This window comes from Chrysemys picta, chromosome 2 (assembly GCF_011386835.1).
Source record: "Chrysemys picta bellii isolate R12L10 chromosome 2, ASM1138683v2, whole genome shotgun sequence".
In the NCBI taxonomy this organism is placed as follows: Eukaryota; Metazoa; Chordata; order Testudines; family Emydidae; genus Chrysemys; species Chrysemys picta.
Genome location: NC_088792.1, coordinates 289,742,114 through 289,871,054, shown reverse-complemented (window position 1 = coordinate 289,871,054; position 128,941 = coordinate 289,742,114). Strand labels below are relative to the sequence as shown.

The window sequence follows — 128,941 nt, the reverse complement described above, 5'->3', positions numbered from 1 at the left end:
CCGGAAGAACCGCATGGTGACTTGCCTGCCTGGTGCGAAGGTTGTGGATCTCTCGAGGCATCTAGACAGACTTATGTGTAGTGCTGGGGAGGAGCCGGTGGTCGTGGTACATGTAGGTACCAATGACCTAGGGAAGGGTAGGAGAGACGTCCTGGAGACCAAATTTAGGCTGCTAGGGAAGAGACTGAAATCCAGGACCTCTATGGTGGCATTCTCAGAAATGCTCCCAGTTCCACGCGCAGGGCCAGGTAGGCAGGCAGAGCTTCAGAGTCTCAATGCGTGGATGAGATGATGGTGTAGAGAGGAGGGGTTTAGATTCATTAGAAACTGGGGAAACTTCTGGAATGGGGGGAGCCTATACAGGAGAGATGGGCTCCACCTAAACCAAAGTGGAACCAGACTGCTGGCATTAAACATTAAGAAGGTTGTAGAGCAGTTTTTAAACTAGGAGATGGGAGAAAGCCGACTGCTGCAGAGGAGCATGTGGATCGGACAGAGACTTCTCTTAGGGGAGAGTCTAATGATCGAGAATCTCCAGGTTATAGTCAGGAGCAGAGGATGGAAGAGGATAAAGTAGGGGCCAGATCAGATGATAAACATTCACATAAAAAAGAGTCTGATACATCAGAAAAGGGCAGACAAATAAACAGTGACAAGTTTTTAAAGTGCTTGTACACAAATGCTAGAAGTCTAAATAATAAGATGGGTGAACTAGAGTGCCTTGTGATAAAGGAGGATATTGATATAATAGGCATCACAGAAACCTGGTGGACTGAGAGCAATCAATGGGACACAATCATTCCGGGGTACAAAATATATCGGAAGGACAGAACAGGTCGTGCGGGGGTGGGGGGGAGTGGCACTATATGTGAAAGAAAATGTACAATCAAATGAAGTAAAAAACTTAAGCAAATCCGCATGTTCCATAGAATCTCTATGGATAGAAATTTCATGCTCTAATAAGAATATAACATTAGGGATCTATTATCGACCACCTGACCAGGACGGTGATAGTGATGATGAAATGCTAAGGGAAATTAGAGAGGCTATCAAAATTAAGAACTCAATAATAGTGGGGGATTTCAATTATCCCCATATTGACTGGGAACATTTCACTTCAGGATGAAATGCAGAGATAAAATTTCTCGATACTTTAAATGACTGCTTCATGGAGCAGCTGGTACGGGACCCCACAAGGGGAGAGGCAACTCTAGATTTAGTCCTGAGTGGAGCGCAGGAGATGGTCCAAGAGGTAACTATAGCAGGACCGCTTGGAAATAGTGACGATAATACAATAGCATTCAACATCCCTGTGGTGGGAAGAACATCTCAACAGCCCAACACTGTGACATTTAATTTCAAAAGGGGAACTATGCAAAAATGAGGGGGTTAGTTAAACAGAAGTTAAAAGGTACAGTGACTAAAGTTTCAGAGTAGCAGCCGTGTTAGTCTGTATCCGCAAAAAGAAGAACAGGAGTACTTGTGGCACCTTAGAGACTAACAGATTTATTAGAGCATAAGCTTTCGTGGACTACAGCCCACTTCTTCGGATGCATATAGAATGGAACATATATTGAGGAGATATATATACACACATACAGAGAGCATAAACAGGTGGGAGTTGTCTTACCAACTCTGAGAGGCCAATTAATTAAGAGAAAAAAAACTTTTGAAGTGATAATCAAGCTAGCCCAGTACAGACAGTTTGATAAGAGTGACTAAAGTGAAATCCCTGCAAGCTGCATGGGCGCTTTTTAAAGACACCATAATAGAGGCCCAACTTCAATGTATACCCCAAATTAAGAAACACAGTAAAAGAACTAAAAAAGAGCCACCGTGGCTTAACAACCATGTAAAAGAAGCAGTGAGAGATAAAAAGACTTCCTTTAAAAAGTGGAAGTCAAATCCTAGTGAGGCAAATAGAAAGGAGCATAAACACTGCCAAATTAAGTGCAAGAATGTAATAAGAAAAGCCAAAGAGGAGTTTGAAGAACGGCTAGCCAAAAACTCCAAAGGTAATAACAAAATATTTTTTAAGTACATCAGAAGCAGGAAGCCTGCTAAACAACCAGTGGGGCCCCTGGACGATCGAGATACAAAAGGAGCGCTTAAAGACGATAAAGTCATTGCGGAGAAACTAAATGGATTCTTTGCTTCAGTCTTCACGGCTGAGGATGTTAGGGAGATTCCCAAACCTGAGCTGGCTTTTGTAGGTGACAAATATGAGGAACTGTCACGGATTGAAGTGGCACGAGAGGAGGTTTTGGAATTAATTGATAAACTTAACATTAACAAGTCACCGGGACCAGATGGCATTCATCCAAGAGTTCTGAAAGAACTCAAATGTGAAGTTGTGGAACTGTTAACTAAGGTTTCTAACCTGTCCTTTAAATCGGCTTCTGTACCCAATGACTGGAAGTTAGCTAATGTAACGCCAATATTTAAAAAGGGCTCTAGAGGTGATCCTGGCAATTACAGACCAGTAAGTCTAACGTCTGTACCGGGCAAACTAGTCGAAACAATAGTTAAGAATAAAATTGTCCGACACATAGAAAAACATAAACTGTTGAGCAATAGTCAACATGGTTTCTGTAAAGGGAAGTCGTGTCTTACTAATGTATTAGAATTCTTGGAAGGGGTCAACAAACATGTGGACAAGGGGGATCCAGTGGACATAGTGTACTTAGATTTCCAGAAAGCCTTTGACAAGGTCCCTCACCAAAGGCTCTTATGTAAATTAAGCTGCCATGGGATAAAGGGTAAGGTCCTTTCATGGATTGAGAACTGGTTAAAAGACAGGGAACAAAGGGTAGGAATAAATGGTAAATTCTCAGAATGGAGAGGGGTAACTAGTGGTGTTCCCAAGGGTCAGTCTTCGGACCAATCCTATTCAACTTATTCATAAATGATCTGGAGAAAGGGGTAAACAGTGAGGTGGCAAAGTTTGCAGATGATACTAAACTGCTAAAGATAGTTAAATCCAAAGTAGACGGTGAAGAACTTCAAAAAGATCTCACAAAACTAAGTGATTGGGCAACAAAATGGCAAATGAAATTTAATGTGGATAAATGTAAAGTAATGCACATTGGAAAAAATAACCCCAACTATACATACAATATGACGGGGCCTAATTTAGCTACAACAAGTCAGGAAAAAGATCTTGGAGTCATTGTGGATAGTTCTCTGAAAATGTCCATGCAGTGTGCAGAGGCGGTCAAAAAAGCAAACAGGATGTTAGGAATCATTAAAAAGGGGATAGAGAATAAGACTGAGAATATATTATTGCCCTTATATAAATCGATGGTACGCCCTCATCTCGAATACTGCGTACAGATGTGGTCTCCTCATCTCAAAAAAGATATACTGGCACTAGAAAAGGTTCAGAGAAGGACAACTAAAATGATTAGGGGTTGGAACGGGTCCCATATGAGGAGAGATTAAAGAGGCTAGGACTCTTCAGCTTGGAAAAGAGGCGACTAAGGGGGGATACGATAGAGGTATATAAAATCATGAGTGATGTGGAGAAAGTGGATAAGGAAAAGTTATTTACTTATTCCCATAATACAAGAACTAGGGGTCATCAAATGAAATTAATAGGCAGCAGGTTTAAAACAAATAAAAGGAAGTTCTTCTTCACGCAGCGCAGTCAACTTGTGGAACTCCTTACCTGAGGAGGTTGTGAAGGCTAGGACTATAACAGAGTTTAAAAGAGAACTGGATAAATTCATGGTGGTTAAGTCCATTAATGGCTATTAGCCAGGATGGGTAAGGAATGGTGTCCCTAGCCTCTGTCTGTCAGAGGGTGGAGATGGATGGCAGGAGATCACTTGATCATTGCCTGTTAGGTTCACTCCCTCTGGGGCACCTGGCATTGGCCACTGTCAGTAGACAGGATACTGGGATAGATGGACCTTTGGTCTGACCCGGTACGGCCTTTCTTATGTTCTTATGTTCTTATGACCATGGCCATGCCTGGTATGGAAGGTGGTCTGCCATTCGTCTCCTTCCAGAAGTACCCGTAGTTCAGGTTGTGAGAGGGAGGAAATGTGCCCAGAAGGAGCCTCGTCTCCTGACGGGAGGTCAATGGGGCCGTCATAGCTGCGATGAGGCAGTGGGGTGTTGGCTTTCTTTGACCATGGCGGCATAGTGCTGATATTTAACAGGAATCCCTGGAGCTGTGGAGGAGGTCGTGGAGGTTGCCAGGGTCACGTCTGGATCCTCTCGTAGCATCTCTGAACTCTTTGGAGGACTGAGTAAGCTGCAGTGGGCTGCTGGGCCTGGTTTGGCTCTCAGGAAACAGGATTGCTGGTGTGACGAAGTGGGACTGTTCTTAATGTTTCCTCTGAATACTGTGTGGGTGCCTCAGTTTCCCCTATGCATTTCTTAAGTCTCCAGTGTGCATAAATGGCCGACACTCTGTATCCTGGCAACAAATGGCCGGGGCCCTTCCCCCCTTGCAAGGGGACAGCTAAAGGTGAACAAAGGGATCAGGTGACCTCCTGGCCCGGGAAAGGAACAAAGCAGAGAAGGAGGGGCTGGAGGGAGTTTCAGTTTGGAGCTGGCTGGGGACTAGGAGTGAGTGCAGACGTGGGTGTATGGCTCGCTGGGCCCCAGAATGGACCCGGCTGAGGGATCCCGTTCGCTGTACCTACAAGCTCTGTTCCTGTCATCTAATAAACCTCTGTGTTACTGGCTGGCTGAGAGTCACGTCTGACTGCGAAGTGGGGGTGCAGGACCCTCCGGCTTCCCCAGGACCCCACCTGGGTGGACTCGCTGTGGGAAACGCACGGAGGGGCATATGCTGAATGCTCCCAGGAGAGAGCCAGGAGGTGAAGCCGTGTGAGCTTCTTGCCCTGAAGACAGCCTGCTCCGAGGGAGAGGAGGCTCCCCAGAGTCCTGACTGGCTTTGTGGGGAGCAGTTCCAGAGCATCGCCCGGGGACTCCGTGACAACTGGCGAGACAGGGAAGGAGAGCATATCGTGCCTGACCACCAGCAGATGCGCAGGTAGTAGGCGATGAGCCAGGGAATGCCAGGGACAACTGGTAAATGCAGTTCACGCATGAGCCCAAACAGAATTTCTTGGTGGCCTTAAAGGGTAGTTCCCTCTAAGGGAGCCAGCTGGTGGGTGACTGCGCTCTGGGGGGATATTGTGCCTGGGCAGACTCTGGATTCATGGCACCCGAATCCACCAGCACCTCTAGGTTGGTGCTGGGCATCACAAGGTGCCCGAGCCGGAGAGGGGCTTGGAGAGGTGCTAGACTCTGATTGGCCATTGCTAGCGTACTGGTGCGGGCTGCTGGAGAAAAGGGGAGGGTGCCAGCCCAGCCTGCACCCCCCAACGGGTCTAGGGCTTCGCTTTCTCTGACCCAGGTGCAGATCACACCTTGGCAGGGCAGCTTGACACAAAGCATCCTGGTTCCCCACGGTTCGGGCATAGGTCAGTGTCAATTCTTCTCCACGTCTGAGAGGCCGGGCCGGAGCGGCTCCCCTTGCCTGGGTTCGGTGATGGAGAAGGACCTTGTCATGGGGGCAGAGCCAGCAGGGCTGGTGGGAGCTGTGAGAACCGTTCTGTTTCTTGGCAGCGTTCCATCCAGCGCTCATCGATCTTGGTGCACAGGTGGCCTAACACACCCACGCCGGGCGGGGATCACACCCCTGCCAGGTCAGCTGTAATATCCTCACCGGAAACCATCACGCCCGCTGCCCTGCCCTGCCCACGGCACTGGAGGGGTTAACCCTTGCAGTGCTGAGTCCAGCGGGTGCAATGGGAGCTGCTCCTGGGGAGCGGGAGAGAAGCGAGGCCCAGACATGGTGCCAGGCCTGGGAACCTGCTGGGGCAGGCAGCAAAGACTCCAGGGTTTAGGCTGCAGCTAGAGGCCAGGGCCGCTCCTGCTCTCTGGGCCGCCCTCATGCCAGCTGAGGGAGACCCGCTCGACCTGGCAGGAGTCCAGCCCGGGCTCAGCCAGCACCTGCAAGTGAGGCCGATCCCACCAAAGCCTCAGTGCTGGACTTACTGCAGCCCAGCCCAGCGGGGAACGTGCCTGCCTGAGGCTCAGGCCTGGCTCAACTCCTCCGCGCTGGAAAGAGCCAGAGCCCGTGCAGGTGGAACTGCCCCCTGCCAGGCCTATCGCTCCCGAGCCAAGCACAGAGACGGGCTGAGCAGAAGCCCAGGGGTCTCCAGCTCTGGGGCCACAGAGAGGCTACGACCGGGCTGGCCTGTGGCAGCGCGCCCCACAGCAGTGCCGGTGCCTCTCGCTCCATCATCCGGGCAGCAGACTCCAGCACTGTCACCGGTATGGTGCTCTGCTCTCTCCAATGTTGTAACAGTCGGCTCCGTGCGTGTGTGTTCTCCCTGTGTGCTGCCCCGGCTCTGCAGATCACTGGCACAGCAGACCTGACAGAACCCCAATGACCATAGACTCCAATAAGGTACGAAGGCACCCGGCCAGGTTTATTGTCAAACGAAGCACGGGAATAGTTTTCCGCAGACTCTACAGGACGTACTACGAATATGTGGCCCCCCGACAAGGGACCGGCTCAGTCAGTGGCGGGACTCTCCACTGCCCCCCAGGCCAGACAAAGACAACTCCTCAGGTAAATTCTTATACACAGGTACAAATTACACATCACTCCTGACGTATCGAGGTGCAACCCCTCTGCGTGTTGGGGTGCTGCCATTCCCCTGGTACATGTGGGTTTGAACAAGTCTGTCCATCAGATTATCCTTTTGACCCTGTCTTTTAGGATGGTTCAGCCTGTTCCTCATTATCTCTGTGGAATGTGTTCGTACCGGACTGTTCTGGTGCCATCCTGGTCCATGTTTATCCTATTAGTGCTTGATACCCTTTAGCTATGTGTATACGTCCAATTAGCAGCCTTCTTGCCAGCTTCTGTGAGCAGGGCCTGCCTCTGGCTCACAGCTTCACTTTGCTTTGTGTTAGCAAAGTCTTGACCATTACTTTAGCTCAGGCCTCATACCGGGCCTCTGATACCGAGGGTTTATGTTTCATGGCCTCATCTTACCACACCCTGTGATGGGGCAAATGCCGCCCTTCCCTGGAGAGAACCCGAACTGCTGCATCGGCGCCTCGCTGCTGGAGGCGGAGGGCAAATGCTGCTCTCGCTCCCCCCAGGCAGCTCCCTTAACGCCCCTCCTCCATGGCGGGGCGGGGATGCGCCCCGAGAGCAGCAGGGGCCCCGTGGGGCTGACAGAGCAGGGAGATTCAGCTCCAGTACACGTAGAGGGGAGTTCCCATGGCCCCAGCCACCACAGGCCCTGGCTCGGGCCCCTAACTGCACCTCCAGCCCCATGAGTCCCAAACCCTCTGCAAATGCCCAGGAATGACCCCTGCAAGTGGGGCAGAGAGGGGCAGGGACTCAGGGAAGGTCATACAGCGAGGCAGGGCCCAGCTGACTGGAACCTAGGAGTCCTGGCCCATTAGAGCATGCTCCCGCATTAGGAGGACAGGATAGGGGAGGGGGCCAGAGCCCGCACTGCACCGGGGCAGAGCCGTTGGGCGGCTCATCCCACACCCCGGCCCGGGCCCTCACGCCATCTCCTGCGCCAGGCGATAGTCGTACAGGCTGCCACGCTCCGGGAAGCTCCTGGCGTCAGACGGCTGGTGCCGCTCCATAGAGTCCCCGGTGTCAGCAGCTGACCCAAAGCCACCCCCGCCAGGGGTCTGCAAGCGGAAGACGTCCTGTGGGGAGGGGAAGGAGGGGAGATGGTGAGAGGAGAAGGGGGCTGTCCCCGGACCCTGCCCAGACAGGAGCCGCCAGAGAGGGGAATCAGACCAGGTCAACCCAAGGAAAGGTGTGGCTGGTACAGCCGGACCGCAGCACAGCCGTGCCAGCCCCACCCCCCACCGGGAGAGCCGTGTCAACCAGCCTCCCCCCTCCCCGCCAGGACAGCCGTGCCAGCCCCACCCCCCACCGGGAGAGCCGTGTCAACCAGCCGCCCCCCTCCCCCAGGACAGCCGTGCCAGCCCCTCCCCCCACTGGGACAGCCGTGTCAACCAGCCGCCCCCACCCACCCCAGGATAGCCGTGCCAGCCCCACCCCCCACACCACCAGGAGAGCCGTGTCAACCAGCCGCCCCCCTCCCCCAGGACAGCCGTGCCAGCCCCTCCCCCACCGGGAGAGCCGTGTCAACCAGCCGCCCCCCTCCCCCAGGACAGCCGTGCCAGCCCCTCCCCCCACTGGGACAGCCGTGTCAACTAGCCGCCCCCACCCACCCCAGGACAGCCGTGCCAGCTCCACCCCCCACCGGGAGAGCCGTGTCAACCAGCCGCCCCCACCCACCCCAGGACAGCCGTGCCAGCCCCACCCCCCACACCACCGGGAGAGCCGTGTCAACCAGCCGCCCCCCTCCCCCAGCCAGGGGGTGCTGGACTCTTACCCCGGGGAGCACTCGCACTGACGTCTTGCCCCCCAGGTTGATGATTCGTCCGTCTCTGAGGATCAGCAAGTTCAGCCCGGGGGAGCCAGAGTCCCCCCCTGCCCAGGAGAGAAAGGGGGGGGGGTCAGAGGGAGGGTCAAATGGGGGGGGCAGATGGGGATACCACGAGGGGGTGGGGGGTCTGAAGGGTGGGATGGGGCTCTGAGCTGGTGCAGGGGATTGGGGTGTGGGAGGGGTGAGGGCTCCAGGGTGGGGTCGGGGATAAGGGCTTTGGGGTGCAGAAGAGGGCTCTGGTCTGGGGCCGAGGGGTTTGGTGTGTGGGAGGGAGCTCAGGGCTGGGGCAAGGGGTGCAGGCTCCAGGCGATGGTGAAGTCAGGCAACCCCTGGCATTCCCCAGGGCCGGAGGAAATCTGCGTGGTGCCCAGATGTCCCTCCGGCTCCTAGGTCGAAAACCAGATGCCCGGCAACCCTAGTTAGATGGGGGGTCGGAGGGAGGGGAGGGGGTTAGACGGGGGGGTCAGAGGGAGGATTAGATGGGGATACCACGAGGAGCTGGGCAGTGAGATGAAGTGAGATGACAGGGAGTGAAGGGGTGCGGAGGGGATGGGGGCCAGGTGGGGGGCTGGGACACAGGGCCGGACCATGGCAGGGGCTCACCGTGCAGGCCGTAGGGGCGGAAGGCCCGGCGCTCACTCAGCACCGACAGCATCATCTCCTCGCGGAAGAGCAGCTCGCGGATCACCCCGTCCCCACCCCGGAACCGCCCGCTGCCCCCACTGCCCCGGCACAGCTCAAAGCACCGCAGGATCACTGGGTACCTGGGGGGGGAAGGGAGCGTCACTGGGGAGATGGGCGACCCCCCTCCCACTGGCAGCACCCTCCACCCTGTCCCGTTGCACACACAGCCACTGCCTGAGCAGAGAGCGGGGAGATTCTGGGACCCCCAGCCGGCTCAGCCCCCCAGCCAGAGGTTACAGGGGCCGAGGACACTAAACCCTGAGAGCCCATCGGCTCGGTGGGGGCCCCTAAAGAGCTGGGGTTACCCCAAAGGTCTTGGGAGTCCTGGCTGTTGCCACTCCCACTCCATCCAGCCCCCTCCCCAGGCCTTTCTCCCAGACTCCCTGCCCCGTGTCCCCCCAGGAGGTGTGGCCCTAGCCGAGAGCCCCGCAAAGACGGGGTGCTCCCCATGGGGCCCCAGACCCACACCCACCGTTTCTCCAGGATTTCGGGGTCAGTGATGCGGGTGTTGGTCATGTGGGTGTGCACCCCGCTGCGCCCATGCCAGTGGGGCCCGGCCCCCGCGCCGCCCGCCACCGTCTCATAGTAGCTCATGTGCTCGTTCCCAAACGTGATGTTGTTCATGCAGCCCTGGAGCGAGGGGATGAGAGATGGAGGGAGAGCCGGCCCCAGGCACCCGGCGGGAGAGCCAGTCCCAGGCACCCAACGGGAGAGCCGGCCCCAGGCCCCTGGCGGGAGAGCCAGCCCCAGGCCCCCTGACGGGAGAGCCAGTCCCAGGAACCCAACGGGAGAGCCGGCCCCAGGCCCCCTGACGGGAGAGCCAGTCCCAGGCACCCGACGGGAGAGCCGGCCCCAGGCACCCGACGGGAGAGCCGGCCCCAGGCACCCGACGGGAGAGCCGGCCCCAGGCACCCGACGGGAGAGCCGGCCCCAGGCCCCGACAGGAGAGCCAGTCCCAGGCACCCGAGGGGAGAGCCGGCCCCAGGCACCCGACGGGAGAGCCGGCCCCAGGCACCCGACGGGAGAGCCGGCCCCAGGCCCCCTGACGGGAGAGCCGGCCCCAGGCACCCGACGGGAGAGCCGGCCCCAGGCCCCCTGACGGGAGAGCCGGTCCCAGGCATCCAATGGGAGAGCCGGCCCCAGGCCCCCTGACGGGAGAGCCAGTCCCAGGCCCCCTGACGGGAGAGCCAGTCCCAGGCACCCAACGGGAGAGCCGGCCCCAGGCCCCCTGACGGGAGAGCCGGTCCCAGGCACCCGACGGGAGAGCCGGCCCCAGGCCCCCTGACGGGAGAGCCAGTCCCAGGCACCCAACGGGAGAGCCGGCCCCGGGCACCCGACGGGAGAGCCGGCCCCAGGCCACCTGACGGGAGAGCCGGCCCCGGGGACCCGACGGGAGAGCCGGCCCCGGGGACCCGATGGGAGAGCCGGTCCCAGGAACCTGACGGGAGAGTCGGCCCCGGGGACCCGATGGGAGAGCCGGCCCCAGGCCCCGTGATGGGAGAGCCAGTCCCAGGCACCCGATGGGAGAGCCAGCCCCGGGGACCCGACGGGAGAGCCGGCCCCAGGCCCCGTGATGGGAGAGCCAGTCCCAGGCCCCGTGATGGGAGAGCCAGTCCCAGGCCCCGTGATGGGAGAGCCAGCCCCGGGGACCCGACGGGAGAGCCGGCCCCGGGGACCCGACGGGAGAGCAAACCCGCCCAGCGCCAGCCAGTCCCCTGCCGTGGGGTCCCAGTCCAGAGGGGAGGCAGTCCCAGCCCCGTGCCAGGCCCTGGCCCAGACCCTGCCAGGGCAGTTGGAGGAGGCACAGCCCCACCCCAAGGGATGTCCAGCCCCAGCCTGTGGGAAGCCTCCAGCCGCCTGGGCCCGTTCAGCAGGGAACTCCCCTGGGCTGGGCGCAGCCTCCAAGCCGCCCATGCCCTTCGCCCGCAGGCTGGAGCAATCGCCAGGCCCCATGTGCCCCTGTCCTAGCCCCAGCCAAGGAGAACCCCAGGGCCCAGCTCCACAGCCGCCCCCACTCCACCCCCGCTCTCACCTGGGAGGCAGCGCAGGCCCCAAAGGCCCTGAAGATCACGTCCACCACCCTCTGTGAGGTCAGCACGTTGCCTCCCACCACGGCAGCCTCCGGGGACGGGTCCAGGATGGAGCCCTTGGGAATGAGAACCTGCACCGGGGCCAGGCAGCCCTGCCGTGGGGGAGAGGGCGTTAGGCAGTCCCGAGCATCCCCGCCCCCCTGCCCTCCGCCGAGCCAGGGCTGAACCCACGGCTCCAGGCCAGTGCACAGCCACAGGGGGCATAGAGCAGGCCTACAGCTCCCAGCGCGCCCTATGCCAGCCCCAGACCTGGCGCCACCCAAAGACCTCAGCCCCCAGCGCCCTGTGCCAGCCAGGTGCCACCCAAAGACCTCAGCCCCCAGCGCCAGCCCCGGTGCCACCCAAAGACCTCAGCTCCCAGCGCCCTGTGCCAGCACTGGTGCCACCCAGAGACCTCAGCCCCCAGCGCCATGTGCCAGCCCCAGCCCCACCCAGAGACCTCAGCCCCCAGCGCCCTGTGCCAGCCCCGGTGCCACCCAGAGACCTCAGCCCCCAGCGCCCTGTGCCAGCCCCAGCCCCACCCAGAGACCTCAGCCCCCAGCGCCCTGTGCCAGCCCCAGCCCCACCCAGAGACCTCAGCCCCCAGCGCCCTGTGCCAGCCCCAGCCCCGGAGCCACCCAGAGATCTCAACTCCCAGCACCCTGTGCCAGCCCCAGAGCCACCCAGAGATCTCAGCTCCCAGCACCCTGTGCCAGCCCCAGCCCCGGAGCCACCCAGAGATCTCAACCCCCAGCACCCTGTGCCAGCCCAGAGCCATCCAGAGATCTCAGCTCCCAGTGCCCTGTGCCAGCCCAGAGCCATCCAGAGATCTCAGCCCCCAGCGCCCTGTGCCAGCCCAGAGCCATCCAGAGATCTCAGCTCCCAGCACCCTGTGCCAGCCCCAGCCCCACCCAGAGATCTCAGCTCCCAGCACCCTGTGCCAGCCCCAGCCCCACCCAGAGATCTCAGCTCCCAGCACCCTGTGCCAGCCCCAGCCCCACCCAGAGATCTCAGCTCCCAGCACCCTGTGCCAGCCCCAGCCCCACCCAGAGACCTCAGCCCCCAGTGCCCTGTGCCAGCTCCAGCCCCACCCAGAGACCTTAGCTCCTAGCACCCTGTGCCAGCCCCGGAGCCACCCAGAGACCTCAGATCCCAGCGCCCTGTGCCAGCCCCATCCAGAGACCTCAGCCCCCAGCGCCCTGTGCCAGCCCCAGCCACACCCAGAGACCTCAGCCCCCAATGCCCTGTGCCAGCCCCAGCCCCACCCAGAGACCTCAGCCCCCAGCGCCCTGTGCCAGCCCCAGCCCCGGTGCCACCCAGAGACCTCAGCCCCCAGCGCCCTGTGCCAGCCCCAGCCCCGGAGCCACCCAGAGATCTCAGCTCCCAGCGCCCTGTGCCAGCCCCAGCCCCAGCCCCACCCAGAGACCTCAGCCCCCAGCACCCTGTGCCAGCCCCAGCGCCCTGTGCCAGCCCCAGCCCCGGAGCCACCCAGAGATCTCAGCTCCCAATGCCCTACCCCAGCCCTGGCCCCACCCAGAGACCGCAGCTCCCAGCCCTGCTGTACCCCGGCCTGCAGCACCCCATCTCAGCTCAAGGAGGAGCCGTGCATGCGGGGACCTGGGGACGGCTGCACTCTGCTGCGTGTCACGCCCGTGGGATCCCTGGCATGGGGGCACAGTCTGGGGGGAGATGCCCTGGCTCCCCCCTGTCCTGTGTAAAGGGGCTCAGGCACATGCCCCCCAACACCCTCCATTCTGCCCTGCAGACCCCTCTTCCCCCTGGCCTGGGGCCTCACCCCTGAGACCAGCCAGGGGACAGTGACTGGCTGCTGCGTGCTACGAGTTTGCTGGGTCTCAGCTCAGTCTGTAGTGGGCAGGTCCCCCCCCAACACTAACTGTCCAGTTGCTGGCACGGACCGAAGGGGGAGTAGGCTGGGGGGAGCTGAACCCCGTCACGGACTCACAGATCGTGCCCACTCTTGGCCCCGTGCGGTCCGTGGGGGGTGCCCCTTTCAGTGCGACAGCCCTTCTCGGGGGTCCACTCTCTCCCAGGGTCAGGCCCCTCCACCTCCTGGGGCCGCACCTCTCTGAGCCTTAGCACATCTGTCTCTGCCGTGGGCCCCCTCAGGGAGTCCACTTGCTCTGGACCCCCGGGGCCTCCACCCCCGAAGGGGTTGATGCAACCCTGTTCTCTAGACTGGAGTGACTCCCAGCCAGAGTAAAACAGGAGGATTTATTGAGAGTTGAACACAGCCCAGGAAACTCTCAGGGCCTCAGGCCTGGCCTCCCTCAGCCCAGCACATCCCAGTCCCACCCCCTCTGCATGCAAACCATTGAAACCCCACCAAAAACAAGAAAACAAACAAGAAAATCCCCCACTTCCTCACACACACACACACGGCGCCCCAGGGCGGGGCCCCACCTGGTTGAGTGGGATGTCCTGGCCCACCATGCAGCGCAGGCAGTAGATCAGTGCCGAGAGGGTGATGGCACGGGGCGCGTTGCAGTTCCCGTACACCTCGGGGCCAGAGCCGGAGAAATCAAACACTGCGCTGCCCTGCAGAGAGCTGGGCTCAGAACGGGGCTCTGCCCCCCCCCCCCGATAGGCGTCAGCCCAGCCGCCTGGCCCCCCCTTCACCCCAGCCTGGGTCAGCCCAGCACCCACCTCCCCCATCAGAGTTGCCCCAATATCCTAGCTCCTCCCTCCTCCCCTACAGATTCACACACCCCCCCGCGTCACCCCCAGCCCCCTCCCTGCAAACTCATCTGATGGGAGGTTACCTCTGCCCCTGGGTCCCCCACCTTTGGGTTAACTCTCCTCCTGCCAGCTGGCTCCCCACAACTCTCTCCTCCTCCTGCTACTCCCCCAGTTCCTCCCCCTGCAGATCCCCCTCCCCCCAAGAGCTCCTGACATCAGCCCCGACCCCCAGCAGAGAGGCCTGGCTCACCTCCTGTGGGTCCACCTCCACCTTCAGCTGGATTGGGGAGCCGTCGTCCATGTGGTCCTGCGCCTGCACTGCTATGGGGCGCGTCGCTCCCCCGCAGCGAGCGGCGAAGTCCTTCAGCATATCCCGCACCACCACCTCCGCGTTGGCCTGTGGGGCACAGCGGGGCAGTGAGGGGGACCGGGGCTATGCCAGGGCCGGGGCGCGACTGGGAACGGGACGTGGGGGGCAGGGGAACCCAAGGGTCCCCCTGCTTTGCACACAGATCAGGGCACACCAGCCCCAGGAACCCGGACCAGGCCCCTCTCCTGCAGCGCCCCCTTACCTGGATGTGTGTCATGTAGGCCTGCACCACCTCCAGCCCGTACAGGCCAATCAGCTCGCTCACCAGCTGGATCCCCTTCTGATTGGCCGCCACCTGCGCCCGTAGGTCCGACAGGTTGTCCTGGAGTTTGCGGGAGCCGCTGCTGCCTGGGATGCGGCTGGGAGCCATCAGGGCCTCGGTCACAGCTGCTGAGAGGAAGGGCAGGTATGAGTGGGCCCCTGGAGACAGGTGCCAGCATGCACCATGGGCTGCACTGCATGCTGGGATATTCACTCCCCACGCGGCACCCTGGTTCCCAGGATCTCGACTGGGCAGGACGGTGCTATCGGAGGACGAGATCTACCCAATCCCCAGCCTGGGCCTTGGGGAGGCAAACACCCAGTGAATAAATCCTGCACCCCCCGCAGGGCTCGGAGACCAAGCCCACCCTCCCTGCTGGACCGGAAGGGGAGCTCATGCCAGGGTCAGGAAGACAGCTCCCCCGCGGCCAGAGCGCAGGGATCCCTTCGGGAGTCTCCCATCCGCATGCAAATCCAGCCCAAGGCTGCTTAGCTGCTCCCCCCAGCTCATGCATGGAGCCCCCATCCTGCCCCCAGCAGACTCACCCTCCTCCTGGAAGACACCGGCCTTCACCAGCTTAAAGGAGACGAAGACGGCGCCTTCCTCCTGCAGCGCCTTGGAGTGCGAGGGCATGGAGCCAGGCGTGATGCCGCCGATGTCTGCGTGGTGCCCACGGCTGGCGACGAAGAACACGGGCCTTGGCACCCCTGGCCAGAACACCTGGGAGGGGAAAGCAGCTGGAATCGGGGCCAGGGACCCACATGCCCTGCTGGGGCTCAGAGCGGGGCACAGCAAGGTGTAGGGCAACCCCCATCCGCTGCCCCTGCCTTTGGGCCACCCGCTGCCCTGAGTCACCAGCCTGCCAGCCCCGCTTGGCCTCTGGCCTCTCTGTTGAGACCACAGTGCCCTGGGGGCTGGCACCTCTGGGGTGGGGACAGCTGCCTGCTCAGGAATGGGCTGAGACCCATAAACTCATGTCACTCGTGGGCCCCAGGGCTGCCCCCAGACAGAGAATGGCTCCTGGCTGGATCTGACATGGGGAGCTGCAGCCCAGCAGCACCTTGCCCGGGCCCTGCCGGTGGTACTCACAGGTGTGATGACAGTCAGGTCTGGGAGGTGGCTGCCCCCCGCACATGGGTGGTTGCTGAGGATCACGTCACCCTCGTTCAGGTCAGCCCCGAGGTTCCGGATCTGAAACGGCACCGAGAGCGGTGCTCAGGGGCCACCCAGGGGGAGCCGCAGGCCCAGCCCACGAAACACAGAGCAAGGGGACAGGGGAATGCCAAGGAGGTGTGTGCTGGGGTTATGCCTACCTGGAACTGGACGGCCTCCTGCATGGCACCCAGGTGCACGGGGATGTGGGGAGCGTTGGACACCAGCCCCCCGTCCGGCCCGAAGAGGGCACACGAGAAGTCCAGCCGCTCCTTGATGTTGGTGGAGATGGCCATTCTCTGCAGGCTCCGGCCCATCTGCTCTGCAGGGCGAGATGAAGCGACTGCTACCGACGCCAAGGAGGGAGCTGTTCCCTAGGAATCCCAGCCCCACGGGCACCCCCCATGGCCACGCACCCACCCTTCCCACAACCCAGGCAGCTCAGAGGCTGGGCAGAGTCTCCCTCCATCCCTGCCTCCAGCTGGCATCACGGGTCCGTCTCTCCCCCACTTCCCCAGCCCCAGCCTGTCTGCACTTCGTATCAGTGCCACACACTCTCCGTGCACGAGCCTTCTTCACCGCCACCCCAGCGGCCTCTGTATCATGGACCCGGCAGCTCCTCCCAAATCTCAGCCACAAACGCCTCTCATCTCCCTGTCCTACATTAGGGTTACCATATTTCAGCAAGCAAAAAAGAGGACGGGAGGAGCCCCGCCCTAGCCCGGCCCCTGCCCCTCCCACTTCCCGCCCCCCCAGAACCCCCAACCCTCCCCCCGTTCCTTGTCCCCTGACTGCCCCCTCCTGGGACCCCTGCCCCTAACTGCCCCCCAGGACTCCACCCCCTATCTAAGCCTCCCTGCCTCTTGTCCCCTGACTGCCCCAACCCTTATCCACACCCCCACCCCCAGACAGACCCCTGGGACTCCCACGCCCCATCCAACCACTCCCCACCCCCTGACAGCCCCCCCCCAGAACTCCCAACCCATCTAAACCCCTCTGCTCCCTGTCCCCTGACTGCTCCGATCCCTCTCCCCACTCCTGCCCCCTGACAGCCCCCCCCCAGAACTCCCAACCCATCTAAACCCCTCTGCTCCCTGTCCCCTGACTGCTCCGATCCCTCTCCGCACTCCTGCCCCCTGACAGCCCCCCCCAGAACTCCCAACCCATCTAAACCCCTCTGCTCCCTGTCCCCTGACTGCTCCGATCCCTCTCCCCACTCCTGCCCCCTGACAGCTCCCCCCCAGAACTCTCAGCCCCCCACCCCCCCGCTCCTTGTCCCCTGACTGCCCCCTCCTGGGACCCCTGCTCCTAACTGCCCTCCAGAACCCCACCCCCTACCTAAGATTCCCTGTTCCTTGTCCCCTAACTGCCCCCTCCTAAGACCCCCCCAACTGTCCCCCAGGACCCTACCCCCTACCTGTACCCTGACTGCCCAAAACTTTCTCCACTCCCCCCAAAAAGCCCCCCCCCCCGTTTCTTGACTGCCCCCTCCAGAACCTCCCTGCCCCTTCTCCTGCCCCCTGGCCCCCTTACCCTGCTGCTCAGAACAGGGTGTTGGGCTCTGTGCGAGCCGGACACGTGGCTGAGCTCCCCAGCACAACAAAACCCGGTCCCTGGCCCTGCACAACAAAACCAGGTCCCTGGCCCGGACCGGGCTGCAGGGGAGAGCTGCCCTTGTATCAGCACAAAGTGCTCTCGCTCCCGTTTTGCTACGCTGCATGGCAGAAACCGCTCCCAGTTGCAAAAGGGGAGGGCTGCACTTTGTGCTGAGACACTTGCTCAGAATGCAGGGCGGATCCGGCTCCTCTACAGCTGCTCCGGAGTCCAGCCCGGGACTTCCCAGCCGCTCGCTCTGCTCTGCCGGGGAGGGGGGAAATCCCGGACATTGTGAGTGCTTTACAAATTCCCCCCGGACGCTATTTTTAGTACAAAAAGGAGGACATGTCCGGGTAAATCCGGACGAATGGTAACCCTATCCTACATGCCTCTCCGAGCCCCACACCCCCTGACTGAACCAGGGCGACCCTTGGGCGACAGTTTGTTTGAAAGAGGCTGTATGAAATGCAGCTGCCTCTGGGGTGGAGCATGGAACAGCTAGGTAACAGCCACACAGCAGGGCTCTTCAGCAGCTTGGGACAGGAAGTGAAGGAGAGTCTGTGCTCCAGCTGAAGCTGCAGGGGGAATTTGGAGAGACAGAAGGAGCTCCACCTGATTAGAATGGGGCCAGGACAGTGGGATTAACACCCCAACTCTGGGGTACGTGTTCCAGAGACCCTAGCAACACATCCAGCTGTGCAGCGCCCCCTAGTGTTGCACTGGGGTCAGCACTAACTGCAAGGGGACCTCCTGGGCCCCCATGCTGCTCCCAGCAGCTTCTGGCCTCCTGGGAAGTCTCCCATCCAAGCACTGCCCTGCCCAGCCCCCCCGGCTTGTGGGATGGGCCCAGCTGAGAGCACTCGAAGTGGGGATTTTCTGTAGTATCTTTATGAAGCCTAAGTGTGGCTCTATGGCGACCGTCGGGGGAGGGGGAAAGGGGGCTGCTTTGTCTGAAATGGTGAGGGGCTGCTGAGGCCTAGTGGTCGGAGCCAGACTCAGGCGTCCGGACGGGGTTGGCCCAAGAGCAAGGCTGGAGCGGGACTAGGAACAGGGTGGGCCTGGGCCCAGGAGCAGGGCTGGAGCGGGACTAGGAACGGGGTGGGCCTGGGCCCAGGAGCAGGGCCGGAGCGGGACTAGGAACAGGGTGGGCCTGGGCCCAGGAGCAGGGCCGGAGCGGGACTAGGAACAGGGTGGGCCTGGGCCCAGGAGCAGGGCCGGAGCGGGACTAGGAACGGGGTGGGCCTGGGCCCAAGAGCAGGGCTGGAGCGGGACTAGGAACAGGGTGGGCCTGGGCCCAAGAGCAGGGCTGGAGCGGGACTAGGAACAGGGTGGGCCTGGGCCCAGGAGCAGGGCTGGAGCGGGACTAGGAACAGGGTGGGCCTGGGCCCAGGAGCAGGGCCGGAGCGGGACTAGGAACAGGGTGGGCCTGGGCCCAGGAGCAGGGCCGGAGCGGGACTAGGAACGGGGTGGGCCTGGGCCCAAGAGCAGGGCTGGAGCGGGACTAGGAACGGGGTGGGCCTCGGCCCAAGAGCAGGGCTGGAGCGGGACTAGGAACAGGGTGGGCCTGGGCCCAGGAGCAGGACTAGGAACAGGGTGGGCCTGGGCCCAGGAGCAGGGCCGGAGCGGGACTAGGAACGGGGTGGGCCTGGGCCCAAGAGCAAGGCCGGAGCGGGACTAGGAACGGGGTGGGCCTGGGCCCAGGAGCAGGGCTGGAGCGGGACTAGGAACAGGGTGGGCCTGGGCCCAGGAGCAGGGGGCTCTGTTGTCACTGTCAGGCAGGAGAGAGTTCCAAGCCCTGGCATCACACTGAGCTGCTGCTCCTCCCGTGGGGCTTATATACCTGCCCTGGGAGTCACAGCCCAGCCCCTGGCTGGGGGCTGGCTGGCGCCTGGCACAGGAGTGACTCCTCACCTCACATGTGCTCTCGGGGCAGGCTGAGGCCTGGGTTTGAATGGTGCCCAGTTGTCTGAGCCGGGAGAGGTCACTGGAAAGGACTGGCCCAGCCGACCCCACAGCAGTGAACGATGGCAAAGCCTGCAGCAGGACATTGGCACCCGGCACCCAAGGCCTAGGGGGGAGAGGGGTTTCCCCACCTCTCTGCAGGGAGGCTCATAAGCAAAGTAAGCTGTCATGGGATAAGAGGGAAAGTCCTCTCCTGGATCGGTAACTGGTTAAAAGACAGGAAACAAAGGGTAGAAATAAATGGTCCATTTTCAGAATGGAGAGAGGTAAATAGTGGTGTCCCCCAGGGGTCTGTACTGGGCCCAGTGCTGTTCTACATATTCATAACTGATCTGGGAAAAGGGGTAAACAGTGAGGTGGAAAAGTCTGCAGATGATACAAAACTACTCAAGATAGATAAGTCCCAGGCAGACTGCGAAGAGCTACAAAGGGATCTTAGAAAACCGGGTGCCTGGGCTGTTAGTGATGGTAATAGAGTATTTAGGACTGCAAACTTGCCTGAGATAGAATTCTGGGTTTTGTTTGTCCATTTGACTTACTAACAGGTGTGAACAAGGAACAAGGTCACTGGTGTTGCTTCTGCCCACAGCCAGATGGGGTTTTTAGTATAATGAGAAAAGATACGGAATAGAGCTGAAGTGTCGCTGGGTCTGGTGTACAACTCCCCTCCCAAGCCAAGGTCAAGGAAACTGTCAGGAGGGGCAAAGGGAGCTGAGGAGGGGAGGCATAAGAAAAGCCAAGGCCTCACTCCCTACCCTTCCCTTGGGGTACAAGAGAGGTGGTACCGAAGCCCCCAGACTCTCAACCCTCCAAGTGGAACATGACCATAAATGGTAAAGGTGGTGCCTGGGGCGTGCACTATAGGCATAACTGACCTGTTAATGAAGAGGAGGGGGACAGGGATAAGCTCTGCTGGTGTACAGAGCTGTGGATTATGCTTGTTTGGTAACCCCAATAAACATGGCATTGCCTGCACTTTGGACTCTGGCCTTCTGCTTTCTGTCTGGGTGACAAGAACCAAGGGAGGAGGAGGGGAAGCCCTAACATGGGCAGCAGAATGGCAGGTGAAATTCAATGGTGATAAATGCAAAGTAATGCACATTGGAAAACATCATCCCAACTCTACATACAAAGGTATGGGGTCTAAATTAGCTGTTACCACTCAGGAAAGAGATCCTGGAGTCAGTGTGGATAGTTCTCTGAAAACATCCACTCCATGTGCAGCGGTGTCAAAAAAGCGAACAGAATGTTGAGAATCATTGGGAAAGGGATAGATAAGAAGACAGAAAATATCACGTTGCCTTGAATACTGTGTGCAGAGCTGGTCACCCCATCCCAAAAAAGAGACATTAGAATTGGAAAACGTACATATGAAGAGAGATTAACAAAACTGGGACTTTTCATCTTAGAAAAGAGATAACTAAGGGAGGATATAATAGAGGTTTAAAACTCATGAATGATGTGGAGAACGTGAATAGGGAAGTGTCATTTACCCCTTCACATAACACAAGAACCAGGGGTCACCCAATAAAGCTAGAATCATAGAACCACAGGGTTAGAAGGGAACGCAACAGCCACCTAGTCTAACCCCCTGTGGAGATGCAGGATTTGTTGTTTCTAAACCAGCCACTAACAGGCAGCAGATTTAAAACAAACAAAAGGAAGTATTTCTTCACACAATGCACAGTCAACCTGTGGAGCTCCTTGCCAGAGGATATTGTGAAGGCCAAGACTATAACGGGGCTCAGAAAAGAACAAGAGAAGTTCCTGGACGACACACGTGGAGACAGGGCCTGGGTGCTGGCCTGGTGCCGCAGCTTCACCTGCAATGCCCATGAAGCGGTGGGAGAAGATGGAGAGCTGGATGGTGTCGAGCTGGGTGCTGATGGGGCCCTGCTTCTTGGAGCCCACGGCAATGCTGATGTTCCCATGGCGGGTGATGGAGGCCGTGCAGCCCGGCTCGATGAGGATGGTGCTGAGGGACGAGGCTGTGTTACTGCACACGCCCGTGGGAGGGTCCCCCAGGGCAGCACTTCCCATCACCCCCCAGGACATCCATCATCACCCACCTCCAGAACTCCCTGAAGCACCTGCACAGCCTCTCGCGCAGGAGGGACAGAGACTTCCCCAGCCACACAGCAAGTCAGAGGCTGGTCTGGGAACAGCACCCAGAAGCACTGACCACCGATCTCAGGCCCGCCCAGCTCTACCCTCTCGACACCGGGCACAGAACCCAGGCGTCCTGATGCCCAGCGCCCTGCTTTAACCACTGGCCCAGGTTCTCCCCCCAGCAATGGGAATAGAACCCAAGGGTCCAGGCTCCATCTACCCCCCTCCCACCTGTTCTTATCGATGATGATGCTGGGGCCAGGGATGGAGTGGTCCCAGGACAGATCCTCCAGCAGGTACACGCGGGTGTCCAGGTAGCCATCAGCGAAATAGCAGCGGGTCACCTGCCCAGGGAGAAGAGGGGATGCCCTGAGAGTGCCTGGGCCCAGGTTCCCCCAACCCCGCCCCGTTGTGCATCACTTAACAGGGAACCCCCTCCCCTGCGCCCCGGCATAATGGAGCCAGTGTCTCAGCAGTTCAGACCGATGGGCCACGCCAGGCAAGACCCAGGCACTAATCCTGCCCTGCCTCAGAGGAGCCATCTGGAGCCACAGGGCAGGGCTCAGCGCAGTCAGCCACGCCTGGGCCCCTGCACTCAGCGCCCCGCGGGCCTGTGCTGCCCGGGAGAGGTGCCCGTTGTGCTGCACCGCGTGCCCTGCCCCCGGGGCAGGGCTGTCTGGGAAGAGCTGAGCCCCCGGGATCTGCTCCAAGGCAGGGCATGGGGGAGGACCGGCAGATCACTGACTGGCGGGGGCATTGTGGGATTGCCCTGGGATAGGTGCTGCTCCATCCCAGAGCCCGCCTGTTCCTAGGCAGGGAGGGAGCAACCCCCTCTCCACAGCCCCAGGGCGGGAGGGGGCGCACATGGCGGGGTGGGAGAGTGCTGCTGCCTGCGTCTCACCGTCTCCACACGGGCGGGTCTGCCGCTGGCCGCGACTAGCTCGTCCTGGCCAGTCCTGGTGCTGCCAATGCCTCGCACACGCACGTCATCCACCACCACAGGGCGCCCAGGGATGGTGAAGCCAAACTCCTTCAGGTACCTGCAGGGTCCAGACACATGCTGCACCGGGGCTGCAGAGACGCCTAGCAGCCTAGCACATGGCTGGGAACAAACCCCACTGCACCCCTTGCGGGGAAACCTAGGGCGCTGGGGGCAAGACAGGGGTCCTCTGGGCCACAGGTGGGGCAGGGGCAGTGGCCTGGCAGCTACAAGGCAAGTCTCCAGCGAGCCCTGGGCAGGTGCTGCCCACTAACCCCTGGGCCCTCAGGATCGTGCCACGGTGCATGTCAGTCGTTCTGGGAGAAGCACTGGGCAGCAACTCCTCCCCCCAGTGCCTAGGCAGCCCCCGCCCCAGTTCTGCAGGGGGGAAGGAGGGGCCCAGGCCCCTGCGTGAGGCAAGGGACACCCACCTGCTGGAGAAGGCGGCACGGAAGTCCCCGGCCCGGCAGGAATCGGATGTGGCCGGGTGCCCCTTGGCCGAGCACATGAGGGCGCAGTCCGTGCGCTCGTAGCGCAGGTGCAGGAAGGGCTGTGTGCAGATCTGAGACCTGGGCGGAGAGGTGGGGGGTAGCTGGGGGGGGGATCTACACAGAGAGCAGACCCACCTGCTGAGTGTTAGAGAGCCCATCCCCCCTGCCCCCCCGAGAGCCTGTCTGCCTCCCTGAGAGCCCCCTGCCCCCCGAGAGCCCCCTGTCCCCCCAAGAGCCTGTCTGCCCCCTGAGAGCCCCTCACCCCCCTGAGAGCCCATCCCCCTACCCCCCCCGAGAGCCTGTCCGCCCACCTGAGAGTCCATTGCCCTCCCGAGAGCCTGTCCGCCACCCTGAGAGCCCCCCTGCCCACCCCAGAGCCTGTCTGCCTCTCTGAGCCCCCCGCCCTCCGAGAGCCTGTCCGCCCCCCCGAAAGCCCGCCTGCCTGCTAAGTGCTAGAGAGCCCATCTGCCCCCTCAAAAGCCCATGGCCCCCCCCCAAGAGCCCGCCCTCCCCGCCCTCCCCGCCCAGAGAAAGCGGTACGAGGTCCCTGGGCTGACGGTGACAGGCATCTCCTGGTCCCCGCACCCAGTGCTTCCTCCTCGGGGAGTCCAGCCTGCATGCAGCCCCCCACCCCCAAGCCCCATGCCCAGGTGGGCAGCCCTGGGCCTGTGGGGCGGGTACCTGGGGAAGCCCTGGGCCTGCAGGGCCCGCACACACTCTGTCTCCAGCGCTGCCAGGCGCTCGTCCAGCTGGGCATAGGTCTCGGGCCCATAGTGCAGGGAACAGGGCTCCTGGGCCTCGTGTACCACGTCCGCCAGGGCCAGGCCGTAGGCCGACAGGATCCCACTGTGCCTGCAAGGAGACCTCGGCGTGAGGGCAGCGCCCACCCCGCCCCTAGGCACCAGCTCTGCCCTCAGGGCAACGCAGCAGGGGGGCACCTTGTCTAAGCCAGGCAGAGCGGCCCCAGGCCGATGAACCTACTACCCCGGGAAACATGGGCCCTGCTCCCAGAGCCCGGACCTGCTCCCCCCGGCCCCCCACTCCCAGTGCCCGGCCCTGCTCCCCCCAGCCCCCCACTCCCAGAGCCCGGCCCTGCTCTCCCCGGCCGCCCACTCCCAGAACCCAGCCCTGCTCCCCCCAGCCCCCCACTCCCAGAGCCCGGCCCTGCTCTCCCCGGCCGCCCACTCCCAGAACCCAGCCCTGCTCCCCCCGGCCCCCCACTCCCAGTGCCCGGCCCTGCTCCCCCACTCCCAGTGCCCGGCCCTGCTTCCCCCGGCCCCCCACTCCCAGAGCCTGGCACTGCTCCCCCCAGCCGCCCACTCCCAGTGCCCGGCCCTGCTCCCCCCGGCCCCCCACTCCCAGTGCCCGGCCCTGCTCCCCCACTCCCAGTGCCCGGCCCTGCTCCCCCCGGCCCCCCACTCTCAGTGCACGACCCTGCTCCCCCTGGCCCCCCACACCCAATACTCAGCCCTGCCCCCCACTCTCAGTGCCCGGCCCTGCTCTCCACAGTCCCCTCTGGGCCCACCACTCCCAGTCCCAGACCCCCACTCCGAGTGCCCGGCCCTGCTCCCACCAGCCCCCCACTCTCAGTGCACGGCCCTGCTCCCCCCGGCCCCCCACACCCAATACTCAGCCCTGCCCCCCACTCTCAGTGCCCGGCCCTGCTCTCCACAGTCCCCTCTGGGCCCACCACTCCCAGTCCCAGACCCCCACTCCCAGTGCCCGGCCCTGCTCCCCGTGGCCCCCCACTCATAGGAACGGCCATACTGGGTCAGCCCAAAGGTCCATCTAGCCCAGTATCCTGCCTGCCGACAGTGGCCGGTGCCAGGTGCCCCAGAGGGAGTGAACAGAACAGGGAATCATCAAGTGATCCATCCCATCATCCATTCCCAGCTTCTGGCAAACGGAGGCTAGGGACACCATCCCTGTCCATCCTGGCTAATAGTCATTGAAGGACCCCATCCTCCATGAATTTATCTAGTTCTTTTTTTAACCCTATTATAGTCTTGGCTTTTACAACATCCTCTGGCAAAGAGATCCACAGGTTGACTGGGCGTTGTGTGAAGAAATACTTCCTTTTTTTTTTCTTTTAAACCTGCTGCCTATTAATTAATTTGATGACCCCTAGTTCTTGTGTTATGAGAAGGAGTAAATAACTCTTCCTTATTTACTTTCTCCACACCAGTCATGATTTTATAGACCTCTAGCATATCCCCTCTTAGTCATCTCTTTCCCAAGCTGAAAAGTCCCAGTCTTATTAATTTCTCCTCATATGGAAGCTGTTCCATACCTCTAATCATTTTTGTTGCCCTTTTCTGAACCTTTTCCAAGTCCAATATATCTTTTTTGAGATGGAGCGACCAGATCTGCACACAGTATTCAAGATGTGGGCGTACCATGGATTTACATAGAGGCAATATGATATTTTCTGTCCTATTATCTATCCCAGGGGTCAGCAACCTTTCAGAAGTGGTGTGCCGAGTCTTCATTTATTCACTCTAATCTAAGGTTTTGTGTGCCAGTAATACATTTTAACGTTTTTAGAAGGTCTCTTTCTATAAGTCTATAATATATATAAATAATAATAAATAAATAAATTAATGGAGATATCCTATCTCCTAGAACTGGAAGGGACCTTGAAAGGTCATCGAGTCCAGCCCCCTGCCTTCACTAGCAGGACCAAGTACTGATTTTGCCCCAGTTCCTTAAGTGGACCCCTTAAGGATTGAACTCACAACCCTGGGTTTAGCTGGCCAATGCTCAAACCACTGAGCTATCCCTCCCCCCATATAACTAAACTATTGTTGTATGTAAAGTAAATATGTTTTTTTAAATGTTTAAGAAGCTTCATTTAAAATTAAATTAAAATGCAGAGCCCCCCGGACCAGTGGCCAGGACCCGGGCAGTGTGAGTGCCACTGAAAATCAGCTCGCGTGCCGCCTTCGGCACGTGTGCCATAGATTGCCTACCCCGATCTATCCCTTTCCTAAGGATTCCCAACATTCTGTTAGTTTTTTGACGCCGCTGCACATTGAGTGGATGTTTTCAGAGAACTATCCACACTGACTCCACTCTCAGCGCCCAGCCGTGCTCCCCCTGCTCCCCACGGCCCCCCACTCCCAGTGCCCAGCCCTGGTCCCACCAGCCCCCTCTGCTCCTGTGTCCACTCCCCCTGCTCCTACTGGCCGCCTCTGGACACCCCTCCCAGTGCCTGTCCCTGGTTCCTTCTGGGCCCCGTGTCCCACTGCCCGGTCCTGCTCCCCCCAGCTTCAGACACACATGCAGCAGCAGGGACACCAAAATTAACAAACTTTGACCCTACCAAAACGAGCCAGCAGAGCCCCCAACCCAGCCACAGGGCGCCCCAGAGAGCCACAGGGCTAGCATCCCCACCCCCGCCCTGCCGAGCCCTGTGGGGCTCTCTGTACCTGCCCTCCCTATGCAGACCCCCGGGGCCAGGGGGCAGAGACCTGGGAAGGGTCATCCCCCCCCGTTCCCCGTCCCCTCTGTGCCCATGGGCTCTCTCGGCCCTGGCAGGCACATGCCCTCCCCCAGCTCCCCGGTACGTACCTGTGAATGAACACCCTCTTCATGCCTAGCGCACGGGCAATGGCGCAGGCGTGCTGCCCCCCTGCACCCCCAAAGCAGGCCAGTACGTGGTGCGAGGTGTCATGGCCTCTCGCCTGCCAGAACCAGAGGAAGCGTCACACACAGGGACAGCAAACAAAGCTGCCCCTCCCCCCCAATGAGAACCCCCCCAGACTCAGGGATCCAACCCCTCCCCCGAGGAACAGAGCCCCCCTGCCCCCAGCGAGACCCAGGGAACCAACCCCCCACCCCAGGAACTGAGTGCGAGCCCCAGGAACAAGTCCTGGGGAACCCTTCCCTCTCCTGCCAGTGTCACCAGCCTGGCCTGGCCTGGCCCCTCCCCGTAGGCTCGGCTCTGCGCCGGGGAGCGCTGGGTGCCCTGCGGCAGAGCCAGGAGCTGCCCAGGCATGGACCCCGGTTCTGCTCCCAGTGCAGGCAGGGGAGCAGGGGTGGGGGTCTCCTGGGCATTTGCCCAGGGGGTGGGGGGAGGATAGATGTCCTGCCAGCTCTGGGGAGAGGTGCGGGCAGGTGTCACCATCGTGGGGCTGATGGGCTGCAGCACTGTCCCGCCCCTACCTCGGTCAGGGAGCGGATGGGCCGGCACATGGCCTCGTTGGCCACCTGGATGAAGCCCATGGCCACCTCCTCCACGGTGAGAGGGGGACGGGGGCCTGGCGCCTGGCTGGCCAGGAAGGCGTTCACGCGGGCAGTGAGCTCCTGGAAGCCCTGCAGGGCGGCGTCCCGCGACAGCGGCTGGTCCTCACCCGGCCCGAAGATGTGGGGGAAGTAATGGGGCAGCAGGCGGCCCAGGCTCAGGTTGGCGTCGGTCACTGTCAGGGGGCCCCCTGCAAGGACAAGGGGTCAGTTGCTGCTGCTCGCCAGCCCACCCAGACGCCCCGGCACAGCAGAGCCCCGGCCTCACCTTTCCTGTAGCAGGCGGGGCCAGGATGGGCCCCCGCGGACTCGGGACCAACCACAAACAGCCCGGACCTGGTGGGGAGAGAAGGGAGACGCATTACTGCAGTGCGGCCCCGGGGCGGGCAGGGCAGCCCCACGCAGCGGCATCGCCCTGCAGTTTGGGGCAGGAAGTGAAGGAGAACCCTGTGCCCAGCTGAGGGCACATGGGCAAGAGGGAGGGAGGAAAAGGGAGACCTAGATCAGACCCAGGCAGGGACAGTGCAGCCCTGGCAAGTACCAGGAGATCTTCAATGAACACAAAGGGTCAGGAGCCCTGTTAGGTGCCCCTAGCGCCAGGCTGGGGCATGGGGACAGACCCGGGGGAGAACGCCCCCTACGAGCCCCCACCGGGCAGCACCGCGCCCCTAGCGCCAGGCTGGGGCATCGGGGACAGACCCGGGGGAGAACACCCCCTACTGAGCCCCCACCGGGCAGCATCGCGCCCCTAGCGCCAGGGTGGGGCATCGGGGACAGACCAGGGGGAGAACGCCCCCTACTGAGCCCCCACCGGGCAGCACCGCGCCCCTAACGCCAGGGTGGGGCATCGGGGACAGACCCAGGGGAGAACGCCCCCTACTGAGCCCCCACCGGGCAGCACCGCGCCCCTAGCGCCAGGCTGGGGCATCGGGGTCAGCGCTGACGCAGAGGAGAGCACCCCCTGTTGAGGGGAAATGGGATGCAACACTGCTCCCAGCAGTAGCCGAGCGTCTGTAGATCTTGGAGCTGCACTGACGCTGCTTAGCTGGTGGGGTGCCAACGTCACACCCCTAGCGTGGGGAGGGGAGAAGGAGCCAGGACAGGGCGGGAACCAGGAATGGCCGATGTCCAGGGGCCGGATGCTGAAGCTCAAAGCACAGCCCCTGGGGACAGGAATGTCAGAGCACTTGGGACAAGAACGGCCCATCCGGTCCCTTGAGCAGCAGGCGAAGCAGCCCCCAGAGCCAGCCCCACGGTGCCCATTTGGGTCCCAGCCCCAACCCCGCACTCGGTCGGGGGCCCTCTCCTGGCCCACAAGCAGGACTGGGGTTGCTAGGCCTGGACGGGTGTCACTGAGGAGTGTGGGAGGCTCACCCCCTTTGTAAGGGGAGTCAGGGCCCCACAGCAGCACCTGAGCCAGCCACGGTCCCTGAACCCCACCCCTGGGGGAAGGCTCCCCGGGAGCGGCGGGGCAGGGAAAGGGCTGCGCGGGGGCACGGCCGCAGGCAGGCACCCACCGGAAGAAGAGCACAGAGCCGCCGCCGGCCGCCACAGTGTTGATGTCCAACTGGGGGGCCTGGATGCGGATCCCGGCCGTGGTCGCCTCGAAGACGTGCTCGTACTCGCCGGCGTAGCGGCTGACATCCGTCGAGGTGCCTGCGGGGGTCACAGCTCAGCCGCTTGCCCCAGGCCCCAGCCTGGCTCAGAGCTAGCTCCATCCCCAGGGCCTGCAGCCTGCCCGGGGCAGGGCAACATCCCAGCCTCCCTGGCCGCCTCCCAGCACCGGGCCTCGCCTGCCCTAGGGGAGCCCATCTGGGGGAGCCAGGGTCCCCTGCCGCATGCAAAGGAGCTCAGACCCTCCCCACCCCAGTCACAGGGAGAGACCCCCCTGCAGGCAGCACCCACCTCCCATGTCAAAGCCGATCACAGGCTGCCCGTCCTCCTGGCTGTAGGTGGTGATCGCGTAGCCCACAACACCGCCGGCGGGGCCAGACAGAATGGCCCGGGAGCCACTGAACTGCCCCATGGGGGTCAGGCCCCCGTCGGAGCGCATGAAGAGCACCTGGGTGTCCTGCAGGGGGAGCCAGAGAGAGCAGGTGAGCTGGAGCCAGGTGGGATGAGGGGATGGGGCCCATGGACCGAGGGCAGGAGGCAGGAACCAGGGTCCCCACTGGGTGACAGGCAGTACCAGGGTGGGCTCACAAGGCCAGCAGAACCGGGACAGGCCCAGGGACAGAGGCTGGAGCCAGGTGAGTGGCTCTGGGATGTGCCCCAGGCAGGGAGAGGGGCCTGACATGGGGACACGGACCAGGCGCAGAAGAGGGGAGCAGATGAGTCCATGTGGAGGAGCCGGGAGTGGCCATGTGGGGAGGCGAGAAGAACCACATCTGCCTGGGTCGGTGGGGCAGCCCCGGGGGCTGTTCAGGGCGATGCCCGCCCAGCCGCTGGGGCAGTCAGGGCATGGCAGGCCCCTGGAGGCGATGTGCTGCCATGCTCACCTGGAGCTGCTGGGTGAAGCTGGCGCGGAAGCCATCGAGGTAGCGGCGGATGCAGGGGGTCAGGTAGGCGTCGGCACAGGCGGTGTACCCACGTGGCACCACCCGCACCATGGGCATCACCGAGGAGGACAGAGACACGTGCTGGAAGCCCAGTTCCCAGGCCAGTGCCCCCACCTGCTGTTCATGGGCTGGCCAGCTGCCAGGGAGAGAGAGCAGAGTCAGCGGTGCCCGTTTCCCCAGAGCAGGGCACCCCCGCCCCAAGCCAGACGGGAGACCTCCCTGGGGGGTGGGGACCAGCGCCAAGTCGGCTGAGCCCAGCACTCATCTCACCCCTGCCCGCGTCTGCCCCGTGCCCTTGGGGATGCCCCTCACGCCCCCCCCCCAGCACGTCACCGCACACCTGCTCCACTTGGGGCCATGTAGGCGACAGGGGGCCCACGCGGGACTCACGCGTAGGAGTGCAGGAGCACCACTGCCAGGCTCCGGATCCCCCGCGCCAGCAGCCGCTGCAGGTCTCTCCGCAGCACGGCCAGGTCCACGGGGCGCTGCACCACCAGCAAATCCCCCATCACGCCTGGGAAGAGGACGGAGCCACGGTAGAGGGGCCCACACATGCAAACCGCAGCCCCAATCCCCCCCTGGAGGCCATGGGGCAGAGGGACAGAGAGCAGGGCAATGTGGGGAGGGGAATGGCTGAGGGTGGGGGGGGAGAAGGGAGGGGTAATTGGCGCATTGGAGAGACACCAAAGGCACAGGGGCTGAACCCCCTCCATGGCACTGCCCTGGGTATGCACCGGAGGGGGGGGAGGGGGCAGGCTATCAAGCCCTGACTGCCCCCTGCCTCTGCTGCTCTCCGCCCAGCTCCAAACACCAACCTGAAAGCGCCTGGCTGGGGTCAGCCCCGGGGAGCTGGCAGCCGGCGCGGTGCAGGATCAATCGCTCATCCACCTCGACCACCTCCTCATACAGCACCTCGGGCATTGCCACCGCCTGGGGAACCGACAGAGAGGGGCCCGGTCACTGCCAGGCTGGGGGGCTGGAGTGTGGAGACCAGCCCCAGGTCAGGGCCAGTCGCGCGCCCTGCCTGGTCTGGGGCAGACCCAGGGATTGGCTCTCGTCCCACCACGCTGGGGGGCAGGGGGCTCATCCTCCCCCTCCCTGTTGCAGTTCACTCCATCGCCCTGGTCTCCTGCTGCCACCCCCACCCTCCAAGCGCTTTCCTCGGGGACGGAAGGGAGCGTGCATTGGGGTCCCCACTCCCGGTGTGAGGCTGCTGCCCCGCCACGTCCTGCTGCACCCCCCTGACCCAGGTCTCTCTCCGCTGCTCCGGCTCCCCACAACTCCCGCCCCTGGTGAGGGGCTGAGTCCCAGGCCCTGCTCCCGCCAGGACCCTCTGACTCAGCCCGGACCCCTGGCGTGGGAGGCCCCGGTTCAGCCTTGGTAGCTTCATTTCCTCCCCCTTCCAGATGGTCCTGGAGGTGACTCCCCTGCTCCGGCTCCGGCTCCTTGCTGCACTCAGTCAGGTCCCCACCAGGACCGGCTGCGCAGGGCTCCAATCTCTCCCTCCCAGCACAGCGTCCCAGCGTTTAACCCCTCTCGCCCCAGAGAAGCTAAGGGGACGTCTACACAGCAAACCGCGGCACCAGCTCAGGCACGGGCCCACGCTACGGAGCTAACAATAGCAGTTCAGACGTTCCCGCTCGGGCTGGAGCCGGGCCCTGAGACCCAGCGGGGGGGGGGGGGGGGGGGGGGGGGAGTTGTCTCGGATCCTAGCCTTCAGCCCAAGGCCAAATGTCTGCACTGCTACTGTGTGGAGCCCGGGGCCCTGAGTCAGCCGACCTGCTGTGTGGACATACCCGAAGGGACGCCCCGGTCCAGCGGTGGCTCAGTCCAGTCCCAACAGACTCTTCCATCTAGAACAGGCCCCAGAGCCAACAGCCAGCGCACGACCACCCCTCCACCCCCCCGCCCCGGGCGCTCGGTGACCGAGCCGCCTGGACTGGGGCTCTCTGGAGTCACCCCTGTGGTGCGTGGTCATTTCCCCCAGCCAGATGCCTCCAGGCAGCCACCCATCAGCACCCGCCAGAGCCATCTGGAGGGCTCCCCAGGCTCGATCTGTAGAAGCTCAGAGATCAAAGGGTTTTGTGGAGAGGCAGCTCCTTCCCCTGGCTTGGTGGGGACGGGGGGGGGGGTCGCTGCAGGAGAAACCCAGGGGATTAAAACAACAAGGAGTCCAGTGGCACCTTAAAGATTAACAGATTTATTTGGGCATAAGATTTCATGGGTAAAAAACCTCACTTCTTTGTTGTTTTTGTGGATACAGACTGTGACGAAGTGGGACTGTTCTTAATGTTTCCTCTGAATACTGTGTGGGTGCCTCAGTTTCCCCTATGCATTTCTTAAGTCTCTAGGTGGTGGGATAAGGGTGTGCGATTGTTGCAGAGCCCTAGAGGGCAGGGGTGTGCAGGTGTCTGCACAGAGAATGGCTGACACCCTGTCTCCTGGCAACTGATGGCCTGGGCCCGTCCCCTGCAAAGGTGCCAACTGAAGGTGTTGGAGAACAAAGAGATCAGGTGACCTCCTGGCCCTGGAAAGAGACAAAGGCGAGAGGAGGGGCTGGAGAATTTCAGTTTGGGGCTGGCTGGGAAAATGGAGGGGAGGCCAGACAGAGCTCCTGGCCTCTCCTGGCCCCCCAAGATGGACCTGACTGAGGGGGTCCTGTGGTCTGTACCTGCAAGACCTGTCTTGGACTGTGTTCCTGTCGTCTAAATAAACCTTCTGCTTTACTGGCTGGCTGAGAGTCATGGTGAGTCTCAGGGAGCCGGGGGTGCAGGGCCTTGTGTCCCCCCACACTCCGTGACACTCAGAGATCAAAGGGTTTTGTGGAGAGGCAGCTACTTGCCCTGGGGCGGCGGAGCGGGGAGGGCGCTGGATTAAAGGCTCCACCCAGGCCATGTACAAGCAGCAGGGGCAGGGAGCCTCAGGGGCTGACAGCAAGAGTTGGGAGGATCTGTGGGTAGGGATGGAGCAGCCGCAGCTGCCACGTGGCCCCACAGCCAACCCAGTGCAGATAAAGGGAGGCGGGTGCTGCAGCCAGAGATTAGCTGCGGAATCCAGCCCAGGATCCTTCCAAACAATAGGCCCCTTGCACTGGGTTCCCAAGGACATTGTCTGTGGGTCAGTGGACGGGGCCCTCCTGAAGGGCGACTCCCCCAGGGCCTCACGTGCTGGATTCACGAGTGCCCCGCCGGCTGGAAGAACAACACAGCGTGCGCTCCGCCAGCGCCAGCCAATCACCAGGTGCAGCGCACACCCCACCCTGCCCAGTTGCTCCTGGCATGTGGGAATGGGACCCTGGGGCCTGTGGGGGGCTGGTTTACTCAGAGACAGAGTGGGCAGGAGAATCCTGCCCAGATTCCAGATGCTCCTGGACCCAGGAGCTCCTAGCCCTGGCCACACTTGGCACCCAAGGCCATAGGTCAGCAGTAGAAGCCTGGCCCGGGAGAGGCACACAGACAAGGAGACAGGGCTGGGGACTCACCAGGTCAAAGATTCTGGGCCGGGCCTGGTTGCCGATGTGCAGGAGATCCCGGAAGCCCTTGGTGATCAGCAGGGCGATCCGCTCCCCCTTGCGCTCCAGCAGGGCGTTGGTGGCCACCGTGGTCCCCATGCGGATCCACTCTATCCGCGATGCGTCCAGAGGGTGGTCGCGGGGAAAGGGAGTGCCGCATTCCTGGGGGAAGCTCCTGTCACTGGAGGGCAGTCTCCTCCCACAGCCAGTAACACCCTCCATGGAGCTCAGATCATCTCATGCCCATGAGCCCAGGAGAGGAGAGTGCTGATGGGGAAACTGAGGCGCAGAGGGGCAGAAACTGGTCCAAGGCGATCCAGCAACCCAGTGGAAGAGCTAGAAACACCCCTGGCTTCCCAGACCAGGGCCCTAACCTGTGGGGCCCTTCACAAGCCATGACCCGGCACGACCCAGGTCTCCCCCTTCTCCCTCAGGCAGACCCAGGTCAGGCAGCACTCCCTTGGGCTGGGCCCTCACTGTGACAGATCTGTCAAGAGAGCACCCCCCTCAGGCTGTCACACACCGCGCCTCCTTCCTGCACCAAACCCAGCTGGGCCAGGGAGATACGGCCACCAGATGGGCCAGGGTCACGCGGATACCTGCCGAGGCCACTGGCAGCAGGGCCAGAGCCACAGGCAGGATGCGGCTACCTGGATGCTGCTGTGATCCTGGCAGCAGGACGTGCGAGAGACAGACGGGGCGAGAGGCTGCCCGGTCTGCTCTGGGCTATTGGGGCCAATTTGGCTGCAGCCGGGCCAGGCTGCTGGTCCGATCTGCTGAGGTGCTCCGGGCTGACCTGGGCCTCAGGGGGAAAGCGAGCCAAAGGGACTGTGGGGACTGAACAGCCCCCCTGGGTGCTCCAGCACAGCATCTGTGCCCCACCGCACCCCTCGGCGCCTGGGCCAGCATACGCAGCTGCCAGCCAGGGCGCTGGGTGGGCACCTCGGCTCCAGCCACGGGCTTGCGCCGCTATCTCCGGGACCCTGGGGTCGGTGCCCGCTCCTGGCCAGGACCGACACGTCCTACCCCTGGCACTGCCAGCCTCCCCGTGCCCTGCCCCTCACCTCCTGCAGGATGCGGCGGATGCCCTCCGTGGGCGCATCGCGGTAGTTGGCCGGGTTCTCGGACAGCAGCTTCATCACCCGGACGCGCCCCCCGGGGCAGCGGGCGAAGATGTCGGTGAAGGTGCCACCGCGGTCGATGGCGAACTGGAACTTGCCGGGGCTTGGCACGGCCATGGCTGGGGAGCCCGGGGGGAGCAGGAGCCGCTGGGACCGCGCACGAGCCCTGGGGTGAGCGGTCTGGTCCTGCTCCCGGCCCCCGACTTAGCCCGGCCCCGCTCCGCTCCCCGCCCCGCCCGGCCCCGGAGAGCCGCTGCGCTGGGGCCCAGGGGTGCGCCCCTGTGGGGCTGGAGCCAGGAGGCGGGGCTGGAGGCTGGCCGGGGAGGAACCAGCGGCAGCGGCTGCGCTGCGCCCTCCGGCAGAGCCGGGAGCGCGCGGGGCTCCCGCTGGGGCTCGTCTGCGGGCTCGAGCCCACGCGAGCTTCTCCGCCCGGACTCGGGGACTCCCCCGCGCTGGTCCGCCCGCACGGGCTGCGCGAAGCTCCGCTGAGCCCGCCGGGGACACCACCGGCCCCTCCCCGGAGCGGGTTACCGGGAGCCAGGGCTGCTGCGGGAGCGGCCCGGCGGTGCAGTGCATGGAGGAGTCTCTCTGAGCCGTGGGGCCCCGGTGATCGGTGTTTGGGAGGGGGGATAGGGCGGGAGCAGAGGGGTTTGGAGGGACACTGAGGCAGTGGTTGGACATGGAGCACTGGTGATTGGGGTGGGGGTGTATGGGGGGTGATGAAGTGGGATTTTTTGATAATATTGAGGCTTGTATGTGCCTCAGTTTCCCCTGTATGCTGCAGTGTTACCTGGGGGTGGGAAGGGCTGTTTGCTCTCCAGGCAGGCTGTGACAAAGTGGGGGATTTTCTTGTGTTTTCAATGGTTTGCATGCAGAGGGGGTAGGACTCAGTGTCCCCAGGTGTTACTGGTTTAAGGAGGTGAGGGGAGAGGGAGTTCGTTGGGACACAGGACCGGAGAGGGAACTTGGGATCCCAGCCGATGGCCTGGAGGAGGGACACCCCAGTGACCGGTGACCTGGTGACCCGGAGGCCCAGCTGAGGAGACGCAGCCGGTTCTGGCCAGTGGGAGGACAATGGGCTGCAGAGTGAGGACCCAGTGACCTAACCAGCCGGTTCCAGCCAGAGGACGGAAAAGGGGAGAGGAGGCCCAGGCGACCCTGTGTGACGTTATTGATATAATCTGGGACCATATAGATCATTGTTGCAACCAAGGTCCTGTAGTGGCACCCAGATCTTGTATAAAGGGGGTCAAATGGGGTGTCTAAGACAAGGTTATGGTTTACTGGTTATGATTATGCTGTCTATATGTGTGTATCAGTTTTGTAGTCGAAGTTATGAATATTGGCTCTATACTGTCTGTATGGCAAACTTATGCTATGCTTCTGGGTGACATCCCAGACAAGCTGAGATTAGCTCTGCCTAGCCTGCTTGATGGCCCATTAAGGACCATCAGCTATACAATGGACCCATTGAGAGAAGGCAAATATGCCTTGAGACTCAGCAAAGTATGCAGGGACTGGCCCATGTGACTCCAGACTCCATTTTGCTGTAATTTTCCACAGTAAGAACAAAGAGGTGTTCTTACACCTGGAAAAGACTATATAAGGCTGATGCCTCATCTCCATCTTGTCTTCAATCCTGCTTCATACCTCTGGAGGAACTTTGCTACAAACTGAAGCTTTGAACAAAGGACTGAGGACCCATCCCAGCGGGGGATGTATCCCAGAGACTTGATTTGAACCTGCAGTTTATTCTATCACTGCTGCAAGCCTGAACCAAGAACTTTGCCATTACTGTATGTAATTGATTCCATTTAACCAATTCTAACTCTCATCTCTATCTTTTTCCTTTTATGAATAAACCTTTAGATTTTAGATTCTAAAGGACTGGCAACAGCGTGATTTGTGGGTAAGATCTCATTTGTATATTGACCTGGGTCTGGGGCTTGGTCCTTTGGGATCAGGAGAACCGTTTTCTTTTACTGGGATATTGGTTTTCATAACCATTTGTCCCCATAACGAGTGGCACTGGTGGTAATACTGCGAAACTGGAGTGTCTAAGGAGATTGCTTGTGAGACTTGCGGTTAGCCAGTGGGGTGAGACCGAAGTCCTCTTAGTCTGGCTGGTTTGGTTTGCCTTAGAGGTGGAAAAAAAACTAGCCTTGGGCTGTAACTGCCCTGTTTGAGCAATTTGTCCTGAGTTGGCACTCTCAGTTGGGTTCCGCCAGAACCGCATTGTCACACCCTGTTTACCTGGAGAGAAGAAAATGGACAGAGGCGGGGCCTGGGGCCGGTGATCTCAGATGCCCAGCTGGGAAGCAGGGCGGCTTGGGACTGGAGAGGGGGAGCAGGCAGAGCCCACCTGGATGCAGAGAGACTGGGATGTGCTGGGCTGAGGGAGGCCAGGCCTGAGGCCCTGAGAGTTTCCTGTGCTGTGTTCAACTCTCAATAAATCCTCCTGTTGTACGCTAGCTGAGAGTCACTCCGGTCTAGAGAACAGGGTCACATTATTCCCTTTAAAAAGAACAGGAGTACTTGCGGTACCTTAGAGACTAACAAATTTATTTGAGCATAAGCTTTCGTGGGCTACAGCCCACTTCTTCGGATGCATGCAGTGGAAAATACAGTAGGAAGATATATACACACAGAGAACATGAAACAATGGGTGTTACCATACACACTATAAGGAGAGTGATCAGTTAAGGTGAGTTATTATCAGCAGGAGAGAGGTCCTGGGGGTCCAGAGCGAGGGGACTCCCTGAGGGGGCCCACGGCAGAGACAGACGTGCTAAGGCTCAGAGAGGTGCGGCTCCAGGAGGTGGAGGGGCCTGACCCCAAGAGAGAGTGGACCCCCGAGAAGGGCTGTCTCACTGAAAGGGGCAACCCCCACGGACCGCACGGGGCCATGAGTGGGCCTGACCTGTGAGTCCGTGACACAGGCGAAGAGACAAATGTGGGTGGCACCCTGCTGTCTGGGTCTTGCTCCCCATACCACTGGACCCTCTGAAAAGCCAAAGGCAAATCCAACTGCCAGGACATTGATACTCAGCCACCAGCGCCCCAGAGCAACATGGACTTCCCAGCCTCTCCTTTGGGAGGCTGAACAGTAATCTCCCAGCTCAAGATCTAAGGACTGGGGAGATGGGGGGCAAGTGCTGGCTGCAGGAAGCAGTCTGGGCTCGTCTGGCAGCGGAGGTCAGACAGGGTGGGGGGCGGACAGAACTTGAACCAAGGGTTCCCTGCAGCTGGGCTGGGCTCTGGGCCGAGCAGAATGGACTGTGCGGTAACCGTCAATCCTCTTGTGACAGACTGGGAATTTGTCATAATATTTTGGATGAGTATTGTGTGTGCCACAGTTTCCCTCATGTGTTGCATGATTAACTGGGTGGGGGGGAAAGGTTGTTTACTCTTTGCAGAGAGCCAGGTGTGACTGTCTGGGGCCTGACCCCATGGAGAGCCAGGCAAAGACAATGGCCACTCCAATTGCCCAGACATTGGTACCTAGCAACTGATGACCATGGATGACCGACTCTCCACAGGAAGCCAGCCGGATGTGATGAGCTGGAGAACAAAGGGCTGAGGAGGAGGTCCAGTGACCAGGTTTCCCGGGGAATAAGGACAAAGGATAGAGCAGGGGCCAGGTGGGGTTGATAAGTGGGGGGCTGTTGGATGGGACCTCTGATCGATTCAAGCTTCACGGAGTGGTGAGAACCCAGCTCTCTCGGTATAGCCTTCTGACCCTGACTTGTGGGATCAGTTATAGTTTTCTAAACCTGACTTTTATAATCAAATTTAAGTTAGATTTAATACTATCGCTGTTTTGTTTGTTTGGCTCCCCCAGGGTTATTACCTGGCAATAAATAACTTTCATGGTTAAGCTGGTTGTGTCTCTCTCTCTCCCACCCTCCCACTCCACCCCCCGTGGGTGTTTTTTGGCTTCCTCATTCGCTCTGCAGCAACGCTCCTCGTACCGAAGCTAAAGATCCCTGCAGCGCCCCTTAATCCCGTGGGGTTTGCTCATCAAGTGGGTTACTGCCTGAACAATTGTAACGTGACAGTGGGGACAGGGACGCGCTGAACCTGGGACGTATGACGGTGGCAGAGTGGAAGTGCTGCTCGACCCAGCCTGCTCAGACGCACACTATTCCAGTGCGGTGCCCGGGGCACACGAGGGTGACGGCTTGGAGGTGCTGTTTGACCCGGCCTGCTGAGTCCAAGGGCCTATGAGGGTGACAGCTAGGAAATGAGGAGGGAGGGATAGCTCAGTGGTTTGAGCATTCCCCTGCTAAACCCAGGGTTGTGAGTTCAATCCTTGAGGGGGCCACTTAGGGATCTGGGGCAAAATCAGTCCTTGGTCCTGCTAGTGAAGGCAGGGGGCTGGACTCGATGACCTTTCCGGGTCCCTTCCAGCTCTATGAGATAGGTATATCTCCATACATTTAAACCCAGCCTGCTGAGTGTATAAGGGGTCAGCTTGGGGGTGCTGATTAACCCGGTCCTTTCAGAAGCGCTCTGTTAATGTGTGCGTGTGTTTGTCTGATTCTGGGGCTGGAGGAACCCAGCCCAGGGGAACCTAGGTCCTGCAGGATCGCTCCATTGGGAGGGGACTTGCAGAAGGGAGAAGCAGAGCTCCGTATGAGAACACAAGTGACACAAGCAGTCCATTGATAGAACTACGGACACACACGCCCCAAGAGTAACCCTAATAAATGAGCGTACCCCAAAGTAACGGGCAAATCTGGTAACAACTGGACCATGTCCCTAACCAAGAAACAGGCCCAGGCCTTTATTGGGATGGTCGGGTTCTGCCAGAGTTTTGTACCCCACTGTCATGCAGTCCCAGGCTGGGTGCTCTGGAACCGTTCTGAATGAAGTCAGGCAGGACTCTGGTGCAGCATCTCCCTCAGGGCGCACTCACCAGGGCAAGAAGCCTGCTCGGCTTCAGTGCTTCCTGGGTCTGACTTCAGAGCATTCAGCCCCCTGTTCACCCCGTGAGTTCCCTGCGGCGAGTCCCCCTGGGTGGGACCCCTGGGGAAGCCTTACATGCCCCCAAAGGGCCCTGCCCCCCAACTCCACAGTCAGCCGTGACTTTCAGCCAATGTGTAAAACAAAAGCTGTATTAGTCGTCGGGAACACGGCGCGGGACAGAGCTTGTTAGCACAGAAATCAGGAAGTTACAGCAAAGTCCGTCGGGGGGGGGGGATCCGGAGCCCTGGGCTCTTCCCCCAAGTCCCAAACCAGGAGACGGACCCCTTCCATCAGCCCTGTCGAGCTCAGCAGCCCCTCCTCCGGGGCAAACAGGTCACCTGGTCTATTTGTTCTCCAACACCCCCGGCTGGCTCCTTGCAGAGGACAGGCTCTGGCCATCACTTGCCAGGATAGAGTATCAGCCATTCTGCGTCCAGGCAGCCAGTCGGCAGTCACGCCTGCCCTCTAGGGCTCTCTGCTGCGATCACACACCCTTATCCATCACCTGGATACTTGAGTAACACATAGGGCAGTGGTTCCCAAACTGGGGTTCGCACGTTACAGGGGGTTCGCCAGAAAAATTTCCCTAATGGCGGCCAGAGGAGCCCGGGCATGGGAGGCAGCAGGTGGGACCCGGCTGCAGGGCTGGCAGCCCAAGCCCCATGGAGAGTGGGGCCAGGCAGTTGGGGCTAGCAGCACAAGCCCTGCCCCCATCAGAGAAGGGCGGCGGCAGCCAGAGCCCCAGCGGTCAGCATGGGGTCAGCAGCCCAAGCCCCATGGAGCGTGGGGCTGGGCAATTAGAGCCGGCAGCCCAAGCCCCAGTGGGGACCGCCAGCCCGAGCTCAGTGGAGCGCTGAGTGGGTAGCCCGAGCCCTGGTCAATGGGATGCAGCTGCCCGAGCCCCACGGAGTGCAGAGCCGGCAGCCCAGACCCCGGCGCGGGGCCAGCTGCCCGAGCCCCACGGCGTGCAGAGCCGGCAGCCCAGACCCCGGCGCGGGGCCAGCTGCCCGAGCCCCACGGCGTGCAGAGCCGGCAGCCCAGACCCTGGCGTGGGGCCACCTGCCCGAGCCCCGTGGTGGGCAGAGCAGGAGCTGGGACCCCAGGCCCGCAGGTGGCAGCTCGGACCCCTGTCCTTGGCAGATGGGAAGTTGGGTGGCATGAGGGGCAGAGTGAGCAGGGGCCACGCTGTACATGGGGGGTGCTCCAGGCTAATTTGTCCCAGTGTAGCAATGTTAAGGAGCCTCAGTAATTCAATACTAAGTCATTCTCTCTGGAGTGCTGTTTTGCTTCAGGGAGACGTGAGTGAATCTTCTCATTTTCTCCTTTGTTGGTTGTATCAGTCTCTCTGGGTTGTTTTTATCATAACTTTTATACACAAGTTCAATGGAGAAGTGGCTGGAAAAGGAAAGTGTAAAGATGCAAGAACTGCTGGGTTTCTAATGATCATGGTGGTCCTGGAAAGTCACTTACAAGAAAAGAAAATATGACGATGATTCTCTAAAACACGGCTGTGTGTGATTGGTGACCAAGAACGTCCAAAACCAATGTGTGATTTGTGGTGATGTTCTAGCAAACAGCAGCCGGAAACCTTCTCTGCTTCGGCGCCATTTAGAAACCAGGCATCCTGCACAACTCCACAAGCCTGTGGATTTTTTTCAAGCAAAAATTAGCTGAGAGGAAAAGTGACATTACCAGTTTTATATCCAAAGCAAGGACTGATCATGAAAATACACTTGGAGCATCACACCGCGTGAGCTACCGACAGGAGCGGCGCCAGGGTTTTTGGCGCCCTAGGTGGGGGTCCTTCCGCATTCCCGGTCGTCGTTGGCAATTCTGCAGCGGGGGGGTCCTTCCGCGCTCCCGGTCTTCGGGGCACTTCTGCGGCGGGGGGGGTCCTTCTGCGCTCCCGGTCTTCGGGGCACTTCGGCGGCGGGTCCTGGAGCGAGTGAAGGACCCGCCGCAGAATTGCCGCCGAAGACCCGGAGCGCGGAAGGACCCCCCCACCGCCGAATTGCTGCCAAGGGCGGCAAAATGCCGCCCCCCCCCCCAAATCCTGGTGCCCTAGGCGACCGCCTAGGTCGCCTAAATGGAAGCGCCGGCCCTGGCTACCGAGTAGCAAAAGCATCAGAAGCCCATACCATAGCAGAGAGCTTGATTGGTCCATGTATAAAAGACGTAGTTTCTTGCATGCTCGGAGACAAGGCTGCCGAAAGAATTGACATGGTGTGACGAAGTGGGACTGTTCTTAATGTTTCCTCTGAATACTGTAGGGGTGCCTCAGTTTCCCCTATGAATTTCTTAAGTCTCTAGGTGGTGGGATAAGGGGGTGGGATTGTTGCAGAGCAAAGGGCCAGTGTACATAAATGGCCAACACTCTGTCTCCTGGCAACTGATGGCCTGGGCCCTTCCCCACTGCAAGGTGATAGCTAAAGGTGTTGGAGAACAAAGGAATGAGGTGACCTCCTGGCCCGGAAAAGGGACAAAGCCCAGAGGAGGAGGGGCTGGAGAGGGAGGCAGTTTGGGGCTGGCTTGGAAAATGGAGGGGAGCCCAGTTAGGGCTCTGGCCTCCCAACGGGGCTCTGGCCTCCCTGCTCCCCGGGCGATGCTCTGGAACTGCTCCCCACAAAGCCAGGCAGGACTCTGGTGAAGTCTCCTCTCTGTGAGCAGACTGTCTTCAGGGCAAGAAGCTCACCCGGCTTCACCTTCCTGGGTCTCTCCTGGGAGCATTCAGCATCCTCTGCCCCTCCATGCGCTTCCCACAGCGAGTCCGCCCTGGCAGGGTCCTGGGGAAGCTAGAGGGTCCTGCACGCACCCCCACTTTGCAGTCAGATGTGACTCTTAGCCAGCTGGGAAAACAGAGGTTTATTTAGATGACAGGAACACAGTCCAAGACAGGTCTTGCAGGTACAGACAACAGGATCCCCCCAGTTAGGTCCATCTTGGGGAGGTCCATTTCCCCAGCCAGCTCCAAACTGAAACTCTCCAGCCCCTCCTCTCCCTTTGTCTCTTTCCCGGGCCAGAAGGTCACCTGATCCCTTTGTTCTCCAACACCTTCAGTTGGCACCTTTGCAGGGGAGGGGCCCTGGCCATTAATTGCCAGGAGACAGGGTGTCAGCCATTCTTTGTGCAGACAGTATCACAGGGGCCTTCTTAGGCTCTGCAACAATCACACCCCCTGATCCCCCCACCTAGATACTTAAGAAACGCAAAGGGGAAACTGAGGCCCCCACACAGTATTCAGAGAAAACATTAAGAACATTCCCACTTCGTCACAGAGCTTAGAATGGAAATCCTAGGTTTTTTCAACAGCCACCCTTTCCACCTTGCCAGCTGTATGGCAAATAATGTCCGGCTCCAGAGCCTCACTTATTTAGCAGATATTTTTTCCTAAATTTATCTCTTCAAGGCCTCAATATAACAGTTTTCAATGTGCAAGAGCGAGTTGAATCCATGATAAAGAAATTCTGGGAAAATTGACTTCCTGGCAGAATATAAACTTACAGCTGGATCAGTGCACTAAAACCAATATAACTGCACACCTAAAAGGACTTTGCACAACTTTCAGGGAATACTTTCCAGCTATGCCAGGCGATAATGACTGGATTCACAACCCTTTTGATGATACCACTTTCTCAACACAGATATTGAACACTGGGGAAAAAGAGAAATTGATTGAGATCTCCTTCTGATTACAAACTGAAAAGGCGTTTCAGAAATCTGTCATTGATCAACTTTTGGCTGAGTTTAAGAAACGAGTACCCCCTTCTGGCAGAAAAAGCTACTACAGTTTTGTTACCATTTTCAACAACATACTTATGCAAGAAAGTGTTTTTCTCCTATGCACATCTGAAAACGAAATACAGAAACAGACTTGATGCCCGTCACGTTATTGATTTGAACTGGGACCACATAGAACATGGTTGCAACCAAAGTCCTGTAATGGCACAAATCTTGTATAAAGGGGGTCAAATGAGGTGTTTAAGACAAGGTTATGGTTTGCTGGTTATGATTATGCTGTCTGTATGTGTGCATCAATTTTGTAGTTGAAGTTATGAATATTGGCTCTAGACTGTCTGTATTTCAAACTTATGCTATGCTTCTGGGTGACATCCCAGACAAGCTGGTGTTAACTCTGCCTAGCCTGCTTGATGGCCCATTAAGGACCATCAGCTACAACTGACCCATTGAGAGAAGGCAAATACGCCTTGAGACTCAGCAAAGTATGCAGGAACTGGCCCATGTGACTCCAGACTCCATTTTGCTGTAATTTTCCACAGTAAGAACAAAGAGGTGTTCTTACACCTGGAAAAGACTATAAAAGGTTGATGCCTCATCTCCATCTGGTCTTCAATCCTGCTTCTTACCTCTGGAGGGACTTTGCCAGGAATGCAAGCTCTACACAAAGGACTGAGGACCCATCCCAGCTGGGGATGTTCCAGAGACTTGATTTGAACCTGCAGTTTATTTCATCACTGCTACAAGCCTGAACCAAGAACTTTGCCATTACTGTATGTAATTGATTCCATTTAACCAATTTAACTCTCATCTCTATCTTTTTCCTTTTATGAATAAATCTTTAGATTTTAGATTCTAAAGGATTGGCAACAGCGTGATTTGTGGGTAAGATCTGATTTGTATATTGACCTGGGTCTGGGGCTTGATCCTTCGGGATCGAGAGAACCTTTTTTTCTTTTACTGGGATATTGGTTTTCATAACCATTTGTCCCCATAACGAGTGGCACTGGTGGTGATACTGGGAAACTGGAGCGTCTAAGGGAATTGCTTGTGTGACTTGTGGTTAGCCAGTGGAGTGAGACCAAAGTCCTCTTTGTCTGGCTGGTTTGGGGGTTGCCTTAGAGGTGGAAAAACCCCAGCCTTGGGCTGTAACTGCCCCATTTTAAGCAATTTGTCCTGAATTGGCACTCTCAGTTGGGTCCCGCCAGAACCAGCATTGTTGCACCTTCCAAGATTATGATATGGAAGTGGTCCATGTTAAGGGGAGTGCAAATGTTATAGCTCAGGGGTCGGCAACCTTTCAGAAGTGGTGTGCCAAGTCTTCATTTATTCACTCTCATTTAAGGTTTCGCATGCCGGTAATACATTTTAATGTTTTTTAGAAGGTCTCTCTCTATAAGTCTATATATTATATAAATAAACTAGTGTTGTATTGTAAAATAAACAAGGTTTTCAAAATGTTTAAGAAGTTTAATTTAAAATTAAATTAAATGTTGATCTTACGCCACCAGCCCGCTCAGCCCACTGCTGGTCTGGGGTTCTGTTCACCTAGACCGGCAGCAGGCTGAGTGGGGCCGGCGGCCGGGACCCCAGCTGGCAAGGGTCCGGCAGCCAGAACCCCAGACCAGCAGCAGGCTGTGTGGGGCCGGCGGCCGGGACCCCAGACCAGCAGTGGGTCTGAGCGGCTCAGCCCACTGCCGCTTAGGGGTTCCATCCACTGGCTCCTGCCAGCCGGGATCCCAGCTGCCGGATCCGCTCAGCCCACTGTCAGTCTGGGGTCCCGGCCCTGCCCACATACAGTGGGTACCTACTTTCTCTCTGGTTCTGGGCCATTCTCTTCCTCTCTCTGCACTGAGCTGAGGGTGGGAGTGCACTGAACACAGGGCTGGGGGTGAAGGGTCTGGCCAGGAGCTAGAATGAGGGAGGGGGCTCAGGGTTTGGGCAGGAGGTTTGGATGTGGGGCACTTACCTGGGCAGCTCCCATTTGATGCGAGGGGTGCACGTGGGAATGTGGGGTGTGTGTGTGCAGGAGCTCCCGTTTGGTGCTCAGGGTGGGGGCTGGGGATGTGCGGGGGGTGCAAGAGTCATGTCAGAGGGCTGGGGGCATGTGAGGGGGTGCAGGTGTCAGGGCTGGGTATGTATGGGGGTGCCAGAGTCAGGGCTGGGGTCGGGGGGGGGTGGAGTCAAGCAGAGGGCTGGGTGTGTATGAGGGAGGTTCAGGGCAGACGGCTGGGTGTGTGTGGGGGGGAGGTCAGGGCTCAGGGCTGGGTGACTGCCCCCCTCAGAACCTCCAACCCCCCCGCTCCTTGTCCCCTGACTACCCCCTCCTGGGACCTGTGCCCCTAACTGCTCCCCAGGACCCCACCCCCTATCTAAGCCTCCCTGCTCCTTGTCCCCTGACTGCCCCCCTAGGGCCCTAGCCCCTACCTGTCCCCTGACTGCCCCGACCCTTATCCACACCCCCGCCCCCAGACAGATCCCTGGGACTCCCATGTCTATTCAACTGCTCCCCACCCCCTGACAGGACCCCCAGAACTCCCGACCCATACAACCCCCCCCGCTCCTTGTCCCCTAACCACCCTCTCCAGAGACCCCTACCCTAACTGCCCCCCCCAGGACCCTCCTTGCTCCCTTCTCTGACCCCTATCCTCCCCCCGCCCCCTGACAGACCCCAGGACTCCCATGCCCCATCTAACCCCCCCCTGCTCCCTGACTGCCCCCTCCAGAGACACCCCCCCACCCCAACCACCCCGCCTGGGATCCCACCCCCTAGCCAACCCACCCTGCTCCCTGTCCCCTGACTGCCCCCACCCCTTATCCAACCCCCCCGGTCTCAGCCCCCTTACCATGAGGCTCCAAGCAGAGCCAGATATGCGGCATGGCTCCGGTTGAGTGGGGAGCATGTCTACCTCCCCGCGGAGCCAAACACTGCCCCGCGGGAGCGCACAGCCCCGGCCTCCAGAGCGCTGCACGTGGTAGCATGGCTCCAGGGGATGGGGGAAGGCGGGTGAGGGGCCGGCGGCTTGCTGCGCTTGGCCGGGTGCTCCAGCCCAGAAGCGCAGACCCCGCGGCTTGCCACGCCGGGACAGTGGGGCTATTTGCCCACCCCCTGCACACGCCTATGCTTCTGCTCCCACGGGGGGAGTGGAGGGCAGAGGAAAGTGAGCCGGCTGGGCAGGATTTTTAATGGCACGCTGGAGTCCCGGCAGGCAGCAGCGTGCCATTAAAAATCGGCTCGCGTGCCATAGGTTGCCGACCCGTTATAGCTGATGCCTTGTCACAGAGATCCCTGAACTTCCCCAGGTCATGTGTTACAGCGACCCTGCTCAGTCTAGTCTTGCACGAGGAAGAGAGGGGATGGTTGAAGGGGGGAATATTTTGCAATATTTTTATGAAGCCTATGTGTGCTTCGGTTGCCCCGTGTGCTGCATCGTCACCTGGGGGTGGAAAAGGGCTGTTTGCTCTCCAGGCAGACGAAGAGACAGGTGGGGGTGTCACCTTGTTGTCTGGGCCTGGTCCCCATATCAATGGAACTGAAAAGACAACAGTAAATCCAATTGCCAAGACACTAGCCCCTAGCAACCAGAGAGATATCAACTTCCCAGCCTGTCCTTTGGGAAGCTAAACAACAATTCCCCCAGATCAAGATCAAAGGCCTGGGGGTGGGGGGAGTAAGCGTGGGTTAGTGGAGGCCGTGGGGGCTCTTACGTGGAGTCTTACAGAGGAGGTCAGACAGACAGACAGAGTTTGAACAATGGGGCTCACTACCACTTGGCTGTGCTTAGGGCTAAGCCAAGTGGATGATGCTTTAACCTCCAACCCTCTATACCAGTGGTTCTCAACAAGGGGTACATGTAACCCTGGGGGTACCCAGAGGTCTTCCGGGGGTACATCAGCTCATCTAGATATTTGCCTAGTTTTACAACTGGCTCCATAAAAAGCACTAGCGACGTCGGGACAAACTCATATTGCAGATGCCGGCGTGTCTCTACTGCGCCATGGACTGCACGCGACTGCAAGTGCCGTGTTCAGAGCCCGGCCGATGGAGTTCAGCCCGATCTGGCCCACAGGAGACAGTCGGCATCGCTCAGTCCTGGGGGGCCCGGGCCGGGCCCCTCCCGCACGGCTGCGCCGGATTAGGTAGCCAGGGAGGTGAAACAAGCCCCACGCGGCCCGTCTGGGGCAGCCGAGCGCCCCTGCTCCGTCCAGCGCCGAGGCTCCCGGGGACACCGCGGCGGGGCTGGGACCGGCGCGGGGCCCTGCGGGGGACGAGCCGCCCGGGGCTCCGGCTCAGGGGGGTGAGCAGCGCGGGGCGGCGGGGCCGGGCGGCTCCCCGGGCTCGGGCCACGGGCGGGTTCGCCTAGACACGTTCCGAAGCTGGGCCAGGCCCCGCGCCGGGGGGTCCGGGGGGGGTAACGGGGGGCGGGGCGAAGCGGGGCGAAGCGGGGCTCTCCGGACACCGCCCGCAGGAACCGCCCCGGAGACCCAGCGGCAACGCACGGCGGTGACTGGACTAGCGCACGGCATGCTGGGATACGTAGTCCCCGTGCGCTGCATGCCGGGATATGACGTCTCCGCGCAGGGCACGCCGGGAGCGGGGGGCAGTGGCTCTGGCGCGGTGCATGTCGGGATATGAAGTCCTCGCGCGGAGCACGCCGGGACCGGGGGCAGTGGTCTTGGCGCGGTGCATGCTGGGATATGACGTCCCCGCGCAGGGCACGCCGGGAGCGTAGGGGCAGTGGCCCTGGCGCGGTGCATGCCGGGATATGAAATCCCCGCGCAGGGCACGTCAGGAGTGGGGGGGGCAGTGGCCCTGGCGCGGGGCATGCCGGGATATGAAATCCCCGCGCAGGGCACGCCGGGAGCGGGGGGGCAGTGGCCTGGCGCGGTGCATGGCGGGATATGAAGTTTCCGCGCAGGGCACGCCGGGAGCGGGAGGTAGTGGTCCTGACGCGGTGCATGCTGGGATATGAAATCCCCGCGCGGAGCACGCCGGGAGCGGGAGGTAGTGGCCCTGGCGCGGAGCATGCTGGGATATGAAATCCCCGCGCAGGGCACGCCGGGAGCGGGGGGGATATGAAGTCTCCGCGTAGGGCACGCCGGGAGCGGGGGGCAGTGGCCGTGGCGCGGTGCATGCCGGGAACGCGCCATGGCGGGCTTGGAGCTGCTCTCGGACGAGGGTTACCGCGTGGACGGGCGCCGGGCCGGGGAGCTGCGCAAGGTGCGCGCGCGCATGGGGGTCTTCGCCCAGGCCGACGGCTCCGCCTACATCGAGCAGGGCAACACCAAGGCGCTGGCCGTGGTGTACGGGCCGCACGAGGTGAGCCGGGCCCCACTTCCCCAGAGCCGGGATGGAACCCAGGAGTCCGGGGCCCCCGCTCCCCCCCCCCCCGAGAACCCAGGAGTCCGGGGCCCCCGCCCCCCCCCCCCAGAGAACCCAGGAGTCCCCCGCCACTAGCCCCCGCTCCCTCCCAGAGAACCCAGGCGTCCGGGGCCCCCGCCACTAGCCCCCGCTCCCTCCCAGAGAACCCAGGAGTCCGGGGCCCCAGCCACTAGTCCCCACTCCCTCCCAGAGAACCCAGGCGTCCGGGTCCCCCGACACTAGCCCCCACTCCCCCCAGAGAACCCAGGAGTCCAGGTCTCCAGTCTCCTCAACTACTAGCTCCCGCTCCCCCCAGAGCTGGGGATAGAACCAGGAGTCCAGGCCTCCATCCCTGCTCCCCCATCCATTACCCTCACTCCTGATTGTGCCTCTGCGCTGGCCAGCTTGGCCCTGTGTCAGATGGAGGAGCTGGGTGTGGGAGAAGGCAAGCTAGAGGGTAAATCACCAAACAAGTCCCCTTCCCTGGAGACGATCAGCCGTGGCTGGGACCCATCAGGGTTTTGTCCCTAGCAAGTTCGCTGCTCCTCAGGTCCCTGGTACTGGTGGGGGAGATCCTCGCTCGTCCTGCTTCGCAGGCCTGTCCCCAGGGAAACGTGCCCTTGGTCCCCCTCCCAGTCCATAATGGGCAGCAGTCCATAACACCCAGTATTGCTTGTCCTGTATTACCTGTCCCTGAAATCACTCTGAGACGCCCCCGAACTGCAGGGCCCTGCCCGCTCTCCCCTCCCCCCCCCCCCCCCCCCCCCCCCGACACTGCAGCGCCCTGTGGCCTGCTAGCCCAGCCGTGTTACTGTCTGTTGGCAGATGCGCGGCTCCCGCAGTAAGGCCCTGCACGACCGGGCGCTGGTGAACTGTCAGTACAGCATGGCCACCTTCAGCACAGGGGAACGCAAGCGCCGGCCCCATGGTGACCGCAAGTCCAGTGAGATGACGCTGCACCTCAAGCAGACCTTTGAGGCAGCGATCCTCACCCAGCTCTACCCCCGTTCCCAGATCGACATCTACGTGCAGGTAGGGGGTTTCTAGCCTTGGCCCCCCCAAGCCATGGCACCTTTACAGTTGGGCCAGTGGCTCTGTGGCTCCAGCCTCACACTGGTTAACCCAGCACCACCTGGCTTCTGTGGCCCGCGGCTCCTCACACAGCACTGGCAGCTTCCTGGCTCTATGGTGTGCTGACCCCAGGACGGTATGTCCCACCCCAGTTGCCTATAACAGGTCCCTGGAGCAGGTGGGAAGGGGGCTCAAACCTTGCCCGTTGCTCCTTGGGCCTAGGGAACATGTTGGGGAGCAGTATGATGTGCCCAAGGGGCACGAGGAACTGTCAGCTGAGCCACTGGGGCAGGGGGTGGTGACCTATGCGGCAGGCACTTGCCTGGCTGGGGCAGTGGCTCATGCATCAATGTGGGGAGGATTGTTTTTATGGGGTTCAGGCTGGGACCGGCCACAGTGCATTCTGCTCCCTGCCCCACTAGTGCCACCATCTGCTCAGACAGCAACACCAGGTGACGGAGAGTTTGCCCAGGGCTTGTACTGTGTCACGAGCAGATGACTGATCGCCAAGGAGGCTTGTGGGCATGCAGGGTCCGGCTCTGAGCTCTGTGGGGCCAGACACAGGGTCCCTTGAGTGGGTGGGTGCAGCCTGCTCTGCCCTCTGTGCTAAGGACTGTGCCTCCCCAGATCCTGCAAGCGGACGGTGGGAATTACTGTGCCTGCGTGAATGCAGCCACGCTGGCCACCATCGACGCAGGCATCCCCATGCGAGACTATGTGTGCGCCAGCTCTGCCGGCTTCATCGAGGACACGCCTCTGGCCGACCTCAACTACGTGGAGGAGGCAGCCGGGGGGCCCCAGGTGGCCCTCGCCCTGCTGCCCAAGTCGGACCAGATCGCCCTGCTGGAGATGAACTCGCGGCTGCACGAGGACCACCTGGAGCAGGTCATTGAGGCTGCCAGCAAGGCCTGCAAGGACGTCTACGCCGTGCTGGACCAGGTGGTGCGTGACCACGTGCACGAGGTCACCACGCTGCTGGGGGAGTGAGCGCACAAGCGTGGGTGCCTAGGACCAGCGCTGCGTGGGGGCAGGGAGCACTGCCCTGGCCTCAGCAAGGGATCGGTTCAGCAGCCAGTGCCCATGCCAGCAATGTGCCCTTTCGTCCAGCAGCCTGGTTCTGTAACACCCCAACGTCAACATCTGTGTTGGGCCCAGGCTGAGCTCCTCTGCTTGGTGGTAACATCGCGTCGGTACATTTCAGCGTCTTGCCGGTGTCTGTAAAACCTGCTGTCTCTCACTGGGTGACGGACCCTGACTCTGCTACTCGTGTCTGTAGTCCTGGTTGCCTACACCCGGACTTTGGGCCTCCTCTCAATCTCCTAGGGGCCGCGGGAGGCTGGGACGTGCCTTCCAGGAGGCAGCTATTCCATGGCTCGGGGCAGGAGCTGCTCACTCCCCGGATATCAGTGGCCGCTCCTTTTTATAAAAACCGCTCTAAATAAAGTGTTGTTTTGGTGCAAATTGTATTTTGTACTTGGAAGGGCAGCCGGCCCCCCTGGCTGACTGCAGGGCAAAGAGGAAACAGTGCTGGTGGGGATACATCAGCATTGAAGTCTTGCAGTTCCCAGGTGCTGGAGGAAGGACCGGCGCTCTGCGATACCAGTCTCCATTGTGCCAGGGTTCCTGCCTATGACAGTTCCCAGGAGTAACCCTATGTGAGCTGGAGTCTGCTGTGAACCTCCCAGCCTAGGCACCCCCTCTGCTCGCTGCAGGCTGCTCCTGGCATTGGTATGGCGGCTCTGCCGTCCCTAGGCAGGGTCCTCAGACCCCACGAGCAGTTGTGACCCCAGTGCCAGGGACCCCCGCCTGCTGGCACCATGGCTCCCTGGCCTGCCAGGCTCCGTGCCGGTGAAGCTGCCAGTGCGGCAGGGTTTAGAAGAGATGCTTCTGGCACAAGGGCAGTGGTCGGGTCTGGTCTGAGAAAGCTGATGAGTAGCCCTTGCCCTGAGCTTTCCCAGCAGCCATCTGCCCAGAGGAGCTCAAGTGCTTTATAGCCTGAGACATTCTGAGCCTCAGCCCCCTCCTCCCCATTGCACCTACACCCACCTGGGCACAGTCAATACACGGGCTGGGTTCTGAGCCCCGGGCAGAGCGGGGGGGGAAGGCCCCATGGCTCTTGAGCGTGTTGGGGTCTCGTGAAGAGCCAGGAGCTTCCTGCTTTAACTCTTTGGTTCCCAAACATTACGGTTCAATGAGCACCGTGTTTGTTCTGTGGAATTTCCCTTGTTACAGAAACTCCCTGCAGCCTGGGAGTGCTCTGGGGTACTGCACAAGCCGTGCCCCTTCATCTTCTGGGCATCTCGTGTTGGAGGAGCTAGCGCTCGGCCTGCCATACGGCCCACCTGTGTAAACACCACTCAGCTCCTTGGCACTAGACTAGAGCAAGGGCTCCCCAGGAAGGCAACTGGCACAAGGAGGGGGTTGCGCTTGCGCCCTCCATGCTGACCCTTAAAGGCACAGTCTGCCTTTGAGCTGCTGGCTACAGGATGAGCAGGGCATGCTGCGAGGGTCTAGTTTGTCTTTAAAGCCGGGGGGGGGGGGATTAGTTTCTGCTTGAACATTACGTTGTAAACTCAGGTCTGATGGGAGCAGGAAGCCTGTGGCGGCTGGAGACGCGGTCGTGGTGCAAGGGGGAATATGGCAGCATGTGAAGAAGGGGTTTAATAAGCGGGGTTGGCCCAAGGCCCTTCTAGCCCAGTGTCCTGCCACCAACAGAGGCAGCACTGGCTGCGGCAGAGGCGGGGTAAGGAATGGTTTAAAGCAGTATTTTTCTTAACGTGCATTTATCAGCAGCAGACAGCATCCAGCCATACCCTCTTCAGGACCTGGCAGCCAGCGAACTGGCTGCAGGGAGGCGCTGTCCCCCCTGGCATGGGACATGATGATTTGACAGCAGTGCCTGGGGAACGCCTGACCGGAAGAAGAGCTAGGTAGGGCTCGAAAGCTTCTCTTCCACCAACAGCAGCTGGTCCGATACAAGAGATATTGCCTCCCCGCCTTCTCTCGGGGTGAGACCTCTCCGCTGATGTAATGAAGACCAGGCTCCTGGCCCACCAGCCACCTGGCTTGGGGGTGGGGGGGTGAAGTCTAGTGGTTACAATTGGGAGGGTCAGGCTGGGAGCCAGCTTTCCTGGGTTCTATCACTGGCTCGAGGAGGGGCATGGGGCTGGGAGCCGGGACTCCTGGGCATGGCCGGATTAACCTTTTGTGGGCCCGGCATCAAACATATTTGTGGGCCCCCATGGGGGCAAAGGAGCGTGGCATGGGGAGGTCGGTCCCCAGAGCAAGGGGCCAGCCAGGGGCAATAGGGCATAGTATGGTGGGGCTGGCCTGCTCCACCCAGCCCAGTGGAAGGGCACTATTTACAAACCGGCAGTTGCCAGATGCACACTGGCCTGCCTGGCCCTGTGCTGCCAGCCTGCCCCTTCCCCTCGGGGGTGGGCCCGTGCCCCACCACACAGCCCCTGATTCCCTATGCCAAGCGTCCCCTGGAACTGCTATGCCTAGCCGCCCCCCCCACAGACCCTTCACCACAAATGCACAGCAGCCTGCACACCACTCCCCTGCCCAGCAGCCCCCCCCCGCCACAGCCGCACCACTACTGCCCAATGCACTTCCCCACAGCCCACCACCACAAGTACACAGCACCCCACTCACACCCCCCACTGCCCAGCATCCCAACACAGCCTTCCCCCACTGCCCCCCAGGACGTGGTCCACGTGAAGGGAAGTGACAACCTGATAGCGGATGCGTTGTCCTGGAGAGGGCCCTGAACTTCCCCAGGTCACTGGGCAGAGTGACCCCGCTCAGTTCAGTCTGGAAGGGGGGACAGGTGTGACGGAGCAGGGAGCGGAGCGGATTTGACCTGGGAATGTAGCCTGGGAGTTACATTGAGCTACCTGAGCCAGGAGGGGGGTGGGAGAAGTGACACCTGCCCGGGAGACTGAACAAAGGAGAGGAGGAGCAGAGGGGAGGGGAGAGAGAGCTGCTGGAGGGTTTTGGGAGTTCTTCAGTTTTGGGCTGGGAGGTGCAATGCAGGGAACCCCAAGCTGGGGTCTAAGCTCCCTGCACTCCCCAAGAGGACTTGATTGAGGGGTCCTGGTTGTATCTACAAGCTCTGCTGTAGACTGTGTTCCTATTGTCCACTAAACCTTCTGTTTTACTAGCTGGCTGAGAGTCATGGTGAATCGCAGGAAGCCGGGGGTACAGGGCCCTGAGTCCCCCACACTCCGCGACACCAGGGCACAGTCAGATTCTGGATGCTCCTGTAAATGTAACACCTAGTGCTCAGATTTAGTCCTGTTTCTTAGCAGAGATGGCTAATTAATGAGACCATAAACCTTGGAAATCAAATGAAACCTGAAGTCCATAGAAGACCCCGAAAGGCTCTTGGGGAGTGGAGTGCAAGTAGAGGAAGTGTTCCCTGCACAGCTTACCTCTCAATTCTCATTTTCCTGTACTGAGCGCAAAAGTCGTGAATCAGCTCAGGGTAGGGAGGAGATACCATATGTGTGCAGTGGTTAGACAGGAATCAGCAAGGAAGTGGACTGGTATTGAGTGAAACTAAACATCTTATGTATGCCTGAGGACTGTATGTTTGAGAGAGTTGTGTGGGAAGTGGAGGTTTTAAGTGGGCTTTTAGAGGAAATGTAATTGAAAGGTAGCAGAAAGTGGAATCCCAGCTTTTTAAACAATCCTCCAATAACACACACAAAAAGCTCATATCTAGTTACTCATTCAAAATTAGAATCAAGTTACAGCAAGATTTCATCATCAATGAAGTAAAATCCTAAAGATTTCAGAACACAACTGCTATAAGGAGCCACGAGGGAAGCAATACAAAGTCGACCTTGTCACAGAGAAACGCAGTTAAACTATTTCTCTTTTTTTTAACCAGCATAATCTCCCCCAACGGAAGGGCGCTGTTCCTGGAGAAGGGTCCTAGAGAGGATTTCTCTTGTTGGCATAGGCCATTCACCGCCCTGAAAGGCAGGAACGAGTTCGACGGAAGAATTCTTCCGTCCACGGCCCGGACTGATGTAGCTCTGCCGACGTACGTTCCCCGTGCAGCCCAGGCCTGAGGGTTGGTGCGTGCTGAACAGTTACTTCAAAACAGCCCCGTCCTTCAGGAGTGTGCAATACAGCCATGCCGACCTAACCCCCAGCGTAGCTAAGGGCACTCGGGGAGGCGGTGGGCCTAAAGCGACGGAAAGACCTCCTCCTCCATGGGGTTGTGCCAGCCTAGTCTCCGTAGCGCAGACAGGGCTGCCACCAAGAGACAGGAACAGGCAGCAAAAGCCAAAGCGGCCCCAGGGCAGCGGGGGAGCCTGCATGTTGGACGAGGGGACAGGCGTTTTTGACAGGCAGTCCTCCCATCAGAGGAGGAAGAGCCTAAGAAGGAGGAAGGGGCAAAAACTGCAAGCAGGGAAAGAGACAGAGCAGCGAGCCAGCTCCCCTTTGGGCAAAAGAAAACCCCGGTCCAAGCCCCGAGTCAGCAGCCTGACCTCTAACTAACAGAGCCACAGAGAGCCCAGAGTGTCACGAACCGAAGTTTCTAAGCTTCGCTTTGCTGCATCAATGGCAATTGGGAATCAGGAACGCGCCAAGGACGGGTTGCGAGCAGCAAAAACAGGAACAAGCCACAGCACCCCATGGATCAGGGCCGGGCCGGGGACACGAGCGCCAGGGGAGCGTGCGCGCGCATCCCCCATTGCCACCAATGCTGCAGTGGAGTGTCCCGCATCGCAAAGGCCACTACACCCGCAGTGTAATAGGGGAGCCGCACCCTGGGAAAATCACCTTTGTGATGATGGTATCTCCCCCCACCCCCAGTAGATATGATTGGTTCAGCCGCGGCCGCCGCCTGCCCTCGCTCGTTCCACACTCTCAACACACGGTGGGGCCCGACTCGGCCCGACCGCCGCACCCCGCCCACACCGGGCCTCACTGCCGCGAGCTGCCCCGACGTGGCCCCGGGGCCTCTCCGTTCTCCACACCGAGCCCCGGGGGCCAAATTCGGGCCCTGCTCGGCAGCCTGCTCCCGCTCCCACAATGCTCTGCGCGCACACAAATCTGCATACGTGCTCACGCGGCTCCGCCCCCGGTCGGGCCCCTCCCCCTGCCTGCCGGGCCCGGCGCTCTCCCCTGGCCAGCCCCAGCAAGTGCCCTCGCCGCGGCCTGTGCTGGGCCCGCCCCCCGCGGCGGGCGTGGGGGCTGCGTCACGTGCCCAGCCCTGCTCGGGAAAGGGGGGGGCGCGCAGAGCTGTCACCCGAGCGAGGCTCGGCGGCTCGGAGCTCGATTGCTCTGGGGGCGGCGGCTCGGCGCTGGATTGAGCGGCCTGAGCCCCCGCGCGTGCCGGGTAGGTGCGGGCCCGGGGGGGGGCGCTCGGTCACTGGCCCCCCCGGGCGCGCGGTGCTGGCGGGGGCGGGAACGGAACCCCCGGCTCGGCTCGAGCCCGGACGTGGCTCCGCGCGGGGCCCCCCGAGACCGGCCCGGCGAGAGCTCCAGGGCAGAGCCCCCCCCCGCCCCCACTGCATTCACCTGGGCCGGGCCCGCGGGGGGGGGGCTCTCAGGGTCGGGGGGGGCCCGGGTGGTGCCAGGCCGTGTGCTGGGCTGTCCCTGGGTGGGTGTGTGTGTGTGGGTCTGGCGAGGAGCAGGGGGGCTCAGTGGGGGCTGGGCTGTCCCTGTGGGGTGGGGGTGCGGGGGGGTCTCAGGGTCTGGGGGGGCCCAGGGTGGTGCCAGGCCGTGTGCTGGGCTGTCCCTGTGTGTGTGTGTCTGGCGAGGGGCAGGGGGGCTTAGTGGGGGAGCAGGGGTTTGGCCCAGGCAGGTAGCTGGCCGCATTGTGCCCGCACCCCTCTGTGGCTGCACGGAGCAGGGTGGGGGCCATGCCTGCGTGAGGGGGCTCCCGGGTCGCTGTCAGCTGGAGACGCTGCCCTTCTCTCTGCAGTGACCCCGTGGGCCCCAGCCGTCCGCCATGGGGCTCCTGTCGGACCCGTACCGCAGGCGGGCGCTGTCCCGGCTCATCCTCCGCCTCAACACCCCACTCTGGTGAGTGCGCGGCCCCTGACTTCCTGGGCTCCATGGGGAAATGTCTCTGTTTCCTCCCACCCCCACGCGCTCTCCTTCCTTCCGTCTTATTCTCTCCCTCAGGGCCACCCATCAGTGCGGGAGGGGGCACAGCACTGTCTCCTCCAGAGCCTGGACCCAGCCCTCCTTGCCCTAGGAGCCCAGAGTCGGGGGAGACATCGAGCCAGCATTGCCTGTGTGGCAGTGCAGAGCGGGGGAGCCAGCTGGGGGTCAAAGCCGTGGCCACCACGTGCACAGATCCGCCCTTTTTGTGCTGCTCTTGGACCTCCCTGTTAGACCTGACCCCTTCTCTCCTGGGGCAATGGGGCCAGGGCAGGGAGTGGGTAGGGAGGAGAGCAGCACGTGGTCTTCACCCCCTTGTGTCTCCTGTCTGCAGCATCCTCAGCTACCTGGCTGGGCTGGGCTGGTTCCTGGGCCTGGCCTCCCCGCCCTTCACCCTGCGCTCCTACATGTCGGAGAACGCCATGGGCTCCACCATGGTGGAGGAGCAGTTCGTGTTCGGCGAGAGGGCACTCTCCTACGCCCGCGAGTTCGCTGGCCACAAGAAGAAGGTGGGGTGAGTTCAAGCCCAGCAGTCGGGGGAGCCCCTGGTCAGGATACAGGCCAAGGACTTCTCCGAGGGCCCCGGGCCAGCAGGGAGGAAGGGTGGCACCCCATGGCTACATGAGGGGACTGCCTTGTCAGCTGCCTTTATAATACCCAGGGGTGTCCTGCCAGGGCCCAGCATGCAGAACTCAAGGCAGGTGAACTGCATGCTGGGAGTTGTAGTCTCAGGAGATGGGATGGCTTTGCAGGGCCCTGCAGTTTGCCTTCCTTTTGCATTGGCTGGTGTATCTCAGTCTGGAAGGCAGGGCAGTGGCACTGTGCTACGCGGCACTGGGCGAGTCCGTGCCCGTGGGTGGATAGAGCCTGGCCCTTGGCTCTGAGAAGGGCCATCTGGGGATTGCTATGCGTGCTGGGTTCAAGCGTTGTGTCGTTCCCCCGCCCCCCCCTCCCCCCGGCGAGGGGGCTCCGTTCCAGCCCCTCACTTTTCTTGTCTCCTTTCCCAGGGGGATCCCTGTGGCCTGGCTGGAGAAGACCATGTGGAACCTGGGCCTGGAGGTTTATAAGCAGCCCTTCTCCCGCACTCTGCCCTTCCCGGACGAGATGCGCGAAAGATACGTATGTGCCAGACCAGGACCGCGGTCCCTGGGAGCTGCCCCATCTCTGCCCTGGGGGTAGGGCACAGATGAGCTGCAGGCACTGAGGGCTGGGGGTTGGTGCAAGGGGACAGATGCGGCCCCTACGCCCCGTGGGCTGGCACATCCCCACAGAGCTCTGGGGCTTCTCGGAGGATCCTGGCCCTTCCTCAGCTCCGTAGCAAGTGTGCTGATCCAGGAGGTCTGCTCACGGAAAAGGGGTAGCAAAACTGAGGGCTGACAGCACTTGAGGGGCCAGGGCTGGTCTCTGGGCAAAAGGCAGAAACTGGCAAGCTCGCTGCATGCAACTCTGCACCCAGTCCTGACCCACAGCCTCTGCTATCCCAGTGCTGGGCGCCTCCACCCCAGCTCTGAGGGTGCCCCTCAATCCCAACCCACAGTCCCTTGCTATCCCTGCCATGGACTTGCTCCCCGCCGCCAGCTGCTGGTGCTCCTCCCCGGTCTGGGGCCCTCCTCAGCAGACACCAGGATGCTGTGTTTGGCTCTGGGGTGGGAAGAAGCCCCTTCTTTTGTGGGTGGGGCTCGGTTCCGCTGTCCCGCTGAGCCCTGGTTCCCTCCCTGCAGATGGTGAAGGGCACGAATGTGTATGGGATCCTGCGGGCGCCACGTGCGGCCAGCACGGAGTCCTTGGTCCTGAGCGTGCCCTGCAGTACGGGGCAGCACAACAACCAGGCTGTGGGGCTCATGCTGGCCTTGGCTTCCTACTTCCGGGGTAAGTGAGTGCATGCCTGGGGGGTGGGGCCTGTGGGAGTGGCAGGGAGGTGCTAGGTCATGTGCACCTGAGAGTGGCTTGCTGCTCAACAGTGCATGGGCCAGGCCTCGGTATAGTCTGGTGACGGGGGTCTTGTGGTCCCAGGGGTCCGGTGGGGTTCTTGGGGCTGTAGCAGGCTCCCCAGCCAAGCAAGGGGGGGTTCTGGGGCTGTATCGGGTCCCCCATGGCTTGGCGAGCGGGTTCCCTGGCCCATATGAGGTCCTCCCCCTCTGGCCCACTGAGGGGCTTCCTGGGTCTGCATTCCCCCCGGCCCAGCAAGGGGGGTTCCTGGGGCAGTCAGGCTGTTCAGATCAGACTCTCATGTCTCAGCCCCTCCCTGTGGCATCTGTGCAGTGTGCAGAGTACGGAGGCCTCTGCCCTGTTCACAGACCCCCGGGGGCCGAGCAGGGAAGGCAACTAGCAGGTTCCTCCTGGGGCCGCTTCGGGCCTCTGGCCCCGTGCGGCTGACTTGACTGTAGTCCCCCCTGCATCCTCTGACACGGGCCCCGCCGTGGTGCATACTGCTCCCCGGGGGCAGCCGGCCTGGCCTTCGCTGACACGGACAGTGCTCGTCTGCTTGCAGGTCAGATTTACTGGGCCAAGGACATCATCTTCCTGGTGAACGAGCACGACCTGATTGGCATGGAGGCCTGGCTGGAGGCCTACCACGACGTCAACGTCACTGGTGAGGCCAGTGGAGCTGTGGGGGCAGGGCTGGGGCTTCGGGGTGGGGCGCAGCTGGGGGGCAGGCCTGGCTCTCCCTGGAGGCCCCTCTGGTGTGTCGCAGCCACACGCTCACTGAGCGGGCACGGCTGCTGTTACCAAGCCAGGGAGCTGGCTGGGGCTCTTCCCCCGCCCCCCAAGCTGGGTTCTGGGCAGGGGGGCTGCCTGGTCTGAGCTGCTGCTGTGCCGGCAGAGGTGCTCTCCTCGGGGATGCTGGGCCGGGCCGGAGCCATCCAGGCGGCTGTCTCGCTGGAGCTGAGCAGCGACGTCATCACCAGCTTCGACGTGGCCGTGGAGGGGCTGAACGGGCAGCTGCCCAACCTGGACCTGGTCAACCTCTTCTACGCCTTCTGCCAGAAGAACGGGCTGTTGTGCACCATCCAGGGCAAGGTGAGAGCGGGGACGGCACCATCCAGGGCAAGAGGGAGGGTGGGGGGGGCACCATCCATGTCAAGGTGAGAGTGGGGTGGGGAGTCCGGCACCATCCACGTCGGGGGAGGGGGGGAGTCCGGCACCATCCATGTCGGGGGGGGGGGAGACACGGCACCATCCATGTCAAGGTGAGGGGGGCGGGGGCAGCACCATCCAGGGTACAGTGAGATCGGGAGGAGGGAGGGAGCGTTCCCAGCCGGACTCCTCTCCCTGCTGGTTTCTCCTGTCCCCCACCTGCCCCTCCCCCGCTGTTGCTGATTGCACCCCCAGTCCCGCCCAAGGGGCTCTCATGCCCCCGACCAGGCTCCCCAGCTGTCGGTGGGGGGAGGACTGGATGGGAGGGCGGGGGCAGGCCCTGATGTCTCTGCCCTGCAGCTGCAGCGCACGGACTGGGACACGCTGCCGGCCTATGTGCACAGCCTGCAGACCCTGCTGCTCATGGTGCTGAAGCAGGGCTCTGGCCGGCCCCAGGGCGACCACGGCCTCTTCCTGCGCTACCACATCGAGGCCATCACCGTGCGCGGCATCAACAGCTTTCGGCAGTACAAGTACGACATGGGCACCGTGGGCAAGTGAGTAACGCCCCTGCGGGCAGGGCCCCTGCTCCCCCAGCGTGCGAGAGCCGGACGGAGGGGCTGGACTGGGCTAGCGGGGGCGCTGCGAGCACCAGCTGAGCTGGGGGATGGAGGGAGCCCAGGATTGGGGTGGCGGGGGAGCCTAGGGGAATGCTGGTCTAGCTCAGCGTGGAGACCGGCCCCGGGGATGGGGCTGAGAGGCTGTGCCCCCCGTTCTCCCTCGCTGCCCCCCCCGGGCGAGGCCGGTGCCAGCGTCTGCCCCTGCTGAGGATCCTGCCCCGCAGGACGCTGGAGGGGATGTTCCGCAAGCTGAACAACCTGCTGGAGCGTCTGCACCAGTCCTACTTCTTCTACCTGCTGCCCTCGCTCGCGCGCTTCGTCTCCATCGGCGTCTACATGCCGGCCTTCGGCTTCCTCATCCTCATCCTCGTCCTCAAGATATCCCTGCGAGGGGGAGCGGGAGGGTTAGGGCTCTGGGCTGCAGCGGGGCCAGGCCAAGGGGGACAGGGGGCAGGCGGAGTCTTTGCTCAGATCCAGGTTGGGGAGGAGCCGGCATTTTCCACAAGGGCACTGAACTGCACAGCCCTGCCTGACGGGGGGCGAGAGGCGCGTTCCCCAGGCTGGCCGAAGGGGACCTCTCCCCACTGTGCAGTGCCCCCACTGCCCTCTCCCCAGCCTGGGTCTCTATGAGGAGCTCGCTCTGGGAGGTAGGGGCTGCGCCTGGCTCTGGGGAGTGGCATCTGCCCATGGCCGGGTGGGGGTCGGTGCGGGGGCCCGGTGGGTCGGGCTGCTGTGTGGTTGGTTTCCTTGACTCTGCCCCACGCCCTCGACCTGTGGATGAAGCTGAGTAAATGCGATGCGGGCCCCGAGGAGCAGCTCTGCGATGGAGACCAGGGTGCTGCCCACGCTGCCGCCGAGGTGAGGGGTCGCAGGGCCCTGCCCCAGCCACTCCTGGAGCTCTCCAGGCCCGAGGGTAGCTACTGCCTTCCTCCCCCATCGGCCTCTCAGTAGGGCCCCCGACAGGTTCCTGGCCGTCTAAGGGACATCTGTGGTGTCTGCTACCTTAGTCTGTGAGCTCCTCCCAATCTTGGCCCTCATCACCCTGCATGGATCGGGACGGGGGACCTGGCCAGGTTCCCCAGGGCATCTGGGGCAGGGCAGGGAGCTCCCAAGCCAAGCGACCACCCCACAGGGCCGCCCTGCTGTGTAACCCTCCCCAGCACAGCCCCCGCCCCTTGGTTTGATGGGAGCTGCCGCTCGGGCTGGGCTTGAAGCTGCCCAGGGCCCTTTCCCTGGAACAGGGAGGCAGATTTGGGATCCCCCTTCCCCCAGCAGCTGAGATTCCCCCAGGAGTAAGGCCTGATAGGTTTGGCTCTGGCCCTAGTTCAGCTGCCCCCGCTTAGCTTCCCCCCTTCCCGCCCCGCAGGAGTCACGTCCTGGCCTGCTCATCCTGGTGCCACCCCTGCTGATCTGCCATGCCACGGGCCTCACCCTCTACTTCCTGCCTGTGCTGGGCCAGCACTTGGCCACCCAGCACTTCCCCGTCTCGGAGTCGGAGGCTGTGGTGCTGACGGTCATTGCCATCTACGTGGCCGGACTGGCGCTGCCACACAACACACACAGGTACGTGCGGGTCCCGGGAGGCAAGGCAGAGGGTCGTGATGAGATCCGTCACTCACTCAGGGCCAGCAGTAGGTTGTGCTCTGGGGTGAAGTCAGCGGGCCAGCAGGAACACAAACACGCCTAATACACATGCACAATGACTCCAGAGCTCTCTTCTCCAGCAGGGGATACTGTGGGGAGCGGGGCAGGAGGACTGGCAATGGGGGGAGCTCCTGGCTACTCCAGCCCCGGTCACTCCCAGCAGGGGGCACTGTGGGGAGCGGGGCAGGGCGCTGGCTGTGGGGGCCTTCCCAGCTACTCCTGTCCCAGCAGGGGGCGCTATGACATTCTCCCAGGTACAATCTGGACTGCTGAACATCTGTGTCCCCCCAGTTCTCCAACCTGGGGTGCCTTTTACACCGCCACTCCTGGTCTGCTCACACAGCCTCCAGCATGTAACTCGCTCCCCGCTGAGTTACATGAGTGCTCTAGCCAGCCACTCCTGAATTCTATAACGGAACAACACCAGCAAATTCCCAATCCCAGACTTTCCCCACAAATGTGCGTCTTGTACTGCCCAGCTCTTTACTCCTAGACAACACAAGCTCATAGAAAGTCCGTCATTTCATTAATAGCAGGGTTTGTGCATATTTTCTATCTCAAATGGAGTACCCCAGATACTTCAGTGCAAGCACACACTGGTTTAGATAAAACAATAACACACATTTCTTAACTGCAGAAAGATTTTAAGTGATTACAAGTAATGAGGGATAAAAGTCAGAATTGATTACAGAGAAATAAAAGATATCTAATTTAGCAAGCTGTGTGAACTTAAAGCAAAAGGGTTTCTCTCACCATGTGTTCTAGCAATCTTACAGCCAGAATCTATCCCCAGGCCAATGCTTCCTTTGTCTTTCAAGTGTTGATGCTGTGAGTAGGGATGAAGGGAGAGATAATCTGGGGAGTCTGCTCCCCTTTCTTATAGCAATTCTCTTCTTTGAGAATCATCTCCAGCTGGGGTCCAGGTGGCAACGTCCCTGGGATGGGAGCTTCCAGCTGTGTGTGTGCCAAGATGTAAATTTCTCGCTCACACCCTTTTTCCTGACAAAGAATGGCCACTTAGCCAGGTGATAGTCCATTGGATTTTGTTGACACCTGGCTGAGTAGAATTTTATAATTGGACTTTATATAAATGTCTAGGAAGGAGTACTGCAGAAAGGGATCTGGGGGTCATAGTGGATCACAAACTAAATATGAGTCAATAGTGTCACACTGTTACAAAAAAAGTAAACACCATTTTGGGCTGTATTAGAAGGAGTGTTGTAAGCAAGACAGAAAAAGTTGTTCTTCCGCTCTACTCCACGCTGATTAGGGCTCAACTGGAGTATTGTGCCCAGTTCTGGGTGCCACATTTCAGGAAAGATGTGGATAAATTGGAGAAAGTTCAAAGAAGAACAATAAAAATGATTAAAGGTCTAGAAAACATGACCTGTGAGGGAAGGCTGAAAAAATTGGGTTTGTTTAGTCTGGAGAAGAGAAGACTGAGGGGGGACATAACAGTTTTCAAGAACATAAAAGGTTGTTACAAGGTGGAAGGAGAAAAATTGTTGTCCTATCCTCAGAGGTTAAGGAGAAGAAGCAATGGGCTTAAATTGCAGCAAGGGAGGTTTATGTTGGACATTAGAAAAACTTCTTGTCAGGGTGGTTAAGCACTGGAATCAATTGCCCAGGGAGGTTGTCGAATCTCCGTCATTGGAGATTTTTAAGGACTTGTCTACACTTACCCGAGATCAACGCTGCGGCAATCAATGCATCAGTGGTTGAGTTAGCGGGTCTAGTGAAGACCCGCTAAATCGACTGCCGATCACTCTCCTGTTGACTCCTGTACTCCATCTGATCGAGAAGAGTAAGGGGAGTTGATGGGAGAGCGTCTCTCGTTGACATTGCATAATGTGGACCCCGCGGTAAGTAGATCTAAGCTACGTCTATTTGAGTTACGCTATTCACGTAACTCAAATTGCATAGCTTAGATAGACTTTTCCCTTTAGTGTAGACAAGGCCTAAGAGCAGGTTAGACAAACAGCTGTCAGGGATGGTCTAGATAATACTCAGTCCTGCCATGAGTGCAGGGGACTGGACTAATTGACCTCTTGCGGTCCCTTCCAATCCCATGATTCTGTGACCTTTACCTACAACGTTGCCACACATATTTTACCAGGTCAATAATGATCAGCACATTATGAGTTTTCACGATACCTCATAAGGCATGCTTTGTACAGAATCCACAGAATTGTGTAAAAAGGGTGAACATAGACTGTCGCAGGGCGCTATAGAAAATGGTACCATTGGTTCTCTGCTGTTTCGCAGCCCTGGCCGGAGTGGGGGCTAGGCAGGTGTCTGCAGGGCCTGACAGCCGTTTCTCTGCTCTGCAGGGTGCTGACTGGCTGTGGGAGTGAACGCGGCTGGATGACCCTGAAGCTTCTCTCCCTGCTGTACCTGGCCATGCTGCTGGGCTGCATCGCCCTCATTAACTTCTCCCTGGGCTTCCTGTTGGCTGTCACCATGGTGCCCGTTGCAGCCATCGTCCAGCCCAAAGGCCCCAAGTAAGTGGCCCCTGCGCATTTCCCGTGGCATCCAGTGAGGCGGCTCAAGGTCACCTGAGCCAGGCCAGCCCATGAGTGGCAGGGGCTCCGTGGCCAGTCTCATCCTAGGTGGGCTCGCTCTGCAGGTGGCAGGATCCTTGTTTGGGTACAGGCAGGGTGCCTTGAGAGCCAACAGCCAGTCCAAGGGATGGGCTGGAAATCCCCTCCCCCACCAGGGACCAGGCCCACAGGGGTCTCATTAGACGATATCAAGTTTATGCTGGCATTGGTCATCCCTCTGCCCCAGCCTCTCCCAGGAGCTCCCAGCTACTCCAGCCTCTCGTAGCACCCCCTGCTCGGGGGAGTAGGGCAGGAGCACTGGGAGTTGTGGGGGAGCTCCTGGCCACTCCAGCCCCAGCCTCTCCCAGCAGGGGGCGCTGTAGGGAGCAGGGCAAGAGTGCTGGGATTTGCCCCTTTTCGGCCCAGCCCTGCTGGCTGGTGCACCCCAGGCTGCCCCGCTCTGATCCCTGCCTGTGTCTGTCTCCCAGGTATCTGTATGCAGTGCTGCTGGTCCTGGTCACGCCAGCTGCCACCCTCCTGCTCAGCATCGTCCTGTACCAGGAGCTGATCGAGTACCCCGTCTCGGCGCTGGAGTGCTGGCAGCTCTTCCTGCAGGCTGTGTCCGAGGGCCTGCTGGACCACTACCTCTACGGCTCCATCGTCTTCCCCTTCATCGCCCTCTTCGTCTACCCCTGCTGGCTGCTGCTCTGGAACGTGCTCTTCTGGAAGTAGCCGGGCCCCTCGGCCGGGCCCCACGTCTCCTGGGAGCGGGGAGCTGCTGACTGGGCCCCCGCCTGGCCACCGGATCCCAGGATCTGGGACTTGCCCTGGAGCCATTCCACGTTCTCAGGCTGGAGCCTTGCGCCTTTGTTCTGGAAGGAGTGAGGGCGCCTTGGCCTGTTCTGGGGCCTGCAGCAGGAGTCAGTCCCCCTTCCTTGTGCTCAGTGGCCTGATTGGGGAAGGCGGCGCCGTAATGGTCCCAGAGCAGGAGGGGGGCCTGGGACGCCCGCTGAACTCAGCTGTCCATGGGCATCGCACGCTGGGACCTTTGCCTTAGGGGGGCACCTGCCAGCTGGTGCCAGGCGAAGGGGGGCACAGGGCGCTGGGCTGCCTGCATGGGAGCAGGGAGGCTTTGGCCCTGCTTGTTCCCACAGGCAGAGGGCAGATGGCTGGGCTTAGGCTGGAAGGTGGCAGCACTGGAGGGCGCCACTGCAGATGCTGGTCACCTTGAGTCCACATGTGTGGGGCAGCGGAGGGTGCTCCCCGCTCTTCCTCAGGCATGGGCTGGGCATGCCTCCCTCCTCCCTGGGGGAGGAGAGGAGTGGGGCACGCAGGTTAGCGCACTCCTCCACTGTATACAGGTGGGCCAGGTCCCCAGAGGAGCCAAGGGACTAGGCTGGGGGAATGAACAGGGATTGCGCTGGGAGTGTACATCTTTGTAATAAAATAACAAGAAAAGCCTTTGGCTAGTGTGGTGGGGGTGGTTCATAGCCGGTGCTGGCAGCGCCCACAGGCCTCCGTCCTTGGGCTGGGTCCTGACCAGCGGTGGGAAATAAATGATCCAGCCTCGGGGAGATTACGGGTTAGGAAGGGAGCAGCTCTGCAATGGGGGGGGGGGCAATCCACTTCCAAATACACTGCAAGTGGGGGTGGGGGGTTAGGACAGCAACGCTGGCTCTCCCCATCTGCCACTTGGCGGCAGCACGGCAGGGGCAGGCCCGGGAAGGACAGTTCAGGGAGGGGGGTTCCTGCGGGAGGTCAGGCTGAAGGTAGGATGGGGGTTGTGGAGAAGTCACCCAGGGCGCTGTGTGTCAGCAGGGGAGGCAGGGCCCTGCAGTGGGACACATGGGGTGAAGTCAGGGTGAGGAGGCAGCCAACTCACACGGTGCAATTCAACATCAGCATCCCCCACGAAGCCACTGCTGGGGTCAGAATAGAGCAACACCGATCCCTGTGCCCCCCTCCTCGGGGCCTGGCAGTGAACCCCCCCCCCCCCCGCAGGGGTTCAGAGCTTTCAAGGGCCTTGGCCCCATCTCCCCACAGGGCCCCTTCCCCCCGCGGTGTGGCCTCCGCCCGCCCTGGGACTGGGGGGGGTCTGTGAGTGCAGGAGCCCGGCCTTGCCCCGGCGCTGGAGCGAGGGGGGGGGCTTCTCCCCCAGCCTGCATCTGCCCTGGGAGCGCCGTGATTGGCTGCTGGGGCTCCCGTGCGCGCTCACGCTGGTCTGGCGGGGGCGCGCGAGGGGGAGCGTGGGGAGCCTGAGCACCGCCCCCGGCTCCGCGCGCCCCAGGGCAGCCGCCGGGGATCGCCCCGCCCAGCGTGGGGCGCCGGGCCGGGCCGGCCCGAGGCCTCTGTCGGGGGGGGGGGGGGCGGGCACGGGCTGGGGGCGTGGCCTAGGCCCGACCCCGCCCAGGGCAGACTGGGGAGATGGGTCGGAAACAAGAGGGAGTGTGGGCTATATTGGCAGAGAGAAAGGAGAGTCAGGACAAAACTGGGAGGAAAGATCAAACCAGTATCTTAGATGCCTATATACAAATGCGAGAAGTATGGGGAATAAGCAGGAAGAACTGGAAGTGCTAATAAATTAATACAACTATGACATTGTTGGCATCACTGAAACTTGGTGGGATAATACACATGATTGGAATGTTGGTGTGGATGGGTACAGCTTGCTCAGGAAGGATAGACAGGGGAAAAAGGGAGGAGGTGTTGCCTTATATATTAAAAATGTACACACTTGGACTGAGGTAGAGATGGACATAGGAGACGGAAGTGTTGAGAGTCTCTGGGTTAGGCTTAAAGGGGCAAAAAACAAGGGAGATGTCATGCTAGGAGTCTACTACAGGCCACCTAACCAGGTGGAAGAGGTGGATGAGGCTTTTTTCAAGCAACTAACAAAATCATCCAAAGCCCAAGATTTGGTGGTGATGGGGGACTTCAACTATCCGGATATATGTTGGGAAAATAACACAGCGGGGCACAGACTATCCAACAAATTCTTGGACTGCATTGGAGACAACTTTTTATTTCAGAAGGTTGAAAAAGCTACTAGGGGGGAAGCTGTTCTAGACTTGATTTTAACAAATAGGGAGGAACTCGTTGAGAATGTGAAAGTAGAAGGCAGCCTGGGTGAAAGTGATCATGAAATCATAGAGTTTGCAATTCTAAGGAAGGGTAGAAGGGAGAACAGCAAAATAGAGACAATGGATTTCAGGAAGGCAGATTTTGGGAAGCTCAGAGAGCTGATAGGTAAGGTCCCATGGGAATCAAGACTGAGGGGAAAAACAACTGAGGAGAGTTGGCAGTTTTTCAAAGGGACACTATTAAGGGCCCAAAAGCAAGCTATTCCGCTGGTTAGGAAAGATAGAAAATGTGGCAAAAGACCACCTTGGCTTAACCACGAGATCTTGCACGATCTAAAAAATAAAAAGGAGTCATATAAAAAATGGAAACTGGGACAGATTACAAAGGATGAATATAGGCAAACAACACAGGAATGCAGGGGCAAGATTAGAAAGGCAAAGGCACAAAATGAGCTCAAACTAGCTATGGGAATAAAAGGAAACAAGAAGACTTTTTATCAATACATTAGAAGCAAGAGGAAGACCAAAGACAGGGTAGGCCCACTGCTTAGTGAAGAGGGAGAAACAGTAACAGGAAACTTGGAAATGGCAGAGATGCTTAATGACTTCTTTGTTTCGGTCTTCACCGAGAAGTCTGAAGGAATGCCTAACATAGTGAATGCTAATGGGAAGGGGGTAGGTTTAGCGGATAAAATAAAAAAAGAACAAGTTAAAAATCACTTAGAAAAGTTAGATGCCTGCAAGTCACCCGGGCCAGATGAAATGCATCCTAGAATACTCAAGGAGCTAATAGAGGAGGTATCTGAGCCTCTAGCTATTATCTTTGGAAAGTCATGGGAGACGGGAGAGATTCCAGAAGACTGGAAAAGGGCAAATATAGTGCCCATCTATAAAAAGGGAAATAAAAACTACCCAGGTAACTACAGACCAGTTAGTTTAACTTCTGTGCCAGGGAAGATAATGGAGCAAGTAATTAAGGAAATCATCTGCAAACACTTGGAAGGTGGTAAGGTGATAGGGAACAGCCAGCATAGATTTGTGAAGAACAAATCATGTCAAACCAATCTGATAGCTTTCTTTGATAGGATAACGAGCCTTGTGGATAAGGGTGAAGCGGTGGATGTGGTATACCTAGACTTTAGTAAGGCATTTGATACGGTCTCGCATGATATTCTTATTGATAAACTAGGCAAATACAAATTAGATGGGGCTACTATAAGGTGGGTGCATAACTGGCTGGATAACCGTACTCAGAGAGTTGTTATTAATGGTTCCCAATCCTGCTGGAAAGGCGTAACGAGTGGGGTTCCGCAGGGGTCTGTTTTGGGACCGGCTCTGTTCAATGTCTTCATCAACGACTTAGATATTGGCATAGAAAGTACGCTTATTAAGTTTGCGGATGATACCAAACTGGGAGGGATTGCAACTGCTTTGGAGGACAGGGTCATAATTCAAAATGATCTGGACAAATTGGAGAAATGGGCTGAGGTAAACAGGATGAAGTTTAACAAAGACAAATGCAAAGTGCTCCACTTAGGAAGGAAAAATCAATTTCACACATACAGAATGGGAAAAGACTGTCTAGGAAGGAGTACGGCAGAAAGGGATCTAGGGGTTATAGTGGACCACAAGCTAAATATGAGTCAACAGTGTGATGCTGTTGTAAAAAAAGCAAACATGATTCTGGGATGTATTAACAGGTGTGTTGTGAGCAAGACACGAGAAGTCATTCTTCCGCTCTACTCTGCTCTGGTTAGGCCTCAGCTGGAGTATTGTGTCCAGTTCTGGGCGCCGCATTTTAAAAAAGATGTGGAGAAATTGGAGAGGGTCCAGAGAAGAGCAACAAGAATGATTAAAGGTCTTGAGAACATGACCTATGAAGGAAGGCTGAAAGAATTGGGTTTGTTTAGCTTGGAAAAGAGAAGACTGAGAGGGGACATGATAGCAGTTTTCAGGTATCTAAAAGGGTGTCATAAGGAGGAGGGAGAGAACTTGTTCACCTCAGCCTCTAAGGATAGAGCCAGAAGCAATGGGTTTAAACTGCAGCAAGGGAGGTTTAGGTTGGACATTAGGAAAAAGTTCCTAACTGTCAGGGTGGTTAAACACTGGAATAAATTGCCTAGGGAGGTTGTGGAATCTCCATCTCTGGAGACATTTAAGAGTAGATTAGATAAATGTCTATCAGGGATGGTCTAGACAGTATTTGGTCCTGCCATGCGGGCAGGGGACTGGACTCGATGACCTCTCGAGGTCCCTTCCAGTCCTAGAATCTATGAATCTACGACCCGCAGCGCAGGGGCTGTTTCCGGTGGGGGCGGCGCTCCAGCTCCGCGGCGCTTCCGGCTCAGGGTCGTGACCCCTGTGACCGGATATCACTTGGGCCCTGCGAGCTCCCCCCTTTCCGTCTCTCCTGAGGAGCGCCGCCCCCTCCCTGCTCGGCCCCCGTAGCCCGCTCCGCGCGGTGCACCCTGGGAAGCAGGCGGACCCCGGCTCCTCTCCAAGATGGCGGCGCTGTCGGCGGCCCGGTGCCTGGTGCTGCGGACCCGGGGCGGCTCCCTGCTCCCGCCGCCCCCCGGGCCCCGCCTGCGGCCCCCCCAGGTGAGCCCCGCCGGCCGCCCGCTCCGCGCCCCCGGGCCGCGCCCCCCGGCTCTGCGCCCGGCCCGGCCCTGAAGGTCACCGGGACGCGGCGCCCGCGGGCACGGACCGGGCTGGGGGGGGGCCGGGGCCGCCCCTGGGGAAAGTCCTGGGCAGCTTCCCCGCCCGGTCGGCCCGGTCCCCCCCCCGGTCCGGTCGGCCCGGGCCCCCTCTCCCCCCCCCCCCGCCCGGTCGGCCCGGGCCCCCTCTCTCCCCCCCCCCCGGTCCGGTCAGCCCCGGGCCCCCTCTTCCCCCCCCCGGGTCTGGTCGGCCCGGGCCCGGGCGTTGCGGCGGGTCCGTGGTTGGCGGCCGGTGCAGTGGGCGGGCGGCCCCCGCAGTTGTGCTCCCGGCGGTGGGGGCCCCAGGCCGGCCCAGAGCCGGATCGGGACCCTCTGTAGCCTCGGGAAGTCCTGGGGCGGGAGCGAGTCCCGCGTCGCTGCTGGTTACTCCAGGGCCCCCGCCCGCCGGGCCGGCTGCGCCGGGCATGTCCCCTGGGCCCGAGCCATCGACAGGCGCGAGACTCCGCCGCTTTCGGGCTCGTCCTTGCGGGTCGGGGGGCGCGTGGGGATTGACCGGATACCGGGGCCTTAGTTGGGTTTCAGCCTCACGTGTGTCCGAGGTGTGACCTGCTGCAGGTCCCTGGCGTGTCTCTGTCAGGCGGCGGCACCACAGCAAGGCTCTGCCTGGGGTCAGGCCGGAGTTTCTGAGCTGGGGCAGCTGGCTGGGGTGTGAGGCCGGCTCGGCCTGTCCGCGCTCCCAAACTACGCCGCTCGTTTCCTTCCACAAACAAAGGGTGTGTTCGGTAATACTCTTCAGAGGCTTTGGATCAAACCTGTCACTGACCCCATAACTAAGGGGCTCTCCGTGGGGGCTGCATTGTACAGGTATCTCCCCGCAGGAGCTCGCAGCGTCCGCTTGTGTGTTGGGGAAGTGGGAGCTTTCAGAGAGGTCAGGTGAACGTCTTCAGTCTATCTACCCTGTCGTTTAGAAGCACGTCTGAAAGCCCTGGCTTTTCCCTTGTATTTAAACGTAGGCTACTTCTGGACGTGCGCAGATTCTCACTAGGGAGTTTGTTGTGCTTTCCTGAGAGTTGTGGTGCTGTCCTGTAGCTGGGTTGATGATGAGGAACTCACATCTGTTACCTGGGCATCGTCCTCTGTATTATTCTGCACCTAGTGAGAGCGGCATCAAATACTTGGCATTTTGCATCTTCCCAGCACTGAGGAATTATGAATGAATTCTTCTTTCTCTACTAAGGTGTGTCAGGGTCATCACTCCCATCTTACAGTCAACATGGTGTTATGAAACCTGAGTTTATTCTTTTAATAGATTCCAAGGTCCGAAAGGATCGTTGTGATCATCTGGTCTGACTGCCTGTGTAACGCGGGCCAGACGCCAGCCCCAAGATCATTCCTAGAGCTGAAGTTTAAAAAAAAAACCCAGTCGTGATTTAAAAATCATCAGTGATGGAGCATCCACCACAACCCTTGGGAAATGGTTCCAGTGGTTCGTTACCCTCCTGTTAAAAATTCACACTTTATTTCCTGTCAGAATTTGTCTAGCTTCAGCTTCCAGTGACTGGCTCATGTTAGGGGTGGGCAAACTTTTTGGCCTGAGGGCCACATTGGGGGTTCTGAAACTGTATGGAGGGCCGGGTAGGGAGGGCTGTGCCTCCCCAAACACCCTGGCCCCTGCCCCCTATCTGCCTCCTCCCACTTCCCGCCCCCTGACTGCCTCTCTCAGAACCCATGGACCCATCCAGCCCTCCTCCCCCCGCCCCGCTCCTTGTCCCCTGACTGCCCCCCCCGGAACCCCCACCCCATAACTTCCCCCCTGGACCCCACCCCCTATCCAACCCCCCGTCCTCTGACTGCCCTGACCCCTATCCATATCCCCTGACAGGCCCCCCGGGACTCCCACGCCTATCTAACCACCCCCTGTCACCTGACTGCCCCTGGAACCCCCTGCCCCTTATCTAGTCCCCCGCCCCCTTACCATGCCGTTCAGAGCACCAGGATTGGCAGCCGTGCCGCCCGGCCAGAGCCAGCCACACCGCCGTGCAGTCTAGAGCACTGGGGCAGGCTGGAGGCTCTCGCAGCCACGCTGCCCTGCAGGAGCTCGCAGCCTCGCTGCCCAGAGCACTGGCGGCACAGTGAGCTGAGGCTGCAGGGGAGGCGAGGACAGCGGGGCAGGAGCTGGGGGCTAGCCTCTCTGGCCGGGAGCTCAAGGGCTGGGCAGGAGGGTCCCGCGGGCTGGATGTGGTCCGTGAGGTGTAGTTTGCCAACCTCTGTGTTAGACCTTCCTCTGCTAGATTGAAGAGCCCATTATTAAATATCTGTCCCCCATATAGGTACTTATAGACTGATCAAGTCACCCCTTAAACTTCTCTTTGTGAAGCAAAATAGGTTGAGATTGCAAGTTTGATAAAGGTAATTGCATAGCTGTAATATGTAGATTTTTGTAAGGTATTTGGCTAAGTAGCATACAACATTCTGATAAACTAGCACTGTATGGTATCAGTAGAATACGTGTCCTCTGAAAACGTACAGAGAGGGGCCACAAAATGATGAGGGGTATGGAACAGCTTCCATATGAGGAGAGATTACAAAGACTGAGACTTAAAAAGTTAGAAAAGAGACGACTGGGGCGGGGGTATAATAGAGGGCTATAAAATCACGAATGGGGCAGAGAACATGAATAAGGAAGTGTTATTTACCACTTTGTAGAACACAAGAACTAGGGGTCGCCCAATGAAATGAATAGGCAGCAGGCTTAAAACAAAAGGAAGTATTTCTTCACACAACGCACAGTCAACCAGTGGAACTCCTCCTTGCTTGGATTGTTGTGAAGGCCAAAAGACTAACTGGAGTCAAAAAAGAATGAGAAGTTCCTGGAGGGCAGGTCCATCAATGGCTATTGGCCAAGATGGTCACGGATGAAACCCCATGCTCTGGGTGTCCCTAGCCTCCGTTTGCCAGAAGCTGTGACTGTCCGACAGGGATGGATCACTTGATGATTCCCTGGTCTGTTCATTCCCTCTGGGCACCTGGCATTGGCCACTGTCAGCAGACAGAACGCTGAGCTAGATGGACCATTAGTCTGCCCCAGGATAGCCGTTCTTATGTTAAATGAACTAACAGCGGGCTAAGTGAGAGATCTGCGAAAGTAGTTGTGAGTGGGGAAACCATCCGTAAATGGGGGAGTCTGGTAGTGTTCCTCAGGGATCAGTGCTAGGCCTGACGCTATTTAACTCGTTCCTCAAGGACCTGCGAGAGTAATAAGATCACTGCTAACAAAACTTGTGGCTGAGTGGTGAATGGTGCTGAGGACAGGCCAGTTGTACAGAGATCTGGATCGCTTGCTAAGCTGGGCCCGTTCAAACAAATGCAACCAAATGGGAAGTTACACCTTTAGGAACCAGCAGTGCAGGCCTGAGCTACAGGCTGGGGAATTACAGCAGTGCCTTTGGAGAAGATCTAGGAATCCTAGGGGATGAGCAACTCGGCAGAAGTCTGCTGTGCCAGAAAGCTAATGCGCTCCACCCCGGATGTGTAAATGGGGAGTAGTGAGTAGGAGCGGGGAGGTGATTTTACCTCTAGCTGTGGTATTGCTGAGACGGACACTGGAACGCTGCGTCCACATTTAAAAAGCATGTTGAAAAATTGGAGAGAAAAGAGCCATAAAAATGATTCATGGGCTGGAGAAAATGCCTTAAGGAGCTCAATCTGTTTAGTTTACGGAAGCGTGAGAGGTGATTTGATCAGTGTGTAAGGACTGTCACAGGGAAAAACACCAGGTGCTAACGCACTCCTTGATCTAGTAGGGTTGCGTCTGGAAGCTGGAGCAAGACACAGTCAGGTGAGAAACTAAAAAACAAACAGCACAGATGTTTCGCGGTGAGGGTGGTGAACCACTGGGACAGACTCCCCAGGGAGACAGAGTCTCCACCTACCTTTCTATGTTAAGGCCTAAATTGACTGTAATCTGTTAATCATTTAAACTCAGTATAAAACAGCGTTAAGCTGTACACATTCTAAGGAAAGTCAAACCACGGAACTAGTGGGGTGAAGTCTCCGGCTAAGGACTGGAAACCAGTTTGTTGACGTGCTAGACCTGCTTTGGACAGCAGCAGCCTGTTCTGCAGGTGCAGAGAGAATATTGTCTTAATTTCAGTCCATTCCTCCAGTTCAGTGACTAGTTCATTCAAAGGTAAGAAACCAGTTGGGAGCTGAAAAAGCAGGAAAACTTTTTCCCTCTTCCAATCTACGAATAAAAACCAGGTGAGAGAGGATGAGATCGATTAGCTCTAAAATCCTGACGGTTTCTGGTCACCACATGCATCAGTTCAATTAATTAACTACAGATAATATGTCCTTTGTTTAACACCTGAGTTAGTTTTAAATAAAACACATACATAAGGCAAACAATTGATCGAGGTGTCCCTCACACTCAAGGTAGTTTTATTTAAACTAATAAAAAATTTAAAAATACTGTTATGTGCATTTTAATTAAATTCCAAATTCTATCCAAATAGAGCTTGATCCAAATCACACTACAAATGTAACCTAGTAAATAAATGTGCCATTCGCAATTTTCTAACATAATAAATCAGGAAAGGCGGGGTCTGTTCCGGTTCTGGCGTGGTGTCGTGGTTATAGACAATCTAGCCACCCCTGTGAATGTGGCACATGCATTGTGAGAGGCGGTATGGCCAAGAGTTGAGCCTGTCCTATTTCAGTCCCTCTCACCTGCTGCTCATGCCTCACCCCTTCACTCCTGCCCATGTGGAGGCTGCACTGTGTGACCCTGCCCAGGAGATGCTGTGGGCCTGGGCCTGGGCCTTACTCCCACCATGGACGCACATGGGTCAGCTCCCTTGAGGGCTATTGGGCCTGGGCTTTCCATAGTCCTGCCTGCTGCTCCCCATGTAGAGAAGAGGGGAAGTTGCTGGTCCCAGAGACACCCCCATCTCTGTGTCTGGTGAGGGATGGACTGAGAGACCCAGACTCACCCCATGTGCCTGGTGCTGGCTGACTGGCTTAAACCGAATCCATCCGGCAGGGAGCTCTGGAGAGCCACAGCCCACCCACCTGCTTCCTCCCAGCCCTACCCCTACGGTGCAAGTGCTCCACATCCCCTGCTAGGGGCTGCCACTCAGACACCTGAAATTTCAGCTCCTTGCTCCTGACTCAGCTGGGCCCTTCCCAGTCTGTGTGGAAGGGGGACTCTGCTTCCTTCTGCTCGGGTGGGAGCAGGCCAGTGGCTCCTGCCTCTCCAGAGAGACGGAGGGCACCCAGGGCTGAGCAGGCCGTGCCGTGCTTGGAGGCATATTGCATCCCATGCACCCGCAGGCTGCCTGCTCCCCCACCCTCCTCTCCTGGGGCGGGGGAAGGTTCCAAAGGCTGGAGCCGGGTCCCTCTGGCAGCACCAACCACCCGCCGGCGTGGACTCTGGGGAGTGTGGCGGGGGCCGCAGAGGCGGGTGCCCCATGCTGGAGCTGGCCGGGTGGGTGACCGGCTCTCGTCCATCTTCCAGGCCAGCATGTCGTCGCTGTCCGGCATGTCCCGTGGCAGGAAGGTGGCGCTGTCTGCGCTGGGCGTGCTGGCTGCCGGCGGCGCTGGGCTGGCCCTGGCTCTCCACACGGCTGTGAGTGCCAGTGACCTGCAGCTGCACCCTCCCAGCTACGCCTGGAGCCACAACGGCCTGCTGGCCTCCCTGGATCACAGCAGGTAGGTGAGGGGGAGCGGACGGAATGAACCCGTGGCTGGAGGGAGGGAGCCCGGGGGCGAGCGGGCAGCCCGGGGGCGAGCGGGCAGCCCCCGGCAGGGGGTCAGAAGCTGCATCCCTGGGGTGACAGGTCAGCCCCACGACTCTTGGCTCTCGCTGGCCCTTGGCTGATGTGCATGTTCCCCCAGGGAATGCTGGGGGCCTGGCTCTGCTCCTCCAGCCCCCTCCCACTCAGAGCCCTGGGGAGCAGACAGGCAGAGGGGCTCACGGCCACCTCCCTCTTCCCAGCATCCGGCGCGGCTACCAGGTGTACAAGCAGGTGTGTGCCGCCTGCCACAGCATGGAGTACCTGGCCTTCCGCAATCTCGTCGGCGTCACCCACACCGAGGCTGAAGCCAAGACCCTGGCCGAGGAGGTGAGACTGACTGTGGTGGGGACACTCCGGGGGGGGGGGGGGGGGGATCCACACCCCAGCTCTGGCAGCTGGCTCCTGCTGGCTGGTGTGTGCTGGAAGTGGCGGGAGGAGCTGGACTCGCTACCATGTGAGTGCCTCCCAGGCCCTGGCTGGGGGGAGACGGCCTGGGTGATGGGGAGCTGGCCCCTCCCAGTCATGGGCTGCCTGGGCCCCAGCCTAGTGCTCTGTGTCTGTGAGGCACAGAGGGTCCAGCCTGGTGCTCGGTCTCTGCGCCCTGACGGGGTGCGGTGGGCCCCTGGGCCCAGCTCAGAGCTTTCTGTGGGATGTGGGGGGCCCCTGGGCCCGGCTCAGAGCTTTCTGTGGGATGTGGGGGGCCCCTGGGCCCGGCTCAGAGCTTTCTGTGGGATGTGGGGGGGCCCTGGGCCAGGCTCAGAGCTCTCTGCAGGACGCGGGGGCTCAGGGCTCTCTCGTGCCAGGCGGAGGTGGTCGATGGCCCGGATGAGAAGGGCGAGATGTTCACGCGCCCAGGCAAGCTCTCCGATTACTTCCCCAAGCCCTACCCCAACCCTGAGGCGGCGCGAGCGGCCAACAACGGGGCGCTGCCCCCAGACCTGAGCTACATCACCAGCGCCAGGTGAGGCTCCCTCGGGCGGGACTGCACCTGGGCCAGGAGCCCAGGGCTGCGGCTGAGCAGGTGGTATCCGGGGAGGAGCGCAGTACCTGGTCTCCCAGGTGTGCTGGAGCAGTGCATGCTGGGACTGACTAGAGCTGGGGACAAGCTGAGTCCAGGTGGCTGCTCTGTCCTGCTGGCCCTGAGACCCCCAGTGAGGCCTAGTGCCCCCCACTCCCCCGCCCAGCCAGCAGGAGAATCAGAGGCTCCTTCCAGCCCCTCCCGCTTCCTCCCCCATCTCGGGGTGTCAGCGACCGTCAGAGGTCGGGATTCCACAGGCACCTGCCAGGCCCCCCCTGGCCTGGGGGGGGAGGGGGAGGGGCAGGGCAGCCGCACAGCCTGGCTGCTCTGGCCTGGGATCTCACCTGGTCTTGTCTTTCAGGCACGGGGGTGAGGACTATGTGTTCTCCCTCCTGACCGGCTACTGCGACCCACCCACTGGGGTGTCCATCAGGGAAGAGCTGCACTACAACCCCTACTTCCCGGGGCAGGCCATCACCATGGCGCCCCCCATCTACAACGAGATCCTGGAGTTCGAGGACGGTAAGAGGCGCTCTGTGCTGGGAGGCCCCCCCATCCCCCCAAGCCAGCCTGCTGCAGGGCTCCTGTCCCAGGGCGGGGCTCCTGTCCAGCCAGGCTGGCCCCAACCTGCTCTTGGCGCGGGTCGCCTGCAGACCCCACTCTCGGCCCAGGCGCATGGTGCCGGGTGCCTGCGGACCCCGCTCTCGGCCTGGGTGCGGGGCACCTGCTGACTCTGCTCTCTCCCAGGGACCCCAGCCACCATGTCCCAGATAGCGAAAGACGTGTGCACGTTCCTGAGGTGGGCAGCGGAGCCGGAGCACGATCACCGCAAGCGCATGGGAATGAAGGTCAGTGCCTGCCCCCCGTGGCACTGAGGAGAAGGGCTCCTCTCTGGGGGACCTGGGGCCGGTGGAGTGCCCTGGACTGGAGAGAGGAGCCCAGCCTGGGCTGCTGGCAAGGCTGGGCATGTGTCTGAGCGATTCCTGCCGGCCCTCGCCCTGGCCAGCGCATCAGGTCCATGCACTGCTGGGGGAAGGCGCTCGGAAGCAGGGCAGGGTCTAACTCCTTCCCTTCCCTTCCCAGATGCTGATGATGATTGGCCTCCTGGCACCCCTTTGCTACTACCTGAAGCGCCACAAGTGGTCTGTACTAAAGAGCAGGAAAATTGCGTACCGGCCCCCCAAGTAAGCACTGGATCGCAGCAGGCCGCCCCGTGGGCCTTGGCCACCCAGCCGCCACACGACCCCTCCCGGGACAGGAACGTATGTACAGCTGGACGGACAGACGGGTACAGCCCACTCCTCATGACGCGTTACTCTTATTTAATGTCCTCTCCCCCGGACACAGCCGCTCGCCTGCTAGGCCTGGGAACGGACTCTGGGAAGGGGGGGGCGCCTGCTGTGTGCACGCGCCCGCTGGGGGGCAGAAATAAACCTTCAATCTTCAGTGGGAAAGTGTGGTGTGGTGTGTTGGCCTAGGCCCTGCCCATGGGGCCCTCGCCTTCCCCTGCCCCGTCTCATTCCCGCCCCAGCTCCCTGCCTGGGGGGAACCCAGTACAGCCAAAGGGGAAGGCCTGTGTGTAATGGTGGCATTTATTAAACGGTTCTGTTCCCCGAGCAGTGTCTGTCTGAGTTGTGTGGGGGCCCAGCACTCCCTTTATTGAGGGAGGTGCTGGTAGAGGCTGCTTCCTGACCCCCCACATGGCAGTGGGGAGGGGGGCCCCACTCTCTCCCTCAGACTTCATGGAGAGCAGCCCCCTCCCTCTTCCCAGCATGCTGCAGGGAGGGGCACTGCACAAAGGCCTGGCTGGGGTCCTCAGTGCCCTTCCCCTTGCAGTGGGGGTGGGGCAGTCCAGTTACCCCAGCTCTTAGCCACTGCCTCTAGCATTGCAGGGGCTGCAGTGCCCTACGGCCTGGGCAGAGGGGGCCAGTTGCTGCCCCTGTGCCTCCAACAGATGTGTGTTGCTGTGCAGGGGGGTGACTGCCTCCCCAGAGCCAGACCAGCCTAGCTGGCACTGGCCCCATCTCCACGAGCTGGCACTGCCCAGCCAGCTGCTGGATTCCTGCAGGAGCAGCCAGGCTGATCTCTGCCCTGCCCGCTGGCGGCGGCACCGTTCACAGCCTGCGCTGCCCAAAGGCGCAGAGGGCGCAGCTGGGGCCTTTTGGTAAAACTGCCTTTTCTCCCCCCTGCACTGTCCACAGCCCTGGGGCTGCTTCCTGCTCGAGGGCAGCCCACGCCTGCCCGCCTTCAAGGAGTCTGGCCGTGAGCTGGGCAGTGCCAGGCAGCCCGAGGAGTGAGAGGGAGGCTAGCCTGGAGCAGCCTGTGCTGGACTGGGGCGTCTCTGCCCCCTGCACATGACAGTAAGGGACAAGGGTGCAGCTTTCCTGGGCCCCAAGGGGCTGGTGTCTCCAGGACCTGCCCCTGCAGCCCAAGGAACCTCCCAAGGCAGGTGTGGGGAACAGCTGGCCTCTGTAACACCCCTCTCCCCCTGAGGTAGTTACGGGGAGCTCCCTGGGTCTGGGGAGGCACTCAACAGCCCCAGGCCAGGGTCCAGGGCAAGTGAAGGTGAGGCCCAGGTTACATTTCAGGGGGGCTGAGGAGCTCTCTACACCAGCAGCATTACCGCGATTACCCCAGCCCTGCTTAGCCCCAGACCCACTCATGGAGCCTGGGGCCAGGCAGGCAGGTGCAGAGGCAGCTGCTGCTCTGAGAGCCTGACCCCAAACAGCTCCCACCCCGGCCTGCCCAGGGGCAGAGACAGGCCCAGTCTATGGCCCAGCAGAAAGACGGCCCTGGGCCAGACTGAGTGGGGGGAGCCCCCTCCAGGCATTGCACGCAGCTGGCAAGGGCTGGAAGCTCCCGCAGGAGCAGGGCACCTGCCTGACCGGGGCTGGAGGCTGCCGAGGGGGGGAGGCCCAGGCGCCGCGCAGGGAGCGCGCTCAGTGGCAGTTCTGGCAGTGCGGGTGACACCTCTGCCCATTGACGTTACAGCGACATCCTCCACTGGTGTCACCAGGGCCCTGGAGGGGAGGAGAGTGAGTCAGAGGGGTGGCGGGGGGGGGGGATGGACAACAGAGATACCTGCAGCATCTCCCCACCTCTCCATGGGGGCTGCATCCAAAGATGAGGAGCCCGAGCCAGCTCATCCCCTCTGGCCCCCGCGTGCAGCATGTCAGGGGCAGGGAGGGGAGGCTGCTGCTCCCGCATCCACACGTGCCTCAGGGCTCCATCCAGTTGGAGGAGGGGGGCGCCCCCTGTTCTGCCTGGCTCCAGGGGTGCTCCCCTCCTGCCCAGAGCCAACGACTGTAGCCCACGCTCCGTCTTCTAGCAGCTGGGGCAGAGCCTGGCAGGGGGCCAGGTCAGTAGCTCACAGGAGGGGAAATCTCCCTCTAGAGCCGGGGGAAGGGGCAGCCATGCAGCCTGCTCCTTGCACAACCTGCTATTCCCCAACCATGGCCCAGTTCCCCCCACATGAGCTCCGGGGGGGGGGGGGGGGGGGGAAGACAGCAGAGGGGCTCAGGCCCAGCCTGGGCAGGTGGGGGCAGTTCCCTGCCCTGGGGCAGGTGCTCGGGAGCCAGGGCTGCTGTCCTGTGACCACTCACCGCAGGCCCCCAGCGTGGCCCTTTGGTCACCCAGCAAATCTCCGTCTGGCAGACGGTGCAGCGGATCCAGTCGCAGCCATCCTTCTTCTGCACGATGATTTGGCACGCGGGGCAGTGCATGGCCTCGCCCGTCTGCACCAGTGTCTGCGGGGGGGAGGCAGCCGTTAGGGGAGACATGCACCCATCTTGGGATCCCCACACCCGCTGCTGGCAAAGGCCCAACCCTGGCTGCACTGCAAGGCCAGACAGCACTGAGCAAGACACGAGCCTGGAAACCTGCACGGAACCAAGGAGATCTGCAGAAGGGAGCCCACTAGCAGGGGGCTGTAGGTCAGGACCCTGGGGAATTGGCAGAGCTGGGGGGAGCCCAGGGCTGGACAAGCAGGGGGCTGGGGGGTTGGAATGAGGGGTGTTGGCAGAGCTGGAGGAGGGGGGAGCCCAGGGCTGGGCTAGCAGGGGCCGCAGGTTGGGAGTGAGGAACACTGGCAGAGCTGGGGGTTGCTCAGGGCTGGGCTAGCAGGGGGCTGCAGATCAGGATTGAGGGGTGTCAGCGGAGCTGGGGGGGAGCCCAGGGCTGGACAAGCAGGGGCTGTGGGTTGGGATGAGGAGTGTTGGAGGAGGGGGGCTGCAGGTTGGGATTGAGGGGTGTCAGCGGAGCTGGGGGGGGAGCCCAGGGCTGGACAAGCAGGGGCTGTGGGGAGTCCAGGGGTGGGAGTGGGGTTGGGAACTGCTAGCCCTGTTTTACAGGTGGGGCACAAGACCATACAGCAAATCCATGCCAGAGCCAGGCAGAGACCCTAGGTGTCCTGGTGCTCTCCTGTGCTGGGGCCGACATCGGGGGACGCGCTCTCACCTGCAGCATGTCGCTGGTCTGCTGGGCAGCAGTGTCATTGTGGGCCTGGAGCTGCAGGTCGGCCTGGTACTGGCGGCAGTCCTTCCCCTCGTGGATGACCTGGTGGGGATGAGAGTGGCAGCAATCAGCCCCCCCGGCCCTGCAGCAGCTGCTGGGTGAGTAGGCACTGGGCCGGCTGGGAGCCCCACACAGGTCCCCAGCTAGCCTGGCACTGCGCCAAGAGCCCCTGGCTATGGTGCTTGGGGTGGGAGTTTGGCTGGGCTTTGACCCCGGGACAAGGGCCAATCCCCTCTCAGGCGCCAGGGCCCCCTCTGCAGGGGGTACAGAGCTCTCCCAGCCACAGGGCAGGACCCAGGGCTTGGATATTGAGTGACTCGCCCCCTGCCCCAGCAACGCTGCAGCCCTTGGTTCTGCTCAAGCCTTCCCCCAGCACCTACACCTCAGCCTCCCTCCCGCCCCCACGGTCACCTCCTCCCACGGTGCTCCCTGCCCCGGAGCAGCCTCCTGCTCCCAAATCCTGACGGGCCCCTGGGATGAAGTAGGAATTTTGTATAATTTTATGATGCCCGTGTGTGCCTTAGTTTCCCTCTGCATCGCTCCCCAGTGGAGGAAGAGGGTTACGGCTGCTTGTGGGGGGCAGCACAGAACACAGGGTGGGGGTGGGGCCTGGCTGTCTGGGCCAGGAACTGGACCTGCTGGAAGCGACCCCATCTCAATGCAGAATCCCCCAGAGAGACTAGGAAGCCCAGCATCTAACCAACCAACCAACGACTCAGAGGAAGGTGGAGTCCCCCACCGCTCAGCAGGGACATGGGGCGGAGACCCCAGCTTGTGGCCAAAGGACGAGCCGTGAGCAGCCCGGGATGAAGCCTGGGGGCTCCCCAGGGACAGACTGACGAGGTCAGAGAGACCGAGCCTGGGACGCAGCCACTCCAGCTGGGCTGGCCGATTTGCTCCGGCTCGGCAGACGGACGATGCTTTTACCTTCAGTTCTCTGTGCTGAGCTAGGGCCGGCCAGGCCTGTCCCAGCTGACTAGTAAACCCTGCGCGGTTTGGAACCGCTGCCTGGGGCACTGCAAACGCTGGCTGGCGCAGTCGTCCCTGCAGAGCGGACGCGTTGCTCCCAGGGTCTGTCTCAGTGCAACCTGCAGGCCAGCGCTCCCAGCATGACACAGCAGAGCTGGAGCCCCCCAGGGGCTCAGTCCAGGAGGTGGTCAGACTGCTTCCCCCCCGAAGGAGGAGTGGGACCCGCTGGGGGACCCCATCACACTGAAAGGTGCCTCCAAGGGACTGTTCCCAAGCAGGAGCGTAGCACAGAGCCTGTGGCTCCCCGACGCTCCCAGAATCCTGAGATCACAAATCCTCTGCGTTAGGAATCAAGTCGTGGCACATTTTGCCCAACAGACGGCGCTGCCGTGTTGTGTGGGAAGCCCCCGGCTTTGCCCAGTCGGAGCGGTACAGAGTCCCGGTTTCACAGCCGTATGGAGGGGGTACAGCTCGACTAGATCCTGAACGTGGTTGTCGTGCCGAGAAGCCCGTGGCAGACGCGGCGATGCCAAGCCGGCGCGGAACTTCTGTGTGAGTGGGAGGATCCGGTGAGTATTGAACCCAAAGAGCAAAAGCTGGAGGCTGCTTTGACAGACGTAACGGGGATATTTACGGTCGCTCTGGCTATAGACTCCTGGGGCCATGGTCTACAGACGGCGCCTTTTCAGACCTGTCGCGAGGATGCCGCAAGACGTTCCGGAGAACGCTGTTCTCCGGGCAGCTCGGAACATCCGGGATAAAACTCCACCAGCCGAGGGGTGGAGGTGGCCTAGAGGCTGACCTGTGATGGGGGGGGGCATCAAGTCTGTTCTGACGCTTGCGGCCGCCCAGGAACGGACCAAATGGCCAACGATCGCTACAGCCAACCGCTCGGCTAAGCGCCGAGGAGAAACCCTCCAGTCCTGTCTTCATCTGGCTTTTGCCTTTGCCACTCCTCTGCCAGCCGGGGGGGAGAAGTTCAGGTTGAAATGCCAACTGCCCATGCCCACAGCCGTGCCCATCTCTCCCCCCGGACAGCTGGCACCTCCGCTTACCCTCTCCCAGGCCGGAGCCAGGGGAACTGCCGGCCGTCTCCCAGCACTGGCCGGCCTTCCCCTCCCGCTTAGTCCTGTGATAAGAGCCGGGCTGGACGGTAACTAGCTGGGAACCGCCAGCCTCCTGCCGCAGCACCACGGCCCTGCCCCCCTCCCCCTCCCTATCCTCCATGCTGCCCCCACTGCTCCGATCTCCCTCCACTTCCCCTGTCCTGCCCCCATTGTTTCAAGAACGGCCACACCGGGTCAGACCAAAGCTTCATCTAGCCCAGTGTCCTGTCTACCAACAGTGGCCAATGCCAGGTGCCCCAGAGGGAATGAACAGAACAGGGAATCATCCAGTGATCCATCCCCTGTCGCCCATTCCCAGCTTCTGGCAAACGGAGGCTAGGGACACCATCCCTGTCCATCCTGGCTAATAGCCATTGATGGACCTATCCCCTGTGAATTTATCTAGTTCCTTCTTGAACCCTATTAGTGTCCTGGCCTTCACAATATCCTCTGGCAAGGAGTTCCACAGGTTGACTGCATTGTGTGAAGAAATACTTCCTTTTGTTTGTTTTAAACCTGCTGCCTGTTACTTTCACTGGGTGACCCCTAGTTCTTGTGTTATGTGAACGGGTAAATCACACTTATTTATTTCCTCCACACCAGTCATAATTTTACAGACCTCAATCATATCCCCCCTTAGTTGTCTCTTTTCCAAGCTGTTGCCCTTTTCTGAAGCTTTTCCAATTCCAATGTATCTTTTTTGAGATGGGGCGACCAGATCTGCACACAGTATTCAAGATGTGGGCGTACCATGGATTTATATAGAGGCAATATGATATTTTCTGTATTATCTATACCTTTCCTAATTATTCCCAGCATTCTGTTTGCTTTTTTGACGCCGCTGCACATGGAGTGGATGTTTTCAGAGAACTATCCACAATGACTCCAAGACCTCTTTGCTGAGTGGTAATAGCTAATTTAGACCCCATCATTTTATATGTAGAGTTGGGATGATGTTTTCCAACGTGCATTACTTTGCATTTATCAACATTGAATTTCATCTGCCAGTCTGCTGCCCAGACACCCAGTTTTGAGAAATACTTTTGTAGCTCTTTTCTGCTTTGGACTTAACTATCTTGAGCAGTTTTGTATCATCTGCAAATTTTGCCACCTCACTGTTCACCCCTTTTCCCAGATCATTTATGAATATGTTGAATAGGATGAGGCCCAGTACAGACCCCTGGGGGACACCACTATTTATCTCTCTTCATTCTGAAAACTGAACATTTATTCCTAACCTTTGTTTCCTGTCATTTAACCAGTTACCGATCCATGAAAGGACCTTCCCTCTTATCCCATGACAGCTTACTTTGCTTAAGAGCCTTTGGTGAGGGACCTTGTCAAAGGCTTTCTGAAAATCTAAATACACTATATCCACTGGATCCCCCTTGTCCACATGCTTGTTGAGTTCTCTGGACCCCCCCTCCTCACCCTACCCCTGCTCCAGAAGCCCCGCCCCTCCCCTCCATCCTGCCCCCACTTTCCAGATCCCCCTCCTCTTTTCTCTCCCCCCATCCTACCCCCACTGCTGCAGGCCACCCTCCCCATCTCTCCATCCTGCCTCCCCGCTCCAGCCCCCCCTGCACTTCCCTCCCCAACCCCCTGCTCTGGTCTCCTCCCATGGTCCTGCTGCTCCGTATGTGGCCCTGGGGCGAGCACTGCGGGAATCCTGGGGCCAGTTCTGCTGTCCACAATTCAAGAAGGATGGTGATACATTGGGGAGGGTCAGAGAAGAGCCAGAGGAAGGATGAAAGGGTTAGAGACCTGCCTTAGAGCGAGAGACTCAGGGAGCTCCAGGTGTTTCACGTAACAAGGGGCAGGTGAAGGGGCAACTTGATCCCAGTCTGTAAGTACCCGCGTGGGGAACGGAGATTTGATCACAGGCTCTTCAGTCTAGCAGGAAAAGCCAATGGCTGGACGCTGAAGCCTGACACGTTCACACTGGAAATAGGACGTAGGTTTTTAACGGTGAGGAATTAACCATTGGAGCAATTTCTCAAGGCTGATGGTGGATGGTTTTAAATGCAGACGGGCTGTTTGTCTGACAGCTGGGCACTGGGGATGACTGGGGGCCATTCCCAGGCCCGTGCGAGGCAGGAGGTCACTAGAGGAGCACAATGGTCCCTGCTGCGGCCTACAGAAACGACACTCCCAGCATGCATTGCTCCATCCTGCTCCGCGGGGCCTGGCTGCTGGAGCACTGCGCTGCAGACTCCAAGGGACGGCGGCGGCAGCAGCAGGCGGGGCAGTGCTGCGGAGCCCCCTGTCCTGCCCCCCGGCCCTCCCCCGCAGGGCCCCCGGGGCTCACCTTGCAGAGCAGGCAGTTCAGGCCCTGGCAGATGGGGCAGCGGAACTCATTGACCGTGTCCTCGTAGATGCACCAGCCCTTGCAGTCCGGGGTTTTGCAGTGATAGCTGTTCTGGGTGCGTCTCTCCGCCGCCACCAGGCCCCGCTCCAGGAACCGCTTGTACTCCTCTGCTGACACCAGCTGTGGGCACAGAGCCCCGGGGAGGTCACGCCACTGCTGGCCATGCCCACCCCATGGCAGAGCCGTCAGGGGACAGGGATAGGCTGCAGGGGCCCCTTCTGGAAGCTCTGCCTTGACAGAGGGTGGCTGTGGGGCAGGGACTATCGGAGGAGGTGCTGGCCTGGCTCAAGTGTGCAGGTCCCCAAGATCGAAAGGGGGCCAAGCCTCTGGGATGCGATGGGAGGTCAGAGCGTCCCAGCAGGTCCCTGGCTCCCTGCCATCTGTCTGATAACATTTACCCCACTCCCCCCATCTCCCGCTGTGCCTCACCCTGAGAGCCGGGGCTGGTCCTAGGGAACAAGCCGAGATCCCTGCCCCGCAGCCGCCCATCCACCCGCTGGGGCCTGCAGGCCAGCTCCTGGGAGCTGGAGCCCCCCTTGCCCACTGCAGGGACTCACCGCCCGGACCTCCCGTTCCTGGAGCTTGCTGCTGCAGGCGTAGGTGTCGTCGCGGAAGGGGCAGGACACCTGGAGTTCCTGGCTGTAGCTGATCACCTGCCGCAGGCAGTCTCTGTGGGGACAGGGGGCAGTCACCCCAGAGAAGCCCTCGCCTAACCCAGCAGCTGCAGCCCCACAGTCTGAGCTCTCGGCCCCCGCAGCCCCATGAGGGCCCAAAGCCTGGCTCAGCCCCAGGCTCCCAGCACGGCGCCAGCAGCTGGGCCTCAGGAATGGAGTCTGAGCGCTGCATGGCAGGGACCAGGGAATGGACACTCGGGGGGAGCTGGTGGCTCCGGCCCGATCCCACCTTCTCCATCCCCTGCTCTGCAGCAGTCTCTGCCTCGCGGTGCCGACACGCTGTGGCTTGGGGGTGCAGGCAGGGCAGCCGTACCTGCAGAAGTTGTGCAGACACTCCCGGAGCAGCACCCCGTCCCCTGGTGCCATGGGCAGGTAGCAGATCCGGCACTCCATGGCCTCCTGGCTGGGCACCAGCGCCTCCTCCTCCAGCTGCAGCAACTGCTGGAAGTTCTGCAGACGCTCGTCCTCCAGGGCCTGCAGAACAGAGCCAGAGAGAGGTCAGGGGGGCAAGGAGCTCCCCCCGAGAGGGGCCAGGCCGCCCAGCGGGATGGGGGCGCTCCCCCTGAGAGGGACCGGGCTGCGCTGCCCACTAGGATGGGGGCAGCTCCCCCCAAGAGGGGCCAGGCCGCCCAGCGGGACGGGGGCGCTCCCCCCGAGAGGGGCCAGGCCGCCCAGCGGGGCCCCGGAGCTCCCCGTGAGAGGGACCGGGCTGCGCTGCCCAGCGGGATGGGGACGCTCCCCACGAGAGGGGCCAGGCCGCCTAGCGGGGCCCCAGAGCTCCCCCTGAGAGGGACCAGGCTGCACTGCCCAGCGGGATGGGGGCGCTCCCCCCGAGAGGGGCCAGGCCGCCCAGCCCAGCGGGATGGGGCGCTCCCCCCGAGAGGGGCCAGGCTGCGCTGCCCATCGGGATGGGGGCGCTCCCCCCTGAGGGGCCAGGCCACCCAGCGGGATGGGGGCGCTCCCCCCGAGAGGGGCCAGGCCGCCCGGCAGGATGGGGGCGCTCCCCCCGAGAGGGGCCAGGCTACGCCGCCCAGCAGGACAGGGGCACTCTCTGCCCAGTCCCTGCGGCAGGCCCATTTCAAATGTGCATTTTTGCTCCCACAGGTTCATTGAACTTAGGGCCTGAAGGGATCACGGTGGCCATCCAAACCTTGGGCATCACCTGGCCAGAGCCCTCCCCCAGTCACTCCCGCATGCAGCCCGTGGCTCCTGCCAAAGCCAGCCGGTCGGAAGGGGCGGTGGGGAGAATTCAGATGCTTCCAGTCAGGCTCTTTGCACTTCTTAATCTCAGACAATAAGCGCATTTCTCAGCTTGGGGGGGCTCCCCACTCCAGGGCCAGCCTGGGGCCTGGAGAAGCTGAGTCTGGGGCAGGAGGCTCTCAGCTGGACTGCACCTAACAGGCCCCAGCGGCGGCTGAAGAAGCCAGAGGTGCTCAGGAAGGAAAGCGTTCTCTGGCTGCGGCTGCCGGGAAAGAACCAATTAGCCCAGGGGAAGACTCCAGGGCTCCGGGTCAAGGCTGCAGAGGGCAGATGAGGGACTGCAGGAGGCGGCATGCCAGGAGCAGGATCTCAGGGCTGGGTGAAACACAGAGGCTGAGAAGAGCCACAGTGGAGAGCAGCTGAATAAAGGAAAGGAGAAAAAGGGGAACCCGGAGAACCCGATTTCTGCTCTTTCCCAGGGGGCAGCTCAGAATGACGAAAGCTCGAGGCTGCAAGGGCTCCGGCAAAGCACGGCCCAGCAGCAGAAAATCTCTAGCTCAGAAGAGAGGTGGAAAGAGCTGGAGTTGCCACTAGCTGAGAAGCCCCTCCCTGCCCAGTCCACGGGGGAACATGCCTGTGCTCAGGCAGAGGCTAGGAGCTGATGATACAGGCCTTCTCCCAGCGCCAGCAGGGGAGCTGCAGCAGCCCCGCAATAGTGACGGGTGGGGGGCAAGGACTCAGCGGGGTCCAGCCCGGCAGCCACACCAGGGAAATGGCCCCGAGGGCAGAGGAAGCCGCAGGGCCGAGAATGCTGGCCCTGAGCTGAGCACCGGAGCACACAGGGATGTACAGCGCAGCTGTGAGGCTGGGCTCAACACCAAAGCAGCGAGGGACCAAAAGGGACTCTGGGAGACTGTTTCAAAGAAGGTACATGGAGGCCACCAATGGAATGGGTGTCCCACAGTGCAAACGGGGAGACTGGGCAAGGGAGGTGTGGCCCCGCAGCCAGACTGGAGAGAGCAGAGAGAAGGGTTATTGTGGGTGATGAGAACTGGGCTGAAGTCCTCTCACAAAAACAGCCAGACTCAGAGTGCTGGCAGGCGTGGGAAGGAACGAGGGATGAGATTTTGACCCAAGCCGTCCAGAGAGAGCAGAAAGCGACCTGCCTCGGAGGAGAGGAACAGGAGAGTGAGAAGAAGCTGTCCAAGCTCCTGTGACGGTGCTGCCCGTAGGAGCTGGCTGAGGTCACTCAATCAGGGTGAACTGCAAACAGAACGGGGCAGACAAACCCCAGACGCTGGTGGTTATTTCAGTACTTAGATTTACCAAAACAGCTTCTATAGAACCTCACTGGTTACTCAGAAGTCCAAACAACGCAGTTCCCTTAAAGTGCCCAGCCTCAGGCCTCCGTCCAGACACACACGTCAGATATGATGCTGATTACTGAAAATCTGATCTCATCATAGAAAAGAAAAGGTTCTTCCAACCCCAAAGGATCAGCCACACCCCCAGGTCCAATTATAACTTAGATCTTACCCAAAACACACGCTTAGAGCCAATTCTTATTAACTAAACTAAAATGTATTAAAAAAGAAAAGAGAGAGAGTGTTGGTTAAAAGATCAATATACAGACAGACTTGAATTCAATTCTTGAGGTTCAGACACAGCAGCGATGAGCTTGTAGTTGCCAAAAGTCCTTTTAGAAATAGTCCAGAAGTTATAGTCCAATATCCATATTCAGGGTGACTCCAGTCAGTGACTGGGGATCTCAATCCTTGTGGCTTAAGGTTTCCCCCTCTAGAAACCCAAAGCAGATCTGAGATGAAGCAGGATCATGTCCCAGGGTCTTATACCTTTCCAGCAGCCTTTCAGCCTGAGAAAACAAATAGGCTTAACTGTCCTTCTCCCAAACATCCTGGCAATTAGCACAGGGTAATTTATCCATTACACAGTTCAGATACAGGTTACCACAACCTTCAAAGAGACATAGAGACAATAATACTATTTTCACTCAAGTGTCTTCCTACATGTTAATATTCCTTTTTTTGATCTTTGAATTAAAGCTATAGCAATAGACCAGACTTGTTTGCTTACATCACAAGACCTGAGCAAACATTTCCCCTTCTACCTCTAACAATGCCGGCTGCATTTCAAAGCTCTGTTCATTTATAGATCTTCCTAACCAGTCTCTAAAGTTCAGCCATGGGTCAGGTCAGTCTGGGAGGTAATTAACTCTTTCTGGCCCTGTCACCTTCCAATGAGATATTCTATCACACTCATAACATCCCAGCTCCACACTGAAATCCTCCTGCAGAGCCAGGCCCTTGCAGAGAAGAGGGGGCAGCTGGAGGGCCAGGCGACTGCCGTAAGGGAAAAATCTGAGCTCTGGGGTGTTTGCCAAGGAAGGGCTGTGCTGCAAGGCAGGTCAGCTGCCAAAGGGGAGCCTCATTACACAGCCGATACAGACGCAGGGATCACATAGCAGCAGGCAAAGCCCCCTTCCTGCAGTAGGACTGTGGAACGTCAAAGACCAAGAGGCCTAACGCACCAGGCAAGAAGGACAAGCTCAGCCCATGCCCGGGGTCCGTGGGTGGAAGCGGGAGGGCCCTGGGGTTTGCATGTTGTGCAAACATTAGGGCTTATGCCTGTGCTTGACACTAAGGAGGGGGGAGAAAATGAAGACCCAAGCATCTGACTCCAATTAACTGCTCCTCTCCGATGCTGCTGGTGTGGGCAGGGCCTGTATACCCCAGAGCCAGCTCACTGCAGCGAGAGAGGAGGCTGAAGGCGCACCAAGGGGAAAACCGCTCCAGAAAGGGGCAGGAGAGACGATCACCTTGAAAAGGGGCTGAGTTTGGGGAGCGCTGGCTCCAGGCTGGGACCTGCCTCCGTAGCCACCTGGGGTGGGGGGGTCAGGCCCACTGGTTGAAATAAGAGTTTGGCTACCAGGTAGAGCTGGCTCCAGGGTGGGCAAAGCCCTGGAACAAGCCAAGGGTCAGGGCCGGAGGGACAGAAGCCAAATTAGTCCACCGGGACTATAAGGTGGATAGAAAGCTGGCTAGATCGTCGGGCTCAATGGGTAGTGATCAATGGCTCCATGTCTAGTTGGCCGGTATCAAGCGGAGTGCTCCAGGAGTTGGTCCTGGGGCTGGTTTTGTTCAACATCTTTATTAATGATCTGGAGGATGGCATGGATTGCACTCTCAGCAAGTTCACGGATGACACTAAACTTGGGGGAGAGGTAGATATGCTGGAGAGTAGGGATAGGACACAGAGTGACCTAGACAAATTGGAGGATTGGGCCAAAAGAAATCAGATGAGGTTCAACAAAGACAAGGGCAGAGTCCTGCACTTAGGACAGAAGAATCCCATGCACTGCTACAGGCTGGGGCCCCACTGGCTAAGCGGCAGTTCTTCAGAAAAGGATCTGGGGATTACAGTGGACGAGAAGCTGGATATGAGTCAGCAGTGTGCCCTTGTTGCCAAGAAGGCTAACGGCATACTGGACTGCATTAGTAGGAGCACTGCCAGCAGATTGAAGGAAGTGATTATTCCCCTCTATTCGGCACTGGTGAGGCAACATCTGGAGTATTGCGTCCAGTTTTGGGCCCCCCATTACAGAAAGGATGTGGACAAATTGGAGAGAGTCCAGCAGAGGGCATCAAAAATACTCAGGGGGCTGGGACACATGACTTATGAGGAGAGGGCTGAGGGAACTGGGATTGTTTAGTCTGCAGAAGAGAAGAATGGAGGGGGATTTGATAGCAGCCTTCAACTACCGGAAGGGAGGTTCCAAAGAGGATGGAGCTCGGCTGTTCTCAGTGGTGGCAGATGACAGAACAAGGAGCAATGGTCTCAAGTTGCAGTGGGGGAGGTCTAGGTTGGATATTAGGAAACACTATTTCACTAGGAGGGTGTTGAAGCACTGGAATGGGTTCCCTAGGGAGGTGGTGGAATCTCCTTCCTTAGAGGATTTTAAGGCCCGGCTTGACAAATCCCTGGCTGGGATGATTTAGTTGGGGATTGGCCCTGCTTTGAGCAGGGGTTGGACTAGATACCTCCTGAGGTCCCTTCCAGCCCTGAGATTCTATGATTCCAATGCCAGTGCTGGAGGGTAAACCAGAGTCATAAGCCAGAGGCGGAGCCGCTGCTTTGGGGCTGTGACCACTCTCCGTTCCAAACAGGGCGGCTGGGCTCATCGGTGGCGGAGCAGGGAGCTAGTCAGGGAGCCAGGCAGCAGCTATCCCAGCTGCTCTGACTCCTTCCCGCCCAGGACCCTGCGGCTTTATGGGGAAACGGGACTGAAGACGTGGGGTGTGTCTGTGTTTAGTTTATCAGGCGCCTGTAGCAAGGCCTCCCGCACGCTGGTGTCCTTTCCCCGGGGGCCGGCCGGCCTCCTGGCCCACCAGGCAACAGTGACACTTTGACCCTCAGTTAATCCCACAGCTCCGTCCTTAGTGACCCTCTGCTAAACTCCCCGGGGCCGGTGAGACTCCATCAGGCAACAGGGGGGAGAACTACTGGAGCTGCCCCTTGCTTGGAAGGGGACCCTGCTGCAGCCTACCACCCAGATCTGGGGGAGAGCCCCAGGAGGAGCAGAGGGGAGGCTGGGGAGCAGAGCTGCTGGGGGAGCAGGGGACAGGCAGATATGGGGGTAGCGCTCCTGCAGCAGGGGCCAAAGTCCCCTTAGTACACTTGGGACCACTGGCAGGACTAATTGTCCTTCCCCCCCCCCGCCCCCCAAATCATGACATCCACCCCTCACTCCCATCTCTTTCCATGAAGTCTCAGGACTTCTGGGCCCCTCATGAGTTTTGGGGTCTGACTCGCAATCTTTGAGCCTTTGCAGTACCATGGGTGTGGAGTCCCAAAGGGCACCTGCCACGCGCTCAGCGCTCGGCCCGGAGGCTTCCCAGCAGAGCGAGAGGCCCAGGAGCCGGGGCCGAGACTGGCCTGGCAGCTCCCAGATCCCTTTCCAAGCCCCACAGAGCACTGTCTTCCTAAAGACACAGTGGGTCAGCCTGGCCTTTCAAGGGCCAGAGGCTGGGAGTCGGCCAGCCCTGCCCAGTGATCCCTGCCTGCCACACCTGGGGGGGGCGGGGGCGTGGGCTTGAAGCAGTAGAGCCAGCTGGGGGCAGAGGAGCTGTTTCCCCTACAAAGAGCAGCGGGAGGGGGATGCTTGAGGGGAGAGACAGACAGACAGAGTGAAGCCTCGTCTTGCGACAGCCTCCTCTTGGGACAATCCAATCAGGTCAATATCATGGGCGAAGCACAGCTGCCTAGTGTGTGGTTCACCTACGCGTACACCCTCCTGGAGATTTCCACCACTGGAGCTTAAGTTTTCTTCAAGCTAACCGCTGAAGAGGGTCAGTGATAACAAGCAGCCCTGGCCTCAAGTTGAACCAACTACTTTGCTCATGCCCGGCACGCCCTAGAGCTGTTGAACTTCCACAGAGATTGTGTGTCGGCCTTATTACATTTTCACCGGCTCCGAGCAGCCACCTCAAGAGGTTTGTGCCATCTGCTGACAAACGCCTTAGCAAAATCCTCCAAAGCTTGGATCCTTCTCCAGCACTTTCTTGCATATCACACACGGACTGAACATTTGCTCCGCTGTACTTCTTTGGGGTCTAAGCCCCACTTGTTTTCCAGACAGAAACTCCCCGCTTCGGAGTGCATTCTCTTCAGAATGATGCACGGCAGACTTTTGCTAGGGAGTGTCAATAACGAGATTGTGCAGAGTTCCCAAGTCTCAAGCCATCTTCCAGGCTCCCAAATGGCATTGACCCTTTGGATGTGTTCTGCTTGTATGTTGTCCATGTCAGGGGCTTTATTGCTTTTCAGCGTCCACACTGCATCCGCAACTTCTTCAATTGTAGCAGGAGGTTCACTGGGATAAGACAAACTTCTCACAGATATCCCCTCTGCTTCTTTCACTTCCAACTTAACAGTTCCTGGCACAGGGGGGTGAAAAGGTGTGTTTCCTGCCCGAGAGACCTTTCAAAAGTGTCTTGATGGTTTGGCAGGCCTTCCTACTGGCATTTGCCACAAAGCAGTTCTGTATATCACTGCACTGTTGTTCAAGCCAATCTTCTTTTGCCACTTTAATCGGTGCATTTATTTCTGGCATCATACGGGAATATTGCGGTCATAAATATAAAGGGAAGGATAACAACCTTTGTGGATGCAGTAACATAAATCCCTCCTGGCCAGAGGTACAGAATCACTTACCTGTGAGGGGTTAAGAAGCTCAAATAACCTGGTTGGCACCTGACCAAAAGGACCAATAAGGAAAGACGATACTTTCAAATCTAGGGCCGGGGGAGAGGTTTTGTTTTTGCTCTTTGTTTATTTCCTCTGGATGGAGAGAGAGACCAAGCAGGTAAAACGTCTCCTGAAAACATACATCTAAAATTACAGAAATTGAAAGTAAAGGCAAGGAAATGCGTTAAATTATCTTTTGTTTTAGCTTGTGAATTTTCCCCATGCCAAGAGGGAGGTTTATTCCTGTTTTTTGTAACTTTGAAGCTGAGCCTAGAGGGGAATCCTCTGTGTTTAAATCTTTTTATTACCCTGTAAAGTTACCTTCCATCCTGATTTTGCAGGTGTGATTTTTACTTTTTCTTTAAATAAAGTTCTTCCTTTAAGAACCTGTTGGATTTTCAGTGTCCTATGGACAAAGGGTCTGGTCGGTACTCACATTATTCTCAAGCCTCCCTAGGAAAGGGGGTGAAGGGGCTTGGGGGAATATTTTGGGGAACAAGGGACTCCAAGTGATCCTTTTCCTGAATTTTTGTCTAAATCACTTGGTGGTGGCAGCAATACCAGCCAAGGACAAGGAAAGGATTTGTGCCTTGGGGAAGTTTTTAACCTAAGCTGGTAAAAATAAGCTTAGGGGGGTCTTTCATGCGGGTCCCCACATCTGTACCCCAGAGTTCAGAGTTGGGAGGGAACCCTGACAATTGCTCTCTTGCCTTTCATCCATCATCCATTACGCTCTTAGCTTCCTTCATTGATCACACCACTCCGTGATCTCCAAGGTTTCTTCTTTAGGGTCTGTTTCCCCAGGAATTCATCCCCGGTCTCTGCAGTGCCGCCGATGTTGTACTCGATCGGATTTACGCTACTTGGGCAGCTCAACAGCTTGCAGATTTTGTTCAGTTGTTTTCTTGAATTCCACTTGTTCCCTGGACTTTCAGTTTGTCGACATTCTAACAGAGCCTGAAGATACCTGCAGGTCATTCTTTCTTCGGTGTTTGAGCTTTATGTTGGCTATTACTACGTTACGATCAGATCCTACGTCCGCCTTCTAGAAGGATCAACTCCCCATCACACGGCCTGTTCAAAATTACAGTGAAGTCAGTCTGGCACTGGCCACAGCCATTGCCTGGACAGTTTGTGCTTGAACAAGGTATTTGCTAATTGCACTGAGTCGCAGTCTTCTGCTGTTTGTCTGGCCAGGTCCAAGCTTCCCTAGGCAGCGGCACCATTCTGGGGAAGGTTCAGGACCAACGCATGCATTCCGGTCACCTTGTCCAGTGAACACGTCTCTACGGTGAGCCGCTGCTAATGCCTTCGTGGTGTTGCCACAGAATTTCTCACGCTCTTCATCACCACAGGCAGTAGCAGGGCAGAGCACTAGACAAGTCACATGAGGAGGACAGGCTGCCAAGCTGAGGGTCATTAACCTGCTGCTGACCAACTTATAGGGGCTGATCTGCTCCCTCACTGGCACCACCCCCCATGCGCCCATATTCTGTCCTTGCCACCCCAAATCAGCACGTTTCCTTCCACTCCCAGTCCCTCACATCCCCTCACCATGAGAGCTCATCTTGTAGTAGCAGGAGGCAGCCCGCTCTCAAGGCACCAACATGCTATGGGCCAGTGGAGAACACTTGCTAGCCACCTAAAAGGGCTGTTAGGGCCAGGACGGGGTTGTGGACGAGCTCCCAACTCCTATAAAATGCCCCTAAGGGCCAGCGAATCTAGACCAATCATCACTTGCCTTCGTGCAGCAGAGGGGTTTCTATTAAAAGCAGGGGTGTGAAAGGTCAGTGGCTGGCACCTTGAAAAGAAACCAGACTGCGTAGGGTGGGCGGAGCTCTTCAGCCTTGGGGGGGCAGCCCCCCCGAGCAGGAGGAATTCCAATTGCAAATCAGGGCTGCCACACTCCTCAAGGCAGACCACTGTCCTTCAACGACCACCTCAGTGGATATTAGAGAGAGATGCCACCAGCATTAGTGTCTATAATCACTCATGACACCATGGCCACACGTTGGCTAATGCATTGAGGCGAACTGTGGGTTTGCCTGGGTAATTCCAGCCGTGCATTTGAGACGAGGCGACTGAACTACAAGTGAATTAAACTGGTCAAGCAAGTGTTCTCCATAGGCCCACAGTTCGTGACCCTCACTGCTAAAGATTTACGTCTTATTTCCAGTCTGAACTGGTCTAGATTCAACCTCCAGACATTGGCTCATGTTCGACCTTTCCCTGCTAGACCAAGGAGCCCATCACCAAGTATTTGTTCCTGCAGGGGTGGAAGCTCCCTGTGAATGGGGAGCCAGATGGATAAGAACGGGGAACAAGAGAACTACTGAGATTTGGTGGGGCTAGGAGGAAGGGTCCTGGGGGTTCCTATCTGCTTCCAGGCCTGTTCTGGCCCCTCCGGGTCCCACTTCCCATCCCACTGCCAGATACCGCAGCGGTAAAATAACCTCTCTCCCCCTACTCGAGATTCCCTTTTATACATATAAGTTAAGTATCCATCAGCGAGTTCTGGGTTTTGGTGTTTTCTTCCCAGCACACATGCGGCTCAGCCTTTGCGCTGGCTGTAGGACTGGCGATTTATTAACAAGCTTCCAAAAAGGATTAACACGAACATCGAGTTAGAACAGCAAGTGCTAAGAGAGGAGCTTTAGGAGAGAGACAAAACCTGCTGCTTTCAGGGCTGAAGCCAATCTCTGACTACCAGAGACCAGGGATGGGGCTAGGGGCAGATTATCCCACATCTCCTCTTGCCAGGTTCTTGCCCCTTCCTCTGCAGAACCTAGTGTTGCCACCCGGAATCTGACATTCCTGCGTGTACCCCAGAACCTGACAATACTGCCGTCAGCCACTTCGTACATGCAGCACTGCCAGCGAACAGCAAACATCACATAGCTAGGAATGATCTTAGTCCTTTGTGAGATAAAGTCAGACAGCTGCATACTTGCAGTTTGTTAATCAGAATGGGAGAGAAAGTTATGAAAGAGATTGAGTGAAGAGCCCATGGTTTAAGGTGCCCCTGACGTATTGTTGTTATGGATAAAAATATTAGAAATGTTTGGGGATAACGAGTAGTTTGTTGAAATTAGGAGAATTGATGACCCAGCAGAGGTTATCTATTGACCCACTAGGAGACACTATAGGTTATGTGTTTGGTTAGAGATCGCTATAAAAGATTAGGTAAGAATAAATCCCTCAGAGCAGTCCAAGGGAGCTTTTCTTTGGGCAAGGAGCTGACATCTAAACTCCCCGTCAGCCGGACAGAAAGAGGCCCCTGGAACCCCGGCTGGTGATTATTTAAAACCATCTCAGACTGTGGGTAACTCTATCTGGGATGTCTTAAACCTATTGCATATGTGTGTGCGCTTAATATCCAATAAATCGTAGTTTTAGTAAGAGCACGCTTGCTTTTATCAATCGTTTATCAGACGGAAGCGCTGGGTTCCCATTGACTTATTCCTGACACTGCCTGGAGAGAAACAGTTACGTTACCCCTGCTTTGGGTTCTGAGAAACCCCAGGTAACGCCGTGAGAGACCAGACCCCGGGCTCTGATCCCATCTGGCTGTTCTGTGTTGCTATGATTGGCTCCTTTTGAGTTAGCGTAATCCAGTAAAAAACAGATTAAACTAACCCCAATCAGCCCCTCAAGGCACAAGAGCATCTCGCCAGGGCCAGCACCTCTTTGGAAACACCCCTTTAGTCCAATGCTGCACGTCTCTGTACAGACCGGGCCCAAGTCCCTGTCGGCTGCTCAATAACACACCAGGATAGACGCGCTCTTTGGAGAAATCTTTAATAGACCAAGGAACTCAGGTGCGAACTCGTCCAGTACCTGCAGCTGAGCAATCACTGTCCGTCACACTCCATACAAGGAACTGGGCACAGACTGCACCACAAGAGGCTACAGGAGAGGAGGAGCTCATGCTCTGCTAGCCCAAAGCGTGGCCCAGCATCACACGGGCAGCCACAGAGACTCCTGGTTCCCATTGTGCTCCTCCATCGTACTCCCAGCTGCCAGGGCACTGAAGCATTGCATGCTGGGAGCTGTAGTCTCTGCAGGCCAGACCTCCCCACTAAGGATTTGATACCAGTGAGCCTCAGCGGGATACCACATGGCACCCTGAGTGCACTGGTGTCAGAGCTGCGCTCTCCCGGCAGGGGAGCAGCACATGTCTTGCAGACGCTGTGGCCACTTCTGCCCTACAGCCGGTGACTGGCTTTGGGCTGAGATTTCAAACACAAAGTGCAACACAGAACAAGTGACTCCGGCCCACCCGCCCTCACAGTATCAGTGCATGCAGTTAACGAGAGGGGCTCGCATCATCTCTTCCCAGAGTAAAGTGCTACTGGGACGGGGGCTCTGTTTCACAGGAGACACGCAGACAAGGGCTGGCTGGACATCAGCACTAGGCCCATCCCACGAGGCTTGTGACTTTGGCCTGGGATTCCAATCCCATCTACACTGACAGCTTTGCATTGCTGCTTCCGTACCTGCAACAGAGCGACCACACCCTTCACCTTCTTCCGCAGTAAAACCACGACAGCGGACAAGCGCCTGGAGGGCGGGCTGTGCACCTCCAGACCTGGCTTATCTCCGGCCTACTCTGCAGGTGGCTCCCTTACCCTCCCCACGCTGCGAGCCAGGCCAGTGCCTGACTGCAAGTCCTGACACTCCTGGGAGAGAAGTTCTGTCCAGTCCCCGTTCACACGACACTCTGCCACTCCTGTCTCGTAACCAGAGTCAAACCAAGTCTCCTCTAAGCCGCAGCTCCAACTCAGGGCTCTTTCTGCGGGACTCCTCCTGATCTAGCATTTGTCAAACCCTCCTTCCTTAGGCAGAAAGTCAGTCAAGCACTCACCCCCTCCCCAAGCTGAGTACGCATGTGGCCCTGCACCCAGCCCCAGCCCCAGGACCGTACTAGCTTAAGCACAGAGGAGGCCCTGCCCTTCCACTGCATGTGGGACTCCAGAAGGCAGGTGCAGGAGCTCCCGAACTGGGGAGCTGGCTCTAGCCTGCATTTTCCCCCGGGGGGGCCCCCGGAGCCACACACCACATGGCTACGCAGGAAGTGTTTGTGCAGGTGACCCACGCATGGCTGGCAGGGCAGGTGCAGCCCACAGCAGCTCCCCACTTTAATACAGGGGCCCCAGCATGCAGTGCTGCATCGTAGCCTCCACCTGCAGCGGGCGGGGCCTGGACTGGCCAGGGGCTGCACCTGCCGCTGGCTCTATTCTGTGTCGGTTCAGCACAGCTCTCGGCTGGGCAGTTTGGCTCCCGTGGTTTAGTGCAAGGCACGGCAATTCCCAGGGGCACAAGGGGCTTGGAGCTGGCCTGGCAGGGGTCAGGCCCTACGTCCTGGGGAAATGGGCCCTTTTCTAGCCCAGGCCAACAACCTCTGCAGCTCTCCTGGTCTGGCTGGCTGGAGGGGGATCCCCAGCAGCACCCACCCCCCTTGTTGTCTGTAAGCCTAAGGGAACAAGCGCCCTGAAGCCTGGGATGAGAGTGGCTCTCTGGGAGGCGCTTCCCTTCCTTCCCCGACTCTCCCAATTTGCCTGGCAGCAGCACTGACAACTGGTGTATATAACCGGAAGGGAGGCAGGGACTTCCCGGGGAGAGATACCCGGGGGGGACCCCACCCTCCCCTCCCGGCTCCCCACGATGACGGAGGTCACAGCAACAGCACAGCAGTGACTGACGGCAGCAGCCAGTGCCGCTCTGCAGGGGCGTCAGATCTGCCTACGCTGCTCTCCCCTAAAAGAATTAGGCAGAGACCACGGGGCCCTCGCCCCACGGAGCCACACGCCATCATGCCGACAGGGGAAGCAGCCTCCTCAGGAAGCCCTGTGTGGCAGCTGCCCAAGGCTTGTGGCCTGTACACGCACGAGAGACAGACCATTGGTGCAGGAGCTGGGCTTCGGCACACACAAACAGGCAGGGCCCGGGCCTGCCGCAGAGGCGGTGCTGCAGGTGAAAGCTGCCATTCCAGCCGCGTAGGGAGGTCTGTGTAGCCCTCCTAGGCGAGGACTAGCCGGGCTGCCAGGACCAGCCATGGAGGGTGGGGAAGAGCTCTGCCTGCACCACGAAGGGCCCTCACCCCCCAAGCCACGGGAGGCAGCACTAGCCACTCCAAGCTGCAGCGTTGCCATGAGTTGGCCCTGTGCTAGCACATACTCCACTCGCTCCGTCTCTCAGCACCATCGCCAGACCCATGCAGGGAGGCCGCAGACAGACGTGAAACTGTCTGAGAAAGCCGCCTTACTCCCACCAGGCCAGACCTAACTCAGCCAGACCCTCAGCCCGCCAAGCCACCAGGAAAGAGGCCTCTCTGCGCAATGAGCCCCATGCTCTCGCTTGGGATCCACCCCTCTTGGGGCAGGCCCAAGGCCAGTTGGCAGTGGCTCTGTCCATGGCTTGGCAGCCCCACAGTCACCGGCAGCACAGTATAACGCCGCGGCCTGCCCGCTGCTCTCCGTGTGGGAACATAGTTACCAGACTGACTCTACAGTCTGACCAAGTATGGTGACCCGGCACAAACGGATGCCCCAGGCAGCACAGGGGAGGGCTCAGGCCAGCGCGAGAGGGGCTGGGGCGGGGCAGTCCAGGGCGGCCAGGCATGAGACGTGGCTAGCAGAATTCCGAGGAGAGGTGGATGAAGTCATCCAGGGAGCCTGGGCTCTGGGTGTAGTGTGTGGCCGAGCCATCTTCTCTCCTTCCCTTTTCCTAGTGAGATTCCAGCACGAGAGAAAAAAGAAAGCAGAGAAGAGTTTTGTCAGTCGCCGAGCCTGACTCGCCCGAGCCCTGCATCACTCTGGGCCTTGGCTGGGGTAGCAGGTGGAGACACAGTTCCCAACGGGGGCAGCGCCCCTGGCTGAAGCCACAGCACAGCCAAGGCCCAGCCTGTTGGAGCCTTGTTTACACTGGGGCGTCTGCTGGTGCTGTCACCCCATGGGAAATACAGCTCCAACGAACTAGCCCAGCCCAGGCCTTGCTAGCCAAGCCAGCCCGACCGCAGCTCTTTCCACTCCTCACCACTCGCCGCACGTGACAAACACGTGCCCGCCCACAGGGCGCTGGTGCATGGAGCTGAACGAGAAGGGAAGGAGCTGCCAGTCCAGGAGTCCGTGTCATGCCAAGCTCAGGCTGCACTGCCCCGCACCCACAGCTGGAAAGCCCACCGCCCCGTGAACGGGGCCCTACCGAAGTCACTGCTGCCCAGTTGTAGAGGCGCGGGCGAGGGAAACGCCGACAGAGTCCCACTGTAGCATGGCCAGTGGCTGCCCTCACCTGTAACAGCCTGGCTGGAGGGGCCGAGGGCCACAGGCTCCCTGTGTGCTGGGCCCTGCCAGCCCCCTGCCTGCCTTTCGCTATTAGAGAGGGCAGCTCTCCCTGGCACCACTTGGCGGGGCCCCTGGTGAGTAGTTGTCCTTGCCAGGGCATCCATGCACTCATGAAACACCACCAAGTGGCTGCTGGTAGGCAGCTATTATAGATTCACCCTCCCCTGGCGCTGTCCCTGACAGAACGGTGCGGGCACCATGGCTGCCCCCGGGGCAGAGCTGTCTGCAGAGTTACCTGCTGGTACTGCAAGATCCCCTTTTCCTCCTGCTGCATCCTCCAGAGCTCCGTCTCATCCGGTCGGTAGCTGCCCGGCACCGTGTATTCCGCCGGCCGGTCCGTGCTGCACATCTCGCAGCCTGGCCGCGTGGGCTTGTTGATGAAGGTACATTTTGCACATGACCAGCCTGTCTGCAGAGAACAAGACAAGCCCTTCACCCACACAGCACTGAGCGAGCAGGAGAGGCTGCCGCCTTCTCCATCAACTGCCTGGGAACCACACCCCCAGCGCCTGTGGGAGCACACGGGTTAACGGTCTCCCCTGCAGGCTCCCAGGGAAGGTGGACTGCCAAGCTGAAGGACATGCAACAGACACAGAAGCAGGAAAAATCCACCTCTGAAAGGTGCACTGCCCCCCACCCAGAGCTGTGTGTGCACTTTCTCCCAGGGGACCAGGCCTCTGACCGTGATGGCCCCAAGGCAGCGCCAGGCAGAGACAGTGTCTGCGAAAGGCGGGCCTGTTACTCCACTGCACGAGGACTGTCCTCACTCACTGCTCTTCACACCTGCCCTGTTCAGGCCTGAGTCCCTGGGCTCTTGAAGGGGAGGGTGGCGCAGCCAGACAGGGTACAAACTTGCCCATGTGAGAGCAGAGGAGGGGCAGAGGGGGTGGGGTGGGCGTAGGGGTCAGACGGGTGCATACCTGCATGGGGGAGGATAAGGTGGGGAAGGTGTTAGATGGGCATATACCTGCACAGGTGAGCGTGGGCTAGGGGGGTGGGTCAGATGGGTGCATACCTGCACGGGGGACGGCAGTGTGGGGGTAGGGATCAGACGGGTGCATACCTGCACGGGGGACGGCAGTGTGGGGGTAGGGATCAGACGGGTGCATACCTGCACGGGGGAGGGTGGGAGGGGGTCAGACGGGTGCATACCTGCGCGGGGGAGGGCGGGAGGGGGTCAGACGGGTGCATACCTGCACGGGGGACGGCAGTGTGGGGGTAGGGATCAGACGGGTGCATACCTGCACGGGGGAGGGCGGGAGGGGGTCAGACGGGTGCATACCTGTGCGGGGGAGGGCGGGAGGGGGTCAGACGGGTGCATACCTGCGCGGGGGAGGGCGGGAGGGGGTCAGACGGGTGCATACCTGCACGGGGGATGGCAGCATGGGGGTAGGGATCAGACGGGTGCATACCTGCACAGGAGAGGGCGGGAGGGGTCAGACGGGTGCATACCTGCACGGGGGACGGCAGCGTGGGAGTAGGGATCAGACGGGTGCATACCTGCACGGGGGAGGGCAGGAGGGGTCAGACGGGTGCATACCTGCACGGGGGAGGGCAGGAGGGGTCAGACGGGTGCATACCTGCACGGGGGAGGGCGGGAGGGGGCCAGACGGGTGCATACCTGCACGGGGGACGGCAGCATGGGAGTAGGGATCAGACGGGTGCATACCTGCGCGGGGGAGGGGTCAGACGGGTGCATACCTGCGCGGGGGAGGGTGGAGCAGCGGCGGCTGGGTGCGCTTTGGACTGGCTGGGTAAGGGGTTGGTGAGCTGCAGCATGCCCAGATGGTGGCTGATTTCTCCGATATTCATCTTCCCGCTGTTGTCAGCGACCCATGCTAGAGGGGCAGACACCAGCAAACAGACACGTTACAAACCCCAGGTCTGAAATTCGCCTGGCTGAGTCAGTGCAGTTCAGCGTAACACGGACGGTCACCAAGGCCTGGCTGGGCAGGAAGCTGTGCCACCGCAGATCACTGCACGGGGGAAGAGGCCTCTCATCTGCACCAGGACTGCCCAGTGAGATGCTGGGAACAGCTCAGCATGCAATGCCCTGCGCTCCGATTGCCCCCCACCCCCACCGGGGGCAGAGTACTCGCCCCACGCAGGAGCAGCTCACTCTACAGGGGAGCTGAACAACTCCCCTTCCTCCCATTTCAGTGGTAGCAGCACAAACGGGCCAGCCTCTCCCCAGCCCCCATCCCTCACCTGGCAGTGAACTCTCAAAGAGACAGCTGTTAGTGAGACGGGGAAGAGGGCTTTGGAACTAGTTGTACCACTTCATAGTAGACTCTGCCTCAGACTTTTACACTTGACTTGCCAGAGTTTAGGCTCCTTTCTATTTTCCTCACTAGGATTTGACTTCCCATTTTCAAAGGATGCCTTTTTGTCTCTAACTGCCTCTTTCACTCTGTTGTTTAGCCAGGGTAGCATTTTTTTGATCCACTTATTTTTTTTATGTGGGGTATAATTTAGTGCGAGTCTCTATTACGAAGTTTTTAAATAGTCTTCATGCAGTTTGCAGACGTTTCACCCTTGCGACTTTTCCTTTTCCATTTAACTACCTTCCTCATTTTTGTGTAGTTCCCCTTTTTTAAATTAAATGCTATAGGGGTGTTTTCTTTTTTGGCATTTTTCCCCCTACAAGGATATTAAATTTAATTACATTATGGTTGCTATTACCAAGCAGTTCAGATATATTGACCTCTTGGACCAAATCCTGGGTTCCACTTAGGAATAAATCAAGAATTGCCTCTTCTCTTGTGGGTCCCAGGACTAGCTGCTCCAAGAAGCAGTCATTTAATGTGTCTACAAATTTTATCTTTGCATCTCTTCTTGAAGCGACATGTTTCCAGTCAACATGGAGATAGTGGAAATCCCCCATTATTATTGCATTTTCTGCCTTTGTAGCCTCTCTCATTTCCCTGAGCATTTCACAATCAGTGTCACCATCCTGGTCAGGTGGTCAATAGTATATTCCAACTGGTACCTACTTATTGGTCAAGCATGGACTTTCTATCCATAGAGATTCTATGGTGCGGTTTGATTCATTTAAGATTTGTACTTTATTTGACTCTACACTTTCGTTCACATATAATGCCACGTCCCCACCAGCGTGACCGACTTGGTCGTTCCTGTATATTTTGAACCCTGGTATTACCATGTCCCATTGATTACTCTATACAAGCCCTTGTACATTCTGTCAATATTCAGTTCCTTGCCTTCATGTGTTAGATTTAAATGGGACTCTTACATCTGACTGTTCCTCACTACCTCCTACCTGTGCTTTACCAACTTCCATCCTCTCCTCCTTACCAGGATATAGAGAATCTCCATTAATTGATCCTCCCCTAAGGGCTGTCTCTGTCTGAACCACATGCTCCTCCACACCCGTCGGCTTTCCCCCAGCCCTTCGACCTTCTGAATTGTACACACGAGCAATCTGGTTCTGTTGTGAGTTAGGTGGAGCCCATCCTTCCTGCATGGGCTCCTTTCCCAAAAGGTTCCCCAGTTCCTAATAATCCTAAATCCTCCTCCCTACACCACTGTCTCATCCTCACATCGAGACCCTGCAGTTGTGCCTGTCTCTCTGGCCCCGCGCCTGGGACTGGAAGCATTTCAGCAGTAACAAACCCCTGGCCCAATCCTCAGCTAGGGTACGACCAGATGGCTGGCTCCCGTCTTGGGGGACGCTGAGCCTGTTCACTGCAGCGGAGGATCTGGCCCCAACCCCACCTAGGATTCCCGCCTAGGATTCCCGTCTGTGAGCAGTAGGAAGCACGTCAGACCTTTCTTTGGAGCCATGTTTGGCAAGGTGCTGTATTTGCGTTTCTCGTCGGTGCCAGAGCTGTCTGGGAGCGAGGGGGCTGGGGGCAGCATGACCAGCACTTGGTCCTCCTCGCAGCGCTGCTCGGACAGGTTGGCCCTCTTGGCTGACAGCAGATACAGGAAGGCTGTGTCTCCGTCCTTCCGAATGCCATACGAGCCTATCGTCCGATCGTCCACGCACAGGCACTGGCCGATGATCCACCGCTGGACGCTGGGGTGGAACCCGTAATCCTGGAAAACCTGCAGGGCGGGAGAAGCCAATGGACATTCCACCACCACGGCGTCCCCACACGGCATGCCTCCCAGAAGCTTTCAGCTCCACCCTGTGGCTTTGCGCCAAGCTGGGTTCAAACTAGTGTCCACCAGCATTCCTCAGACCCCAGTGAAGAACCACCAGCCCTGCTAGAGGAGAGGAGCAGACTGGGTCCCCAGCTCTCTCTCCAGACATGCAGCACGGCTAAGAATTTACAGCTGAAGCATTTCTGGGCGGCCCTGCTAAAAGGCAGGCGATGGACTCCGTGGGCCAGTGGGACTTGGCATCCCATGGCCCAGTCGCAGGAGGGGAGGTGCCTTAGCGCCGTGTCCTACCTGCTGCCTCAGCGTCCCAATGGTCATGTGAGCATGGACTTTGATGGTGATGTTGGCGGAGCACGTCGCATCTTCCACTCCAACCTTCATCCTGAGAGAAGAGGCCAGGTGCCCGTCAGCAGGGTCTGTATTAGTGCTGCACTAGCTACTAGCCACTCCCTGAAGGCCAGGGACAAGCAGGCTCCAGGGGGTAGAGAAATCCCAGCGCTGCCTCGCCCAGCACGTTACACCCAGACACTACCTCTGCCCCGACACACGGTGCTCACACCCGGGCTCCAGCACAAGGGCTTTCCAGGAAAGACGCAAGTGACAGAGTAGCAAGGGGGAGGGGCCAAGGCGTGCTGAAGGTGAGCTCCCCACATGCCCCAGCAAAGTAAAACCCTTTGCTCTGCAGAGCATTAGGAGAGGAGAGAAGCTTACTGACTGTTCTAGTCTGGTGGCACCTGGAGGCCCCAGTCAGGATTGGGTCCCCATTGTGCCAGACCACCCCTGCCCCAGAGGGCTCCAGGGCCCCTTTGGAAGGGCTGGATGTTCAGGGCAGGAGTAAGGAGCAATGGCAGAGCGAGGGAGATTGCACTGGCATTTGGCTCCATGCAGGGGAGGCGCAGGGGGCCCATGGCGAGTGCGAAGGGGCTCACCTGATCTCGTTGGCGGGGTAGCTGGATTCCTTCAGTAGGATGCGCAAGGAGGCCTGCTGCCGAGCCAGCGCCATGGCGCACTGCGAGGCCGCCTGTTCGTCCCCAGACTCAATGGCTCTCGCGAGGCGGAGCGCTAACTCCTCTAGGAAAGGCAGGAGACACCGAGCTAGGGCGAGTTTGTGTCAGTGTGTCCGCCCCACGGTGAGCACCGGAGTGCTGCTTCTGGCCTTGTGGGCAGGCTAGCGGCTAGTCCAGGAGCAGCACTCAGGCTCCACAGGGAGACTGGGGAAGCGCTCCTCCCCCGGGGTCAGCCCCTGACTCTGGCCACCCAGGGCCGGGCGTGCAGCCCCCAGGAGGAGAGCAGCCCACACCTGCACTGCAACTACCCCTCTGCATGCCTCAGCCGGCGTGGCCCTGCGCCTTGCTAGACGGGCACACACAGGGTGGTAGGAGAGAAAGGGGGATTTTGTGGGAGCAAAGAAGGGCACTGGCTGAAACAACCAAGACTTCAGTCATTTCTGTCAAGCGGAACTCGGCTGACCTGAGCATCCAAACCGAGCCCCAGCCCAGGCACTGATCTCTGGCCATTGTGCCCCAGGCCTACAGAGCCGGCGGCTTTCAGAGAGGAGTCTGGCAGCCTGAGCACAAGGAGCAGGCGGAGCTGGGCTCCTGGCCCTGGGCTTTCACACCCATGGCTGCCGTGCGGTGACAATTCCTGCCCAACGCCAAGGGCCAAGGAACCCTCCACTCTTCACTACCTTTATTTGCGAGCTCCAAGGACTGAGACGCGTCTGATGGCGGCGCGGGCAGCGCATTCCCGCTGGCAGAGGGCTGTGACATCAGCACACTGGGACTCTCGGCAGCTGAAAGAGAACCAGGAGAGCGTTGTCGGGGCCGCTGTAGCCACAGGAGACAGGGCAGCTGTAACGTTATTGACATAAACTGGGACCATATAGATCATTGTTGCAACCAAGGTCCTGTAGTGGCACCCAAATCTTGTATAAAGGGGGTCAAATGGGGTGTCTAGGACAAGGTTATGGTTTACTGGTTATGATTATGCTGTCTACATGTATGTATCAGTTTTGTAGTTGAAGTTATGAATATTGGCTCTATACTGTCTGTATGGCAAACTTATGCTATGCTTCTGGGTGACATCCCAGACAAGCTGAGATTAGCTCTGCCTAGCCTGCTTGATGGCCCATTAAGGACCATCAGCTATACAATGGACCCATTGAGAGAAGGCAGATACGCCTTGTACCTCAGCAAAGTTTTGCTGTAATTTTCCACAGTAAGAACAAAGAGGTGATCTTACACCTGGAAAAGACTATATAAGGCTGATGCCAGATCTCCATCTGGTCTTCAATCCTGCTTCTTACCTCTGGAGGAACTTTGCTACAAGCTGAAGCTTTGAACAAAGGACTGAGGACCCATCCCAGCGGGGGATGTATTCCAGAGACTTGATTTGAACCTGCAGTTTATTCCATTGCTGCTGCAAGCCTGAACCAAGAACTGTGCCATTACTGTATGTAATTGATTCCATTTAACCAATTCTAACTCTCATCTCTATCTTTTTCCTTTTATGAATAAACCTTTAGATTTTAGATTCTAAAGGATTGGCAGTAGCGTGATTTGTGGGTAAGGTCTGACTTATATATTGACCTGGGTCTGGGGCTTGGTCCTTTGGGATCAGGAGAACCTTTTTCTTTTATTGGGATATTGGTTTTTATAACCATTTGTCCCCATAACGTGTGGCACTGGTGGTAATACTGGGAAACTGGAGTGTCTAAGGAGATTGCTTGCGAGACTTGCGGTTAGCCAGTGGGGTGAGACCGAAGTCTTAGTCTGGCTGGTTTGGTTTGCCTTAGAGGTGGAAAAACCCCGGCCTTGGGCTGTAGCTGCCCTATTTGAGCAATTTGTCCTGAGTTGGCACTCTCAGTTGGGTTCCGCCAGAACCGCATTGTCACAGTGGCGTAGTCGTGCTTGGATCCACAGAACCAGGTCAATTAAGCTTTGGGTCAGAACCCCACGCTATCCAAATTTGAATTTTGGGATTGAGAGTTTTGTTGGTTAAAGAGCTGCTGCAATGGCTGAGCAAAGAGCATATGAGGGACTTGGCAAAAAAGCCCTGGAAAATTTGTGTTCAGAAAAGAGGATAAGCTTTAGAAAGAAAGCTACAAAGGAAGAACTGAGAAATCTGTTAATAGCCAGTGATCAGGGGGCAAGAGCACAGCCCTTACCTGAGGCTGCAGAAGATGCAGAAAAAATTAGGATGCAAAGGGTGACAAGTAAACTGCAATTTGAGCATGAACAGAAGCTAGCAGATCTTCGATTGCTGGAGAAGCAAAAAATAGCAGAGTTAGAAAGAGAGAGAGAGAAAGAAGCTAATCAAAGAAAGAAGGAGGCTGATGAGAGAGAAGAGAGAGCTCGCAAGGGGCGTCTAGAGCTGCTCGCTGCTGAGCAAGAGACTCACAGGATGGAACAGGAGACTCACAAGATGGAACAGGAGACGGCCAGACTTCAGCTCCAAGTAATGGAAGAGCGGAGAAAGTCATCCCCACCTGGTACTCCACTTCCCCCCCGCCATGAGAAAAACTGGGAAAGGATGTGTCCCATTTACAACGATACTGAGGATATAGAGGAGTTTTTGTCTACCTTTGAACGCCTCTGCAATCTGTACCAGATCCCTGAGGGTCAGCGAATGCCTGTCCTGCTAACCAGACTGACTGGAAAAGCCAGGGAGGTGTTTAATGACTTGGGGGAACAAGAAGCCTTAAATTATGAGCGGTTTAAGGATTCTGTGTTAAGGCGGTTCAAGGTCACTCCTGAATCTTACAGAGTTAAGTTTAGAGAGTTTAAAATGTCTAAGGATTGTACTTTTGTAGAATGTGCTCATAAGCTGATGGGTTTTGTTAAGAAGTGGGTTGTGGGAGCCAAGGCGCATGGGAGTTTTGAAAAACTGCTGGATTTAATAACTTTGGAACAGTTCCTAGACATTGTGCCGGACAGTGTGAGAGCAGCTGTGTGTGACAGGGACCCTGAGTCAGTCCTACGGGCAGCAGAGATTGCGGATGCCCATACCCAAAACAGGGCTCGAGAAGGGTGTAAAACCCCGGGGAAAACTGATCACCATTCTCCCCAGTTCAAGAGGAGGGAAAAATTTAAAAATAAGCCTGACTCTTCTAAAGGAGTTCAAGGGGGTCCGGGGGGTAGGAACTCACATCCCAGGACGGAACAGGTTACATGCTATCACTGTGGTATGCTGGGCCACATGAGACCAGACTGCCCGACACTGAAGGGCGGCCCAAAACCAGCAACCCCAAATGCCACGGCCAATGCTAACCCTGTTGTTGTAAACTCACAGGCAAGCCACACAGAGCCCAGCATTGGTGCCCTGTGTGCAAATGCTGTTTCTGTGGTCTCGGAAGAATTTGACCTTAAAACTCACATTAGAGCTAAATATGGGGGAAATAATGCAGAGTTTATTAGCAGTGCAGAAGTAAATGGAGTGAGGTGTATGGCATGGAGGGACACCGCAGCAGATATTACTCTGGTTAAAGCAAGTCTTGTCAGGAAGGAAGATTATTTGCCAGGTGAAGATGTAACTGTTGTAGCCTTATCTAAGTATTTTGTCAGGGTGCCTTTGGCTAAAATCCACCTGAAATGGAAGGGATGGGAGGGCACCATGGTTGTGGGAGTAAAAGACATAATCCCTAAGGATATTATGATTGGAAATGATATTAAAGCTATGGTCAGTCAAGTTAATACAAACCAGGCACAAGAGAGGATTGATCCTAAGGTTGTGCCTATGGAGGGTTTCTCCAAAAGTTTGTCTTTGGAAAGTAGCTGTTTGGCTGTGAATGAAGTTTCTGAATATCTATCTAATGTCTCAGAAGTAAATCTGGAATTAGATCAAGCGAAGGGAGAGGAGAACAAGGAGATTTTGGATGAGCCTAGGCACTCTTGTGAGCTGATGGCTTTATCTAGTCAGCAGTTTGGGAAGGCAAGGAGAGTGGAAGATGAGTGTCCCTATACCTTGTCTGTTTCCTGTGCGAAGAATAGTGACAGTGAAGGAAATGTGCCTGTGTCTGTCAGGGGTATTGACTTGCCTATGGAGGAAGCTACCCCAGTCTCCAAGCAGTTGTCTGTGAACAGCCCGGTGTGCTGGGGCAAGGGAAATGAAATCCCAAACTATATGTCCAGTAAAGAAAAATGCGTCTCCAACTCTTTTTTGTCTGTGGAGCAGACAGAAGATGCCTTTCGGCCTGTGATGGTTGAGAGTAATTTAGTTGTCTCAGAGTTGGTTCTGGATTCAACTAAAGCCCAGGAAGGGAATGGTCCTAAGTTTGCATCTGCTGGGGAGAATGACACCGTAACTAGGTTACATCCAGTTAGTGTCTTAGCAAAATCCCAGAGACCGGACAATTCTAATGCTTGTATTGGGCCTGTTGCTCATGTGTGGTTGGAGAAGGGTGTAACAACTCTGTCTGATCAGGGTGATACTCTAGCCAGGGCACAAGGAGAGCAGAAAGGTAATTTGGTTGTGTTACCTACGGACAGTTTAACAACTTGTAGCAAAAAGGAAAAAATTCCTAAGCTGGTGTGTGGCAAAGAGAAGGGAAGTATTTCTAACCTTTTAACTAGGAAGCCTATGGGTTCACCTGAAAGGGGATTGTGTAGAGATCTGCCTAATGGGCCAAAGGTGATCCTGAATGTAAGTAAGACCCAGACAGAGTCTGTTGTTGCTCAGGAGAGTGTGCCTTTAGAGCAAGCCCTAGGTGAAGAGGGTAAGGGCAGAATTTCTGTGAGGGGTGAATTGCTGCTGAGAAAAGCTCCTGGAGAAAGGAATCCTCATGGTACTCGGTGCAAGCAGTTCCCTGCAACTGAAGGGTGTGAGAGTGATTTAATCAAGGAAGTTTCAGTTCCTAGCAGCCAAAAATTGTCTGTTGTGAATGGATCCTCTGACTTTCCTTTTAAAAGATCCAGTGTGGGTAGCTTTGAGAAGGTCTCAGAGGAAGTAAAAGTTGTTAAGGAATTGAGGCATCCCTATAACCGAGTGGCTGTGTGGGGCCAACTTGTTGGGGGGACAATGGTGTTGGAACAGGAATGTCTCCTTTCTGATTCTTTAAATGAGCAGTTTGTGCTTCAGGGTTTGAGGACAGATTTGGTTACTGATGTGTCAGAGCAGAGCAGTTTTATGGCTAAATGCTTGAGGATGCGGGCGAGAGCAAGCAGACTCTCACCCGCAGACTCTTTGGATTTGTGTGGTATCTCTTTAAGACAGAGTCCAGCCTTGGAGATGATAGCAGTTACGAATATGAAAACTGGTGAACTGGCTCTGGTCTGGGGTAGTGGAAATTACTTGCCTGGCTGGGAAAGGAAGGACTTGCTAATAGCTGTTAGCACAGAGGGCCCACCCCATCAGCCAGTGAATTCTGTTAAGCAAGAGAAATCGGGGTTTAATCCTGCAGGACAAGGAGGAAAGAGAACGCTGAATTTTGCAAAGGGAAGCCACAGGTTAACCCTAAAATGCCCAAACTCCAATGGTATTGAGCCAAAGGTGTGGCATGACAAACATGACTGTAGATGGACACTTGCAATGAACTTGTTGTTATTGCTGAATTTTGTAATTAACAATGTGCCTAATCTTTTGGAGAATCCCTTAAACGTGTTAAAAGGAATACATGAAAACACACGTTATGTTAAAAGGCCTTGTTACACTGGGGTTTCACAGGTAATGCCTATAAACAATATGGGAACTTTTCACAGGGAAAAAGACATTCCAGACCTAATGTGCTGTATGAAAAGGAAGACTGAGGCACACTACCATATTGCTTTCATGGCTAAATGCCAAGATTCCTGGACTATGAAGAACATTAATATCTGCATTTATTCGATGTTAATTGGGTTCCAAACATTTGCCCGAGCTTGTATGGATAAAGTAGCAGTCTTCTTTAGCTCTTGGCAAGATCACATGGCACATACAGGAACCATGCTGCCAGAGCAGATCCAATCCACTATTGTTCTAACTAAGTGTTACCTTGAGTTTGTAAAGAGGTTCAATCATGTGGTTGAACATGATTTTGATAAACCATTTCTGTTATACACTGGTACGGCTTCTAACCCAATACTAGCTGTAGTGAGACAGAACCCAGGATGGGGAGCTCTTGGGATGCAGTCAGTGATGTTTGTGTCATCCCTTCCTGCATCAATTTTGCGTTGGGGGTGTAACGTTATTGACATAAACTGGGACCATATAGATCATTGTTGCAACCAAGGTCCTGTAGTGGCACCCAAATCTTGTATAAAGGGGGTCAAATGGGGTGTCTAGGACAAGGTTATGGTTTACTGGTTATGATTATGCTGTCTACATGTATGTATCAGTTTTGTAGTTGAAGTTATGAATATTGGCTCTATACTGTCTGTATGGCAAACTTATGCTATGCTTCTGGGTGACATCCCAGACAAGCTGAGATTAGCTCTGCCTAGCCTGCTTGATGGCCCATTAAGGACCATCAGCTATACAATGGACCCATTGAGAGAAGGCAGATACGCCTTGTACCTCAGCAAAGTTTTGCTGTAATTTTCCACAGTAAGAACAAAGAGGTGATCTTACACCTGGAAAAGACTATATAAGGCTGATGCCAGATCTCCATCTGGTCTTCAATCCTGCTTCTTACCTCTGGAGGAACTTTGCTACAAGCTGAAGCTTTGAACAAAGGACTGAGGACCCATCCCAGCGGGGGATGTATTCCAGAGACTTGATTTGAACCTGCAGTTTATTCCATCGCTGCTGCAAGCCTGAACCAAGAACTGTGCCATTACTGTATGTAATTGATTCCATTTAACCAATTCTAACTCTCATCTCTATCTTTTTCCTTTTATGAATAAACCTTTAGATTTTAGATTCTAAAGGATTGGCAGTAGCGTGATTTGTGGGTAAGGTCTGACTTATATATTGACCTGGGTCTGGGGCTTGGTCCTTTGGGATCAGGAGAACCTTTTTCTTTTATTGGGATATTGGTTTTTATAACCATTTGTCCCCATAACGTGTGGCACTGGTGGTAATACTGGGAAACTGGAGTGTCTAAGGAGATTGCTTGCGAGACTTGCGGTTAGCCAGTGGGGTGAGACCGAAGTCTTAGTCTGGCTGGTTTGGTTTGCCTTAGAGGTGGAAAAACCCCGGCCTTGGGCTGTAGCTGCCCTATTTGAGCAATTTGTCCTGAGTTGGCACTCTCAGTTGGGTTCCGCCAGAACCGCATTGTCACAGCAGCCGAGCCAGCGCCGTCCCTGGGAAGCTCTGGTGTTAGTTCCGCAAGGAAAAGGTGGGTCAATATGGGGGCTTCCTGGAGGGGCTGCGAATGGCAGGGGTGCAATTGCAATCTGCCCCCACCCAGGTGTCCGGCGACTGAAGGGCTAACGTCAGCTCACGCACACACGGTCTGAAATGCTACGCCCGCCACCGTCACAGTTACCCCGACAATCGCAGCACCCGAGGGAGCAGGCACACGCTGTTTCCCTGGGTCCTCAGGGCATCCCTTTGGGCAGTGACAGCGTTTCTGCTCCTCCCATCCTGTGGGCGCACAGCTTCCCCCTTGCCCGGGGGAATCTGTGCAGTTACTCCCAGGCCCTTTCCTATCTCTCCAGACCTTCTCCCACCAGTTCGCTCCCTCATGGTGAGGCTTATCTTCCCTCCTAGCAAGGGCAAGGCCAGGGCGGGAGGAAGAGACCCTGGGCAGCTGCTGGTACAAGGAGTCTCGCAATCTCATGCCAAGGCTCTGGCAGAGCGCTGCAGGTCAGGATGGCTGTGCACTGGCAGAGCGCTGCAGGCCAGGATGGCTGTGCACTGGCAGAGCGCTGCAGGCCAGGATGGCTGTGCACTGGCAGAGCGCTGCAGGCCAGGATGGCTGTGCACTGGCAGAGCGCTGCAGGGAACCAGCCAATGCTATACCCAGCTCGAGCAGTCCCTGGCTTGAATTAGCACTAAATCCACTGCCCAGTCTGTACTAAAATATACAGACAAGTCAGTGAGTTCTCTCCATGGCTGACTGCAGCCCAAGAGAAGAGACATGGCACCTTTACCCTGCTGGCACTCTGCCACTCAGGGGTCAAGCGGAGCTGGCTAGTGGCAGCTCAGTTAGCCAGTGCTCCTGAGGGCTGCCACCGGGGGCTCCAGAATCTCAGCTAGCATTACAAAAACACAGATCTCTAAGTCTCTAGCCCTTACAGTTGTGAGGAAAACCTTCAAAAGGTGAATCAGGAGCACCCACTTCAGTAACACATGCCGAGCCTACAGCCAACCTGAAACCACCGCCCAAAGATTGTGGACTGCACCATTCATCATAGCGGAGTGTTAATTCTTAACCCTAATGATGGCAGCGTAAACGTTAACTCTCTCTTGCTGATCACAGCACAGAGAGGAGCAACAGCCACACCAAGAACTATATAATCTGCGAGTGGCGACTCCTCCTAGTGTCAGAGTGGGTGTTGCTTGGGAGAGCATCAGTTCTGCTGCCTGCCTCTCCACATCTGCGTCCTGCTGACGCCCAGCCTGTAAGCACCTGCCAGACTAGAACCTGGGACCATGGAGGTTCTGGGCCTCGCCACAGGACCTCCGGCCGGGTTCCAGCTGGGGGACCCTGTGAAGCTAGGCACTGCAGGAAGTACTGTAGCCTCCTGATTGCCAATGCCGGTATACAAACCAGGAAGCCAGTTAGGGGGCTGTCTGAGCACACGCAGATTGTGTGCTTGCTTCCACTCCAGCCCATGCCTTGCTGTGGACCCTGGACTCCAGCTCCTGACCCTGGTTCGTCCCCGATTCCACTACTTGCCTCCTGTCTGTAACCTGGTGCCTGATACTCCTTGGTATCCTGATCCGGCTCGACCCCGACTCCTGCCCCAGCTTGATAACTGACCAGTGCCCACCAGCCGCCCACAGCCCAGCCTGACACAGACACTGCCTGCCTGCGTCGCATCCACAATCAGTGCACAGCCCAGCCAGAGACCGGCCCCTGCTTTCCTGGAGCCCCCAGCCAGCGCTATTCGCCGGATCGCCACCACTGACAGAGCAAATCCAGGCTGCTGCTTACCGCCAGAGACACGCCGTGCACCTCAGACGACACGCACCATGCCGTCCAGACCCAGCGGGTGTGAGAGGCTGTGGTGCTACCCAGCTGAGCCACTTTAACAGGAGCACCAGGCCTGCCCGCTGTCCCTATCCCCATGAGCGGGACCTGCAATCTGCTCCTTGTTACATACAGCGGCTATGGCCTTGGGGCTCTGGGTGAGGTGCCAGTGTTGCCCTGGGCCAGGAGAAGCCTGGCATTGCCCCTGCATTACACCCCCTGCGTCTCTCTCTGTAACACGTGAATGCTACCGGGACACAGCCAGCCCCTGAGAACCCGGCCTGCCATTGCTGACCTTTCTGCACCTCCCGCAGGGAGCTGCTGACAACCGTCCACCACTTCTGTGCCTCCCGCTCATCTTCAAAGTGAAACACCAGGGGGTCGTCTGAGCTGCTGAGGACCGTCAGCTCATGGCAGGAGGCGTTCTTCACCGTGTACGAGATGTCTTTGAGGTTATACTCAGCAATGCTCTGGGGACAGACCAAGGAGAGGGTCATGAGGCCACCCCAAGGCATGAGCAAGGCAACATGCCTTCCCCCTCCCCCCACATACACACTGCTCTCTGGCCCCTGTCTTGGGCCAGGGCTCCAGTAACCTGGGACGTTCCAGAGACCCTCTTACCAGATGTTACGGGCTGATGCTGCGCTACGTGCTTAAGAAAACTGCTGCAAGTGAAGTTCAGCAAGGGCCTAAGTCTGCAGGATTGGGGCCAAGCCCCATCCCGAGGGGCTTCCATGCTGAGTCTACAAGAGGGCACGATGGAAGCAGGGCCAGCCCTTGAACATAGCGCATGACGACCTGTGCGTGTCTGGTGAGCATACGCGAGGACGTGACACCAAAATCCTGGGCCGTGCACAGCTCACACGTTACCAAAACAGAAGTACCCTGCAATCCTCCACCTGTCCTGCGCCATCTCAGCCCAAGGTCTCTCACAGGAGCGCATCTCAGCAAGACGCAACTGGCTCCATCACCACCGAGAGAGGACACCGCCCACTGCCACTTCTATTTGCCACCCTCTGGGAGCACAAAACCACAACAGACATCTAAAAAGAGTGAGATCTAGAAATGCCCTGTGCAGTGGCTCTCAGAGGGGACCACTCCCCAAGCCCCCTCTGTAACAGGGTGGCCTGCCCCTTTACGGGCCACAAGGCCTGGGGCTAGCCAGCCCTGTTCAGTTAGCCCCACCTGTGCCATAATTAGTTGCCTCCCAGGACTAACTGGGGTCAGGTGACAGTCTGAAACACCTGGGCCTCATAACAGGCCCAGAGAACTCCGTTTGGAGGAGGAAGCCGGGGGGCAAGTTGAGTGGCTGTGGAAGGCCCTGAGGGAAGGGCTGGAAGAAGGAGGGGACTCCGGGAAGCAGCCTGGGAGTCAGCACTCTACCCCAGAGCAGAGAGACTTCAAGGTAGTCCAGAAGGCGCTGGGAGCGGAGTCTGGAGGTGGGTGGAAAGAAACCCAGGCAGGACAGAAGAACCTTTGCTTGTCTGACTTGTTCCCTTGGAAGGGAGCTGGAACTCCAAGTGACTGAGCCACGTGAATCCCCCAGACAGACAGAGGACCCTGGTGAGGAGAAATTGAGGGGGGGTTGCAGTGCCATGCTCTGCCAGCCGGGGGTGCTACCATTAAGGCCAAAACAGACTGCAGAGTGCCTCAGGGATCTCATTACACTGGGATGACAACAGAGCACATGAAATTCTATGTTGATAAATGCAAAGTAATGCACATTAAAAAACACAATCCCTACTCTGAAATCCCAACTCTATGTACAAAATGAGGGCGGGAGGAAGCAGGGGGTCGGAGCAGATAGCCCAGAACCGCTTAGAGAGCCCCCATACTGGAGCCCAGAGTGGAAGATGGACCTGAGTTCCCTTCCCAGCCCCTGAGGACAGTGGCACAGAAAGCCCTGGAGAGGGGCTGAAAGGCAATAAAGTCTGAATGCAGGCTGAAGACCTGATGTGTGGGTGTCCTTTTGGGCTGGACTCGGTTTGCCCCGGACAGGATGGGGCTATTGGTAGAGCCCCAGTTTTTTGCAAATGTGAAACAACATGGAAAAAAAATGGAAAAACCCATCCTGCAGCAGGGGCTCCTGTCCTGCAGGGCTGGGCCCAGCTCCCTGCTCCAGAAATTGCAACCGAGCATGTGGGGGTGCAGCATGACTCACTCAAATTCATCCTGGCCACCCCCACCCGTGTCGTCACGACTGAGGAGCAGCCAGGCCAACCTCAAGTGCTATGCACCAGGTTGCAATGCCCAGAGCAGGGAGCCAGCCCCATAGGACAGGAGCTGCTGGTGTGGGAAGAGTGCAGGGCAGGCTCACGTGCAACCCCCCCACCCAGGCCTCCCCACGCCCCAGGGGAGGACCTGACCCCCAGGGTAGGGGAATGCATAAAACCAAACAAGAAGAAATTTCCAAAAACGTATAACAAATGAAAAGCATTTCCCGGGGGTCTAGCCTCTTGCGGAGGGCCAGCCATGAGAACCAATGGGCCACCACAGGGCTGAAGCCCCTGTGAGCAGGGGACGGCAGAGGAGACGACCCTGCTGTTCCAAGCTCAGCTGGGTCAGGGTGAGCTACCCTTCTACACCGGGTCAGGTCTGAGTGTTACCCACTGGTCCCACAGCCTGGGTGTGCTTGTAGCAGAAGTGGGGCTTTCATGAAGTGCCCTCACACGTCTTTACACTCACTGCCAATCCCATCAGCTGAGGAGAAAGTCATTTGTCATCTGCTAGCAGCAGTGGGGCCAGGCTCACTGCTCTGCAATCTGACAGGGCAATGTCACCAGCCTGATGTGTTGCACAAGGCAGGAAAACCTGTTTCTGTTTCTTGAAAGGGCAGATGACCCAAGGGTCATTGTGGGGCGGGTGCTGGGCTACGCTGACTCAGCCTGGGGCACTTTGGCTTAGAAAGGAGGGCAGTGTTAAGCCTCAGATGCTACAAAGGAGGGTTTTTAGTGCACTCCCCTGCTCTTCCAGTAAATAACAGCCCAGTAGCAGCCTTACAGACCGGGGGAAAATACCCCCCGGCCAGGGTTTTGCCCTGGAGGCCAGCTCTGCAAGAGACAGGGTAGGGAAGGGGATTCACTTAAAATGGCTCTTTGGTGAAATCCAACCCAGACAGAAGTGAACTTGTCCGGAGTCCCCAGGTAAGCGATCAGAGGGGGAGACCAAGCCAGCGGAAGCACAGAATGAAGCTTGTCTCCTTTCCATTCACCCCCGCTGGAAATACTGCCACACCCTCTGCTCGGGGATGTCCTTAGCCCTCTAAACCCAGCACAGACACGAGTCACGCAGGCAGCAGAGAGCAGGCTCCTGTCTCAGGGAAGGGAAAGGGCTGCACCGACACAGCTGAGCTACCCACGCAGCGCAATGCACTAGAGAACATTTCCAATGAACGCTGAGAGGCCCTGGCCTTTACCAGATCACATTTCCTGTAGCAGCCTCCACACACGCAGCACTGTCCAGAGAGCCCCTCACACACCAATGAGAAATGGAGAGCTTAGAGAGAGGGAGGGACTCGGAGGCAGATGAGACAGCAAAAAGGAAAGAGCACCCCTCAACTGGGGAATCCCAGGGGCTGTCTGCCCCTTTTTGGGAAGCCCTCCCTGGCCCTAGCCCTGTGCACATCCACCAGAGTGAGCACTAGAGCAGACAGGGCACAAGCGTTTTTACCTGCTCTGCCTGCACTAGCACTCACCACAGCAATAGTGAAGAGGGAGAAACAGTAACAGGAACTACCTGCTCTTTTACCTGCTCTGCCTGCACTAGCACTCACCACACCACAGTGAAGAGGGAGAAACAGTAACAGGAAACTTGGAAATGGCAGAGATGCTTAATGACTTCTTTGTTTCGGTCTTCACCGAGAAGTCTGAAGGAATGCCTAACCTAGTGAATGCTAATGGGAAGGGGGTAGGTTTAGCAGATAAAATAAAAAAAGAACAAGTTAAAAATCACTTAGAAAAGTTAGATGCCTGTAAGTCACCCGGGCCTGATGAAATGCATCCTAGAATACTCAAGGAGCTAATAGAGGAGGTATCTGAGCCTCTAGCTATTATCTTTGGAAAATCATGGGAGACGGGAGAGATTCCAGAAGACTGGAAAAGGGCAAATATAGTGCCCATCTATAAAAAGGGAAATAAAAACAACCCAGGAAACTACAGACCAGTTAGTTTAACTTCTGTGCCAGGGAAGATAATGGAGCAAGTAATTAAGGAAATCATCTGCAAACACTTGGAAGGTGGTAAGGTGATAGGGAACAGCCAGCATGGATTTGTAAAGAACAAATCATGTCAAACCAATCTGATAGCTTTCTTTGATAGGATAACGAGCCTTGTGGATAAGGGTGAAGCTGTGGATGTGGTATACCTAGACTTTAGTAAGGCATTTGATACAGTCTCGCATGATATGCTTATAGATAAACTAGGCAAATACAATTTAGATGGGGCTACTATAAGGTGGGTGCATAACTGGCTGGATAACCGTACTCAGAGAGTTGTTATTAATGGTTCCCAATCCTGCTGGAAAGGCATAACGAGTGGGGTTCCGCAGGGGTCTGTTTTGGGACCGGCTCTGTTCAATATCTTCATTAACGACTTAGATATTGGCATAGAAAGTACGCTTATTAAGTTTGCGGATGATACCAAACTGGGAGGGATTGCAACTGCTTTGGAGGACAGGGTCATAATTCAAAATGATCTGGACAAATTGGAGAAATGGGCTGAGGTAAACAGGATGAAGTTTAACAAAGACAAATGCAAAGTGCTCCACTTAGGAAGGAAAAATCAATTTCACACATACAGAATGGGAAGAGACTGTCTAGGAAGGAGTACGGCAGAAAGGGATCTAGGGGTTATAGTGGACCACAAGCTAAATGAGAGTCAACAGTGTGATGCTGTTGCAAAAAAAGCAAACATGATTCTGGGATGTATTAACAGGTGTGTTGTGAGCAAGACACGAGAAGTCATTCTTCCGCTCTACTCTGCTCTGGTTAGGCCTCAGCTGGAGTATTGTGTCCAGTTCTGGGCACCGCATTTTAAAAAAGATGTGGAGAAATTGGAAAGGGTCCAGAGAAGAGCAACAAGAATGATTAAAGGTCTTGAGAACATGACCTATGAAGGAAGGCTGAAAGAATTGGGTTTGTTTAGCTTGGAAAAGAGAAGACTGAGAGGGGACATGATAGCAGTTTTCAGGTATTTAAAAGGGTGTCATAAGGAGGAGGGAGAAAACTTGTTCACCTTAGCCTCTAAGGATAGAACCAGAAGCAATGGGTTTAAACTGCAGCAAGGGAGGTCTAGGTTGGACATTAGGAAAAAGTTCCTAACTGTCAGGGTGGTTAAACACTGGAATAAATTGCCTAGGGAGGTTGTGGAATCTCCATCTCTGGAGATATTGAAGAGTAGGTTAGATAAATGTCTATAAGGGATGGTCTAGACAGTATTTGGTCCTGCCATGCGGGCAGGGGACTGGACTCGATGACCTCTCAAGGTCCCTTCCAGTCCTAGAATCTATGAATCTACGAATACTGGTGGAGCGGCAACGGGGCAGGGATGATTTCCTATCAAACAGCAGTGCGCGCATGAGGCGAGCGGGGCAGGGGCAGGAGCCCCAGTCTGGAGCAGAGTAGTGCAGGGGAGGCAGGTGGCTAAGAAGTTCCAGGCGAGCAGGGCAGGAAGGCAGAGCTCTGGGAACAGGAGGAAGGTATTTGATTGTATTTGGAGACAGGAGATGAGGGGAGAGCGAACAGGATGCCCTGGCAAAGGCTGGAGGAGAAGTGGTCCTGCTCCCAGGCTCCCGCATCCTGGACCACCTGGAGTCGAGGGTGGGGGATTTAGGAAGAATGAGGGGGAATCCCAACGCCCCCTTTGCTGCTGGACTCACTCGGCTCTTTTGCAGCTGATGTCCCGCGGGAATGCCGGTGTGGATGTGCACGCACCAGCACGAGAAGCACATCTGCCCCCAGACTTGGGGCTTCAGCAGCAGTGAGGCAATCGCCCTGAACGGGGATCTCCTCAGGAGCCACGGTTAGGGTGGATGCCCCGGCGTGTCCCAGTGACAGACAGTCACGGAAGTGTTATTTGTCTTATGGTAGCACCTAGAGCCCTAGTCAGGGTCCAGACCCCACTGCGCTAGGCACTGTACAAACAGAACACAGAGTCCCTGGCCCAGAGAGTTATAATCTACATATAAGATGAGACATTAGGTGGATACAAATAGACTGACAGTCGAGGAGGAGGAAACAAGAGGACATTGATCAGCACAAGCTGTGCTCTCAGCACATCAGGGCCCACCTGTCAAGTATTTTGTAGGCATCAAGGCAAAGGAGAGCGTTAAGGACGTGGAGGAGGAAACGAGGTGGCTTTGCGGATGTTTACGGGAAGCTCCTCCCCAGAGTGAAGGGCAGCACAGGAGAAAGCAGGAAGGGGCTTGTTTGAAAATTCAACAAGCGGGTGATGGAGGCTGGAATCTTGAGTTGATTGGAGGCAGGACCCAGCCTTTCAGTACTGACTGAGAGGTGACAGGTAGTCTGGGGACGGTTGAAGGGCCTTGAAAATGTAAACAAATAGCGTATGTCTGATGAGCTGGAGAAGGAGGAGCCAGCGTAGACATGCAGGGGGACGGTGACACGGTCAGAGCAAGGGGCTGGGACAACGATCCGGGCAGCAGCATTCCGAGTGGACAGCTGCAGGGCAAGACGGGGTGTGTGACAGCCAGAGAGAAGGATGCTACAGTGAGAGAGATGAGATGGTGAGAACCCGGGGAAAAGTTTAGCTGTGTGGATGGAGAGGAAAGGCGGGATCTTAGAGACACGAAGCAGAAATGTTGTGCGTGATCTGTACGGTCTGGACGCGAGGCTCTAGAGAGAGGTCTGAGTTGAAGAGGACACCCAGGTTACACGCCTGCGTGACAGGCTGAATGGTAGTGTTGTCTACAGTCATCAAGAAAGGGGGTAGCAGGGTGGGTTTGGGGAAGGGTGGCGATTAAGAGCTTGGTTTTAGCTAGGTTGAGCTCGAGCTGCCGGCTAGACATCCATGAGAAGAGGTCACAGAGACAGGCCAAGATTTCAGTCTGGACAGAGGGAAACAGGTTTGGGGCAGAGAGGTAGCTTCAGCTCCCAGCTGTGTGCTGAGGACTGACATTTGTGAAGAGGATCCCCCAAAGAACACCCAGAGGGAGCGATTAGAGAGGCAGGAGGAGAACCAGGAGAAGACAGTCATGAAAGCCAAGGGAGGACCCCATTTCCAGAAGTGCACGGTCAACTGTGCTGAAGGCGGCCGACAGGTCAAAGAGAGGAAATGGCGGTTCTGAGCTTTAGCTAGGAAGAGGTCATGAGAGACTTTGGGAGCGCTGTCTCAGTGGAGAGTAACGGGCAGAAGAGAGAGGCAAGGGTTTAACTCAGGACGCTCTTCAGCCTGAGGTATCCAGGGCTGGCAGAGATGAGAGGGGAGGAGTCAGTCAGTGCAGAGGGAGATGGAGTCAGGTGGCATCTCCACAGAAATGATGTGACGGTTAAAGCTGGGAAAGTCCAAGTCGGTGCTTCCAGAGGAGGAGAAGAGCGAAGATGGAGCCTTCTGACAGCATGTAGCTGTCAGTACTCAGAGCTGAATGAGTAAAGCCTCCATCAGAGAGTTAAAAGTAGAGGTTAGAAAGGTGAGTTACATCCAGAGAGGAGAGTGCTGTAGACACCGGCCTCTTGGCCGAGGCATTCATGGAGGACAATGGCCAAGATCTCAGTCCGTATCTTTAATGTGCTCCATGGCCTGGGCCCAGCGCAGCTAAAAGAGCCTAACGTTCCAGGATGAAGACCACAGTCGACAGCTCCACTCCTCTGGCGCAATGGACTCCATGCAGTAAGGGTAAAACTCGGCTGTGCAGGAGACAGAACTTTCTCAGGGCCAGCCCGAGCCTGTGGAATGAACTCCCCCACAACCTATGGACCATCCTAAACCTCCCCACCTTCCACTTCAAGAGCCAGGCACATTTCTCCAACCTGCCTTTGCTGGCAGACACAGAGCAATGAGTATATTTAAACTACCCATACAAAGCACCCCCCTGCACACACTTCTCCCCTGATGAGAGGATGAGAACAAACACCCCAGAACAGATGTTGGTCATGTCGTTTCATACAAGGCACTCAGACCCTGCAGTGATGAGCACTATATAAGAAAGGACATAGAATAAAGGTCAGGTTGGGACACAGAAGGATGTGGGGGTGAGAAAGGGAAAGCTGACATTCCTGTTTACCTAACAGAACTCTGCTTCTCCGATGCAAACGCAGCTCCTTCTCCTCACTGGCCTCGCCGTACCCTGGGAGTCAGACAACCCTTCAGAATTCCCGTCCCACCAGACATCATCTTATACAACAGCCAGGAACTTATACATCTTATACAATCGCCAGTCAGAAACACACACAAATCTCTACACTCTGCTGTTCACACGCTCACAGCGGAGACTGAGGACTTTATCACCTGAATTATTTTGCAGAATCCCTCAGTGCTGTCTCATCCTGAGTCACTGTACATGACCCAGAAGCCCAGCCTGTAAGCAGAGAATGGCTGCTGCCCATGACGCTCCCAGGGAAACCTGACAAGTGTTTGTAAAGACTGTGTGAGAACATGGACACTTGTGACTGGTGGTGGGGGACCACCACAGGCCTCTGGAGGCCTCCCGTCATCCCCCGAGCTGGGAGAGTGCAGCGCTGCCTTCCACACGGTCCCCAGTAGCTGCCTCGCCTGCATCGGAGGAACCCTCCTCTAAGGGTGAGAAGAGAGTTCAGGCTCCAGGGTCTATTCAGTCCTTGGCTACTCTGCTGAGACTGCCAACAAGGGGGTCAGTTGGGGCCAGTCTAATGGCGGGTCCCTCCTGGGGGCATCGGCTCCACAGGGCTAGTCCCACATGGGCCCCCTAAGCAGCCATGGGGTGGGAGATTTCAGTCATGAAATCCTCTTCTGGAGGCAGGGTCAGAAACCAGGTTGGGGAGGCACAGGCCTGGGCAACTCCTGCCTCAAAAGCGGCTGCGCAAACGGGGCCCCTTCCTTTGGGGCGGTGGGACAAGTGGAGGGCCCTACCAGGGGTGCAGAAACCCCAATCCTGAGGCACAGAGGGAGGGGCTGGGGTGTGGGGGTGATGCTGACTGACCCTGGAGAGGAGGGGGTAACTGTCCTCTTCAGACCCTTCCTGCCACGACCCCCCGTAATCTCCAGTACCTGCCCTCTCCCCAACCCCCTCAGTACTTACCCCCCTTCCCAGCTCCCCCAGTACATGTTCCCTCCCAGGCCCTCCGCTTCCTACCTCAGTCTCACCTGACCCCTCCGCACTGCTTCTCCCCCACCCCGGGCCCCTCCTCCTCCCCACCCCCTCAGTTCTTATCGCTGCCAGCACCAGCCTGCCTTGCCCCCACCCCCTCAGGTCATATCCCTCCAGTTCTTACCCCTTCCCCACCCCGCCCCCCAAGTTCTTACCCCCTCCCCACCGCGGCCCCTTTGCCCCACCCCCTCAGGTCATATCCCTCCAGTTCTTACCCCTTCCCCACCCCACCCCCCAAGTTCTTACCCCCTCCCCACCCCGGCCCCTTTGCCCCACCCCCTCAGGCCATATCCCTCCAGTTCTTACCCCTTCCCCACCCCGCCCCCCAAGTTCTTACCCCCTCCCCACCGCGGCCCCTTTGCCCCACCCCCTCAGGTCATATCCCTCCAGTTCTTACCCCTTCCCCACCCCGCCCCCCCAATTCTTACCCCTTCCCCACCCCAGCCCCTTTGCCCCACCCCCTCAGGTCATATCCCTCCAATTCTTACCCCTTCCCCACCCCACCCCCCAAGTTCTTACCCCCTCCCCACCGCGGCCCCTTTGCCCCACCCCCTCAGGCCATATCCCTCCAGTTCTTACCCCTTCCCCACCCCACCCCCCAAGTTCTTACCCCCTCCCCACCCCGGCCCCTTTGCCCCACCCCCTCAGGCCATATCCCTCCAGTTCTTACCCCTTCCCCACCCCGCCCCCCAAGTTCTTACCCCCTCCCTGCCCCTTTGCCCCACCCCCTCAGGTCATATCCCTCCAGTTCTTACCCCTTCCCCACCCCGCCCCCCAAGTTCTTACCCCCTCCCCACCGCGGCCCCTTTGCCCCACCCCCTCAGGTCATATCCCTCCAGTTCTTACCCCTTCCCCACCCCGCCCCCCCAATTCTTACCCCTTCCCCCACCCCAGCCCCTTTGCCCCACCCCCTCAGGTCCATATCCCTCCAGTTCTTACCCCTTCCCCACCCCACCCCCCAAGTTCTTACCCCCTCCCCACCAGGGCCCCTTTGCCCCACCCCCTCAGGCCATATCCCTCCAGTTCTTACCCCTTCCCCACCCCGCCCCCCAAGTTCTTACCCCCTCCCCACCCGCGCCCCTTTGCCCCACCCCCTCAGGCCATATCCCTCCAGTTCTTACCCCTTCCCCCACCCCGCCCCCCAAGTTCCTTACCCCCTCCCCAACCCCGGCCCCTATGCCCCAACCCCCTCAGGCCATATCCCTCCAGTTCTTACCCCTTCCCCACCCCGCCCCCCAAGTTCTTACCCCCTCCCTGCCCCTTTGCCCCACCCCCTCAGGTCATATCCCTCCAGTTCTTACCCCTTCCCCACCCCGCCCCCCAAGTTTCTTACCCCCTCCCCCACCGCGGCCCCTTTGCCCCACCCCCTCAGGTCATATCCCTCCAGTTCTTACCCCTTCCCCACCCCCGCCCCCCCAATTCTTACCCCTTCCCCACCCCAGCCCCTTTGCCCCACCCCCCTCAGGTCATATCCCTCCAGTTCTTACCCCTTCCCCCACCCCACCCCCCAAGTTCTTACCCCCTCCCCACCAGGGCCCCTTTGCCCCACCCCCTCAGGCCATATCCCTCCAGTTCTTACCCCTTCCCCACCCCGCCCCCCAAGTTCTTACCCCCTCCCCACCGCGGCCCCTTTTGCCCCACCCCCTCAGGCCATTATCCCTCCAGTTCTTACCCCTTCCCCACCCCGCCCCCCAAGTTCTTACCCCCCTCCCCACCCCGGCCCCTATGCCCCACCCCCTCAGGCCATATCCCTCCAGTTCTTACCCCCTTCCCCACCCCCGCCCCCCAAGTTCTTACCCCCTCCCTGCCCCTTTGCCCCACCCCCCTCAGGTCATATCCCTCCAGTTCTTACCCCCTTCCCCACCCCGCCCCCCAAGTTCTTACCCCCTCCCCACCGCGGCCCCTTTGCCCCACCCCCTCAGGTCATATCCCTCCAGTTCTTACCCCTTCCCCACCCCGCCCCCCAAGTTCTTACCCCCCTCCCCCACCGCGGCCCCTTTGCCCCACCCCCTCAGGTCATATCCCTCCAGTTCTTACCCCTTCCCCACCCCGCCCCCCAAGTTCTTACCCCCTCCCCACCGCGGCCCCTTTTGCCCCACCCCCCTCAGGTCATATCCCTCCAGTTTCTTACCCCTTCCCCACCCCGCCCCCCAAGTTTCTTACCCCCTCCCCACGCGCGGCCCCTTTTGCCCCACCCCCTCAGGTCATATCCCTCCAGTTCTTACCCCTTCCCCACCCCCGCCCCCCAAGTTCTTACCCCCTTCCTCACGCCGGCCCCTTTGCCCCCCATCCCCTCAGGCCATATCCCTCCAGTTCTTACCCCTTTTGCCCCACCCCCTCAGGTCATATCCCTCCAGTTCTTACCCCTTCCCCACCCCGCCCCCCAAGTTCTTACCCCTTCCTCACCCCGGCCCCTTTGCCCCACCCCCTCAGGTCATATCCCTCCAGTTCTTACCCCTTTGCCCCACCCCTGCCCCTTTGCCCCACCCCCTCAGGTCATATCCCTCCAGTTCTTACCCCTTCCCCACCCCGCCCCCCAAGTTCTTACCCCTTCCTCACCCCGGCCCCTTTGCCCCACCCCCTCAGGTCATATCCCTCCAGTTCTTACCCCTTTGCCCCACCCCGGCCCCTTTTGCCCCACCCCCTCAGGGCCCTGCTCCCGCCCAGCCCCAGGTTCTTGCCCCCCCGTACCCACGCTCCGGCGGGCGTCCGTGTGGCGCAGGGCGAGGCGGAAGAGCGGCTCCCCGCCGGGGCCGGGCCCCGGGCCGCACGCTGAGCTGCAGGCGGAGCAGCGCGTCCCCGGCGGCCGAGGCCCCGGCGGGGGGCGGCAGGAGGCCGAGCGGCCGCGCCGCCCAGACGCGCACGGACATGAGCACGGTGGGGGGCGGCGCGGGGCCGCTGGGGGGGCCCGGGGGCCGGCGCGCCCGGCAGAGCCATCGCCGCCGAGCCGAGCCGAGCCGAGCCGAGCGGCCGCCGCACTTCCGCGCCGGCCGGCTGGAAACACGCCCCGGCCGCAGCGTTCCGGGCGCGCTGGGACACGGGCTAGGGGCCCCGAGGCCACCCGGGGGCAGGGACGTGCCGCGGAACACGGCCCCACGCGGGCGTGTGGAGCGGGGCGTGACCACGGCTGGGCCGGACAGCGGCCCGCGGGCCCGGCAGTGCGGCCCGGTGCGGGGGTAGCCAGTATTTCAGGCCACGGGCAAGCACATGCAGTGGGGCACTAGCCACGGGCACGTACAGTGCGGCCCGGGTCCCTGGGTAGCCAGTATTTCAGGCCACAGGCGGGCACCTACACAGGGGCACTGGCCGCAGGCGGGCACATACAGCCGGCCACGGGCACGTACTGTTGGCCACGGGCCTGTACAGTGCAGCCCGGTCCATGGGTAGCCAGTATTTCAGGCCACGGGCGGGCACCTGCAGTGGGGCACAAGCCACGGGCACATACAGTACAGCCCAGTCCATGGGTAGCCAGTATTTCAGGCCACAGGCGGGCACCTACACAGGGGCACTGGCCGCAGGCGGGCACATACAGCCGGCCACGGGCACGTACTGTTGGCCACGGGCCTGTACAGTGCAGCCCGGTCCATGGGTAGCCAGTATTTCAGGCCACGGGCAGGCACCTGCAGTAGGGCACAAGCCACGGGCACGTACAGTACAGCCCAGTCCATGGGTAGCCAGTATTTCGGCCACGGGCAGGCACATGCAGTGGGGCACAGGCCAGGGGCACGTACAGTACAGCCCAGTCCATGGGTAGCCAGTATTTCAGGCCACAGGCAGGCACATGCAATGGGGCACAGGCCAGGGGCTGGCAGTAGAGTGGGCCACGGGCACATGCAGCCGGCTACCTTTGCACATGTGAAGCGGGACACAGACCATGGGTGGATAGTACAGCACGCCGCGGGCAGGGACATACAGGGGGACGCAGGGCAGGGACAGACACATACAGCAGGACACGGGTGCGCACGTACAGCAGGGCGTAGGCCACAGGTAGGTGCAGTAGGGCACATGCCCTGGTCTGGCAGCAGGACACATGCCCAGACTTGCTGCACAGTCACTTTGGCACAAGGTCTCCCCACGTGC

The 128,941-nt window shown here is 58.6% G+C and overlaps 5 protein-coding genes across 10 annotated transcripts; 3 read left to right on the top strand and 2 right to left on the bottom strand.

Moving 5' to 3' along the window:
• Positions 1–6,426: 6,426 nt before the first annotated feature.
• Positions 6,427–34,843, bottom strand: OPLAH (5-oxoprolinase, ATP-hydrolysing). The gene is made up of 26 exons (XM_005291154.5): positions 34,200–34,843; positions 33,106–33,297; positions 30,440–30,554; positions 30,015–30,138; positions 29,565–29,760; positions 28,972–29,137; positions 28,584–28,722; positions 27,335–27,402; positions 26,989–27,257; positions 26,395–26,507; positions 23,506–23,676; positions 22,765–22,902; positions 22,256–22,394; positions 21,586–21,698; positions 21,069–21,220; positions 15,849–16,009; positions 15,625–15,726; positions 15,081–15,255; positions 14,476–14,660; positions 14,154–14,300; positions 13,628–13,762; positions 11,170–11,319; positions 9,610–9,767; positions 9,057–9,217; positions 8,400–8,497; positions 6,427–7,701 (listed from the first exon to the last, which is right to left on the bottom strand). The coding sequence occupies exons 1-26, from the start codon at positions 34,371–34,373 to the stop codon at positions 7,549–7,551; spliced, it is 3,894 nt and encodes a 1,297-aa protein (XP_005291211.2). The 5' UTR covers positions 34,374–34,843; the 3' UTR covers positions 6,427–7,548.
• A 13,141-nt stretch (positions 34,844–47,984) lies between these two features.
• Positions 47,985–50,853, top strand: EXOSC4 (exosome component 4). The gene is made up of 3 exons (XM_005291153.4): positions 47,985–48,279; positions 49,147–49,353; positions 50,020–50,853. Exons 1-3 carry the CDS (start codon positions 48,109–48,111, stop codon positions 50,377–50,379), a joined length of 738 nt encoding a protein of 245 aa, XP_005291210.1. The 5' UTR covers positions 47,985–48,108; the 3' UTR covers positions 50,380–50,853.
• Positions 50,854–55,176: 4,323 nt separating this feature from the next.
• On the top strand, positions 55,177–65,860 carry GPAA1 (glycosylphosphatidylinositol anchor attachment 1). Of its 5 annotated transcripts, none has more exons than XM_065582286.1 (13): positions 55,177–55,195; positions 56,339–56,439; positions 56,855–57,034; positions 57,528–57,639; positions 58,242–58,389; positions 59,012–59,113; positions 59,345–59,541; positions 59,959–60,155; positions 60,443–60,596; positions 60,981–61,076; positions 61,585–61,781; positions 64,193–64,363; positions 64,891–65,860. In XM_065582286.1, exons 2-13 carry the CDS (start codon positions 56,366–56,368, stop codon positions 65,132–65,134), a joined length of 1,872 nt encoding a protein of 623 aa, XP_065438358.1. In that variant the 5' UTR covers positions 55,177–55,195; positions 56,339–56,365; the 3' UTR covers positions 65,135–65,860. The 5 variants fall into 5 exon arrangements, with proteins under 5 accessions (XP_065438358.1, XP_042717223.1, XP_005291209.1 ...); XM_042861289.2 differs by having other exon boundaries at positions 55,186–55,204; XM_005291152.4 differs by lacking the exon at positions 55,177–55,195 and adding an exon at positions 55,505–55,750.
• Positions 65,861–69,908: 4,048 nt separating this feature from the next.
• LOC101944277 (cytochrome c1, heme protein, mitochondrial) lies at positions 69,909–78,395 on the top strand. The gene is made up of 7 exons (XM_005291151.5): positions 69,909–70,080; positions 75,652–75,845; positions 76,132–76,258; positions 76,735–76,892; positions 77,311–77,471; positions 77,697–77,797; positions 78,033–78,395. The coding sequence occupies exons 1-7, from the start codon at positions 69,985–69,987 to the stop codon at positions 78,135–78,137; spliced, it is 942 nt and encodes a 313-aa protein (XP_005291208.1). The 5' UTR covers positions 69,909–69,984; the 3' UTR covers positions 78,138–78,395.
• SHARPIN (SHANK associated RH domain interactor) lies at positions 78,252–127,889 on the bottom strand. 2 transcript variants are annotated; one of them, XM_065582285.1, is made up of 14 exons: positions 127,553–127,889; positions 115,857–116,031; positions 107,198–107,302; positions 106,440–106,581; positions 105,802–105,892; positions 105,174–105,453; positions 103,087–103,223; positions 101,621–101,794; positions 86,892–87,052; positions 86,462–86,573; positions 85,845–86,024; positions 81,405–81,503; positions 80,552–80,695; positions 78,252–79,969 (listed from the first exon to the last, which is right to left on the bottom strand). In XM_065582285.1, the coding sequence occupies exons 1-14, from the start codon at positions 127,796–127,798 to the stop codon at positions 79,889–79,891; spliced, it is 2,127 nt and encodes a 708-aa protein (XP_065438357.1). In that variant the 5' UTR covers positions 127,799–127,889; the 3' UTR covers positions 78,252–79,888. The 2 variants fall into 2 exon arrangements, with proteins under 2 accessions (XP_065438357.1, XP_042717225.2); XM_042861291.2 differs by lacking the exon at positions 127,553–127,889 and adding an exon at positions 123,800–123,936.
• Positions 127,890–128,941: the final 1,052 nt, after the last annotated feature.

Coding starts and splice junctions, on each gene's coding strand:
- OPLAH (XM_005291154.5), bottom strand. CDS start 34,373: ATGGCCGTGCCAAGCCCCGGCAAGTTCCAGTTCGCCATCGACCGCGGT. Junction 13,763..14,153: donor TGGAGGTGGACCCACAGGAG/GTGAGCCAGGCC, acceptor AGCTCTCTGCAG/GGCAGCGCAGTGTTTGATTT. Junction 7,702..8,399: donor CAGTGCGAGTGCTCCCCGGG/GTAAGAGTCCAG, acceptor CCCTCCCCACAG/GACGTCTTCCGCTTGCAGAC.
- EXOSC4 (XM_005291153.4), top strand. CDS start 48,109: ATGGCGGGCTTGGAGCTGCTCTCGGACGAGGGTTACCGCGTGGACGGG. Junction 48,280..49,146: donor TGGTGTACGGGCCGCACGAG/GTGAGCCGGGCC, acceptor GTCTGTTGGCAG/ATGCGCGGCTCCCGCAGTAA. Junction 49,354..50,019: donor AGATCGACATCTACGTGCAG/GTAGGGGGTTTC, acceptor GTGCCTCCCCAG/ATCCTGCAAGCGGACGGTGG.
- GPAA1 (XM_065582286.1), top strand. CDS start 56,366: ATGGGGCTCCTGTCGGACCCGTACCGCAGGCGGGCGCTGTCCCGGCTC. Junction 56,440..56,854: donor CGCCTCAACACCCCACTCTG/GTGAGTGCGCGG, acceptor TCCTGTCTGCAG/CATCCTCAGCTACCTGGCTG. Junction 58,390..59,011: donor CTTGGCTTCCTACTTCCGGG/GTAAGTGAGTGC, acceptor GTCTGCTTGCAG/GTCAGATTTACTGGGCCAAG.
- LOC101944277 (XM_005291151.5), top strand. CDS start 69,985: ATGGCGGCGCTGTCGGCGGCCCGGTGCCTGGTGCTGCGGACCCGGGGC. Junction 76,893..77,310: donor AGCTACATCACCAGCGCCAG/GTGAGGCTCCCT, acceptor CTTGTCTTTCAG/GCACGGGGGTGAGGACTATG. Junction 77,798..78,032: donor GCAAGCGCATGGGAATGAAG/GTCAGTGCCTGC, acceptor TTCCCTTCCCAG/ATGCTGATGATGATTGGCCT.
- SHARPIN (XM_065582285.1), bottom strand. CDS start 127,798: ATGGCTCTGCCGGGCGCGCCGGCCCCCGGGCCCCCCCAGCGGCCCCGC. Junction 86,574..86,891: donor TGTCTGCACAACTTCTGCAG/GTACGGCTGCCC, acceptor CTGTCCCCACAG/AGACTGCCTGCGGCAGGTGA. Junction 79,970..80,551: donor GGCCACGCTGGGGGCCTGCG/GTGAGTGGTCAC, acceptor CCTCCCCTCCAG/GGCCCTGGTGACACCAGTGG.